The 144,179-nt window shown below is 36.9% G+C and overlaps 2 protein-coding genes across 2 annotated transcripts; both read left to right on the top strand.

Annotated features, from left to right (window-relative positions):
- Nucleotides 1-55,534: 55,534 nt before the first annotated feature.
- LOC149798505 (uncharacterized) lies at nt 55,535-122,006 on the top strand. The gene is made up of 10 exons (XM_089957102.1): nt 55,535-55,746; nt 89,612-89,819; nt 90,254-90,274; nt 94,126-94,229; nt 101,292-101,356; nt 104,486-106,038; nt 119,002-119,307; nt 119,886-120,236; nt 121,334-121,493; nt 121,901-122,006. The coding sequence occupies exons 1-10, from the start codon at nt 55,630-55,632 to the stop codon at nt 122,004-122,006; spliced, it is 2,991 nt and encodes a 996-aa protein (XP_089813228.1). The 5' UTR covers nt 55,535-55,629.
- Nucleotides 122,007-124,399: 2,393 nt separating this feature from the next.
- Nucleotides 124,400-142,647, top strand: LOC149798504 (uncharacterized). Its single transcript, XM_089957315.1, has 11 exons — nt 124,400-124,699; nt 125,086-125,403; nt 126,277-126,600; nt 127,454-127,798; nt 128,330-128,518; nt 128,912-128,941; nt 132,543-132,848; nt 133,479-133,805; nt 134,737-135,048; nt 140,967-141,311; nt 142,047-142,647. Exons 1-11 carry the CDS (start codon nt 124,441-124,443, stop codon nt 142,241-142,243), a joined length of 2,952 nt encoding a protein of 983 aa, XP_089813441.1. The 5' UTR covers nt 124,400-124,440; the 3' UTR covers nt 142,244-142,647.
- Nucleotides 142,648-144,179: the final 1,532 nt, after the last annotated feature.

Below are 144,179 nucleotides of genomic sequence, written 5' to 3'. Positions count from 1 at the left end.
TCGGCCCAAAAGGTCTTTACCCGTTTGCAGCAAGACATTTTTGCCTGCCCTCATGAAGGCTTCTTTTGGGTTTTGTTTGTCGATGATGACATTTTGGAGAAATTATTTGCCTTGTGTCAATGCAGCATCTTTCAAGTCGTGCAATCTGCGTGTCACCATCGGTTTCAACACCGGAGCCACCGAACGAAAGGCCGATTTTAACATATCTCCTAAACCGTGTCCTTGCCGTCGAGCAACCCCTCGGTACACTGGATACATGACTTACGAGTCGTGAGAGAACCGTTTTCGAAAATGGAGTTTCACCGTGACTTTTCCTTTGGTGAATGGAATATTTTGTCCCAGATCTCCTTTTATAGCAATGTTGACCGTGTCCAAATAAGACATACTGACAGGCAAATAGTGAGGATGTACAAATTCGCGGTGGACGTGGTAAGTGTTTCCACCTTCCTCGTCAGCGGTCGTGGCAGAATCCACTTTGAAAGGAATGATACGCAGTAACGGCACAGAAGTGTGTCCCACCACGTTGTACTCCACCACATCGGAGTACACAAGCATCAATTTCAGTCCTTGGTTCAATTCTACCGGGGCACGAAATAACTTGCTAAAAGACTCGTTGTCGTAAATGATTGGTAATTCGTTTTTCTTGAGCATGGCCATTCTCATGTCCATGTCTCCGCCCAACATGTCAAAAAATTCAGGACAAAATAAAATGGACAGGATTTTACTCCCGTCAAATTTCATCAAGAAGCGACGAGCTGCTTTGTGGTATTCCATGGTGACACTTTTTTTGACACTTTCCAAAGCTTTCAGAAACACGACATTAAACCTGGAGGTTATGGTGCTCACCAAATGTTGACCACTGACATAATAGCCTGGGGGAACGAACAAGTGATAGGTGGTGTACTTTTGATTTTTTGTGCCAGGGGTTTTCTTGTCATGTTTGTCATAGGTATCCAAGTACTGTTGCAATTGTTCGTCAAGAACTTCCACATCAAATTTATTTTGATTGGGAAGAACATTGAGGATTTGGGTTGGGTGAATGATTTCTACTAAAGCCACTTCCCAATGGGCTTCGTGATCTAATGGGGTGGTCTGAGGTAATTTGGCCGTGTAACAGCACAACGTGTTCTTGGGAAACACCTCCATGGAACTGTCACTGGGTAAGGTTAAGTAAAATTGGTTTTGGTGACTCATAATTCCAGAGTTCTGTGGCTGTCCGAGGGGTTACTGGACGTCAGATGAGTGTCTCCGCCCAAAATAGGGTTGTTGTTGTTATTGAGTGGTGACTGACACTGACACTGGACACAAGGTTCCCGTTGTTCCCGTTGGAAGAGAATTTCAGAGAAAGGATAGGGAAGCAGGTAACCGATGCAACTGCTCAATAAAATGGTCCACAATTGTTTGTCTCCTTGTTGCAAACTCAAATTGGCAATGGCTGCCCCGATGACACAATACACCACGAAGATTTGGCAGAAAAAGACGATTTGCGTTTTGGGCACACGTTCTCCACACCACACCCACAAGGGTTGTTTCTGTAAATCTTGCAGAGAAGAACTAGGTGAAGGAGGGGTCGACGTAGCTGCGTCTGTGTGAAAGGGCATGATGGTCACTTCTTTTTATAGTCGATGACTTGCGAAGCGTTGATCCAAGAATCAAAACTGGGTGGATATCCTTTCCAACGTACTTTCACTTCTTTTACACGTCGTTTACACACTTTACGGGTTCTGCGTTCGAGAATGCTTTCGATGTCTTACACGTCGTCTTCATTTTTGGTGACACGTTGTAACTCGGGCAAATAAAACGTTCCTTTGAGCACTTCTCCGTTCATGTCCTCCAATTTATAGACGGCAGGATGACGGCCATGCACTCGTCCAGTGACACGAAACAATTCGGTCGTCCAGTTAGGTAAGTAACCTTTGTCGAAAGTGCGTTTGGTTTTGCCAATGCGCACCCAATCTCCTACGGCCAACACTCCACTTTTCTTGGGGACAGCCCTCGTCGGGGACGTACCAAACAGACGCTCAAACACCAACACTTCGTTGTCGGGAGTCACTTCTTGCGGGGCACATCCAATGCTTCGATGGTAAGATTGGTTGTACGCTTGCACCAGGTGCGGTAAGATGTCGATGTACTTCAGAGTGTGGTGATGCGTAAAATATTTCCACATGCGTTCTTTCAAAGTGCCTTGAAAACGTTCCACGATGCTGGCTTTGGTTTCAGGATTCTCGGTGGTAAAAAAATGAATGTCATGTTTCTTTAATTCGTTTTGGAAAGCTTGGTTCAGAAATTCGGTGCCTTTGTCCGTTTGCCATCGAAGAGGGTGACGACCACTTTGTTTCAACACTCGTTGCAGCGCTCGCACCAACTCACTGCTCGATTTGGAAGTCAAGGGTACGACCAAGGCAAATTTGGAAAAGACGTCGATGACACAAAACAAATATTTGTAGCCGCGATTGTAGCTGGCCAAATGAGAGACATCGGCTAAATCGGCTTGCCATTGATGATCAATGCCTTCCACTTGGGTGCGACTTCTGGCAAACTTGCGTCGAATGGCTTTGTGTAAAGTGTAGGTAGCTTGTTCTTGTAACCATCGTTGCACTTGAGGTAAACGGAGACTTTTCAGTCGAGTTTTGGCAGCACGATACAATTTTTGAACTCCTGCGTAACCTGCAGAATGGGAGGAATCGTAGTAAATGCTGGCTAACACTTTTTCCATTTTTTTGTGTTTGTGTGTTAATAAGGCACCCACTCTTGGAACATGGTACTCTTTTTCTTTTGGGGTACTTTCTTGGATTACAATGCTTTGTGTGTGCGACCAGCAATAGGTGTCGCAGAATAGGATGTCGGAACAGGGGATATCGGTTCTTGTTTCACTTCTGTCTTCACTTCTGTCTTCACTTTCTTTTTCTCTTGTGATGAAGAAGGGGTGGTCATCATCTTTTTAATCCATCCAATTCTGGAGGTAGGTGGTGTTGTTAACTTGCATACTTTTTCTGGTGGAGTTTGAAACCCTTCTTCTTCTTCTCCTTTTTCTGTCTTGGTCACTGGTAGTGGTGGTGGTGGTACTGGCGATGGTGCTGAACTTTTCATCAAGGTCTTAAAATCTTTCAGGGTGGGAAGAGCTGTTTCGTCTGAGACTTTCTGGTGAAAGAGTTGCAGTCGTTGCAAGAGTTGACCGTACTTTTGCGATTTTTCTGTTTCGGACAAATCTTGGCGATCCATCAAGGACTGCAATTCGTGTTGTACCTGGGACATTTCGCTCAAATGGGGATTAGGATGTAAATGCGGGGTGCGTTGTTCTTGCCAACGATGGTATTCCATCCATCGTTTGTAAGGCACTAAAGCTAGTTTTCGTCCTTCCATGGGGTTGTCAAGGGTCGATTCTGAGATCTTGGGACTTCCGAGGGCCTTTTTATCTTGCTCCCACCAGTCCTCCCAACATGGTTCCCAAGACTCCTTTCAGCAATGGGCCTAACAAGAGGGGTAAAATACCTCCACGTTGGACCAACATCTTCTTCTTTTGACAAATGGGAATTTTTCTTTGAACCATTTGGCGAAGAACATGACGATGTTTGCCTAAGCATTGTTTCTGGTGTTTGGACAAAGGGATCGTGCCTTTCAACACGTTCAAACAACATTCGCAGACGGTATCGATGACCTCTTTGGAAGTTGATTGAATGAGTTTTTTTCGTAGGGGTGGAGAAGCTTTGGACAGGACAGATAACATGTCCCCATGTTTGACTAAACGTGAAGGTAGTCCTTTCCTTTTCTTTCCTTGGGGTTGTTTAGAAGAGGGATGTTTTCTGGAGGGTGACATCTTCAGGAGCACCAAAACACTGATACCCTTACTCGGTCACACACCTTTTTTATACTGGAACGCGTCGCCACTGATTGCCTTTACGTCGTATTAACTTCAGGACAGGCATGACACGTCGTGCAGAGGTACGTAACGTACTAAATAGAGCCAGTTCTTGCTTGGACAAATCCAGTAAACTTTGTAATATGCCCGATCTTTCTTGGACTTTGATTTTGGGAGAAGGTACTTTGTGATTAGCGGCCACTGCCACTAAATTGGAGGGTCCTGCCACTGGAAAAGTTCTTGGGGTCATAAACGGAGAAGTTCTTGGTGTGGTCAACGTCTCCAAGTACTCTTCAGTTCTTGGTGACATCAACGGAGAAGTGAATGAACCTGAGGCTACCGGAGACGCGGTCACCGCCGTGGCAGGTCGTGGTTTGCGAGTGTAAGGTTGCGTCCTGGCCGAAGTGCCTCTCTTGCGACTAGTTTTCTTCTGTGGACTTTTCTTTTTCCGGGGGCATTTTCTCTGTTTCTTTTTCTGGGGGCTTCTTTTCTTTTTCCGGGGTGGTGTCTGGTAAGAGGAGGGTTCCGCCACTGGAGAAGTTCTTGGAGATACGGGTCTCCTTGGGGACCTGGTCTTTTTCTTTTTCTTGGATCTTCGTTTGACTTTTTTCTTGGGGAGAACTTTGCGGGCATTAGGATCCCATCTTAAGAGAGAGCGAATGATGACCCCTCCTAGAGAAACCGCTCCCTCCAGGTTTCAAAATGATTTGTTTTTTGGTTTGAGTGTCGATGCGAGGATCGGCCAGTTGGGTCAAAGCGACTTTGTTTCGATCAAAAAAGCGTTTGCCTTGGTGAGGAATCTGAATGATTCCTTGTAGGAATTGACGTGCAGTCACCGTGAACCATCGTAAGACTTCTTTGAGACTAGCTTCTAAGACACGACCTCGTATTTGTGGATTTTTTTCTCGACTGATGCGATACAAGGCACGAATCAATTTGACGGGAAGATGCGACTGAAGGGACTTCATGTTCAAACTGTGTGAGACAGACGAAAAGTGTCTGAGGTTTTTATAGATTTTTTTTGTGGAATGAAATTAAGTCGAGGACGGAGACGTGTACAGGACAGGCCCTCCGTCTTGGCTCCAGTGGTGAAACAAGTGGGTACGAAATCGCAAATCGTCGGGGGTCGTAGGTTTCAAATCGACGAGTAAATAGGCGAGTGGAGTTTGAGTGGCATCGTCGTACGCCTGAGTCAGCAAAGGCGTCCCTAACTGTATGGCTAAGACTCGCACTTCCGATTTATCTCGAGGGCTTTTAAACAAGACCACGTAATGTGCATTGAGACTGATGGTACGATGGACTTTACTTTGTTGAAACAGATTTTGGGTGATGTAAACGACACTGGCATTACGATGATGCCCTTTGCGCGTGAACCACAGTTTAATTTCTTCTTCGTCTTCTCCTAACATGTCGTCAAAACTGACCAAATGGGTTAGACGGGAGTCAGAGACGATGCCGTCGTCTTCTTTAGGAATGCCTTCCACAAACACGATGGAATCGCCTTGACTTTCTCGCAAGAGGCTGTACGCCGATTGCCACTCTTTGTAACACCACACGATCCGCTGAGGTAGCCGATCGATCAAATGATGTTTATGTTCGATCAAACGTTTGACAAATTCGATTTTGCCTGAACCGCTAGGTCCAGCAATGAGCATGTTAAAGGGATGGCGAAGATACAAAGCCTCCCAACTGGCACGATGTAAGTGTTCGTCGATGACTTTGACAGTAGAGGAAGAGGGAGCAGAGATAGCAGAAGTAGCCATAGTGTCAGGAATGTCACTTGTGACACGAAAACAAACAAAACAAGAGTTTTTATACTTTTTTCAGGACACGTTTATTGAATGTTTTAAACATGAACACGAAAGACAAAAATACATAAAAGCCAAAGGATTAAGTACAACGATAAAAGGCACATGATAACCATCAACGTGGAATAAACACAAGTGTCTGTACAACATGTTTTGGGTAATGTTCTGACCAGTTCTATAGGGGGTAAGGTCACACAAGTGTCCTCCCGAAAGGGTCTTTCAGGCATGTCCACGACAGTCCTGTCCTGGGTGACGGGTTCTTCTGGCACTGTCACTAACACAGGTTGAAAAGTAACTTTTTTCCTTGAACAACTCTCGTGCATACTGGGCCACTTCTTAGGTCCAAGCCTCAAAACCCTCTTTTTCCAGTCACGTACATCTGTCCAATGGGGGTGTAAGTCACAAGCTACACACACATCGTCATTCACGTCTTCGGTAGCTAAAAGTTGACGAATCTTTTTTTCCTGTTGAGATCGAGAAGTATCCAGATGAAAACGCAAGGCTTTGAGCAATAGGACTCTTTCGTGACTATTTAAGGCCATTGGGGTGGTAAGTACTGTTCGTAAAGAGTCCACAAGGAATCGGCTGGTAAACGAAAACCCAGAAAACAAGTCACTATGACACACACCACTTGTCGACCCAAATTGAATGGATACAGTTCTTGTAATAATTGATGGTAATGATCCACGGTTTGAATATGGTCATTGAGTTCCTTCCACGGAATCTGTTCAATCACTTGTGACATAAGCCGTGGCATGGATTCCTGATTTTATAGTCTCTTTATTTCGGAAGCAATAAAGGTACTTTCTGACTAGACATCTTCGTTCTCCAGTAGGGAATCTAAATCTTGCATACTGTTACCTACACTTCAGAGTTTGTCTAGATGTTTCGTCTTCCGCTAAGCAGATTCCACGTAAAATATGTTGGTAATCCTTTAACTCGTCTTCCTCAATACGTTGCTCTAGGTGAATCTCTAAGTAACCAAAATTACGAACATTTAGTTCATTCACTAACTGAAAGTGATGAACAAGGTCTGACCACTGAAACAATTTCTGACGAATCAGTCCCCTTATACCATTCAGGTACCAGTGGTTAAAGATCTGGTGACGTAACGGATGCAATTGTTCTTTACGTTTGACTTGTATTTTGACCAGCTCTCGGTAAATGCGTTGTCTCAACTCCACAGGCAAAGCACGAATGTTCTCTTGTAAAGTATCCATGAATAGGTCAGTCCGTACAATTCACAATCTTCTCCTAGAGCAAATGTAATCCACATAGTGAGTAATATCTGGCCACTGCCATTCAGGGTAACGTCCAAGAATCTCATTGAACTCTTTTGATGTAAACGATCTAGAGTAATATAATACGATGAATGCACACTTGACCCAGAGAAATCTAACACAATGTTTGACTTTTTTCACTTTCCTCTTGTGAATTTCTCGGCACAAAAATTCTACAGTCACCCATTGAGATTTCACTCTGGCAAACCCCTGCCAAACTCCCTTGTAAATCTTCTCTTGTAGTTCTTTAGTTAATGATTCAATATCGCTTTTGAAATGAAGTTTAAATACTGGTCTCTGTCATGTCCAACAATTGACTCCTAACCAATCTGGTTTCTTCTTCTTCGTCAACGACATGGTAAGTTACTTCAATGTCTCGGTCCCACTAAGGGTAAGTAATGACAATTCGGTGACCATCGAGCATGTTCTACGTATGCCGAATCTTGCGGTTCCCAGTGGTGAAGTGACACACCGCAACTGAAGCACTTCACTTTATCTCCTTCGCCCAAGTAGAAAAATCCGGCTCTGGCTAATTCTTCGGGGGTCGGTCCTCCCAGATACTTAGGCCATTTTCCTTTGAACGATTGAAGACGATTTTCAAAGTCGCAGTATTCCGACAAACGCACAGGGAACGAATATTCGTCTTTCACAGGTTCGTTTCGATGAGGGTTGGGTGACATGGACAGGAGTTTGCTCAGGGCTGGATGACATCCGTAGGGAGGTAAACGTGAAGGTCGACATTCACCTTTAAAACGAAACCCAGTAAAGTGTCCAAGAGGACGAGCGGCATCGCTTTCGCATCCCTCAGGTTTAACACGCACAGAATCACTTTCCATGATAGGGGTAGTGAGAACAAAGTTCCCATGATGCTTTACGGCATCGCTAAGGTCACAGCATACAGCATCGTTCCCATCGCAAGGCTCACAATCGCATTCCACTACAGAAGCCCCAAACTTGAATTGTGCCTGTCTGAACTTGTTTTTTGTTTCTCTGAAAGTATTCATCTTGTTCGCTTGGTCTTGGTAGTCACAGTGAACTATCGATCTTGCCTAGGGTTCCTTTTTATATACAGACCAATACCGACGTCCATACGGTCAAATGATTGGGAAGTCGCACTCGCTTCTGATACTCGATTTGATAGACGTTTTCTAAGGTCGACTGACGATGTGGTGAGTGGGTAAACGTACAATCTTGTTGGGTTGATAGGTGGTCACTTTAAAGTGTTCATCTTCTCTAGACTGCAAAGCTTCTTTCAATACGCCAAAGTTCACCACTCGACTGGTACGATAATTCAGAGTCAATCCTTTCACTTTACACGTCTTGTGCACTTCTCCTTGTTTGTCCCGGTATTCGTAACCGTAATTTTTAGGACCACCACTGACGAAACTTAGAATCTTGTCGTCGGGGTGCTCGTCTGTCCAGGCTCCTAAACGGTCTCCTTCGATGTCAGAGTGCTGTTGACTCGGGTGATCGATGTAAATGCAACTGTCCGTGTCAAAGTACAGGACACGTTCCCCTAACAGTTCTAAAGCTTCGTACAATTTTAAGCGAGCATGAGCTGTCACGTAAGCCACAATGATGACATTTCCAAAGGGGTCGTCTTCTACTCAGTCCAGATCTTCTTCGCAATTCACTAAGATCAAATCCTCGCGAACGACGTCCACGTGTTTCATGAATTTGGTTTTGTCGTGAATCATCTGGAAGTAGAGGGAAGGTTCGGTCAAATATTCCGTCTTGGGTAAAGACGGTCGTTGTGCCATTTTACCTCACAAGCAATTTAACATCACTTTGGCAAACGATCGCCTGCCTTCGTTTTTCTCGATGTGATCTAAAGAGATGCCTTCTTGTGCCCAGTATTTCTCTTTGAATGTCTTTTGGTCTTCGGGAGTGTGACACCAGGAAGGATAGCCACTGGCTTCTTGCTTCAATTTCAAAAAGGCATCCAGGTAGTCTGCGAAAATGCCTTTCTGAGTGGGGTCACCCTTGTGGTATTGTTGTGTCTTGGGAAAGTAACAAATTTCGTACACTTCTAACAGTTGGTATCCCATGTCCAAAGCTTTGAACAATTCTCTGCTGACCCACGTCCCCGACAAGGCCCGTTCTTCCTGGGTGTGATGACAAGGTTGATCTTGGTTGCACGTTTCGGCACAAGTACGGCACAAAGGAAATATCAGTTTGCCTTGGCAATGGTGAGGTAAGACGGGATGGTATAGGTTCGTGGGAGGCAAAACTTTGCACTTGATCAAGCCTTCGTATTGTCGAATGTTTTTCAGGTCGATGTGTTCCGTCAACAATTGTGGGTGTCCTACAGGAAAGCGACAATATTTGCACACGTAGGGATACAGCGAACACACGTCCAAGTATTTGATTTCTTCTCCTTTCTCTTCGTCGGCTTGGTACAGCCAACAGGTGGCATTGGTCCTTCCTCCGTACAAACTATCCCTCGGGTTCAGGGGGTCCATAAACTGGTAACTTTCCACGAGGCGTTTAAACTCGGGATCGGTTTTCAAACGGTGATCGTATTCGTGTTCCCACATTTCCACCGCTTGGTATCCTTCCTGTTCTAACTTTAGGCGTCGATGACAAGTGGCCTGGTACAAGTCTTCCATGGTTCGTTGTAAAAACTGATTTTTAGTGCCGCGGTCAGGGTAACAGACGGGACATCCGTGAAATAAGCAACCGTTAAACTCGTACACGATCTTGGGGTTTTCTAAGTCCCAGCCATCGACCGAATGCGTTCCGATGGTCTTTTCGCCCCCTCCGATGCGGGCATGCTGAATCCACTTGTCTTCCTTGTCGCACAAGTAATGTAACCAGCGCAGGGCTTTGACCGAGTATTGATGTTTGACATAGTTGGTCGTTTGAGGACTGATGACAGCCACGTTGTTTTCAGGCATGAATCGTTGGCGGTACACTAAGGAACACGCTTTGGCAATGGTGCAAGCTTCTTTCAAAGGATCGACCCCTCCGTGTTCCATGAACAGTTCTCGAAATTTTCCACAGCAACGTCGTAAAATGTCCACGTCGGAGCGACAATACTTTAGCATTTCTTCCTGAAAGTCGAAAGGGTCGGAGGCGTGAGCCTGGTACCAAACGTAGGAAGCTTCTCGTTGTTCGGTACGCATGTTGTCGGGGTCGTAATAGTGAGCCTCAGGCAAATGGGGTAGAACGACGTGTTGATTGGCTTCCGTATTGAAAAAGTGTGGAAAGTACCCTTTAGCCATTTCTGTCATTCCAAACGTTTTAGGTATTCGACTCAAAGGCATGGCCAAGTAACTCATCGAATCTTTAAACTGTACTTGTCCCACTTGCATGAAAATGATTTTGGCTCCGTTCAAAGTGACTTTAGGACGTTCGGGGCCATGTTCCGTATAGTATCTCAAAAGAAACTGTCTATCGTATCCGGAGAAATTGTGAGCCATCACCGTGGCATGACGATGACAATCTCGGTAACGTTCGATGTCCTCTTGGCTCCACGTCTTGTCGATGGGGTCTAAGACCCATCGGGCGAAATCGGCTAGCGTGTTCGGTCCCCGAAAGATTTTTTCACGACCTCCAGGATTCTTGCTGCAGTAAGAGCAATGACTCACGATAGGTTCTTGAATGCACTTTTCGCACGCTCGATGAGCCACGCAGAAATTAGGAATGTGAATGCCGGTCTCCTTGCATGCATTCGAAATCGAAAAAGATGAAATTGTCTTTCTTCTTGTGTCCATCCTCTTTCTCTGGTTGGGGTTGGTATTTTTGCACGTAGCATTGATGTTCCAAGTCCACGATGTGGTGACAAATGTGACATTTTTTCTTTCCTGAACATACGTGTGCCTTGGCACTATTGGTACGTATGCCTTGTCCACACGCTGGGCACAATCTCAGCAGTTGACAAGCGCATTTCTTCTGTGAACCTTGCGCCTTCAAATGTTGTTGGTAACAGGCAGGGCTGACAAACGTGCGCGGACAAGTTGAACAGTGCACTGGTTCTTGCCCTTCGCTCAGACAGGGTGGAGAGGCCAAATATCCTGAGGATTTCGATCCACAATGCTTGTGTTGCTCTCGATTGTTATAGCCATAGTCACATTTCTCACAGTAATAACCGTATCCCAGGAATCCGGTAATACTGGTAATGGTATCGAAATGGTCATCGTGATGATAGACATGAATGTATTTTCCGTCCTTAAAGTCTTTCCCTCGAAACAACAGAGGCCCACGCATTTCTTGAGGGTGCACTTTCAAGGTGTAGCGTGGAGCTAAAATATCTTGCAATGTTTGCATCTCAGGAATGCCGCAGGGTGTGTCTGTGGACAGGCCGGCTTGTTGTAACAGGAGCTCTGCTTCACTTCGTTGTTTGGCTCGGTCGGATCGTTGAATAGTTTTCCAGGTTCTTTTCCATTCTACCGTGTCGTTCTTGTTGGCATAGGTTCCTCCCACCACGATGGCACGGGCTAAACACATCTGGTCTTGAGGGTTTTTGAATTCGGACGAGACTTGTTTTGGTGCTGAGAAGCTCGTCCACCAATAACATCTTTTTGCGTCCAGTCCCTTGAGGAGGAGAGACGTGGGTCATGCCCAGTGTGGCTTTTCCATCGGTGATGTCAAACTGGTCATTGGATTGTTGTACGTGTTGAATCTTGTCCATGACTTTGGAAGCAGTCAATTCTGCAGGGGTGCTAAACTCGATCCAAACAGGGGATTTCAAACCGTCGTGTTGTATGGAAAGTCTCAAGCGATCGTCTTCTTTGGGTTGACATTGTTGCTTGAGTGTGGTAAGCAAAGAATCCCACACCCCGGTGATGAACCCTTCTGCTTTCTCTAACGGTACTTCAGCCTTGAAATCTTTAAACTTCACCGTGTATTTGTAAGCCGTGGTTCTAAATTTTCTAGAGGAGCGCTTTTCCGTCTCTCGAATGGAATAGTATTTTTCAGGGTTGACTAAGGGTGGTGAACTTTGTTTAGAGGGTTTGGATTCTGGTTCACTCATGTCCTCTTCAAAATCACTGGCATGAATTTGTGCCAAGACTTCAGCCCTGGTACGAGGCGATAGATCACGTTTCTGCCTCTTACTTTCTTCTTCTTTCTTCTCAAATGAATTGGATCGTTTCATCTTGAATGCAAAACGTCAAATGACTAAAGTTTACACACCATAGACTAATTTATAGTCATGGCAGACCAGCGTATATGAAAGGGTGTGTGTCTTGTCCTTTCACTATTCATTTCACTCTCAAACCGAGCACAACGATGGAAGAGGCTACACAAATCGAACATTTCATCAGAGCTTTGCGAGGGGTCATTAGAAAATTCTCTTCAGACCAGCCGACGGACTACTCTCCTTCCTTGCGAGATAAAAGTCAAGATACTAGCTATATCTGTCAGTAGAAAGAGCATTGGTCTTCAGAGTGTCCAGACCGTCAAAAAAGAAAACAAAAGGGCTAGAAAAGACAAAAGTCAAGATACCTGTTATTATTGTCAAGATAAAGGACACTGGTCTCCGAATTGCCCAAAAACGAAACAAGAGGAGTCAGAAGAAAAGAGGGATTCTTCAGAAGAAGAGAGGGATTCTTCAGAGGAAGAAAGCAGCCAGGTACAGAAAAAGAAACAGGAGAAGAAAAGAAGGGAAGAAAGTGAGGAGGAAGAGGAGGAAAAGAATGTGACGGTGAAGAAATTTAAAAAACAGAGAGACTAAACAATGAGACAGAAGAAGTCTATGAACTTTTTAAAGTGCTATGTTGTGAATTGTAAATTGGATTGTAAATATTTATAAAAGAATAAATTAGGTATAAAAAGGTAAGTGTCTTTGGGTTTTGATTTTAAAATAAGAACGTACACTCACACACTCATAAACACGTACTATAGGGGTAAAATGGGTTTTTGGGGTTTTTTTTGAGTTATTGGCAATTGAAAGTCTATCTCTTTTCGAGAAATGTGGGTGGTCCTGAAAAGGGCCTATTTTGGTGTAGGGGTGAGTTTAAGCAATCAACTTTAACTGCCTTAAGCCTTTGCCACGACCAAGGCCTACTTCTGGACTGCGTACTGTTGATGATGATGATGATTTGGTTGAAATCACTAAGGGTGGCACGGTAGGCTTAGTCACAGGGTTGGAGTGTTTAGCTCGGGAAGGTCGTATTCTCTTCGGTCGTAATAAAGAAGTCTGATACATTTGTTTCAGACTTCTTAACTCCGCTAAAATGTCTAACAATACCGTGACCGTTTGATTTTCACACCGTTGTTTCTTTTCTTCTGCTTCTTCTTGTTGTTTTTTTCTTACCTCTTCTTCTTGCTGTTGTTGATGTAGGAGAAAAGCTTGTTCCGCTTCCTTTTGCTGTTGTATAAATTTCTCCAATTCTTCTTTCTGTCTCTGTCTAAAATTCTCCACGTGCGGTAATGAAGGAGACGAAGGTTCCGAAACAAATTCTTGCGAGGTAAGAAAATCCATAAAATCCCAATTCACCTCTTCTGAAAGTAAGTCCGGGTTCCCTTGGGTGGTCTCCACTGCTGGTGCACCCCAACTGATCGTTTTTCTGAGTTTCCGTCATGTTGAATAACTGTCGCATAGATTGACTGCACACAAGCGCTAGCGAATCTATATAGACCACGTGACGTCACAGACTGCTCTCTTCGGATTGGATGCGGGCTGACTGAATTTTGTAACGCGTGTTTGAATTGGTCAATAAACTCAATCCGTTTCAATCCTACCTCTACCTATAAATAAGCGCAGTTCACTGCATTGATTCGCCTGTTCTCGGCGCCTCAACATGTGGACCGACGTACACTCTTCCACCCTTGTGTCAACGATGATGTTCCGGACGGACATACCCATGTATTTCCGATCCAACTGGACAGTTGTCCATAGGACAGACACCAGTCTGTGGATACGTAGGATCTACGTAGAAAGACAAGGATGCCTCAAAAGAGTCCTGATTTACGGTCCTACAGTGAGACGCAGCCTAAGGACAAGAAGAATACGGTGCCCCTTATGTTAATGGATACATTAACATAAACCCAAAGGCCCTTTTCAGGACCACTCCAATCTCTCGAAAAGATATAGTCTTTCAATTGCCTACCCCATTTTTTTTATTTTTTTTTATTTTTATTTTTTTTATTTTTTTATTTTATTTTTAAAAAATAGAGACCCATCAGGTTGGGACCCTATTAAAATAGGGTCCCGACCCTGTTCCATTTTCCATTGTCGCTCAACAGTCCCAAAGTATATTCCCTATGTTAAATTCCCCTTGTCGCTCAACAGTCCCACGATTTATTCCCCATGTTAAATTCCCATTGTCGCCAGGGTACAAACTTTTTTCTCGAATGTTAAATTTTCCATTGTCCCAGGGTACAACCCCCCTATTTTAACATTAAAGTCCCATTGTCGCTAGGGTATCCCCATTCACTACTTGTATATCATCCAAAATGTACGTGTGGCATACTTTATTTGGGTTCGATCTTCAGTGTAAAAATAGGCGTGATTTTCTACCTATCTGCAAATACACTTGCATGCTTTATCTTCCGCTGTCAAACAAATAATTGGCCGAATCATTTCACCATTAAATATACTTGACGAGGCTGTCTTGAGGTCTGAAATTAATGTCTTTAATACGTATCATTTATTTGAGCGATTCTATAAACACATAAAGGATGACTATGAGTGTAATCCGATTAGGAAATTGCAGTGAGTAAATTCCCTTAAACACAACCTGTAGATAACTATGAGTTCAGGCTCAGAAGTTGCTGCGTTCGCTTTGACATTCTCTTTCTATTTGATTTGGGTTACCATCAGAGAGACAGTTGTATTTTTTTTGTTTGGTTTGTTTTGTAACGAGACAAATTTACCACTACCACACATCCTCCAAATCCAGTATTCCAGCAATTCAATTTAAAATAAAGCTGACAGATTGCTTTACTTTGTTTTATTATAATAACAAAATGATTTCATATATGCCACATCACGTTTTAAGTTTAATGCAGGTAAAAATAAATATTTGAGACACTTTAATGCTAGTTATATGCAGATATTTAGTTCCATTTCTGATTCGATGATTTTAAGAGGAGCGATACTGTTTTCAAAAGTTTGTCTTTGCATGCATCAATGGATGACGGAAACGTTGAAACGGTAATTGGTTTACAGCATTGCTTTAAAATATGTCCGTCCCTGGACATCAGTTTTTAATAGATTAATTACTGTTCTAAAGCAAATGGCATGAAAAGAAAACTACAATACCAAATATTCACTGAAAGAAGTTTATGCATTTTTAATCAAATAAATAAAGTACACAGTTGACATTGACGTACATGGTTCAAAACAGGTCAGACATGGCCGAAAAGGCTGGTGTGAGTAATAATCGGATTGGACGAAAATATACCGTATCAGAGACACATATAAACGTTGCAAGCACTTTGTGAATACTTTATAGCGTTTTATTTTTTTTTTTTTTAGAGTATACCAATGGAATAATATCTTTCATGATGAGTCCATATTTGAGAGTTTCAAATCAAACATGCTATAACAGTCATTGTTCTTTTTTACAGGCAACATATGCGTAGCTTCCAATGCTACATATGTGCCCCACCCTTATGCCTGTGGGAAGTATGTATGGTGCGCAGATCCCATATTCTTACAGGAATGTTCACCAACCCTGTGTCATTTGACTGTCCCGCATAATTCTACGGCGTGTGGTTATTGCAATGGCTGCATCGGTGAGTGGAATAACATGGATATTGACTACGTTTTCCTTTGCATAATGATTGGCGTCACAAGATGTAATAAGAGATAAAATAGGTGGTGCGGCCCTTGGGCCATCGAAAATGCCCTCATGCGGCCTTCGGGTGGATTGAGTTCCATGCAATAAAGCAGGGTTCCAACTGTTCTATAAAAGCCTGAGCCATATGGCTGGGCCAAAAGTTACTTTTATAAAACGTAGTATATATATATATATATATATATATATATATATATATATATATATATATATATATATATATATATATATATATATATATATATATATATATATACTTGCAAAATTGTGTAAGAGGCCTTTGTCATCTGGCTGTCCCAGATATTATTAAAGCTTGTGATCTTGCCTACAATGGCTGCTTCGGTGAGTGAAATAGCTTTTATAGAACTTGGAGCATTATTTGCCTATTTATATATTTGCACCTACCGATAAAATATCTTTGCATTTTAATCAACTGGTTTCAATTTAAACATTTTCTTTACTTTATATATTGCTCAGATTAGTCAATATAAATGCAGTTTAATTGACGAATTTCCACTTAAACCCCGCATGATGCAATATTCATTGGTTTATAAAAACACCAAAGCCAAAAGAGGTAGTGAGTAAATGTAAAGAATTCCAATTTTTCCTTAAAGACTAAGATCTTCCTTGACATGAATTTATTCCTCGGACCCATTATGGCGTTTGGGTAATCCTGTCTGTTCAACGTATCGAAGATAGAATTTGTAGGTGAACTCCTTAGCAAAATGAATCGCTGACATGGAGGGTTATTCAAATGTCAGTGGTTATATAAGTGATTGATATACGAGTTATTTATTTTTATGTCATCACAGATAATTCGCTGTTTATTTTATTTGACATGAATCTTGTCAAATATTTTTCCAACCTATCGAAAACAGCAATTACAATGCCAGTGTATAAAAATGAATGGTTGAGTGATCCGTCAAATATACTAGTAGTAAGGTGGGATACATTAGGGACAATGGGACTTAGCATTAAAAAGACCCCTGGGACACTTTAGGGACAATGGAAATTTAACATGGAGAAAAATCGTGAGTCACTTTAGGGACAATGGGAATTTAACATAGAGTTTGGGTCTGTCTAGGGACAAGGGAAATTAACATTGGAATAGAGTTTGGGCTTGTCTAGGGAAAAGGGGAATTGAATATGGGATTTTTTTTAAATTTAAATTTAAATTTAAATTTAAAAAAGGGTAGGCAATTGAAAGGCTATCTCTTTTCGAGAAATACGGCTGGCCCTGAAAAGGGCCTTTGGGTTTATGTTAATGTATTCATTAACATAAAGGGCACCGCATTGGTCTTCTTCTTGTCCTTAGGCTACGTCTCACTGTTGGTCCGTAAATCAGCACTCTTTTCAGGCATCCTTGTCTTTCAACGTAGATCCTACGTATCCACAGGCTGGTGTTTGTCCTGTGGACAACGGTCCACTTCGATCGGACATACATGAGCATGTCCGTCCTAAACATCATGGAAGACACAAGGGTGGATGACTCAACTGTGGTCCACATCTTGAAGCGACGAGAACAGGTGAATCAATGCAGTGAACTGCGCTTATTTATAGATACAGGTAGGATTGAAACGGATTGAGTTCATTCACCAATCCGAACACGCGTTACAAAATTCAATCAGCTCGCATCCAATCCGAAGAGAACAGTCTGTGACGTCACGTGGTCTATATAGATTCGTTAGCGCTTGTGTGCAGTCAATCTATGCGACAGTGATTCAACATGACGGAAACTCAGAAAACGATCCATTGGGGTGCACCAACAGGGGAGACTGTCCAAGGGAACCCGGACTTACTTTCAGAAGAGGTGAATTGGGATTTTGTGGATTTTCTCTCCTCGCAAGAATTTTTTCCGGAACCTGCGTTACCTTCTTCATTACCGCAAGTGGAGAATTTTAGACAGAGACAGAAAGAAGAATTGGAGAAAGTTATACAACGACAAAAGGAAGCGGAACAAGCTTTTCTCCTACAGCAACAGCAGCAAGAAGAAGAGGTAAGAAAAAAACAACAACAAGAAGAAGCAGCAGCAATGAAATAAGAGGGTGAAAATCAAGCGGTCACGGTACTGTTGGACATTTTAGCGGAGTTAAGAAGTCTGAAACAAATGTATCAGACTTCTTTATTACGACCGAAGAGAATACGACCTTCCCGAGCTAAACACGTCCACCCTGTGACTAAGCCTACCCTACCACCCTTAGTGATTTCAACCCAATCATCATCATCAACATTACGCAGTCCAGAAGTAGGCCTTGGCCGTGGCAAAGGCTTAAGGCAGTTAAAGTTGATTGCTTAAACTCACCCCTACACCATAAAGAAAAAAAGGCCCTTTTCAGGGCCACCCACATTTCTCGATAAGAAATACAATTTCAATTTGCCAAATAACTCAAAAAAAACCCCACCTATTTTACCCTTATAGTACGTTTCTGTGTATGAGTGCGTGAGTGTACGTTCTTATTTTAAAATCAAAACTCAAAGACACTTACCTTATATCATTAATTTATTCTTTTATCCATTTTTTTACAATCCAATTCACAATTCACAACACAACACTTTAATAAAAAGTTCATTGACTTCTTCTTTCTCCTTGTTTAGTCTCTCTGTTTTTTTTATTTCTTCACCGTCTTTTCCTCTTCTTTCTCCTCATGTTCTTCCCTTCTTCTTTTCTTCTCCTGTTTCTTTGCCTCTTGTAAACAGAATTGTCTTCTTTCTTCCTCTTCTTCCTCTGAAGAATACCTCTCTTCCTCTGAAGAATCCCTCTCTTCTTCTGAAGAATTCCTCTTTTTTTCTGATTCCTCTTGTTTCTTTTTTGGGCAATCTGGAGACCAATGTCCTTTTTCTTTACAATAATAACAGGTATCTTAACTTTTGTCTTTTTTAGCCCCTGTTTTTTTTTTCTTTTTTGACGGTCTGGACACTCTGAAGACCAATGCCCTTTCTTCTGACAGATATAGCAAGTATCTTGACTTTTATCTCGAAAGGAAGGAGAGTAGTCCGTCGGCTGGTCTGAAGAGAATTTTCTAATGACCCCTCGCAAAGCTCTGACGAAACGTTCGATTTGGTTAGTCTCTTCCATCGTTGTGCTCGGCTTGAGAGTGAAATGAATAGTGAAAGGACAAGACAAGCACCCTTTTATATACGCTGGTCTGCCATGACTATAAATTAGTTTATGGTGTTTACACTTGAGTCATTTGACGTTTTGCACTCAAGATGAAACGATCCTATTCATTCGAGAAGAAAGAAGAAGAAAGTAAGAGGCAGAAACGTGATCTATCGCCTCGTACCAGAGCTGAAATCTTGGCACAAATTCATGCCAGTGATTTTGAAGAGGACATGAGTGAACCAGAATTTGAAACCTCTAAACCAAGTTCGTCACCCTTAGTCAACCCTGAAAAATACTATTCCATTCGAGAGACAGAAAAGCGCTCCTCTAGAAAATTTAGAACCACGGCTTACACCTACACGGTGAAGTTTAAAGATTTCAAGGCCGACGTACCATTGGAGAAAGCAGAAGGGTTTATCACCGAGATGTGGGATTCTGTGCTCACTGCACTCAAGCGACAATGTCAACCCAAAGAAGACGATCGCTTGACACTATCCATAGATCACGACGGTTTGAAATCCCCTGTTTGGATCGGGTTTAGCAGACCCGCAGAACTAACCCCTTCCAAAATCATGGACAAGATTCAACACGTACAACAATCTAATGACCAGTTTGACATCACCGATGGTAAAGCCACACTGAAAATGGCTCACGTCTCTCTTCCTCAAGGGACTAGACGCAAAAAGGTTTTATTGGTGGACGACCTTCGCAACACCAAAACAAGTCTCGTCCGAATTAACAACCCTCAAGACCAGATGTGCTTAGCCCGTGCCATCGTGGTGGGACGAACCTATGCCAACAAGAACGACACGGTAGAATGGAAAAGAACCTGGGAGAACATTCGAAAATCGAACCGAACCAAACAACGAAACGAAGCAGAACTCCTGTTGCAACAAGCTGGCCTGTCCAAAGACACACCCTGTGGCATTCCTGAGATGCAAAAATTGCAAGATGCCCTAGCTCCACGCTACACCTTGAAAGTGCACCCTCAAGAAATGCGCGGGCCTCTGTTGTTTCGAGGCCAACATTTTAAGGACGGAAAATACATTCATGTTTATTATCACGATGACCATTTCGATACCATTACCAGTATCACCGGATTCCTGGGATATGGTTATTATTGTGAGAAATGTGATTATGGTTATAACAATCGAGAGCAACACAAGCATTGTGGATGAAAATGCCCAGGATGTTTGGCCTCTCCACCCTGTCTGAGCGAAGAACCAGTGCCTTGTTCGACTTGTCTGCGCACGTTTGTCAGCCCTACCTGTTACCAACAACATTTGAAAACACAAGGTTCACAGACGAAATGTGCTTGTCAACTCCTGAGATTGTGCCCTACCTATGGACAAGGCATACTTACCAATAATGCAAAGGCACACGTATGTCGAGGAAAGAAAAAATGTCACATTTGTCACCACATCGTGGACTTGGAACACCAATGCTACGTGCAAAAATACCAACCCCCACCAGAGAAAGAGGACGGTCACAAGAAGAAAGGCAATTTCATCTTTTTCGATTTCGAATGCATGCAAGAGACCGGCATTCACATTCCTAATTTCTGCGTGGCTCATCGAGCGTGCGAGAAGTGCATTCAAGAACCTATCTTCAGTCATTGCCCTCACTGCAGCAAAATTCCCGGAGGGCGTGAAAAAATCTTTCGAGGACCGAACACGTTAGCCGATTTTGCCCAATGGGTCTTAGATCCCATCGACAAGACGTGGAGCCAAGAGGACATCGAACGTTACGGAGATTGTCATCGTCATGCCACGGTGATGGCTCACAATTTCTCCGGATACGATGGACAGTTTCTTTTGAGGTACTATACGGAACAAGGCACCGAACGTCCTAAAGTCACTTTGAACGGAGCCAAAATCATTTTCATGCAAGTGGGACAAGTACAGTTTAAAGATTCGATGAGCTATCTGGCCATGCCTTTGAGTCGAATGCCTAAAACGTTTGGAATGACAGAAATGGCTAAAGGTTATTTTCCACACTTTTTCAATACGGAAGCCAATCAACATACCGTTCTACCCCATTTACCTGAGGCTCACTATTACGACCCCGACAACATGCGTACCGAACAACGAGAAGCTTTCTACGCTTGGTACCAGGCTCACGCCTCGGACCCTTTCGACTTTCAGGAAGAAATGCTAAAGTATTGTCGTTCCGACGTGGACATTTTACGGCGTTGCTGTGGAAAATTTCGAGAACTGTTCATGGAACACGGAGGGGTCGATCCTTTGAAAGAAGCTTGCACCATTGCCAAAGCATGTTCCTTAGTGTACCGCCAACGATTCATGCCTGAAAACACCGTGGCTGTCATCAGTCCTCAAACGACCCACTTTGTCAAGCGTCAATACTCGGTCAAAGCCCTACGTTGGTTACATTACTTGTGCGACAAGGAAGACAAGTGGATTCAGCATGCCCGCAACGGAGGGGGAGAAAAGACCATCGGAACGTATTCGGTCGATGGCTGGGACTTAGAAAACCCCAAGATCGTGTACGAGTTTAACGGTTGCTTATTTCACGGATGTCCCGTCTTTTACCCAGACCGTGACACTGAAAATCAGTTTTTGGAACGGACCATGGAAGACCTGTACCAGGACACTTGTCAGCGACGCTTGAAGTTAGAACAGCAAGGATACCAAGTGGTGGAAATGTGGGAACACGAATACGATCACCGTTTGAAAACCGATCCCGAGTTTAAACGCCTCGTGGAAAGTTACCAGTTCATGGACCCGCTGAACCCGAGGGATAGTTTGTACGGAGGAAGGACCAATGCCACCTGTTTGCTGTACCAAGCCGACGAAGAGAAAGGAGAAGAAATCAAATACTTGGACGTGTGTTCGCTGCATCCCTACGTGTGCAAATATTGTCGCTTTCCTGTAGGGCACCCGCAATTGCTGACGGAACACATCGACCTGAAAAACATTCGACAATACGAAGGCTTGATCAAGTGCAAAGTTTTACCTCCCACGAATCTATACCATCCCGTCTTACCTCACCATTGTCAAGGCAAACTGATGTTTCCCTTGTGCCGTACTTGTGCCGAAACGTGCAACCAAGATCAGCCTTGTCAGCACACCCAGGAAGAACGGGCCTTGACGGGGACGTGGGTCAGCAGAGAATTGTTCAAAGCTATGGACATGGGATACCAACTGTTAGAAGTGTACGAAATTTGCCACTTTCCCAAGACACAACAATACCACAAGGGTAACCCTACTCAGAAAGGCATTTTCTCTGACTACGTGGATGCCCTTTTGAAACTGAAGCAAGAAGCCAGCGGCTATCCTTCCTGGTGTCACACTCCCCAAGACCAAATAAAATTCAAAGAGAAATACTATGAACAAGAAGGCATCTCTTTAGACCACATCGAGAAAAACGAAGGCAGGCGATCGTTTGCCAAAGTGATGTTAAATTGCTTGTGGGGTAAAATGGCACAACGACCGTCTTTACCCAAGACGGAATATTTGACACAAACTTCCCGCTACTTCCAGATGATTCACGACAAAACCAAATACATGAAACACGTGGACGTCGTTCGCGAGGATTTGATCTTGGTCAATTACGAAGAAGATCTGGACTTTGTACAAGACGACCCTTTTGGAAACGTCATCATTGCGGCTTACGTGACAGCTCATGCTCTCTTAAAATTGTACGACGCTTTAGAGCTGTTAGGGGAACGCGTCCTGTACTTTGACACGGACAGTTGCATTTACATCCATCACCCGATTCAACATCACCCTGACATCGAAGGAGACCGTTTAGGAGCCTGGACAGACGAGCATCCCGACGACAAGATTCTAAGTTTCGTCAGTGGCCGTCCCAAACATTACGGCTACGAATACCGTGACAAACAAGGAGAAGTGCACACGACGTGCAAAGTGGAAGGACTGACTCTGAATCATCGTACCAGTCGAGTGGTCAACTTTGGGGTATTGAAAGAAGCCTTGCAATCGGGAGAGGATGGAAACTTTAAAGTGACCACTCACCAACCGAACAAGATTGTACGTTTACCCACTCACCACATCGTCAGTCGGCCCTTGGAAAAAGTCTATCAAATCGTGTACCAGAAGCGTGTGCGACTTCCCAATCACTTTACGTTGCCGTATGGACACGTCGGTATTGGTCTGTATATAAAAAGGAACCCTAGGCAAGATCGATAGTTCATTGTGACTACCAAGACCGAGCGAACAAGATGAATACTTTCAGAGAAACACAGAACAAGTTGTTTAGAAAGGCACAATTCAAGTGTGAGGCTTCGGAAGTGGAATGCGATTGTGAGCCTTGCGATGGGTACGATGCTGTACGTTGTGACCTGAGCGATGCCGTAAAGCATCATGGGAACTTTAGTGTCACTACCCCTATCATGGAAAGTGATGCTGTGCGTGTCAAACCTGAGGGATGCGAAAGCGATGCCGCTCGTCCTCTTGGACATTTTACTGGGTTTAAAGGGGAATGTTCACCTTCACGTCTACCCCCCTACGGATGTCATCCAGCCCTGAGCAAACTGAAACGAACCTGTGAAAAAAGAAAATTCGTTTCCTGTTCGTTTGTCGGAATACTGCGACTTTGAAAATCGTCTTCAATCGTTCAAAAGGAAAATGGCCTAAGTATCTAGGAGGACCGACCCCCGAAGAATTAGCCAGAGCCGGATTTTTCTACTTGGGCGAAGGAGATAAAGTCAAGTGCTTCAGTTGCGGTGTGTCACTTCACCATGGGAACCACAAGATTCGGCCTACGTAGAACATGCTCGATGGTCGCCGAATTGTCATTACTTACCCTTAGTGGGACCGAGACATTAAAGTAACTTACCATGTCGTTGACGAAGAAGAAACCAGATTGGCTAGGAGTCAAATGTTGGACATCACCGAGACCAGTATTTAAACTTCATTTCAAAAACGATATTGAATCATTGCCTAAAGAACTGCAAGAGAAGATTTATAAGGAAGTTTGGCAGGGACTTGCCAGAGTGAAATCTCAATGGGTCACTGTAGAACTTTTGTGTCGAGAAATTCATAAGAGGAAAGTGAAAAAAGTCAACCAGTGTGTTAGATTTCTTTGGGTCAAGGGTGCATTCATCCTATTATACCGCTTTAGACCGTTTACATCAAAAGAGTTCAGTGACATTCTTGGACGTTACCCTGAATGGCAGTGGTCAGAAATTACTCACTATGTGGATTACTTTTGCTCTCTATGAGAAGATTGTGAATTGTACGGACTGACTTATTCATGGATACTTTGCTAGAGAACATTCGTACTTTGCCTGTGGAGTTGAGAGAACGCATTTACCGAGAACTGATCAAAATACAAGTGAAACGCAAACTCAAAGTGATTCATCCGTTTTTAAATTATGCTTTGTTCCAAAGTACAAGAAGACTGATTATGAGTGGATATTACATCAGTCACAAAGTTAAACGAGGCTATTGTCCACCACCCAACGATTCCAAAAACAGTGTATATACTTATGGATACTTTACAAGAGAACATTTTGGGCTTGCCTGAGGAGTTGAGAGAAAGGATTTACCGAGAGCTGGTGAAAATACAAGTGAAACGTAAAGAACAATTGCATCCGTTACGTCACCAGATCTTTAACCACTGGTACCTGAATGGTATAAGAGAACTGATTCGTCAGAAATTGTTTCAATGGTCAGACATTGTTCAAAACTTTGAGGTCGCTAATGATCGACATGTTCATAATTATGGTTACTTCGAGATTCACCTAGTGCAACGCATTGAGGAAGACAAGTTAAAGGATTACCGACATTTGTTACGTGGAATCTGCTTAGCGGAAGAGGAAACTTCTAAACGAACTCTGACGTTTCGGTTACAGTATGCAAGATTTAGATTCCCTACTGGAGAACGAAGATCTCTGGCTAGAAAGTACGTGTATTGCATCCGAAAAAAAGAGAATATAAAAACAGGCTGCCATCCCACGGCTTATGTCACATGTAATCCAACAGATTCCGTGGAAGGAACTCAATGACCATATTCAAACCGTGGATCATTACCATCAATTATTACAAGAACTGTATCCATTCAATTTGGGTCGACAAGTGGTGTGTGTCTTAGTGACTTGTTTTCTGGGATTTCGTTTACCAGCCGATTCTTTGTGGACTCTTTACGATCAGTACTTACCACCTCAATGGCCTTAAATGGTCACGAAAAACTCCTTTTGCTCAAAGCCTTGCGTTTTCATCTGGATACTTCTCGATCTCAACAGGAAAAAAAGATTCGTCAACTTTTAGCTACCCAAGACGTGTATGACGATGTGTGTGTAGCTTGTGACTTACACCCCCATTGAACAGATGTTCGTGATTGGAAAAAGGGGGGTTTTGAGGCTTGGACCCAAGAAGTGGCACAAGAGTTGTTCAAGGAAAAAAGTGACTTTTCAACCTGTGTTAGTGACGGTGCCAGAAGAACCCGTCACCGAGAACAACCACTCGCTTCAGGACAGGACTGTCGTGGACAGGCCTGAAAGGTCATTCCGGGAGGACACTTGTGTGACAGTACCTCATGTAGAGACTGTAAGAACATTACACACTGTCCCTAGGACATCTTGGTTACCCAAAACATGTTGTACAGAGACTTGTTTATATTCCACTTTGATCGTTTTGATGTGTTTTTTATTCCTGTACATCACTATTTGGGTTTTATGTATTTTTGTCTTTCGTGTTCATATTTGAAACATTCAATAAACGTGTTCTGAAAAAAGTATATAAACTCTTGTCTTGTTTCTTTTTCGTGTCACAAGTGACATTCCTCACACAATGGCTACCTCTGCTGTCTCTACTCCCTCTTCCTCTACTGTCAAAGTCATCGACGAACACTTAGATCGTGCCAGTTGGGAGGCTTTGTATCTTCGCCATCCCTTTAACATGCTCATTGCTGGACCTAGCGGTTCAGGCAAAACCGAATTCGTCAAACGTTTGATCGAACATAAACATCATTTGATCGATCCGCCACCTCAGCGGATCGTGTGGTGTTACAAAGAGTGGCAATCGGCGTACAACCTCTTGCGAGAAAGTCAAGGCGATTCCATCGTGTTTGTGGAAGGCATTCATAAAGAAGACGATGGCATCGTCTCTGACTCCCGTCAAACCCATTTGGTCATTTTCGACGACATGTTAGGAGAAGACGAAGAAGAAATTAAATTGTGGTTCACGCGCAAAGGGCATCACCGTAATGCCAGTGTCGTTTACATCACCCAAAATTTGTTTCAACAAAGTAAAGCCCATCGCACCATCAGTCTCAATGCGCATTACGTGGTCTTGTTTAAAAGCCCTCGAGATAAATCGCAAGTGCAAGTCTTAGCCAAACAGTTAGGCACGCCTTGGTTGACTCAGGCGTACGACGATGCCACTCAAACTCCACACGCCTATTTACTCGTCGATTTGAAACCTACGACCCCCGAGGATTTGCGATTTCGTACCCACTTGTTTCACCACTGGTGCCAAGACGGAGGGCCTGTCCTGTACACGTCTCCGTCCTCGACTTCATTTCACTCCCCATAAAAAATCTATAAAAACCTCAGACCCTTTTTCGTCTGTCTCACACAGTGTGAACATGACGTCCCTTCAGTCGCATCTTCCCGTCAAATTGATTCGTGCCTTGTATGGCATCAGTCGAGAAAAAAATCCACAAACACGAGCTCGTGTCTTAGAAGCTAGTCTCAAAGAAGTCTTACGATGGTTCACGGTGACGGCACGTCAATTACTCCAAGGAATCATTCAGATTCCTCATCAAACCAAGCGCTTTTTCGATCGGAACAAAGTCGCTTTGGTCCAACTGGCCGATCCCCGCATCGACACTCAAACCAAAAAACAAATCATTTTGAAACCTGGAGGGAGCGGTACTCTAGGAGGGGTCATCATTCGATCCCTCTTAAGATGGGATCCTAATGCCCCCAAAGTTATCCCCAAGAAAAAAGTCCAACGAAGTCCCAAGAAGAAAAAGACCAGGTCCCCAAGGAGAACTTCTCCAGTGGCAGGACCCTCCTCTGACCAGACACCACCCCGGAAAAAGAAAAGAAGCCCTCAGAAAAAGAAACAGAGAAAAAGTCCCCAGAAAAAGAAAAGCCCACAGAAGAAAACTAGTCGCAAGAGAGGCACTTCGGCCAGGACGCAACCTTACTTTCGCAAACCACGATCTGCCACCGCAGTGACTGCGTCTCCGGCATCCTTACGTTCATCCACTTCTCCGTTGATGACACCCAGAACTGAAGAGTACTTGGAGACGTTGATTACACCAAGAACATCTCCGTTGATGAACCCCAAAAGAACTTCCCCAGTGGCAGGACCCTCCAATTTAGTGACAGTGGCTGCTGCTCACAAAGTACCTTCTCCCAAAATCAAAGTCCAAGAAAGATCGGGCATGTTACAAAGTTTACTGGATTTGTCCAAGCAAGAACTGGCTCGATTTAGTCCGTTACGTACCCCTGCACGACGTGTCATGCCTGTCCTCAAACTAATACGACGTAAAGACAATCAGTGGCGACGCGTTCCAGTATAAAAAAGGCCTGTGACCAAGTAGGGGTATCAGTGAACTTGTAAAAGATGTCACCTCCAAGAAGCCAAAAAAGAAAGAGACAAAGGCAGACGCGCCATCCGACAAAGCGCTTAGCCAAGCATCGACATTACCCTAAGAAAAGACACAGTCGTTCCAAGAAAAAGAGGCGTCAACAAAGGGGAGGATTCCTTGGCGATTTTGGGAAAAACATTGTCACCTTTATGACAAAGCGATAGTCCCAGAAAAGATAAAAGGGTGTGTGTTAAGTCATCGACGTTAGTGTCTGTTTGGTGAATGTCCCGGAATCCACAAGTAAAGATGTCACCCTCCAGAAAACCCCAAGGAAAGAAAAGGAAAGGATTGCCTCCACGTTTAGTCAAACATTGGGACATGTTATCTGTCCTGTCCAAAGCTTCTCCACCCCTACGAAAAAAACTCATTCAATCGGCCTCCAAAGAGGTCATCGATACCGTGTGCGAATGTTGATTGAACGTTTTGAAAGGCACGATCCCTTTGTCCAAACACCAGAAACAATGCTTAGGCAAACATCGTCACGTTCTTCGCCAAATGGTTCAAAAGAAAATTCCCATTCGTCAAAAAAAGAAGATGTTAGTGCAACGTGGAGGTATTTTACCTCTCTTGTTAGGCCCCATACTGAAAGGAGTCTTGGGAACCATGTTGGGAGGACTGGTGGGAGCAAGATAAAAAGGCCCTCGGAAGTCCCAAGATCTCAGAATCGACCCCTGACAACCCCATGGAAGGACGAAAACTAGCTTTAGTGCCTTACAAACGATGGATGGAATACCATCGTTGGCAAGAACAACGCACCCCGCATTTACCTCCCAATCCCCATTTGAGCGAGATGTCCCAGTTACAACACGAATTGCAGTCCTTGATGGATCGCCAAGATTTGTCCGAAACAGAAAAATCGCAAAAGTACGGTCAACTCTTGCAACGACTGCAACTCTTTCACCAGAAAGCTTTAAACGAAACAGCTCTACCCACTCTGAAAGATTTTAAGACCTTGATGAAAAGTCCAGCACCATCACCAGTACCAGTACCACCAGTACCAGTGACCAAGACAGAAAAAGGAAAAGAAGAAGAAGAAGGGTTTCAAACTCCACCAGAAAAAGTACGCAAGTTAACAACACCACCTACCTCCAGAATTGGATGGATTAAAAAGATGATGGCCCCCCCCCCTTCTTCATCACAAGAGAAAAAGAAAGTGAAGACAGAAGTGAAGACAGAAGTGAAACAAGAACCGATATCCCCCGCTCAGACATGCTCCTCCTCTTCAACACCCATTGCCGGTCGCACACGCAAGGCATTGCAATCCAAGAAAATACCCCAAGAGAAAAAGAGTAGCCTCTTCCAAGAGTGGGTGCCTTATTAACACACAAACACAAAAAAAATGGAAAAAGTCTTAGCCAGCATTTACTACGATCCCTCGCATCCTGCAGGTTACGCAGGAGTTCAAAAATTGTATCGTGCTGCCAAAACGCGACTGAAAAGTCTCCGTTTACCTCAAGTGCAACGATGGTTACAAGAACAAGCTACCTACACTTTGCACAAACCCATTCGACGCAAGTTTGCCAGAAGTCGCACCCGAGTGGAAGGCATCGATCATCAATGGCAAGCCGATTTAGCCGATGTCTCTCATTTGGCCAGCTACAATCGTGGCTACAAATATTTGTTTTGTGTCATCGACGTCTTTTCCAAATTTGCCTGGGTCGTGCCCTTGACTTCCAAATCGAGCAGCGAGTTAGTGCGAACCCTGCAACGAGTGTTGAAACAAAGCGGTCGTCACCCTCTTCGATGGCAAACGGACAAAGGCACCGAATTTCTGAAGCAAGCTTTCCAAAAAGAATTAAAGAAACGTGACATTCATTTTTTTACCACCGAGAATCCCGAAACCAAAGCCAGCATCGTGGAACGTTTTCAACGCACTTTGAAAGAACACATGTGGAAATATTTTACGCATCACCACACTCTGAAGTACATCGACATCTTACCGCACCTGGTGCAAGCGTACAACCAATCTTACCATCGAAGCATCGGACGTGCCCCGCAAGACGTGACTCCCGACAACGAAGTGCTGGTGTTTGAGCGTCTGTTTGGTACGTCCCCGATGAGGGCTGTCCCCAAGAAAAGTGGAGAGTTGGCCGTAGGAGATTGGGTGCGCATTGGCAAAACCAAACGCACTTTTGACAAAGGTTACTTACCTAACTGGACGACAGAACTGTTTCGCGTCACTGGACGAGTACATGGCCGTCATCCTACCGTCTATAAATTGGAAGACATGAACGGAGAAGTGCTCAAAGGAACGTTTTATTTGCTCGAGTTACAACGTGTCACCAAAAATGAAGACGACGTGTACGACATCGAAAGCATTCTCGAACGCAGAACCCGTAAAGTGGGCAAACGACGTGTCAAAGAAGTCAAAGTACGTTGGAAAGGATATCCACCCAGTTTTGATTCTTGGATCGACGCTTCGCAAGTCATCGACTATAAAAAGAAGTGACCATCATGCCTTTTCACACAGACGCAGCTACGTCGACCACTCCTCCTTCACCTAGTTCTTCTGTGCAAGATTTCCAAAAACAACCCTTGTGGGTGTGGTGTGGAGAACGTGTGCCTAAAACGCAAATCGTCTTTTTCTTCCAAATCTTCGTGGTGTATTGTGTCATCGGGGCAGCCATTGCCAATTTGAGTTTGCAACAAGGAGACAAACAATTGTGGACCATTTTATTGAGCAGTTGCATCGGTTACCTGCTTCCCAATCCCTCCCTGAAATTCTCCTCGAACGGGAACCACGGGAACCTTGTGTCCAGTGCCAGTGTCAGTCACCACTCCAACAACAACCACAACCCCATTTTGAGCGGAGACACGCCTCTGACGTCCACTAACCCCTCGGACAGCCACAGAACTCTGGAATTATGAGTCACGAAAACCAATTTTACTTAACCTTACACAGTGACAGTTCCATGGAGGTGTTTCCCCACAACAAGTTGTGCTGTTACACAGCCAAATTACCTCAAGCCATCCCGTTAGATCACGAAGCCCATTGGGAAGTGGCTTTGGTAGAAATGATTCACCCTACACAAATCCAAAACATCACTGAAACGCAAAACACTTTTGAGGTGGAAATCATGAGCGAACAATTACAAAACTACATGAATGACATCGGTGGGTTTTCAGGGATCACAAGACCAGCCAACAATCCAGCCTTCAAAATCTACACCTTGAAAATTCCGGCAGGGTTTTATTTTAGTGGCCAACATTTGGTGGACACTATTGCGGACAGGTTCGAGTTAGCCTTTGGCAAAGCCCTGAACAAACTAACTAAACGTGTCACCCTGGAGTACCATAAAGTGGCTCGTCGCTTACTGATGAAATTTCCGGATACCCAAACGATCTCCATCAGTTTCAATCGTGACTTGTTTGATATTTTAGGTGGAGACACAAAAATGGCTCCAAATTTTAATCCGAAGATCAACAGCAATATGGAATTTTACAAGTATTTTCGATTCCCTGTAGAACTGAACCAAGGACTGAATTTGATGTTCGTGTACTCCGATGTGGTGGAGTATAGCGTGGTGGGACACACCTTCGTACCGTTACTGCGTGTCATTCCTTTCAAAGTGGATAGTACCACGACCAGTGACCAGGAAGGTGGAAACACTTACCACGTTCACCGCGAATTTGTCCATCCTCACTATTTGCCTGTCAGCAAATCGTATTTGGACACGGTCAACATTGCTATAAAAGGAGATTTGGGACAAAATATTCCATTCACCAAAGGAAAAGTCACGGTGAAACTCCATTTTCGAAAACGGTTCTCTCACGATTCGTAAGTCATGTATCCAGTGTACCGAGGGGTTGCACGACAGCGAGGACACGGTTTAGGAGATATGTTAAAATCGGCCTTTCGTTCGGTGGCCCCTGTGTTGAAACCGATGGTGACACGCAGATTGCACGCCTTGAAAGATGCGACACTGACACAAGGCAAAGAATTTCTCCAAAATGTCATCATCGACAAACAAAACCCTAAAGAAGCCTTCATGAGGGCAGGCAAAAATGTCTTGCTGCAAACGGGCAAAGACATTTTGGGTCGCCGAGACACACCTATAAATGCCCTGCACGCTACCGAGTCAGGCATTCAGCAAGGACAAGGCAGAAAGAGACGACGAAGAAAACACCCTTTCACCAGACTTCAAGCGAGAAAGGCCAAGAAAAGAAGAACCGTTCGAGACTTAGACGTTTTCGATTATTGAGAAAGAGAAAAAAATGATGCACCGAGAGTCATGTGCTTGTTCCAAGTCGGAACTGGATCTGTTTGCCATGCCCTCCACCATGATGACCATGCAAGAATCCCAGTGGGTGGAATTTCATCCCGTTTCCTCATTGACAGATTCAGCTCCCATCGAGTTTGAAATCAAGGGACAGCCCGAAGATTACATCGATCTGAATAGCAGTTACTTGTACTTGAAAGTCAAAGTAACCGAAGTGGACAATGACCCTCTCATTGATACGTCCAGAGTAGCTCCCGTCAACAATTTCATGCATTCCTTGTTCAGTGGAGTGGACTTGTATTTGAATAACAAACTGGTCAGCAGCAGCATGGATACTTACCCTTACCGAGCGTACCTGGAAAATCTCTTGACGTACGGAAAAGAAGCCAAGAATACTCATCTGGATGCTTGCGTGGTATGGAAGCCTGACGCATTAGGTGCAAAGTTCGACAGCACTACAATTGCTGGGGATGAACAAAATTTATCGGGATTTATAGAACGAAGAAAGAAAATTGCACTAAGTCGTAGTTTAGAACTGATGGATCGTTTACATGTGGACATGTGGTTGCAAGAAAAGTATTTGCTGAACGGAGTGGATGTCCGCCTGAGACTGAATCGCATCAGTGCCGCTTTCCATCTGTTGTCTAATGCTAACGATTACAAAACTGTCATCCAAGAAGCCAGACTCTACGTGCGACGTGTGGAAGTGTTACCTAAAGTAGGTAACGACATCAGTCAGACGTTGAGCAGAACGACCGCCAAGTATCCGATCCGACGAGTGGAAGTGAAAACCTTCACCATTCCCGCTGGACAGCGATCCATGATCGAAGATCATCTGTTCCAAGGACAGCTACCCAAACGTTTGATCCTTGGTATCGTCGAGAATACAGCCTTCAACGGAGCTATCGATAAAAATCCTTTCAACTTTCGACACTTTGGCGTGTCCAAGATCGAAGTCAGTCGCGATGGCAAGACCTTGTGTACCCGACCTTTCGAACCTAACTTTGGTGTCGCGAAGAATTACTTGAGATCGTACTTGTCCCTGTACGAAGCCACCGGACAGTTAGGAACCAACACCAGTCACGGTATTACGTACGAGGATTATGCAGGAGGCTATGCTTTGTGGGCTTTCGATTTCACTCCAGACCAAGGCAGCGACGAGGGACATTTCCACCCTATAAAATCTGGCCAGATTCGTGTGGAAATTCAGTTTGCAAACCGAGACCCTGATGTAACGGTGAACGTCATCCTGTATGCAGAATTCGATAATACCATAGAAATCAACAGTTTGAGAGAAGTCATTCTAGATTACTAGAAGCCATGGAAGACTGTTATCCCTCTTTACCTAGTGGAGAAACTTTGGAGATGAAATGTGAGGAGACCGTGGAAGAAGAAGTGATCATGATGAAGTCGAGATGGCCAGAACAAGAAGCCCATTTAGTCTCCTGTTTTGCCAAACACTTGGTGGAAAAAATGACGGAATTAATCAAGAAAAATTGCTATGGATGTCAAAACGATCATCCCAGTCAAATTCAACACGATAAATGCCTAATGTTAAGTCAAGAAGAAAAATTGGACGAGTATCTGGACGAAGCTTGGAGTCTCATCTCGAACAAAGACGTGTTGCATCAATGGTATAAAGACTTGCGTAAACATTCTTGTCCACCATTAACCACTCAAGAGATCCATCGTATCGAAGCTCTCCTGAATCAGAGTGAGGAAACAGAACGAATAACCGTTTATTCGTCAGACATTTTCAAGCAAAAAGTCAGGATCGAATTGACAACTTATTATTACCTGTGAAGAAGAAAAAAACATGGATACCTGGGAACTGTATTACCTTTTGAACCACAGTTCGTATACGGCTTCTTGGAATCCTGTCGTCTGTGTTAAAGATGAACTCCCTCATCGCAAACCTAAAGACCATCAAGCTTACGTGATCAACACGGACGACAGTCATCTCCCAGGAACCCACAGGGTAGCCGTCTACTTTCCTCAAGAAGGATGTGTGGAATATTTCGATTCGTACAGATTGCCCCCTTTGGAAGACGATATCATCGACTTTATGAGAAGAAATGCTCAGACCACCCGATTCAATAACGTGAAATTACAAGGCACAGATTCCTTGGTGTGTGGACAGTACTGTGTGTATTTTCTGCATCATCGCAGCCTGGGCTATTCCTTAGAACATTTAGTGACTCATTTTGATCCTCGTTCTTCTACTAGAAATGATGTGAAAGTAGATCGATGGTTTTGTGACCATTATGCTTATCTTTTGTCTCAAGCTAGGAAACGTAGTGTCCATCAATGGCCTAATGATTTCCAACAGTGGAAATCACAATTTCATTCACAACGTTGTCAACCCTGTTTAAAGTAGATTGTCAATTGAGAAAAAAATGTTTGTGATTTGAAAAGATTGTTTGATGTTATATTGTTGGATTATTGTTAAAAATGTTAGAGTTGTTGTTGGTTAGTGTTAAGTGATTTTTGAATAAAAAATGTTGTGTTTTGAAAAAATGCCTTTGTCTTTTGTTTAGCTATAAGAATGTTGGATTGATGCTCTTTCATTTCTTACTATCCCTCTCATGAACGTTGCGGCTCGAAAACCGTGTGGGGATGTTTTCCTTCACGTCCGCGCTTTGACTTTAAGCACTGGGGTTGTTTCCAGTCTAACCATCCATTGTCGACTCATCCTCCTAAGAAGATGTGCTCCAAACTACCTAAGCTCAACGAAGCCTACGTGAATTTGCATAGGGTCAGACACAGTCTGATACCGAAGCCAGAAGAAATAGAGAATGTGAGAATGTTAAAAATCACTGAAGACCTGATAGAAGAGCTCTTCAGAGAAGAAATGAACAGGGAAAAAGAAGAATGGACAGAGAAGTACAGACTTCAGAGACAGCAGCAACAGCAGCAACAGCAGCAACAACAACAACAACAACAGCAGCAACCTGAAGCTGACAGAGGCTTTGTCGATTGTCGTATCGACACCAAAGAGTTCTTCTTCTCTTTCCGAAGAAGCAGACCTATCGCCAGAAAGTCTATCCTCAGAGGACATCGCATTCTTAGAAACTAAAAAAGAATGCCATAGCAAACAACAAAAAAAACAGCCCTTTTCAGGGCTACCCAATACTCTAGAAAAGAAATAACGATCAATTTGCCAATGTATGTAGGTAGAGTAGTGTGAATATAAACACTAACTCTTTATTGATAGTGAGAGTGTATGTGTTTGTGTGTTTGTAAGTGCTCACGTACGTTGGCGTGGATAGTAGATTAAAATCATGTTTTTTTGGTGTTTGAGGTGTATATTTGGAGTTAGATTGGATTGCTTTGCGTATGTAAATAGTCTATTGAAGTGATTTATAAAAAATTTTAAAATAGTGATGGGTAGTATAAAAAGTGAGTGAGTGTTTCTTTTAGGTCCGCGCGTTGTTATTTTGGGTCATGATCTAGGTAAGATCAATTTTATGTTTTTAGGGGGATGTTTTCCATCACGTCCGCGCTTTCACTATAAATTGAAACTCTTTCGGCACTCTAGCTACCCTTGTTGATTGATCAACACCAAAAATGAACACGAGACTGGAGAAACTGTTGGAACTTCATGTGCATCTGGAATATGCCAGGCGCATATTAAATGAACTGGCCGCAGAAGCCATTGTGGAAGAGGGAAGGATAAAAGAGGAGGAAAGAAGAAACAAAGAAGAGGAGGAGAGAAGATATAAAGAAGAAGAGGAAAGAAGATACAAAGAGGAGGAGAGAAGATACAAAGAAGAGGAGGAGGAAAAGGAGAGAAGAAGAAAAAATTTCAGAATCCCAGAAACCGAAAATTGGGATTCTGAAGCCACATATCCTGCCTCTGCTCTCTCCCCCAAAAAGGTAAAAAGTAACTGGGGGACAAGATGTGTATGTGGCGCCAGGCCTGGAAGGTGCCACCATTAACCAGGTGTCCATGAAGTTCCAAAAAAAAACAGCCCTTTTCAGGGCTACCCAATACTCTAGAAAAGAAATAACGATCCATTTGCCAATGAGTGTAGGTAGAGTAGTGTGAATATAAACACTGACTCTTTTTTAGTGTGAGGGTATGTGTTTGAGTGTTAGCGTTTGTAAGAGCTCAGGTATGTTAGTGTGAATAGCAGATTATGGGTTTCTTTATTGATTCTTAGCGTATGTGGAGAGTATAGTTTTGGTTTTATTATATGAAATGAGAAAGTAGGGGATGTTTTCCTTCACGTCCGCGCGTTGTTAGGTCATGATCTAGGTAAGATTAATTTTATGTTTTAAGGGGATGTTTTCCTTCACGTCCGCGCTTTCACTATAAGAACCCACAGTATTCGTCGTTCAAATCATTCTACAAAGAAGATGGCTTCTAACCAAATGGACAAAATGCAAACATTGCAAGACGTTTTAGACAATTTAGGAATGATGGAGCAGATGTTAATAAGACTCGTTGAAGACCACTATTCCTATAGTCCCCATCGTGTAAAGATGGAAATTAATAACTTAAGAAAGGTAAAGGACAAGATAAGTGGTGTCATGAAAGAGATAAAGGAGGAGAAGGAGGATGAAGAGGAAAGAATAAGAATACGCAAATGGAACGAAAAAATTGAAAAAGAAGAAGAAAATGAGAAGAGGAAGAAAGAAGAAGAGGAAGAGAAGAAAGAAAAGCAGGAGAAAAAAAAAGAAAGAAAAGAAGAAAAAGAGTGTAGGAGATAAAATAAGAACTTGGTGGAGAAAAAGAAGAAATTAGAAGCAGAAGAAGAAAACCCAAAGGCCCTTTTCAGGGCCCCCATATTTCTCGAAAAGAGATAGCCTTTCAATTGCCTACCTTTTTTAAATTTAAATTTAAATTTAAATTTAAAAAAACTTTTTTAAAAAAAAATCCCATATTCAATTCCCCTTTTCCCTAGACAAGCCCAAACTCTATTCCCATGTTAATTTCCCTTGTCCCTAGACAGACCCAAACTCTATGTTAAATTCCCATTGTCCCTAAAGTGACCCACGATTTTTCTCCATGTTAAATTTCCATTGTCCCTAAAGTGTCCCAGGGGTCTTTTTAATGCTAAGTCCCATTGTCCCTAATGTATCCCACCTTACTACTTATACTTTACCATCGTTTTTATTGGTATATTGATGAAAGATTATTCTTGTTAAGATTTCTACACCCACTTTCACTCAAAATATCTTATATTCTGATATTAATCCGATTTTATTCATAATAAGTAAGCAGTATTTCAGCTCATGAATATGTACAAATTACAGACTATATAACGACTAGCGATTGGCCAATGTCGATTGGGTTTAATCCAACGTCAAAAGTTGTCATTCTTGCAAAAGTTAATACCTTTTTTCAAACCCGAACTTCAGTCTTTTTGTGATTAGCATGAAATAATGATACATGCGATACAAAAGTACTCAAATGTTAATTAGCCGAATAAATGAAGAAACTTTATATTTTACATACATACATACATTGTATCCATACTTAAATTTGTTCACCCTATTCAAGATGACAGTTATGTTGATGTTGCTCAGAAATTAGGAAAATACAGTTAAAGGCATTGATATATCTTACTAGACGTTTGTCTTTTAATACATAATGACTTAACGCAGAAACTCGTTGACCTACTTTATCAGATAGACACGAATCGTTTGTCTTATAGTACATATTAACTTAACGCAGCAACTCGTTGACCTACTTTATCAGATAAATACGAATTGTTTGTCTTGTAGTACATATTAACTTAACGAAGAAACTCGTTGATCTGCCTTATCAGATAGATACCAATTGAATAAACTATGCTAATATAATAAAATTTATTACGATATCTATCCCAGTTATCATGCCAGTCTTTTGGTTGGTAAGACAAAAATAGTTTTAATTTAAAATGCAAATCTTATATTGGAAGATCAAGCTGTTTTCAAAAGCGTGTGAATTTAGGAGCTAGAAATAATTGTAAATTATGAAAACATTATAAGGTAACGTAAAGAAACAAAAAATTATTCTACCAGTTTGCATAGGTCTTGTGTAATTCAATTTTGGCCATGCTCGTTTGTCTTTAACGCCTTATCATATTTTCAACCTGCCACGGTATATCCTCATATTTTTGTATCCATATTTATATGTATCACGTTCTATTCCTCACGTTTACTTAGTTTTTTTATTTACTTTCTTCCTAATTAGGACAATCAATATGTAAAATTGTACATAATTTTGATGACTCTTACTATGATTTCTTGGCATGATAGAAAAGGCTTATTTGCATAACTTTTATCTTGACCTTACGTGTTGTACTAAAAATATCTTTCAACTAAGCGAATTGTGCTACACGTTTTTCGACTACGTTATACTCTTCTTCCAAAACTTCGTGTCAACGAGGAAAATTTCTAAAATTGGCTTCGAAATCCAGCAGATTTGAGTAGTATATGTTCATGAAAATTAGCAGCTTGGAAGATCGGTCACGCGATTAAACGTTTAGCTTTGTAAAATTTTCATAAGTATTGCTTCCTATAAAATAACATTAAAAGTATAATATGAAACAATCCAATTGGTCACCTGGTTTATATAACGTAAAATAATAACAATCTGCAATTTAGTTACATTACGACAGATAGAGTTACCTTTCTTAGAGTGACGTACCTGGTGCAAATCTTCATTCCACACTGATTACCGTGGGAGCCTCATTAATAATAATGTCTCGAAAAAATCAACAGTGGTAGCTCTAGAAGTATCGTGTTGAGTGGAGGTGGGAGAGGGTACGTAGAGGTGAGGTGTCATAAACAAGCAGGTGAAGGGCAGCTAGGACGAAACCCCTAGGGAGGCTATGGAGCGAAGCCCTCGGATGTTTCTCCAGTTTAAACATTCGCAGAGCATAATTTTCACTATCTAACTTTGAAGATAATTTATTAAAGGATATTTTTCAGTTAACTTCAGGGCATCAATTCAAAATAGAAGACTCTAATTTTACAAACTGTAACAAATCTGAGCACTCATTTCGCCCGTCCCTTTTGCTTTTTTACTGTTGTGTGAGGGGGTGGGGGTAAGGAAACTGTTTGGACTGGGGGGGTAAGAACACTATATGGACTCTTTGGTAGGGGGTGGGTAAGAACACTACTGGGCTCTTTGTGGCGGATAAGAACGCTGTTTAGACCTTACTAATCTAACTTGCTTTGTGTCGTCTTATTTTTAACGGTCAGTGGAAATTACTTTTGTGCTTAGCAAGTTTTAGTTTTCTCTTATTTGAAATACTGATGTTCTTTTAATTTGTTTGTTTAGGTTTTGTTTATTTAATTATTTATTTATTTGCATTCTACACCATCCATGCATGTAATCTACGTATAAAATGAGTCATTCAGCATATTTTTACTAACGCAATTGTCATGCGCCTCATCCAAAGATAATATATACGCCAACTGTCATGTAGTCAAATACGTACCTATGTATAGTTATTCCAAATAAAAATATATATCTGCATGATGCATATGTTGTTGCTTTCCTTTAATGTTGTCGTCGGAATGCAGACGGAAAATAAATACTGCAACAAGCTGTAGACACGAACAAATTATAGGTCCAGTCTAATCAAACGGAATATATTGTATCCTTTATAATATTTTCGTCTGACGCATTTCGGGAATGAACTAGAAAAAAAACAGGAAAATTTATCTGTATGTCACTGACATGGTAATAATGTTGACTGCCATTTCTCTTGTCGATTTAATATACTTTGTTGTGCACTATTGAACCGCACCTGGTCTTAAGTAATGTGGTATATTCCGATAGATTAGACCCTGCCAAATCTAATGTTTCTTCCTGTCGGCCACTTTTCGCCATATTAATTTGCAGTCTGCTTTCTGAGCGATTCCAGTCTGACCCCGACTGTTCTGTTGACGAGAACAAATACCCGACGGTAACGTTATACGTCACTGTTGGGGTACTAGTAGTACAAGTAAACCAACTATATTTCTGTATTAAACTCTTTGATAAATACGAATTAGATGTTATTCGAACACACGCGGAAATAAAACAGTTCAATGAATAGATTACACTCGAGCAAAATAGACAGAAACAAACAGACAATACATATATCAACAAGAGCACATCACACATAAACAACATATATACGTTACATTACCGGCCGGACTGGAGGGGTAGGTTTCCAGGGTGTCCGGAACTCACCCACCCATGGCTAGAAAACAATCAACACACACACACACACACACATTCACAACGCACAGTCACTTGTCACTTGAAATTTGACCATCGTTTTATTCCTGCGCGCGTTTGTTAGGTATTATGCAAATTGTGAGTAAATAGGCACATACATTACTGCGTGGCTGCACTTTCGAGAAAAAATAAGGGCCCTTTTGAAATTTTTGAACCCCTCCCCCAACACTTGATCTGAACTGGCCCTGCACTGCGCTACATTATCTAGTACCTGTTAATGAAGATTACAATACAGTCATATCTGCATAGCTATATAATTACTAACATTAGCAACCTTAACACGTGAGTTCGAACCCGCGACCACCCGCATCCGAGTGGATGCTGTAACCATTGAGGCTACCGTAGCGGTCTCACTGAAGTGTGTGTATGTGTGTGTGTGTGTGTGTGTGTGTGTACGCACGCATTGTTACACCCATCGGAACGTGCTGGATTACCCATAACTGGCATCGGATTCATTTCTAATAGTTGGTTTTCTTTGTATGCAAAGCTCTCCCGATATTGCTCTGTACAGATCTTAATTACAACACTGAATACTTCTTGTGTAATGTCTTCCAACTCTTATCCGTACTTATATTTCGCACTTTATTCTGCATAGGCAGTTTTTGTAACACTGATTAAACTTAACTGCAAACCGTTTAGCTGCATCGTTGCTCTAAGTATAGTGGTGTATTCACAACGATTTATTTGTGTAAAATTAGCATAAATTTGAAATTATGTGTAATTATCTAACCCTATAATTAGAAAATGTATTACGAAAGGAAAATAAAAATATGAAAAGCATGAAAATAATTTGCATTTTGCCGATTTATATAATAATGAACACAATTGAAGATATGTGTATTGATGTGTGTTAATGTTTGCTACATGGTATAAACGGTCATACACGGTTTGCATCGTGAAAACGCTGGGCGGAACATGATGGAAGACATTGAGCTCGAGGTATTTCCCAAGTGATCCGTAAAAATTTACAAACTCTAAGGTCTTCATTTTTACATTAGCAATAATTTAGGATATAAGGTATATGCAGAACGCCTACAAAAGAGAGATTTTCAAGAAATAATGAGTTTTTGCTGGAACAGCACACATAAAAAAATTAGCTAAATCCTATTTGATTATTCATGAAGTTTATTTCACTTAATTTGAAACCAATTATAAAGTAACTTGAAACAATAAAACTCAGTCTGATTAAATTCCAATCTCCATTCTCCTATGTAAAAATCTGACAGCGACCGCTTAAGGGGTCATGTTCTGGTGACCTATAGTATTATCATAATCGCTAATTGTATGAGGCAATCAAATGAAGTCTTATATCATGACCTTTGGGAGACTGACTAGTATGGCTGAAGGGCATCAATGTGTGCCGAACGATTTGATTCACATCCAGATTTATGAAAGCTGCCTTTTGATAGGTCACTTGAACATGGCCACTAAGCGGCCGCTGTCAAATCTATACGTAGGACAGTGAAGATCTAATTTTGATCAGATTGCTATTAAACGTATACGGCTTTTAATTGAGCGGTTCTACATATTCAGTGAGTAAACACTTCTAAAAAATAATTTAAGTCCAGATACAGGAACGTGTAGCGAAATGAAATGCCTATGTTCAGTTCGTTCAATGTAATTCCTTCTGTCAGGTTCAATAGATACATACAATGCCCCATCATCATCGTCTGGATAGATTGACCACCGCACAGAATTACTTGAAAATCCAAAAATATGACCAATATCATGAGGGTCAAAATCAAAAGGCAAACTGCTAGTGGTTTCCGCGGTGAAGTTTTCTCCATAACACTGGACGGAAGTAAGACAAGTTATTGCATCGGAATAAGATTAAACAGCACAAATAGCATAAATAGAACAAGTTCTATAATGGACTGCGATAACATGACTTGCACAGACAAAGGAAACTTCGCACCATAGGTTAATTCTCTTCAAATGGATATATCTATGTTTGGATTAAGTATGAGATGATACTTGAAATTTCAAACGAAACATGATAATGACGGGCTTGGTGTCTTATGCCTTTTCCTAGTACAAAGGAAACACTAATCGGGGAGTGAGTTGGTGTTACTAGGCAGAATATCGTTGCAAATCTGGAACAAGTGGAAATATTTGAAGAGTGAAAAATTTCTCGAAACAGTATATAGGAAGTAGGATATATATATATATATATATATATATATATATATATATATATATATATATATATATATATATATATATACGGTGTTTGTATGGCAAAGCTTCTTTGCCTCAGACAGGCTAGATTTTATGACAATTGTTAGGTGTGATACGTAATACACATATTTGTAATCTTTAGTCCACAGGGTATAATGAAAGAGCAGAAGTATAAACCATGGACACAATATCTTTGAGCAAATGGCGACGAAGATAATTTTCCACCCCCACCCAACTTGCTTGTTTTACGAAATCATTTATTATTATTTCTGAATTCGTTCATGCCATTAAATACTAATTTATTGTATATATTATTTATATAAGTTATTTATTCAGTTTATGAGGAAGTAGGATAAACAAGTAACGAACAAGCATAGGGCATCACACTACCATCAAATAGGGATATGATAATAGTTATAATACTCAATAACCCTGCACAATAGTGCTGAACAACATATCTCACCTTCATTTTTAACAATATAATAATGAAGATTCGATCTTTTCTTCCTGGTCCACCTCATTGTAAATGTTATTGTCAAATCATTGATTTATAAAGGTACTATCGACATTACACTTGTATGTATTACTCTGTCACGCCAAAAAGACCAATCCTTTTGGCAACGTGCCATTATTATTTATTATACCTATATAGCGTGAAGGGAATGCAATATACAGGTGTCCCAAAATCCTAAGACTGCATATATATTTTACATTGCCGGGTCACCTTAATTAAAATTTCGTATTTTATTCTTCAGAGTCAGTGTGCATAGCATTGTCTTATTTAAATAAATTGTTTACTGTTCGAAAACAAATTTGCACGACCTAATTGTTGCATACCTAAGGAGATACATGTATCTGTATGTGAATCAATTAACATATATTTTACATTGTATGTAATTATGAAACCTTTCATTTATAAAATTTCCTGCGAATGGAAAAGTTCGGATCAAAATATAAGGGTATTGATTTTAGGGACAACTAAATCGCTAACCATTAGCATTTATGAATAATGTGTATAGTTTACTTCTAACCTATGTTTATATCTATTTTATGTTTTATCTGATAGATAGATAGATAGATAGATAGATAGATAGATAGATAGATAGATAGATAGATAGATAGATAGATAGAAAGGAAAAGCGAATATATGTATCATTCGACAGACAGGAGACAAAAATAGATTGAAACGCGTGAGATTGATAGGCATGAGTCAAACTGGATATTTGATATTTGAACAAATGCGCTGCTTTGGAATACAGTATGGCTGTATGAATGAAAAGATTGGCATATATATGGCAGTAATGATAGATTGACAGATTTATGGATTTTCTATTGATGGAAAGATGAATTAATGGACAAATGAGTGAAAGGACACACACACAAACACACATTAACTGACTGAATGCTTGAATGAATGACTGGACGGATAGATAAGTGAATGCACAATCAAAACATTAGTATGTATGATGCATTATATATATATATATATATATATATATATATATATATATATATATATATATATGAATCATCTCATGCATACTGGATTTAGCAAAGGATCGTGTGTATCGGAAATTGATTACGATTAATGTAAAAAAAAATATAAAGAAAATTTCTTTAAAAGAACTGACAACGCTAAGATTTCTTTTCTGACTTGCATACCATTATGAAGAGTCTTTATTATAGGCAAAGAAAAAACAGAACAACTGGAAAAAAGCACGATTAAGCGGATGTACTTGTACCTAACGTTCTCAGTCGAATATACGCATCGGAAACTGCAAGTATCTATTGTGTCTTTCTGTATATGACCGTTGAAATAAAACATTAAATTGAGCGAATACAAAAACGACTGAACGCAAGGAAAAGTATATATTACAATGAGTTATAGAGATAGCAGATTTTCGAAATCGACTGAGCGAATACAATAATGTTTTATTTTATTATGCCACTTTGTAAATAATCAATGAAAGAAAATATTCGATTGCATAAAGTCAAAACTGAATTAACGCAAAAACAAAACAAAGACACAAAAAAAAGATAAACGAAATGAAAACAAAATTTGTCTTCACTATCAAACTACCCATTAAATCCAGAAATATAATAATTTATAGTAGCGTAGTAGTTGCATTTTTCTTTCTGCCATTATGTAACATATTCATGTCACTGAAAGACATGGAGACGGTTGGTCGGTTAATCTTAATATACTTGACTGGGCAGGGTTTGGCTGGTTGTAGGTTACGCTTTTGTGACAAGCTATCATCAAGAATGGGAACTATGCATGCTGCTTGAGTATGTTTTCGATTTTACTCATGCCCGCTGAAGAGTAGTCCCTTGCGGCATTGATAATTTGGGCCGAAACTGGGTGAATGAGCGATATTGTCCTTAGAGAGGCTGTAGATGACCTTGAAAAATTGAAAGACCCTAAAGTCGTAGAAGCCTTCCAAGGAATGATTTGTGCTAAATGTGCACCTCTTATTACCTTGGGCAACCAAGACACCGACCTATAGTCCCTAATCATCACATTCAATACAGCTGTTAGCGGCACAGCCAGCGCGATTATTGGCAAAGATCGTCAGGCAAAGAAATGATGGATCACAACAAATGTCTTGGAACTATGTGACAAACGAAGGGAACTGATAAAGCCAAAAAGAGATAATGAGGAAGCTAAATAATGCACAAAGAAAACACCATGATCAGCAAAAGCACGAACAAGGCAAAAGGAGTCCTGGATATAAAAACACTGTTGTGAAATCGAAAACAGTCTGAGCAGAAACAACAGCAAGAACCACCATCTAAACTAAATCAAGAAAATGTTTCACAGAAGATCAAGAGATCATCATGCGACGGACAGAAAACTGCTCAAAATTGTACAATCATAAGACGCAAAGAGGTCCAGCAGTACTAAACTGCCCTCGGGCAAAATAAATATTATTGCCTAAATAATGGCGTTGTGTAGTGAAGATTGAAAGGGGAACGAGAGACAACATTTTTAGGAATATCTCAGGAACTAGGCAGCCCATATCGACGCTTTTCCACAAATTAAAGTCACATCGCTTTAGCCGGACCTTACTTACTCTGATGTCTTCTTCCTAATGGATTCATATTCTGACGAAAGCATGGAAGCCGGGAATTCCGAAATCGGTTAACGGGATGATAAATATCTCGATCGAAACGAAGCTATCTTACCACTTTCTTCAATATTTTTATATTTTATTCGCTTCGTTAAAGAGACGTTCTTAAGCATAATGTGATTTCGCCAACTGCAAACAGCGTATCAGTTACGGCTTCAAGCGTAGAATACATTTTCTCAGTGTCCAAGTGTAGCATCGATATTACTTGCACCCGATCGGAATAAATGACCTCCACAAAATTGAAATATATGCTCCTTAATTACCGCAGCACAATGGATTCCTAAAAGCTAAGCAACCTGAACTAGATGCTCTGTGTGATTTTGTAATCACACAATCATTGTAAATGGTTATGGTTCTGGCAAATAGTGTTTGTGGTAGGCTATTCCATGGCCTGCCTCCCACTGAGGGAGCCAGGTCCGACATACGTATTAACAAGTCTTACGTGGGACAAATTACTGCGACGAACATCAAATTCAGTTACATGTACGAGAGTTGTGCATTCGCTGTCACAGGTGATAACTCAAACTGAAGCCAAATCAAGTTCTCAGCAAGTAGGGCAATAGTTGAAGATGTTTGACGAAGTTCGAAATAAGGTCAAGACAGCCTAGATGGTGATTTTTCATTTTCGAATAATAACATCTGTATATCCACTTACTGAGATCTCGAAAAGGGAGCCGAAAGAATAGAAAACTAACTTGTAGTGTTAGTGTGAGTGATGCTGTTCAGAGTTGTGGGGAAGCTTGGGCAGGTGGTTTATGTTGCCTGTCTAACTAGATCTGTTACAGGTGAATTTGCATTTAACTGGAAAAGTAACCATACCATGTATGTACGAGTGTACCACCTAAATCAGCGCTTAAGATGGTCAGTGGTTGAAAGTGCCGTTGGTCGGGATTATATCAAACGATGTACGATAAATATGTTCAAGCTGCCTATCCCAAACATTTTAGGGTAAAATTATGAAATGCATCTACTAATGTCAATGATTGATGGAGTATGATCGCTCTTTGGAGATGCTGGTCTCAGCCACATGTTGCATGAATCGAGCATGTTTGCCACTCCAACAGTGGATCATATGCTATGTGGAAAGGACCATGAGAAGGCAATTTATGGACTTAAATTGGCATATGACCCACTGTGTTAAAAGTTTTTGTTTCAGTTCTAAACATGGTGTGAGGAAGGAAATAGGTCTTTAGCGTGTGCCCTCAAGGATCTGTTATTTGCTCTGAAGAAAGCCATTACTGAAAAGGGAGATGCAAGTAATCTGATTCAACTCTCTCGTGTTCTGAACAGTGAAATACTTTCCTTTCATTGAACAAGTGAGACAGAAGGGGCTAGAGTTATTAGCAACATGGAATCCCTGAAATAACATTGTTTTTTTAATGGGCTACTTCCCCGAAGATGTTCATCAAAGCAACCAGGGGACTCATGTTTGCATGGTTAACAGTCTGCCAAGGCTGGATTGCGCCCAATACATTCGGTCATAAACATAACACATTATACCAGATATCCATCTATCATACTGCCCGTAACGAGGCTCTTGCCAAAACAAGTAGAATGTGAATTAATTGAGGGAAACTGCTTTTGAATTTGTCTTGAGGCCAGGTCATGGGTGTGGATAGAGCATACCCTGAACATACTGAGAACATGGCAAAGACCTTTTTCTGATGAGTGTTTTTATTTCCCAGTGCTTCAAAAGCTTTTTTGACACAATGCCACCTTTAGACATCACAATCATTCCAAAATGAATGGAAAACACCATGGTAAAGGCCAAAATTGTCTACGTTAATGGAGAGGTGACGTTCCGTATCATCAGCCAGTCAATTCCTTTAATAGAACACCTCCATCGTGACCTACCTTGACCTTCGAAAATTGTGACTGTATCAATTAGTCTGGTCCGTGAGGATATAATAATGAAAATCTGCACAAAGTCAGATTTAATCTTTAAACGTGTATATTCAGTGGTTGGAGAAAGAATTAAAAGCATGACCGGTTGAGCAGATTCTTTCAGCTATGATATACAGGCAGTAAATCAGTATTTCTTGCTCATAGTGTTGTGTGCAGCCCAGGTACATGCGTCGTATTGCTGCTACAATGCCATCGCCCTTCCATTAAGACTAAAAGTAATACTTTTCTTCATGGCTGGAAGGCAAGGAAAACATGCGAAGCTCACAATGTTCGTCTCCATATACACAGTCTGTGTCAATCTAACCAGAGGGCAGCAAATTATCGTGCTGCCTGTCATTTACATAACAGGGCGTAACACTGTCAATACCCTAGATGAACATGAAAAGAAAACCGCCTTCAGGATCAGACAGATATCAGGCCATAGTAACATTTGGAGACTGACTGACCTAAGCGATGGTGCAAAAGGCTTCTGTAATACAGTTTGTTAGTATCCTATTTTCCATCTATGTTTTGTGTGGGGTTTTTTGGAACACCTAAACTCGGCACTAATCCATTATCACAAACCACAGATGATATTCCGTTACGCTCCCTTTCATGTGTGGTTGTCTGTGCTATGATCTCGTTTTTCATGAGTAAGCGAAAACCAAACATACGTTGTCAGCAACACGACTTCACAAGTTCCTTTAAATTAACGAAAGACTAAGTTTTACCGATCTATAAGTGACTATGTTGGTAAGAGAAACTTTATGGTGACACTCTTCAAAGAAGACTGTCCATTAATGAAGGCCTTTAAGAAACTACCCAAGATATACAATATACACATAATTAACTGGGCGCTATAACTGTATGTACTTAATGCTGCATTCATTTGTACAATTCGAATGCTTCATTTTCTTATATGGTATGCATGCTTTTCCACGCGTACATTGTAATTATCTGTGTAGATATACGTTATTTGCTCAGCAATTGTTAGCATTGTAACGGCAGCACTTAACCCGACCCTCAAAGTACTTATTGTCCGAAAATCTTACACGTTGATTATCAAACTCTCGTAGATTCAAAAAAGCTTATTTATTCGCAGATTCTCTTCATACTGTATAATTTATGAAAACATTTGTTTTCTCGTCATCGATGCTTTGTTTAGACATCACAGTAATACAGCATGATCTTTTATGCCGTGCAATATTCAAAATCATTCATCCAACCAGGAAGATTTAAGCACCCCACCCCTTAGATGTGTTATATACTTTTTGGTACAATGATAACAATTCACTGACTAGGCGAAATGGGAGTTCCAGTGCATCCATTAGATGGAACAATATGACATTCAAAAAATATCATAAACGATAGTGCTAGACTTCATATATACTGTCCCAAAACGGATTGCGCCTTTCACATTTTTAATTATCTGTAGTATACACTTGTTTAGCATTACAAAGGGGTGTTTTTATGATAAATAAAAGTGACAGTCAATATCGATGAGATAGATCGCAAATTTCAGTGATGCAAGTAAGCTAGTAAAATCATTCATGTGGTACCGTTAAGACATTTATTCCTTATATGTCGTTAATGGAAAGACGGGGCCCGGGGGGGGGGGGGGGGGGCAGTACCGTACAGGTAAGAGTTCAAATCGACAGTGCTGGACATCGCTATGAACTGCCATACTGCAGACAACGTAGCAATATGACTGAAAAATTGTTAAAGCTACGTTAAAACTCCAAATTACACACACACTCGTGCGCACAAAACAATGATCTGATTAGCGGGATTTGTTCAGAATGACGCTTCAAAAGTACATCTCTCTCTCTCTCTCTCTCTCTCTCTCTATATATATATATATATATATATATATATATATATATATATATATATATATAAGAAAACAACTATTGCCTTGCTTTATTGATAAGAAGATATGATAATATACATGTGCTCACGTTTGTACAGTATGAATTTTTTGGGGGGGGGCACCAGACAGATGCCCCCCCCCCCCTTAGCCAAAGCTTATAAAAGGTTTATGTGTGTCTGTTACCCCCAAAGGTGTGTTGTTTGTGTTGTTATATTAGAAATTTTGGAATGTCGCTTCGTTAGAAATTTCGTTTGGGGTATTTCTAAGTTCCCTAGTGTATCTATAGGGTTGTTCATCCGAAAGTGGTTTATATTACACTTTCGGAGTTCCTCCCCTTTTTATGTGTCGACCTTGCTAGGGTCGCCTATGTCCCGTGTTTGCTATGTGTATGTGCTATATGTCTGTAGTTGCTATACTGTGTTTCCGTGTAGGGACAGCAGTTATTCCAAATTAAATAATCCCAGTTGTCCTGACTTTCTCCTTGTTTATATCACATCAGGAGAAAAATATTCAATTTTGAAATTTGGGCGAGAAGTGTTTTTCATAGAAACTATTTGAAACCTTAGTGGTTTGTATGTGTGTGCTGAAACAATTTCGCAGATAGGAAGGGATAGGCCTTGCCCGAGGTGGGGTTTATACTTTATTTATTTGTTGTATATCTCCCATCTAGAGCATGTCCACCGATTTTAAATATGACAAAAGATCGAAAAAAAATTCTCAATAGTCTTCCCTTTCGGGGTATTGGCGCAACATTGCAGCTGCATTATGTTAGTATGTGTAAAGGAAGAAGAAATAAAGGGAGGGGTACAGGTAATCTGATGAAGGTATATCTATAAATTATGTTGTCCATTTGAGGGTTCTTTTTCCAGACTCTTTTATGGGCCTGTTCACTTCTCGTAGCGCCATGTGACATAGCCCCATAACGTCCTTATCTGTACTTTCCTCATGGAGGACTCCTATACTACTTATCTATTATTATCACCTGACCACACGCTTTCATTGTGGTAACTATAAACTCTTTGATCTTGTATAATGTGTTTTTATTAAAATTTCCATCTAAAAATAATATATTCTGAGGTTTATATGTGTCATATTTCCTAATTTCTGCTATTAACCTTTCTCTATGTTCTTTTGTCTGTGTGCATTGTATTAGTGTGTGTCTTTTGCTAAAGGATCCTATTTTACACAGCGGATATTTGGGTGGTACTCTGACCATGCGCCGTCTCGCTGCAGCCTCTCCCGTCAACCATGCATCATGCATGTATTTGAAGGAGAGGTTTTGAATCTTTAGGGAGCCTAGTTTAGACCAGTGCCCCCATGCTCTCTTCCAATTGACATACATGTGCTCTTTTTCAAGTTTGCATGGTAGTTTCCCTGTTATATCATTTCTAATCCAATCGTAGGTAAGTTTCTCTTCTGTTTCCCACAATTCCTTCCTAACCCTAAATTTTAATAATAAGTCTTTGATGTTTTTAAATTTCCTCGGACTTTCTAACAATTTTGTAAGTTTGCTATTTTTGTATATATCTACCCTATTTCTCAAAATAAAGCCGAACTAATATATATATATAGTCCTTCCCATGGTAGTTTGGGGTCCGCATTTAATTTTATAAATCTATTAATAATATTGGTTATTTTCATAAGTATAAGGCGGGGTAGACCAATCCCCTCCCCCATTTCTTTAGCTCTATATAGGGTTTCCTTTTTAATATAATGCAATTTAAAATTCCATATGTATTTAATAATATTCTTATCTATATGTTTTAATATAACGTTACTTATATCAGTGGACTTCATAGTATAATTCACATTACTATACATATATGTTTTGGCCACTTGGGCCCGTTCCATGATGCATAGTGGCGTTAATGCCACATATCAACGTTTCTTTTAATTTCATTTTCCATTTTTTTTACAGTTTTCTTTTTCCTCATTTGCTCCAAAATATATTCCTAATGCTTTAACTGTCTTTTTGAACAGGTGTGCCGGTAAGTCTGAGTGCTTACCACGCCAGTTGCGTATCTCTAGGATTTCTGTTTTATCGTGATTGATTTGCGATCCTGATGCATTGCCGAATTTTTCAAATTCGTTAATTAAGTGTTTAAAGGAATTAGGATCTTCTATAAAGTTTGTGCAATCGTCAGCATGTTGTAACATTTTCACATCATCTTTTATGTTTGGAACTTTTATACCTTTTATATCTTTCTTGAGTTTTATGCTGATACTTAGCATTTCGATTGCTATTACGTATAATAGCATGGATAGTGGGCATCCTTGCCTCACTGATCTTTGGATATCAAATTTCTCTGTCGTGGCTCCATTTACCTGAACTCTAGAGGTTGTATTATTGTACAGTATTTTAGTCCATTTTCGGAAGTTTTCTCCGTAGCCAAATTTTTCTAGGACTTTTTGCATTTAGTTGTGTTCAAGTCTGTCGAATGCTTTTTCTTGGTCAAAAAGTACCATGGCAGCTTTTTTCCATTCTCCTGTAGATAATCTATGATTGTTCTTATGTTTAAAATGTTATTTTGGATTTCTCTCTTTTACGTCCACATGTTTGATGTATGTTTATAATTTGGTCCAAGCCTTTTTTTATTCTATTTGATAAAATTTTGCTTAAAATCTTGTAATCATTATTTAGGAGGGAGATGGGCCTCCAATTTTTTAGGTCATCTCTTTCCCCTTTTCCTTTATATATTAATATTATAATACCCTCCCTCATTGTTTCAGGCATTTTGTTATTTGTAAGTAATATATTATTGTATAACCATTCAAGTATGGGCGACAACTGTCCACAGAATTTCATATAGAAATCCGCGGAGAGTCCATCTCCTCCTGGTGATTTTCCTTTGTTAATGTGTTAGGATACTTTCTCTTATTTCTTCCTGCGAGATGAAATCTTCACATAAGTCTTTATGTTCTGTCGATATCACCTCGCAGGGGATTTTTTTAATAAATATTCATCAATTAAATCTCCTGTGATATTTTGTGATTTATATAAATTAGTGTAAAATTTTTTAATATATTCCATGATTTCTCCCTCATCTGTTGCTATCTTATTATCTGCTACTTTTAATTGGTCTAGTATTTTTTCTCCCCCCTTCCGTCTTTCTTCCCTTTTATATAGTTCTTCTGCCTTTTTATAAATTTGGGTCAATTTTCCCGCTCTGATTTTTTCCTCTAATTTCTTCCCCTATAATTTTGTCTATTCTTTTTCTAAGCTTGGCTTCTAATTCTTTATTGTTTAATTTTTTTAAGTTGAAATGTAATTACCTCTTTTTCCATTTTCAATTTTTTACTTTTAATATTTGAAAATTTTATTGCAATTTCTTTAAATTTCTGTTTTAGAGTTTCCCATTCCATCATAATATCTATATTTCCTTTTTGTTTAAAGTTCTCTATTTCCTGTTTAATTTCATTTATGAAGTTTGTATCATTTAGTAATGAATTATTAAGCATCCACCTCCCTTTTCCCCATCTTTTCCTATTTGTAATTTCCATAGTCATATATATAATTTTATGGTCCGAAATTTTAAAATTTTCTATCCCAGCTTTTTGTATGTTTTTTCATTGTAATTGGTACAGAGAAATTTGTCTAACCTACTTCCTTTAGTTATTTTATCCTCATACTCATATGTGTATTCTTTTTTAATAAGTTTAACCTTCTATATATGTCTATTAAATTGTGTTTCTTGATGAAAAGTTCCATTTCCGGTTTGATTCTTATGTCGTTTGGTGCTAGGTCCCCTTCCCTGTCTATATTATCACCTACCCAATTAAAATCCCCCCACCCCATTATTACATTTTCCATGGAAAACTTTTCCAGGTATTTTGACAATTTTTTTAGAAATATTTTCTTGTGATTTCTATTAGCTGGCATATATATATATATTTATAAAGTGAGTTTTTTCTATAACTATATGTAGGAGCCTTCCTTTGAAAAATTTTCCTTCCTCTACTCTTTCCCAATTCCCATCTCCGCTCCTGTTTCATATTCTGATTCATCTTCTTGGTTATTTCCATGGTCAGTTTCCTCATCCTCTTCAGAAGCATTTGTTTCCCTCTCACTCTCTTGATCTGTTTCCTCATCTGTTTCTTCTTCTCTTATCTTTTTTTGTTTGGTTTGGGTCTTTTGACTGGCTTCTTTTATGGGTGATGTATCCCTCTCTTGGGGGGATATAGAGTCCGCTTTTCTTCTTTTCCTATTTCTCCTGGGTAGAGGTGTGGATGTTAAGGGCGTGGCTGCTATGCTTTCATTATCTTCTTCCTTTTGGGTTGGTTCAATCACAGTAGGAACGTGCACACAAGATCTTATAGTTTCTTTGACCTCAATTTAAGTCAGTATGATCTTCTTATTTACCTTGAACACGTTGACCAGTTTACCCGTCAGCCTAAGGAAGCAATAGTCACACTGTAAAATATGTCATCATATCATATGATCTTATTTACCTTGAACACTTTTACCAGTTTACCCGTCAGCCTAAGGAAACAATAGTCACACTGTAAAATATGTCATCATATCATATGATCTTATTTATCTTGAACACTTTGACCAGTTTACCCGTCAGCCTAAGGAAGCAATAGTCACACTGTAAAATATGTCATCATACCATATGATCTTATTTATCTTGAACACTTTGACCAGTTTACCCGTCAGCCTAAGGAAGCAATAGTCACACTGTAAAATATGTCATCATATCATATGATCTTATTTATCTTGAACACTTTGACCAGTTTACCCGTCAGCCTAAGGAAACAATAGTCACACTGTAAAATATGTCATCATATCATATGATCTTATTTATCTTGAACACTTTGACCAGTTTACCCGTCAGCCTAAGGAAGCAATAGTCACACTGTAAAATATGTCATCATATCATATGATCTTATTTATCTTGAACACTTTGACCAGTTTACCCGTCAGTCTAAGGAAGCAATAGTCGCACTGTAAAATATGTCATCATATCACTCATTACCTTTTTGACAACCCGTAGCATTTCTGACTCTCAAAAAGTCTTAAAAATCGTGTATCAATAAAAAGGGTAGTAAAACCTATATTTTCCAATTGTCACTGTGTGTGTGTGTGTGTGTGTGTGTGTGATGCTGATGCCTCCATCTGAAAGAACACAAATTATTGATCATTCACTGCACGTCTAATGAGTAATGCAACATTTAAAGTACTGCACGGAAAGTGTATATGTGCGTTTGTGCGTGCGTATGTGTGTCTGCCTAAAACTGAGCTTGCAGCAGGAGCAGTTCAAATATCTTATACAATGAACAGATTCTGAACTTGTTGGTGATGCGCCTCGTAAACGTCTGTTTAATAAAACGGGTTTATCTTCAAACTAGTTTTATTTGTATCGTATGGCAACTTATAATTCTTAAATTCATCCATCTATCCTCACATTAATGCATCAGTCATGTATTTCTTCTAATGCACCAAAGTAATGTGCGAACTTGCCAAGGATTCAGTTCCATAGACCAAACAACGCTTGATGTTATTAAATGTAATTGCTTTGACATCAAATCCCTCAAATAATACATTTATTTGCAACGCACAGTTCATCTCTAACATTGTGTAAAAGCTGACAAGAACCATACGAACATATATATAACAGACTTTAATTTATTCTTTTCAAAGGCACACGCAATCCTGACACAAGACAAACAATAAACACAAAAAGCCTTGCAATTATAGAAGTTTACATAAGCTTTTATTCCAGCAAAAATCGTTATTTAGATTTGTGTAATTTCAAAGCTTTACCGTTTATTACGTATCTTGTCTGATTTGTGCTTGGCTTAGAATAAGAAAAAGAAGTTTCAATTAGAGTCGAACGCGCAAAGACTAGTGAGAAACTATTTTTGTCTTGCACTGTTTGTTGTCACTTTAATGCATTGATCTTAATCAATCCCTGACATACGTGCTCCCTTGCTTGATCCAATACATACATACATACATACATACATACATACATACATGCATACATACGTATGTAAATACCTACATACCTTCCTGCCTATACATACATACGTACGTTCTTACCTACCTACCAACATTCGTACGTACGTGACTACCTACCTACCTGCGTACCTCCCTACCTGTGTAGACATACATACATACATACATACATACTAACAGCTGCCTCGCTTGGCGCTCAGCATTAAGAGGTTAGTGTTTGGACTGGTCGGCCTGGTGTCAGATAATGTCACTAGGTGGGATATCATGCTAAATGTTTGCGGCAGGATACCCAATGCTAAGTGTCACTATAAACTGCCACACTGCAGACATCATAGCAGTATGACTGAAAAATTGTTAAAGCTACGTTAAAAATCCTAATTACACACGCACACACAGACACACACACACACACATGTATACATACATACATAAGCATTCACTACTATGTTGGACGAAGCAGGAAGTGTTAAATTACTCATTCCCGTCTTCGCCAATTGATTGTAACGGTTGGCTAACAGTACGAACAAAATCGTCAATAATTTGTTTTATACAAATCTAAGTTACAACATTGAATGCCAATTTTCTATTGTCATTCAGAGCATAACTCACTGATATTTCTTACATTATTCTTGCATATGACGTTTGTATAGCATTGACTAAACCAACTTGTTAACCGTTTAAACGTCTTTACTCTAGTTAGGTTGGCGCATTCAAACGGATGTATATGTATTTGAATTAGCATAAAACCGAAATTCCAAATAATTAGCAAACTTTTCAATTTAGAAAATGTCTTACGAAAGGAACAGAAAAGAAAGGAGGGCAGTACATAGAAACCAGAATGGTTCCTTCATGGATTTGATGCCAAAATGGGTCGACATGTCAAATTTGGATCACTGGGGACAGGTAAGTGTAAAACATCTCTCCAACATATGTATGTATGTATGTATGTATGTATGTAATTCGTATATTTATAGAAGTACATTGGTCAAAGCAAGAGACAGAGCTTAAGATAATTGATTCACATAGATATTATTATTGCGTCTAAGTCAAGACTGTATGACCTGATGGATTGATGAAGAGACCTAATTTAGGCGGAGAGATAGTTTGAGATATTAGCGGAATTATATATTAATTAACACATGAATGAAAGAGTGAGGGAATTAATACATTAATGGATGAATGAATGAGCTAACGAACGAACGAATTAATTATATATATATATATATATATATATATATATATATATATATATATATATATATATATATATAGAGAGAGAGAGAGAGAGAGAGAGAGAGAGAGAGATAATTGGATGACAAAATGTGTTTGATGGATAGATGGATTAATGGATGAACAGGCAGACATGTATATATTATGTATCTACATATACATGTACTTTGTGTGTATGCGTGTTTGTGGATATATCCTTCTACGCCCGTGTCGACCTATCTGTGGTTTTCTTTGACTAAGAAATGTCCCCAAATATTTGAAACTGATTGTTCTATCCTTTAGTATCATTTAGATGATGACGATAAAGATGACAATAAATATGCCGTATCTTAATCTATATATAATTGTAATGATTTCAGTGTTCGTTCTAATATTTACCAAAAAAATTTACATTATTTTAAAAATCATGTAAACAATTAATGCTCACATCATATATAATTTATTAATGGAGTCAAGTACAACATTATATCATTTATTAATGGAGTCAAGTATAACATTATATCATTTGTTAATGGAGTCAAGTATAACATTATATCATTTGTCAATGGAGTCAAGTATAACATTATATCATTTACTGAGTCAAGTATAACATTATATCATTTATTAATGGAGTCAAGTATAACATTATATCATTTATTAATGGAGTCAAGTATAACATTATATCATTTGTAAATGGAGTCAAGTATAACATTATATCATTTATTGAGTCAAGTATAATATGATATCATATTATGATCAGTTCACCTGTTTGTGTTAGAAGCCATTTATTTAATTTATACGTACGGTCGGATTGCTATTAAAAAGCTGGATTTCAAATTTTACCCGGAGATATATATATATACACTCATATAGTAACTTAGCATAGCGTTTAGAATGTAATATTAACTTAACATGGTGTTATGAAATACAGAAATCACAATGATTCAATCACCCAACCCCCGAAAATTACATCTCATCGAAAATTTGCAATCATTGTTCACTTCAGCGATTATGTTGTTGCACTTAGATAATACACACTATTGAAAATTCTGGTAGAAAATGAAAAGATTGTGATACGCATCTTTATTGCATGTAAGAGAACACCAGCACATACGTGTTCTTAAATAAATTGGAATAATTAAGACAATTAATCGTCTAATATTCTTAACTTATGTGCCTCGGTTTCCATTTCTAGAGAGGTTATTTTTTGCACTAATTTTGTCAGGTTTCTAAGAAATTACCATCGGCGTGAGTGAGGTTTTGTCATATTTATAGCTTGTATTGTATTTATACTTAGAGGCGAAATATTATCTAGAACTATCAATCAAGCAAATCAAACGTTCTGTGTATGACATCCGTTAGAAGCACTGGCAATAATATTAATTTGACGTTGTTGTACAAGAATAAAACTCTCTTGTGTCAGATATTGGATACGTGCAACGAGCAGTGAATGGGTTCTCAATCATTTTCCTTTAGAACAAAAAACGCATTAAATAAAGGAGCTACCGGGTGCTTCACCCACTGGGTCCCCACCATGGGTTCCATCACAAGTGCCCCTTGCCTACTTGCTTTACGCCCAGCAAAACAAATCTCTGGATCCGCCCCTGAGATGTGAGAATTTAAACGTGTATATCATTGTACAATATGTATTTAAAGAATGGCTAATTGCTTTCCTTGCCATCTGAAAAATAATGATCAATTTTTTATTTTGCAGTTTGTTTACTTTGATCTTTCCAAACTATTGACTCGTCATGTTATATACTCTTTATGGTCATATTCGAAAACGAGTGATTTTTATTGCGCCTTTTTAAAAATATTTAACACACCAACTCATTGAACTTCATAAAGTCCTACAATGCTTGCATTATAGGACTTTATGAAGTTCAATGATTTGGTGTGTTAAGTAGAAAGAACAAAGTACATTGTCTGTGTCTAGATACCTTATTTCTGTATTGATTTTTCCTCCGTCTGAAAGGCGTCATTACTTACACGACCCAATGTAGACTACTATTATTTCCTTGTCTAATCAAAAATGCACCATTCAAAGCATTTCAAAGAGTATAACTACTATGTGTGTGAGTATAATAGAGTTTGGAGTAAGTAAATATGGCATAGAATATTAACATACATACATACATACATACATACATACATACATAGGAGGAAAATACAAAATGAAATATTCATCCAATTTAGACTAAGGAAAAAGACAATGTGGTTGTTATTGATTACCTTAGGACCTTGATATAGAGCAAAGTGAAGTATAAATTAAAATTTACTGACCCAATTAGCCACGCGGTACATATTAATAGAAGATACGATCTTTTAAGTTGAATTTCATTTGCAATTGTTTGTCTCGTTTCACTTTACCTCATATTAGAATATCTTGATTACTATATCGACAGTATTAAGAACGATGCAAGGATTCTTTATTTAAAAGAAATTATGCTTGTTCAGCTGGAACTTTCCTTAGAATATTACGCTTTTTACAGGACTGTCCGCTCGGTATCACATCTTTATTGATCAAATGTCGAGAACAACTTGAACACTATTTTTTTAGGCTTTTTGCACAACATCGTGTAGAGATGAAAAGTCCATGTCTCTGGTAAATTTACTCCCAAATTCATCATTAAAATTAATAAAGAGTTAGATTGTTCAAAATAGCCGACTGCATTACCTTCTTTGACAGAGTCTTGGTTAGCTGTTATGTATGCCATCATTCTTGAAAAAGCCGATCAGCAACCAATTTAGAAGTGAACTGATTATACCGTCTTTCAAGTAAAACCAACTCGTTGAACGAATACGGTCATGAATTTAGATATTAAAAAGGGAGCAAAAGAAACAGGAAAGGAAAAATTGCTCACCTTTCCTTTTGTAAATTTATAATGAAGACATGCGCATTATATGAGGACCTACCAAATTTAATAATTAAAAGAGGGAAATAGTATGAATCACTCATCCTTCATAACATTTTAAAAGGTCATACAAATTATGAAAAAATATGATATTTTGCAAGTAATAGAAACATTTTAAAATTGAGAAGTTATTGAAAACATTGTAAAATGCATTTATAAATTCAAAATTCAATGATTTTTAAAACAAATTATCAATAATAGCAAGGAAAATGACAAAATGGCAGAAGTACATAAACAGCTACACTTAAAAATTGTCCTCCAGAAAAATGTTATTTTTACCAAATCCTCATTGAAGTTGCAATAACGGTAAAATATGAAAAAGTTTTAAAAACATAAACATTATAGCAGAACTTAAAACATTATAAAATTTGTAAAAGTTATACCAAAATACACAACTTTTCTTTTAAACAAATCAACAATTTGGACAAACATACATTTTTTAACAAAAAAATATCAAATTTTAACAAGGATTGTCCACAGAATGCAAAAATGACACCATTTATGAGCAAACGCTTTTTAAAACCTCTCCCATTTCCTCTCTTGCTCTGTGTAATGGTATGTATGATATTATATAAGTAATGTTTGCTTGTCTTTCTAAATAATAATAACAAGAAGAAGAAAAAGAAGAAAATTAAATCAAGACATAAGTTATTTTACTTACTTTGGTATAATCTCATGAAATAGGGACAACAGCTAAATTTCAATCATTTCACCAGTCATTAGTGTTTTGCATTGCATTTCACACAGGGAGCAGGTTCTCCTTCATTTGATTCAAAAGTCTCTATATTCTTCCTTTTTTATCTTCCATCACATTTTTTTTAAATTGTTTATAACAACTTGCTTTGTGAAACATTTGTTCTGTAAAGTCTTTTCATTAACATGTTTGCTTTAAAAAATATCCCAGATTTGCGGAACTGCTTTGTTTGAATTCAATTTTTCAGTTTTTTTTAAATATTTTTTAATCGAACTTTTCCTTTATTTAAAACAATGATCATTACTTCTTTATTTTTAATTTTTTAAAATCTTTTCATTTGTTGTTTAATCTACTGAATGACTTTTTTTTTTTAGTTTGTGTTTTTATGTTTCTTTTTGTTGTTTATTACATCTTTTTCAGCAATTATCATCATAATATATTGGCTGCATTTTTGTGTGTTTTCAACTTTTGCATTATCATTTTGAGTATTTGAAATTAAATTATATATTTTTTTGTTTAGATTTTTACGAGAACTTAACCTTTCATAACTTTGTCACGAACTGAAATTCTTTTATACAAGCCTTTTAGTAACAAACTTTTAACAATTTGTTAATTTCGATAATTTAGTAATTTTTTTTACAAAATTAAGAAATACCTTGCAATTTTTTACTATTTATATATCACTTGTATTCTTGTATATATGCCTTTACTCAGAGTATTCTAGGACACTATTTTGTTCTCTTTGTAAGAGTTTTCCGCAAATTTATTTCACATATTTGTTAAGAGTTACCCCTTCTAACACTTCTAGGCAAAAGTTATCTCCACTTTATTTTTTAATTTTCGGCAAGAGTTGTATCCTGTTTATTTTGCAGTAAGAATTGTATCTTCATTAATTTGTAAGGGTGACGCGCTTCAGTTTCATATTTCACATAGGGTTAGATGTTTACAGAAGAACAATTTCACCAGTTTTCCTCGCTTGTTGTACTGGCTATTTAAAAACAAAACAAACAAAACCCTTATATATCTTAGGTATTGTTAAAAGCACTTTTGATTTCCAGACTTTTCGGGTAGGAGTGATGTGTGTAATGTGGGTTATTGATTTTCCATCATGGCTTTGCTTCGAATTTTTATTTCCTGTATTAAGACGTAAATTGAAAGAGACAAAGGGCTGATAACGTTTTATATATATTTTGTATATTTGGTAATCCATTCATTGCTATCCATTGCAATCTCAGATGCTGATGCAGTCTCGACTCGCAAAATTTGTTTTCCCTCCTTTAATAACTGTTAAAGGTACTGTACTTTAAGACTAATTCATGTTCATTGTTGAGCCCATTGGAGCAGTCATTTTGGTTACCCGTGTACTTCGGTCATGTAAAATTTCCACAAGTACAATATCAGAAGAAATTTAAGTACACGAAAGTAACCTAGAGGTATGTCAACATTCTCTCCAAGGTGCATGTAGCAAATGTAAAGAACTTCACCTTACACCTGTTACTCTTTAAGAAGTTCAGACTGTCTATAGAGCGCCGCCTAAATAGTTTGTAGCAAGAGGTGTTTCCACTTAAATGTAAGAAGATTTGTCTCCGTCTTTGATTTTTGTATTACTAGTAATATCCTTTATCTTATACTTTTCAATAAGAGTTATGTTTCTTTTTTGCAGCAAGAGTTATCTCCTAATTTTAGTAATAAGTTTCAATCTTTATATTTTGATATTTTTAGTAAGAGCTATCCAACATCTATTTAGATGTCATAATTCCCCTCCAGAATGTTCTACCTCCACTTTATTTTTTATCTATATTTACATCGAAATTATCTAACTTTTTTAAAGTGATCAAAAAATTTGCAATTTTGATCTGAACATGCGATAACCTTTTTAAAAGTCTACTTCCAGAAAATGGTCGCCATTTTTATTTCTTTTTAAAATATCATAATTTTTATGTTATAAATGCACTTGACGCCCTATACACCAGTCTGAGTCAATACTGTTCACCAGGTTAAACCTATGGGCGTTTTAAAAATTAAATTCCTCTTAGATTCCATGCATTCCTATTTGACGCTATACATAAATACATACATGCATACATGCATACATACATACATACATACACACATAGAAAACAATAAAGAATTATTCAATGAAATGATTACTCATTAAATTAGGTATTCATTATCGAATAAGAAAAGTGTGAAGTGTAGAAGACAATTATTGGTTATAAAAGAGCCTCTAGTAGAGGCAATACGAAATATAAATTATTAAGTATTAACAATTACTGGCCCAATTAGACGTGTTGGTATTACTAGAAAATGCAAGGTGTTTCGATGGTAATTTCCTGCAAATGGTTTGCGTCATTTGGTCTTGTCTGACGCTAGTAGATTTTTTTTAAAGTCAGTTTTGACTATTGCATGCCTATAAATACGCTGACCAATGAACCAGGATGTTCGGATTTAATAGGAAGCACCACTGAAAAACTAAACAGAAAACTGCATATTACTGTTTTCAACCTCTCCGCTTTTGTGACGGTCCTAAATAGGCCTGCGGCGCTAAAACTTCTAGTCATTCTATCTAAATGCAGTAGGTGGGCGGGTGTGTAACATCCTCAGCACGTTGTCCTAGGTTCTATATTTGAAGATAACTTTCAGTCTATACATGTCATTTACATTGAATACTTGCCATATATTCGTTAGCACGTACGTAACACAGGTAATATAATTTATAAATAATTGCATTTATTTCTATTTCATTGATGTAGGCTATATGCACAGATCAATCAACATAAGTTTGATACAGTAAATTTTGCATTGTGCAATATAAACGCTTTTAGATAGCGATCACAAGGTCAACATATTAATGTTCAGGTGCTTTGTATTAAATTCATACAGTTCCCGTGACCCTCTTTAAAAATATTGTTCAACTTGATATTAAAGCAGGAGTAAATATGAAATACTGGAGCAAAGTTCTCGCTGTGACCATCTACAAAGGAAATGAGGAAAACATACCGATATCCTTCTTACCACTGCTGAACAAGTTATATGAGAAATACGGTGCAAGTAAACATTTACAACTTCTTGCTGACGGAGGAATCGTACTCATTAACCCAGAACATGAAGTCTTTCTATAAATCTCAGCTTCCTTACTGCAGCTTTTAATCTTCAAGAGAGATTAATTATTACTCTGACTATGGAAGTCCCCCGTACGCTACTTTTATCGGTGCTCAAACAGCCTTTGACACCGTTTGGCAAGCTGCTGTACTCTTGAAACTATATAATATTGGAATTCAGGGCAAAATTTGGAGAACTATAAGGAATACATGTCAACGTGTACAAAGCGCAGTAGCAGTGAACAAACACCAGTCACGATGGTTCGACATCAAGCGAGGAGTTAGACATGGAGGCGTGCTCCCATCCTTTATATGCTGGTTTTGATAGACAAGTTGCTGCAGAACATATTAAAAAGAAAACTAGCTTGTAAAATTGGACGTTAGAATTGCTGCTGCCCCACGCTTGCAGATGACCTAAAATGCATATCATTCACAAGATAACTAAAATGCTGAAGATTATTCTCGAATATTCTAAAAAATGGAACTAGAAACTAAATTCTGAAAGCTCATCTGTTGTATTTAAGAACGAAAAAAATGTTAATTACAAGCTGTACTTAACACTCGGATGGAACTAATTAACCGTTGTTCACATCTTAACGGCGTACGAACCTGCTAATCTAGAATATAATAGATCGAGTATACCCGTCGGCAGGTCGAAAGATGCAATAAATGGAAGTAACAATGTTTGCTCCTGGATGTGTTCCATGTAGGCTGATAAATAAGCCACTCGCCCTTTATGATATTGATTGGTGTTTTAGGGGCTGATATCGCCTAGTCATTAAAACCTGCAAAAGTCTTCAGTCAGTTTTGCTGCACACATCGGTGTACATTTTTTTTTTCACTTACCGGTATCTCTTGCGGCTGTGGAGCTATCGTCGGATGAAGGGTTATTTTCATGACATGTGCATTATATTTCCGGAGCAAATCGTATGTCTGGTGACTTGTAAATCCACGCGGAATAGCACAACCCTATGTCCTGCGTCCATTTTGAATCAGGTGCTAGATGTGGCTGTTACCAATTACCGGTATGTTTCTAAATTGTACGCAGTGTTTTTTTTTTCCGGAAAGATTTGCTTGTAGCAAAATTGCACATTTTAATGAACAGGTGACATCAATCCCATATATCATCTCTCAGTGTCAACCTATTCTTTTTTTTTCTTTGCATTCTTTTTTTTTTGGGGGGGGGGATGATTTATGGGACTATGTTCCATGATGATGCACTTACCGAAAAGGATTGGGGGACTTTTCAGAGATATAATGTGAATTCTAAAATAGTAGATCTTGTCCTCTTCATCATTGGCTTTATATACAACTTTGTTTCTCTCTTTTGTGTATCTAAACTTACTTGGCACTGCAAGGCTAGGATTCTGCCTGTTTTCTGCTAATCCTTACGCATGCATATTTAATCTTGTAGTTTGACCTAGTTAGTCGACGCCTTACATAGAAGGTAATACAGCTTTAAAAGGCCATTCTCGACGCCTCTCTCCGAGATTACATGTGTACAAATTTAACGTCGGTCACTATAATCATACACCACAAAATACAGTCATTTGACGGATTTCGTGCATCCTATACTCCCGTGATATATGTTGCATAGCATGTGCTTTGTCCGTATTTCTGTATGGATCATACGCTGATTGGTTTGTTTGTGTTTTGTTTTGTATCCATATTAGACGAATTACGTTGGATCCTGACCCTGAACAGCAAGTGTTTCAAAACAACCTAGAGATTCGTTATTTTTATATGAAAGCAAATAATTAAATTCTGATAAGCAATTTCAAAATTCATTTGTGAGGTGTCTTTTCTGGGTTGGCGAGCACTCACATTCTGCTGATGTAACACAGATGAGTTTTTCAGTTCAGAGTTAATTGTTTGGGGGATTGTGCATGAAGAAATGATATGCATACAAACGCGTCTAGGTGCATTAAAGGCGTGTGAAATCCAATATTAATGTATATATAAATCTACAATGCACGATGCGCAAAATGACTTTTTGTTGCTGTCAAAATCTGTGTTGTTTGGAAAAATAACCGGAAGCTAAGATTAGCTCATAAATGTGTCTCAGTGAAAATACATATCTTCTGAAAACCAAACACGTTGTTTCTAAATTATTCCGAATTTACAAAAGATAACGATTCGCAAACATTTATCTACATACAGTATTTTATGGCTAAGAATTGATATGCAACTGCTCATTCATTGGCTTATAGCTAACTAGAATACATCATGATATTTATCGACTCTGCTGCATTTAAAATTATTCATCCAAACATGTTGAATTAATTACCCTATCCCTTGTATTAGTTCAGTCGTTTTGGCACTGTTACGGAGGGCTGAGGAAGCACTTCTTCTGCACACAAAGAAGCTGTATATTGAAGATGAATAAAATAGTCTTCGCTATTCCCATGAGAGAATGTAATTTGGGGGAAAGAGTAAGATTTGTTCTGACACTCCACTATGCACTGTCCTTTCTTTTTTTTTTCTTTTTTTTTTTGGGGGGGGGATATTGTAATTCAAGACAATAAGATTTGCAATGATGCCATCGCTACTCAGCTTTCTAAATATCTGCATCCCGTCAGGCCGATATGTAGAAATTTTATTTAGATAATCAGTGGATTATTGACAGATCAAGCATTTTCTGGACTGGTTTAGTATTCACAAATATTTGGGAGAAAATTTCAAAACTTACAAAAAAAGATATTTGTTATAAACCATACTGTAACTGATTAACAGGCGGAACTTTCTAAATATGCGAAATATTTATAAAGAGGTTGTTATATATAATGACAGGCAAATTTTGAAGAAATGATTTAGCTAATGATCCACAACCTCTACCTCATCTCTAGAGAGCATGTCTGCAATAAACATGTGGATCGGACCAGTAAGCAAGTAACAGAGATACACACTGACGTGTGGATTTTGTTTTCCTTGCTTGGTGGGTCGGCTTAGACTGATGCCTGTAATCCGAAATATAACGATTTACCGTGATAGCAGCCATAAGGGCAATGAACATGACAATTTTGGGCTAGGTACTGAATGGAATTATATAAACTATTATACATAAAGCGCCCCCAGCTAGTGTCGAACAGGATGTACCGATGGAACCTTGCAATAAACAAAATGCCTGTGCGTAATCATTGAGAAATTAGATTTCAATGGCTATTCAGAAATGTTCTTGATAAATAGCGTGCTTTAAATTCCTTTAGGTAATAATTTGCTAATGCATATTTTCCTTAATATAGTTTTAGTTTTAGAAGCATTCAAGTACAGAGAGATATTTAAAGAGTTTAAGAAACATGCTGTTAATACACATTGAAATAATCTATTTCTGTTTTACCTTATAAAACTCCTTTGTAAAATTTAGAATCTAATCTCAAAAAGAAACAATACACGTGTATTCTGAAAACAATGTAAAGATGTTATGTCAGATACATTACGTTAAACATAATGTAGTTAGAAGCAATTAAAATAAACAGAAGAAAAATCCGTCGATCCAGTCATTCGCTCATCAACTCATTCATGCAGTGTAGATTACACACACACACACACACACACACACACACACACACACATATATATATATATATATATATATATATATATATATATATATATATATATATATATATATATATATATATAAGCACATGGTCTTTCATTTTGCAAATGGGAACATCTGGCTTTGCTAATATTACATGACAGTGGTACATGCTACCTATCCAGACAAATGTGTCCCTAGATCCCCTAAATATGACATGGCCTTTTGTTAACAACAGCTTGATATATCTCACTGATTGGATTGATTTTGAAAACAAGTCTGGGCAATGACTATTGGTAAATTATTTCGCATCATAAAATCTTGAAATGATATATACTAATACGGACATTGAGTACTGCCTTTGAATTACCAAGCAAATCACGAGGTTACATTGCATTTGATTTTGTGAACATGTTGTTTGTCTTTAAATGAAATCGATCGGTCATCCATTTTGTACCATTTTCTTCACTACATCAAGTACATCATGTTTAAAATATTTGTTCTCTTATTGTACACAAAAGATATATTGTCTTTGAAGAACGTATACTTTTAGGTATAGTTACTTAATTTGTATGAAATTAGCAAATGAATATATACATAACTAGACAATGTTCTTTCCTTTGTTGTTTTTTTTTTTTTTATTTGCCCTGTGTATTGTTTGATCAGTAGCTCGCGTACTAGCTTATAGCTCCTTATTTTATAATAATATTTAATGTAGTTGGAATTAGCATTGGAGGTTGTTATAGTATGCATACAAGTATTGCAACAGTGATGAACTTCATTACTTTAGCTGGTCATTAATTATATCAGGGACGTTTCATTGTGTTTTTCTGAAGCACCAAATTGCTACTGACATGTGAGATGTTTGAAATATCATTTATCTCTCTTTGTTTGGGGTATTTTTCTAATAATACGAAAACCACATATCAAAAAAGGCTTGACACATTCTATTGCTTCTGCACAGTCTTTCAACAGCTATTGCACTCGTGCAAAGTAACATATTCGCAATCTAAAAATATACTGCATCATCCATTTATCTAATTGGGAATTCCTTTTGTGTTTATGCGATTCCGATGAAACTCCGTTCGCGCGTATAAAGAAAAATTATACCCATTTTATTAATTTCTATATCATCTAGTATGTTTAACTTCAAGCCAATATATTTGTTTATTATTAAGAATGTATAGTACAACGTGAAACTGTCTATAATTCAATATTTGTACTTACACAGTTTAGATATTGGGTATTCGACGACTGAATTTGCATAGAAGTGTATCCATTACAGATTGTCTTCAATCTCACATAATTAGTTGCACAAGTCCTATTAACTCTTTCAGATTGTGTTCATCCGCTTCAGCAACCCGCTATTTTTCCATAGCTGGAATTATGGGATCGGAATCTTTACACCAGCAAAATTTCATTGTTTTGAACAGTCGTGATATTACTTAGATATATTTATCAATTAGATTCTACAATAATTTGGAAAATATATGTTAAAAATGTTTAAACATTTACTTGATCAACCGTACCATTCTTTTGTACAACTATCAGAAACGCATACCAGCATTTTAGTCTCAAAATATAAATGATCATTTATGCATTTCATTTTTAATAGTCTTGTAAACATTATGAATTGTTTCAGTTACTATAATGTTTCACTGTTTGCCGGAAACAAAATGAAAATACGTATTTGGATCCTGTACATTGTATTATCTCGTTATTTGCAAGTGAATATATTTGTATAATGTACGACTGGTGCAGCGTAATATTTTGCCATACGTCCTTTCAGACTGACCAGTAGAGAATTTGTTAGTTTATCTTTGTCATGATTAATAAAACACGTTAGGAACTGTTTCGTGCTAAGCAAGATTTATCATCTGCTGAAGTTGAATTACCTGACAGATTTAAAGTCACCTCTTTAGTGGTGAAATCATAAAAGCAACGAATTTCGTTTCTATTTCTATCTTTAATGGACTGAGTTTCAAAATCGCACAAGAAACTAACTGTATCCTCTAAGATGCCTGGGAAACCGCCTCCTTTAATAACCGGCAATATATTGTGGTCGCTAAAATGTCATTTGCCGTTAGAGTCTTATCTTTGCACACACACACACACACACACACACACACACTAAACTGACAACGAACAGTGCAAAACTAACATCTCATTAGCCTGAGCGCTTTCGACTCTTAATGAGTCTTTTTGAAAGGCAAACACAAAGCAAAGACAAAACAAACAAAACATAAAAGCCGTTCTGTTCGCAAAACTTTACATGACTATTTCTACAGGAATGAAAACTTTAAATTTATTATGTTTCAACTTGTTTACTTCTGCTTGATGCAGATGCTGAAAAAATATTTTATTTTGACCTAGAAATCGATGAGCCACAACGACATCTGTTTTTTTTAAGTAAATATATGTAAGCGCAAATTATATCCTGGATATTTCATTGCATAATAGTAACTATAAGCTATTGTGAGACTAATAAACAAATTTAGAGAATTATTTTAAAAAAATGCGTCGGCCGCAAAAAGATAATTTTATTTGTGCATGAGTGTCTCTTTATATGTCTTGTTGGTTTAAACCGCTTGGTTTTAATTTTCTAAGTAAGTAACGATTAAAGAAAATTGAAAGAAAAATATCTTATAACTTTTACAGTTCACACATCCATAGCGTTTGTAATATTGTGTTATTTTTGCTGTTTTTACGTTGATTTATTTTTCACATTATTTTACCTTAATACTGTCATTTCACTGCCTTTTCATATACCGAAGGAATCTACTTATATAAAGAGGTTATCCAAAGCTTTAAAATTAAGAAATATGCGCAACAATTGCAATTCATTTGCTTAATAACAAATGTTGCCCAAACTTACTATAAAGCATTTGTTGAACTAAATATAAGTATTTTAGAGCTCGTCGTTTTTATTTTGTTCCCAAATATGATGGATATCAGCATTCAGAAAAATACAAAAAATATAAAGGGTCGATAAAAGAAACAAACGCCTGTTCAGCTGGGTGATCCTTGGATCCTTGCCCCTGAAGGCAACACTGTGAAATAGCAATAACAGAACGTTAAATGTGTTCTCATGTAGTAAAAACCGGGAATTCCGTTTAGGTCTAAACTTCAGTCTTGACGTTATCTGCTCTTCAGTTATGCTCTGTAGTATATTCATATTCCGTAGAATATGTGGAATATTCATGCTTGCTAACATCCGTGCAATACCATATGACAAATGGTCAAATAGGCATGACGAATTGTGACTCTAAAGTCACTAGTTGGATCCATTTCAGATCTCAAAACGTTTATGTAAAACCTTTCTCTAATTAAGTGTGTTCAGTTTTATTTTATCACCAGGGACAAAGATGGCAGCTGTTCAGCATTCTCTCCATTTTATCATTAGGTAAAAAGCCAGTGGAATGACAACAAAATGATTCCAAGCTCATGTGGTGTCACTTAATATATAATATAGCTATGCAACGTATGGGGGTTTTTTTGTAGTTAGACTGCCGACCAGATTAATTTACATTTATTCCGTAAATGTACGTTGTATACGTGCCCAAAACATTCCATTATTTACCTTTATAATTGCTTGATAACTAATGCAGTTCTGTTGCAATTTCATACATTTTGATTTGATATGAACGTTTAAGACTATTAGAGTTTAGGTTCAGAATAATGTAAGATCTTTTATATATTTCACTTTCTATTCAAAGAAAATATAAAATTTCTTGCACCTTACAAAACTTGTTTTTGTGCTCTTTTTGTTACTTAATGTACGACTGAAGAAAGAGTCGTAATAGTAAACTGGATGTGATTAATTAGTATTAGTGGATATATAAACAGTCATAAAGACAGTTACCTTCCGACATACTTACCTGCCTACCTACCTAACTGCATATATATATATATATATATATATATATATATATATATATATATATATATATATATATATATATATATATATATTGTTACGTGTTTAGGCTCGAATAAACAGTAACACAGAAAGAGTGAAAACAACAAGCTTATTAAAATTTAACAAATAATGTATTTCCCTGGAAAAATTATGTAAATATGAAGAAAAAAAAAGAACTTACGGGTTCAAGAATCAGCTCCAAGAATAATCCAAGAATAATAAAAAAAATAATCCAAAAATAATCCACGAATTAAATTGCAAAAGTCCTAATAAAAAATGTTCTACTGATTTCAAGTTCGAGTCCCGACGAAGAATCAAATATGGAAGGCGGTGACGTAAGCCGTATCCCATACAATGTTGTCGTTTACAGTTCCTTGTAAATAACAATCCTGTGTTGGAAATCAGAATAAAATTTGCAACAATAAAATTTGCAAGAATTGCCTCCCCAATAATTATTAATGAGCACTCTTCAAATATTTCCAGAGAATAAAGAATTAATCCTTTTGAAATCCAAATGACCTGAAGATAATCAACTCGAGATCCGGCAACAACAAAGAAAACAACTTGATACCAAGTGTAAAACCCCAAAACTGAGAAATCTCTCTTCACATCGCTATTAAAACTAACAAATGCGTAGTAATGGAAAAACAAGAACTGCGAAATCAAAGGGGGTCACGTGAGCGTGTTTATATCACGTACACAAAAAATGACCTTGACGAAAACCAATCATTTTTTCAAAAAAATAAAAAATTAAAAAAAGTTGTTTACATCTTAAATCCAAAGCCCCATCAGGACCATGACAACAGCCAATCATTTTAAAATAAAAATAGAACTTTGTTTATTAATTTTGAATCAAGGTTAGCATCCAAGCGAACACCTGGTGTTTATGAAAATAATGATTTAGTTCAACCAATTTTCTGGAAAAATATCATATCCAGTGAATAAATTGGCATTACAATAACAAGTAAGAAAAATAATTAAAAGAATTTAAAACCCGCAAACAAACAATTAAATTAAAATAAATATATATTAAATCACATATACGTAACATCTTCCCCCCATAAAAAGAAAGATTTATATGATAAAGCTTTTTTTGACCACAGACTAATTATACATGAATTTAAAAAGAACTCATATAAATTAAACAGTGTGCATGAAATAATACATTTCTATACACGGGAAAGTCAGAACTAGCTCGCCCTTACCATCTACAGGTTCCACTATCTGTCCTAGGAAAGGTATGCAAAGCACGACAGAACGCACTTTTAGACAAATTAATTGTCAAACATGCATCTGTGAATCTGCCAAATAATTTCCGAATTGTTGGTAAATATTCTTTCCAGGTGTCGTTGTAGATGATGACATCGTCGCTGTAAGCATCACAATTGTCTAGACCAGACGTAATCATATGGGGGCCCCGAGTGGCCGAGTGGTCTAAAGCGTTCATCTCATCGTTCCGGATCACTGCCATCTCACCTCTGTCTGCGTTAGTCCGAGTCCAAGGCTCGGCTACCGTGGGTAGGTGGGAAAGCCTGCCAGTAGCTTCTCGTGGGTCGGTGGTTCTTCCCTGCGTTTTCCAGGTTTCTTCCTCCACCATTTATACTGGCCGCCATGTATAGCCTATATTGTGCTGAAAAATGGCGTTAAACCCTAGAACAACCTAGAACAACGTAATCATATTCCTGAGACCCTTTCATCCCAAACGGCATTACTTTATATTGGTAAAGTCCATCTGGAGTCTGTTCTCTTCATTCTATACACTCAGCCGCTCTTAAGTGTCATAGATCATCATCCAGTGTCTCACCAATTGTACGCTGATGACACCCAAATATACAAATCTAGCCACCCAACTGAAGTTGATGATACCATCCAAGGTGTAGAGAGGTGCATTTCTGATGTGAAATCATGGATGACATGTAACAAGCTGCAGATGAATGATGCTAAAAGATGAGGCCATTCTGATTGCAACACAAAGACTTTCCCATTCACATCCTTTACCTCAAACAATAAATATCAGCAACACCAACATTAAATATTCACACTGTCAGTACGAAACCTACGTGTTACTCTGGACAGTACTCTAGTCCAACATACCTATCCGACCTCACCCATGTGTACACACCAGCAAGATACTTACGCTCCTCTTCTCTCAATCGTATACTCATTGTTCCCACCATGAAGACGAAGTCATGTGGACAATGTTCTTTTGCATACCAGGGCCCAGCAACGTGGAATGAATTGCCTACTGAACTTAGACACAAAGACACAGTGATCCCATTCAAGAGTGCTCTTAAAACTCACTTATTTCGACTGCAGGAACAAAATTAAAGACCTAATAATGTTTCCTACCTTAAATATTTAAGCATGATTTTTTGTTTTCTAATTTCTTGGTGTTTGTTTTGTGCAAGCCTATCATTATATATGTTTTTATGTTATAGATGTTGTCTAATATTGTAAAGCGCTTAGAGCTTCTAAAGATTAGGCGCTATACAAAGTCCTCATTATTATGATGATTATTATTATTATTATTATTATTATTGGAATCTGCCAAAATACTTTCCGAAGGTCAAATTTTGTGACATACTTGGCATTCCCGATCTTAGCAATACAGTCATCGATTCCTGGCAATGAAAATTAATCTGTTTTTGTCACACTTTTCTCCTTCCTATAATCAGTACACAATCGGAACATTTTATCTTGTTTTGGAACAATTATGCATGGTGAACTGCGATCACTTTTACTGGGCTCTATAAAATCATTCTCCAGCAAATATTGAATTTCGTTTTTCAAGTATTCCTGTTTGAGAGCGTTCATCCTGTACAGGTGTTGTTTGACAGGTTTGGAAAATTGTGTTTGTCATTATAGGAACATCTGGAAATAAGTGCTCATATTCTAATAATAAATGTTTAAGTTCATTTTTTTCTTGCACTTGCAAATGTGAACGTTTCTGGTCTAGATCTTTAAAAATGTATGAATTCCGTAGATTTGTCACTCCAATGTTAGTAGAATCCGATGATATTCTTTCACTTAAAACTTCACTGAGTGGGACAGGTACAACTAAATTAATTGCCTTTTTAACCTGGCTATCTCTTTCAATATACTCTATTAGCAAGTTAATGTGACATAGCTGGTTTTGTTTATGCCTCCCAGGAGTAGTTATGGTATAATTTAATTCATTTATTTTCCTGTCAACTGGGTAGGGACCATAATACTTGGCCTGAAGAGGATTTTGTGGTATTGGCAAGACAGCCAGGACTCTATCTCAATGCTGAAAGCTCATTTTCGTCGAGTTTTAATCATATTTTGACTTTATTTTGGATTAAGTAGAGTGCAGATTTGCTCTTGCGATTTCACAAGCCTTTGACAACTTGTATTTAAAATTAGAAACATAATCAAAAAGATTAATTTCAGAATCTTCATTAGAAAGAAATTTCTCTTTTAATAACTTCAATGGTCCACGCACAGTGTATCCAAAAACCAGTTCAAAGGGACTGAAACCTAAAAATTCTAGAACTGATTCCCTAGCAGCCAACAATAGTAAATGAATGCTTTTATCCCAATCTTTACCCATATCAAAACAATATGATCGAATCATATTTTTCAAGGTCTGATGGAATCTTTCTAATGCCCCTTGGCTCTCAGGGTTATAGGCAGAATATTTGAATTGTTGGATGCCTAATTTATACATAACTTGCAGTAAAATTCCAGATATGAAATTTGAGCCTTGATCACCCTGTACGGTCAAATTGAGAAAAACACTTTATCAAAGCTGTTACTATTGTCTTAGATTTTATATTCCTCAATGGAATTGCCTCTGGAAACCTTGTTGACGCACACATAATGGTCAACAGGTATTGGTTGCCTGACTTGGTCTTAGGTAAGGGAACAACAAAATCTACCATAATTCTACTAAATGGTTCGTAAAAGGCAGGAATAGGTTCTAGATGAACCTTACGAATTTCCCTGATTCGGGTTTCCTACCATTTGACAAGTATAACAAGATCTACAGTATTTACCAGCATCACTTTTGATTTTTGGCCAATAGAAGTGAGTTAAGAACTTGTGACAAGTTTCATTGATCCCTAAAATACCAGCCAATGGAGTTTCATGTGCCAGACTAAGTATTTCCTGTCTGTAAAGTTTGGGAACTACAATTTGATAGTTCATTGACCAGTCGTCATCAGCTGGTACCTCGAGAAGTCTCCATTTTCTCATAAGAATTCCATTTTTAATATAACAAAAACAGACAGGAACTTCAATGGCTTCAATTTCACTTATGACCCTTTGAAACAAACAGGAAATCTCAGGATCTTTTTCTTTCTATTCGACGACAAGTGATTGTCGTTTATCACCCTGATTCGAATAAAGAGAATGAGTTGTTGGAAGAGGTTCACTGTGATAAATACCTTCTGATTGATCCAAACAAGGAGTGAAAGTAGCCTCATCAAAATCTGACCAATACATGTCTCATTCTCAGGAGATTTCTTTGTCATAACTCTGGTAACGGCACAAGCTGCAGATATATCAGGGAATTCTTTTTCAATTGAATCGACTTTCTGATTCAAGCAAGGCTTGTCAGTTACAAGTGAATTAACCACAACCTTTTCTACAGCTAGGTCGTTTCCTGGTAATAAATGAATGCCCTCAACGGGTAAAACAGAGACGGTTCGGATTGTCACGGGTCCTGAGACTGATGACAAATTTACATCATGGAGAGGAACATTAACAAGACTTCTCAGAAAAAAGCAAAGTACCTGACAATAAAGAACTCTGCGACGCTTCCGTGTCCCTTAAAATTTGAATAGGGGTGGGATTGGCTGAATCACTGAAGAGTGATATAGAACCCTTCGACATGAACGGTTCATAATTCTTCATAATAAAATCAGATTGCGATTTCTTAGACCTAACAAACGTATTGCTTTCAATATATGACCGTGACCTTGACCTCTTAGAAATAAGAGTATTTGGAATAGGTCTGTCTTGATTCTGATGCCTATTATTCAATTTGTAGTAATCAGAAATAACGTGCCTTTTCTTCTTGAAATAGGTACACGTAGGAAGAGACAGAGATCTTGAATCAAGCTTCTCTGAAGTTTTATTTTAGAAGTTGTGCCAGTTTGAGTTTTAGAAGGGCTTGTATTAGGCTGAATTACTTTTCTGCCAGAAGACTGTTGAGTAGAAGTCTTATTAACAAAAGGAACTTTATGAGTTAAAGCATACTCATCAGATGCACGAGCAGCATTTTCCAAGGTTTCAATCTGATACTTGTCAATTAGACTTAATGTCACTTTAGAAAGGTTTTGAAGTTTTCAAGTTAAACAACTTGTCTGAGACTTTCATAATCTCGATGAACTTTCTTGGCTAAGCACCATTTATCAAATAACTGCTTTTTTTTTCTCTAGCAAATTCGACATGAGTTTGTTCAGCTTCTTTTCCATAGTTTCTGATTCTTTGCTGATAAGATTCAGGGACTAACTCATAATCCCATAGGATGCATTCTTTAATCTCATCATAATCACCACTTTGGTGAATTGACAGTGAATTATAAATATCACTAGCCTTACCAGTGAATACACATTGTAATAAATGAGTCCAATGCTCCCTTGGCCATTTCAAATTTTCAGCAAACTTTTCAAAACGAGTAAAATATTTGTCTACTTCTCTTTCTCTGAAAAGGGGCACTAACTTAATGTTCTTCGCAAGATCAAAACTTAAATTTGAATTCGAAGTATGAATGTGTTTTTCACTTGTCTGTTCCATTTCTTTAATTTTACATTAATATTCCCTCTCTCTCTCTTCTTCTTTATCTAATTGCATTTATTTTTCTTGTAACTGCATTTGTTTTTCTTGTAACTGCATTTGTTTTTCTTTCTCTTTTTCATCTGTTTGCAAATGCATTTGATTTTCTTTCTCTCTTTCCTGTCTCTCTCTCTCTCTCCTCTTTGATCATCTCGTAACTGCATTTGTTTTTCTCGCATTTGTCTTTCTGTTTCGTTTTCTTCTTCTTGTTATTGCTTTTGTTCTTTTTCTATCTCCAATTTCATTTGTTCTTTCTTTTTCTCCAGTTTCATTTTTTTTCTTGTTCCAATTGTAACTGCATTAGCATTTCTTTTCTCTGTCTTCTTTCTGACGCTCCGGTTTCCTCAACTCCAATTCCTTCTTGTGTTTTAATTCTAATTCCTTCATTTTTGTGTCAGTCTGATACAGACTTACTGACTGAAATCAAAGCACTTTTATCCAAAACAATCTTTTCTACCAAACACTGAACCAAAATATTTCTTATTTCCTGTTTCGTTAAGGAAGCCTTTACCTAAGAAAGATCGTATTTTCTGGCAAGTTGAATCAAATCATCTTTTTTGAAAAGATCTAATTGTTCCTAGGTAGGATTTAAAAGAAAGATTTCCACTTTTGATGCCATTTCAGAAAACGATTGTCTATCTCACTAAAAATTTTTTAAAAATTTCAAAACATGGGGAATTCCAATAAAAATAGAACTGAACATAATCAATCATAACCCATTCGACGCCGTTTTGACACTTGCTATATTTTTGTTCAGTGAGATATATGTGTGTGAATCACTGAAGTAGAAAAACTATGTAGTCAGCAAACCTGTGACACAGAAAACGGATTAGGATAGAAAAGTGGTTCATTGTGGAAGTTCATGCCAAAGTGGATTAACTTGTTGAATGTAGCTGACGGTTCTGAAGATTCGAAACGCATGGATCACTGGGGACAGGTAGTGTGCTAATCATATATATATACATACATACATATATATATATATATATATATATATATATATATATATATATATATATATATATATATATATATATATATATATATATATCACTGTTCTAGATAATATTATTGAAACGAATTTGTCAAACAAAGAGTCAGTATGGAGGATAGATGAATTTAGAGCTGTTACGGTTGAATAGATGGAATGGTATTGAAACTAGTGATGGTTGGATTAAAGAATTACTATATAAATGCGTTTTTTCATAGATGGCTGTATATTTAGGCTAATTTAGAGGACGAATGGGTATTTGGATGAATAGATGGATGGATGGATGGATGGATGAATGAATGAATGAATGAATGAATGAGTGAATGAATGAATATGTAGATACGTACAATATCATCCATAAGCGGTATTTGTAATCTAATTGCTATAGCTGCCGTGGATTAATTTATATTGACTCTAAGAATTGTCCTTGAAGTGCTCTCTATTAAAAAATACCAATAGTATCCTTGAAGTACTCTCTCAATTATATAATACAAATATTGTGTTTGAAGTACTCTCTTCATTAAATAATACAAATCTTATCCTTGAAGTACTCTTTCATTCAATAAAACAAATATTGTCCTTGCAGTACTCTCTCCATTAAATAATACAAATATTGTCCTTGCAGTACTCTCACCATTAAATAATACAAATATTGTTGTTGCGGTACTGTCGCCATTAAATAATACAAATATTGTTCTTGCAGTATTCTCACCATTAAATAATACAAATATTGTCCTTGCAGTACCCTCTTCATTAAATAATACAAATATTGTCCTTGCAGTATTCTCACCATTAAATAATACAAATATTGTCCTTGCAGTACCCTCTTCATTAAATAATACAAATATTGTCATTGAAGTACTCTTTCATTCAATAATACAAATATTGTCCTTGCAGTACTCTCGCCATTAAATAATACACATATTGTCCTTGCAGTACTGTCGCCGTTAAATAACACAAATATTGCCCTTGCAGTACTCTCTTCATTAAATAATACAAATATTGCAAAATTGATTCTTCTGATACATTGAATAACTATAATGATAATATATGCTGCTCTCGTCCGTACTCTTCCTTCAAATTAAACGTTGGATTGTCCTTTCTACTATATTCAAACGTACCAATTTTAATTTTGTTTAATATTTATAATTGACAAAATAGTGCTTTTAAAATAAGATTTGTTACATTATTTTAACTAATGAATATATTATATATTTCATAATTTACATAATTGAGTTCATTTAACAGTATTTCAATGTGTTGCCTTATTTCATTAATATTTATATGAAGAAAAAAAATATCTTTACTTGCGAATATGTACTTAATATTTAAATTTTAAACTTCAAAATGCTATACAGTAGGATGATAGACATACAGACAGATATACATCAAGTTGGATAGGTGTGTATTCCTATAATCATTTAGAAACAAACGTTATTAAGCAAACAACGCATAAGTATTAAAAACAATTTTGATTTAAACAGAGCATAATTACAGCATCCAACAAAGAATCAAGAGGTATATTGGGAATAGCTGACACATTTTATTTGTACTTGTTGAGTCTATTGAACCCTCAAGCATATAATGTTAAACATACATCAATAGAGAGAAAATAATAAGTCCTTTGCAAGCATATATATAAATGAGATGAATATTGATCATGTTTCCTTATTAGGTGGTCGTATTGAACGGCGTCTGTACCTGTGTGAAGCAAAATAAAGTTGGTATTTCACTGCACCCAATAGTCGATACTATTCGAATGCAATCGTTGTGAACAATATGTAAACTAAATGTGATAGTGTACATGTCTAAATGTTTAAAGATATAGATGTTTGAATGAATCATTTATTCAAAACTTAAAGGAATTATATATATATATATATATATATATATATATATATATATATATATATATATATATATATATATACACACATCTGTGTGTGTCTATGTGTGTGTGTGTGTGTGTGTGTGTGTGTGTGTGTGTGTGTGTGTGGATCTATGATGAACATTTAAACTGTTCTTATTCATTTCTCAGTCTGATTGTCCAGTTATGAAATGATGAAATGCCGTTGTGCATGACCTTTTGAGAATGTTGTTTATACACTGGAAAATCGCTCGCCAGCTTTCATATCGTTTGCCTCTTCGCTACTCTTTGCAAACGAGATTCATCCAAAAATCATAAAAGAGGTAAAAAGAGCAATGTGAAAGAAATAATGGGGTCCCTCCCCATTTACCAATTGTAAATAACGCATAAATCGATGCATCTTTCTTGTTCATTTAGAGTCTAAAATCCTTAGGTAAACAGGATGGAAATATTTATTCAAACCTCAAATAACTTCAAAATACTGTCTTATTTAAGCCATGAAAAATCTTTTCTTCCTTATATAATTCATCCCATCGTTTACAAGATAACCGACAACATAATGGCCAATCATGTATAAAGATTATGTTTGTCAAATCTCCAGAGTGATCATTAGAAACCACCTTGACTCCAGTCTAAAGTTAAATCCACTTATTGTCACGCACATTTGAGTATTAATAACCTGATTTTTGCCCTCTTACAACATGCACACTCTACCATATCTGAGTTATCGATAATGTTTATGTGTGAGTTTATCAAAATATTTGTGAATTTTCTTCCTTTGTAGCGACCATTAAATGAAATTATCTCAATTAAAAAACATTATGCTTTTGAAAATCAGAAAGGCGCAGTATCTAAACGTCTAATATTAGCTAAACATTTCAACGTGGTATACAACTATCTACAATATTTTACATCAAAGCATTTGCCGAGACTTCCTGGTCCGTTTGAGATGATTTCAGTGTAATATGGCAAGATTATCAATTAAAATTCAGTTATCCACTTTTGAGATTTAAACACTGAGCCCTGTAAATCACTTCATCTTGGCAGGGTGACATAAATAAAGCCACCAATACCAAAAAGGGGTAATCTTCCATTAATCAAGCAGCGTCAATACGCCGACAATAATACTGACGATATATAAGATGACTAAGGATACATTGTGCCTCCGACATGTTTCTTTTTCGGAAACTAGCTGACCTTTCTTTGTACTGACTGTTTTTCATGAGCGTTAAATTTCTTGTTCCTCATTATTCCAGCTTCCCATATCCATTCACACACTCTACAGTCTTTTTCTCTAATCTTCGTTTGCTAAATTTCAATATGATTCTGCAAAAATCATATTGAACACATTCTGTAGCATTGTTGTAGAAAATCATTCCCAATGAATTTTAGGAACAAAAAAGATTTTTTTATGTTAGGAACATGCTTCGCAATTTTCGTTTTTTTCCTTCTGATTAAATCTTCACTCAACCAAATCGACAGATTGAACTTGGATTCCCTCATTGCATTCCCATGTCTCGAACATACACGTATATTGTACCCATGATTGAATCTAATGTGCATACGTTTGTTAGTTTTATGATTACATTTAAGTGTTTCAGACACTCTAGTAATAGTTTCTTTTGTGAATATAAGTTGTATTATTATGGGTATTTTTAATGATATGACCACTTGTAAGATTAGTCGATTTTGAATTAAACGTATTCTCTTTAAGCAATAAAAATAATAATAATAATATTATTATTATTATTAGTAGTAGTAGTAGTAGTAGTAGTAGTAGTAGTATGACAGCTGTTTCAAAGTAACGTCATTTCGTTGAATCTATTCAGTTTAAAGTAAAGCTCAACGATTGTGATCTCCTGGCTTGAGAATTTTACAACAACAGACCATTGTGTGCGTATGGGTCTACTCTGTTCACAACGCAGACAATATACTATGGACAAGTGCCAACAAGGTCCATTTTTACAGCCCCTTACAGAATGTTTTTATTTCAAAACGCAAAAACGTCGAGCGAATCTGGCCCTCACGTAACCGTTTCTCTTAAGGAGTCGAGTTACCTAACTTGGATTGCATCCATGAGGTACAAAACAAGCTTCAAATCCCGACTCATTTCACCTATATCCACTATCTTAAAATGTGTTAAATTCCATATTATTTGAAAACCTACACACTCGTATACATTATATATATATATATATATATATATATATATATATATATATATATATATATATATATATGTGTGTGCACATTTGCTAGTTTAAAATTACTTTTATTAATCAAGGTGGTAAAGAATCAAAGAGATAGATGTATACTCTTTATGTCCAGCTTTAATTCTATTATTTAGCTATCTGGTGATAATCCTTGCTTTCCTTCTGTTCTTCAACTCATTGTTTGCCTTGTAAGGTGACCAAAGATAAAACGGGCAACACTTTATAAAGGGATTTCTGTGTTCGCTTAAAAGAGTTTTAATTGTAAAGCAACTTAATCTATTATTTCAGGGTATTCAAAACTATTCATCCAGTTCAGAGAGTTAAGCTCCTGGCCTTGGTATCAAATCATTTCAATTTGGCACTAAGAAATAATTTACCTACTGCCCGAAACGGTATTAAATTATCCGTTGAGTTCAAAAGTATATAATACATAAATATAAAGAAAGTAAACGCTTCCTTATATCACTAAGGCATCGACTATGACACCATGTGATATATACAATGTTTAATGATGAATTGTGCCTCTCTCATAGTCCCATCTTGGTCATATATCTGGAGTTCGTTTTGTGCAGACTATTTCTCCTGAGTGTTAAAAATCAATTTGTTTTTTCTCAGTACGTTACCTTACAGCTTTAAGCCTTTATCACGATCGTTTATTCATGGTTTTATTGACTTAGTTTTGCATTTCTTCTGGATTCCCCCACTGGGACATATCCATTCCCACTGACTATGTGGTGAACAGTGAATCGGCTAACACTAATGTCTACACAGAGCAATAGTGTGGTCAACATTTACTGATGATTGGAATATAACATGTGGATAGAGTGAACTCAGGTAGTTTGGGGCTTTGGTTCCTATCCATAATGCCAGTTAGAATTGGACATTATTATTACTTTCTTCAGTCCTTGCGTGTCTCTAGCATATAGTGGCCTGTTAAACTTTTAATATCCTACTTTTCAATTTAGGGTTCGGAGCCTAAGGTTTAGTTTTGGAGTGAAAATGTGTCATGTTCCGGAGTCATAAGTAACGTCAAATATATTCCGTTAAGACCATGAATTTTAGTGACGAATGGAAGTAATACAAAATTTACTTGTCGCTAACATCCGACAATGTAACGAATTACCCTATTTAAATATTTGTTTCTCGTTTTGGAGTGTTTACTTTCATATTAATATAAACATGGCATGCATTTCATAAAGGTACATACAATAACAGATCAACGCGACTGTAGCTAATAAACCAAAATCCAGACTGAAAGAAAGAAAAGATGTCAGCGCATAAACCTTGGTCATTAGGCAACTTGTCAAGGTCCTGTTCGTGTACTTTAAACAATTCGAGGCAATAATTAATAAACACCAGAGACCAAAACCAGTACAGACCTATATAATTAGAAGCTTTAACATATTAACAAGCTAACGAAATTAACTTTTAACGGTATGGTGTACACATTCAGACTAAAACAAACTAATGACAGGCAGAAACAAATTTCAGTGTTATGTTTTTGTGTAGGAGTACAAGAATAATACAAGTTGAAACTTAAAAATTACTAGTCCAGCAAGATGCTACTGGATTTTGTTAAACAAAAACGTATATGCCCTATCACAAATAATTTTTTTGCATTTTAAAAATCCAATTAAAAATTACTAGACCAAAACATATGCTGTTTATGAAAATCATTGAAATTACCAGGCCATTCAGACTATGAAAAGTTACAAAAGCAGAAGACTAACTTGAAAGGTTATAAAGATAGAGATATAAAACCTAAAAAGATAATGATTGATGAGTGAAACTGAAAGTAATTTTACAACAAGAAAATTAATAATTTGATGGACACGAAAACACTTAGATACTTTTCAGTTGCCCCAGATCTAACATCATCTGTAATGAAACATTTTGCAAAGCTTTAACGATTGTATACATATTTTACTTAGAATGAAACTGAATATTCAGTTGACGTTTCATTGAGGGGTAGATCAATATTCAATAGGCACCACTCTAGCTTAATCCACATAGGAAGAAATTCGATGAAAACTATGGATTAACTTATTCGGTTAGTTCACAGTATATACACTTGGAACATATAAACTTTTGAAACGTGAATGCTCTGAGAGATAAAGAGAAATCCATATGCTGAACTAGCTTCTTTCTGCCTGACAACGGCGGATTAATAGGTAAACATATAGTTTGATTTAATCTGATAATATGGCATTGTGTAATCTGCACATGTGGTGCAAACAAATATCATCTAGTACACAGTCCTTTTCAACTGAATAAGACACCGTTAAGACGTTACTGTTGCTGATAATTTTAGGAGCAAAAAGTTGTGACATATGAAGCCCCCGTGGCAAGCCCTCAATCGTGCATAACGCATCCAAATTTCAATTAGTCTATGATGCTTAGCACCTTTGTTTTGCACATCCGGCACGATGACATATAATAATTGACACACGTGAAAGACAATATTTATCATGAAAAGTACCAATAATTGTTTGTTTTGACACTGGTGGTTCTAAATGATGGTTTATTTTATTTTCGAAATAGGTTAAGGAACTCTCATTCTGAAATATACTTTATTTACGCCTTCGATCAACAGTGCAATACTATACTCACTTATTCCGAAACAAAATAATATGATGTGACCATGTAGAAAAGAAAAAGTCTGGCAAGCTACATGAGCTACAAAACCAACTTTTCGGGCAATCAATCTACAAGTATTGCTTTTATAAGCTTTAAGCTAGTATGCTTTAAGCGAGAAGGGTTCGATTTGTGAGGCGGTAGTAGGTTTCCTAAGGAATTATGACATGGTAACGTATTTGATGAAGAACTCAAAGTCTACATTTTACTTTTGTGGGAAGCTTTCATAGTTTATAGCAAATAGCGTATTTTGCTTTGTTTCTAAATAAAACAGTTTTAGTACTATTAGTCTCGTAGTATTGAAATATTCAATGCACTTCTTTGGCAAAGTAGAGACTTCATTTCATGAGTTAATGTGGAAGGAGTTATCAAACGGTATTTGAAGTAGTAAAGCAAGGGTAATGGAAAATTCATGTCTACTTTTAAAATCCAACCCGTAAACGTTAATGCAATTGACTATAATCAGGCAAATTGAGTAACAGTTTTTATATCTCTTATCTCTTCAATTTGGACATTAGTGTCCATCTAAAGATTGATCAAATCGCTCCGGTGGCCTAGTAGTTAGAGCGTCCGCCTCGGATAAGGGAGGTCGAGAGTTCGATCCCCGGCCGAGTCATACCAAAGACTTATAAAACTGGTACTAACAGCTGCCTCCTCTGGCGCTCAGATTTAAGAGGTTAGTGTTAGGACTGGTCGGCTTGGTGTCAGGATAATGTGACTAGGTGGGAAATCATGCTACATATCTACAGCATGATGTACCAGTGCTAGACATCACTATAAACTGCCACACTGCAGACATCGTAGCGATATGACTGAAATTTTTTAAAGATGCTTTAAAAATCCAAATCACACACATTTATTCCTCTTGCATACTTATTTTAACTTCATGTGCCCAGTGCACACAGCGGTCCATGGACAAAGAGACTACCTTTAGGAGTATAAATATCTTCCTTTTCGTCATGCGTCAAATACTATTTTAAAAATCCAAAACACTCACACACACAAACACACAAGATTTTTCAACATTCATGTATTGATTCATAGCTTATGCACATAGATTGTTAGAGTTAGGGAAATATGGTACAAAATTATTACCTTGATTCTGACTTTTGTACCTATCATTATTCACTATCCAACAATCTTCCTACATGCAATATTCATGATTTGTTTTTTGGCGTGTACATATGACATTATACATATTCCGCATATAATTTCACTCACAATCATTAGGAAAACATCGTAATTTGTAACAGTTCTGACTATACTCACGTTAGCCTCAAGCTAGGGAATGAACTAGACTTGGAGCACTGTAATATTGAAGAGAATATCAGCTTTATTATAAAAAGCCATACTGATTTAATATTTCGTTCCCATAAAATGTCGACTCTGATTGTAGACGATCAATGGCGACAAGCCTAAAGCTGTATATCTTTGGATCATTACAGATCAAGCTCACTACTATCTCTTTAGAAAACAAACACATTTGCTGAAATACAATCGTGTGCATCTCTTGCAAATTTGAAGCACAGGATTCAAATAGAGGAGAAAGTGTAACTCATAGCAAATCAACTAATTACCGGCTCCGGGTCGCCGTACTTTATTCAACTAACAACTAATAAGGGCAATCTTTACAAGCAAGCCCCTTTCGTCCGAGTCTTGAAAGTCAAAGTTCCGCGTACCATATTACCTCATATTAGTATATGCAATTAATAACTATGTTGTGAGTAAAAAAATTCTGATCCGGAAGAAATATTAATTATCTGAAAACAAATTGGCTTTTTCCTTCTTTTTTGTTTGTTGACAAATTGTACTTGCAGCCATGCACTTGTCGGACAGGAATATAGACTTGCCCTAACCTTTGGGCTAGTCGGTTTCCTAGTCCATGATATTTCAGATTTTATAAAATATGACCGTTGTCGGCTGGCGTTATTCTACCCTCCCTTCTATTTTCAGAAGAGAAATCAGGATTTTCTTCTCAAATTAAAGAAATCTTTATAGGAAAAGACAGGTTTTTGGAATTTACATTTTGCAATTGCTCTGCCTGCTTGAAATTAAAAACTTATATTTTATTCTCCCTAAAGCTGCTTTCAATGCAAAACGTCTTAAATTGAGATAAAGGCGTGTCAGGAGTATGTGCTTGTCCTAATGATGAAAAATGTACACGAACAAAGAAAATGAGGGAATGCAGCGGGTGCCTTACATGTCAAATGTATGATATAACACGTACATCCGACTGATTCATATCCAATATGTTGATCACGCAATTATTACTCACAGTGTTGTCAAAGTCAAGTGTATAGTTCATTCTTTCTGTGTCCAATGTGACCACCATATTATGTATGCCCCACCTGAAAAATGAGTACCATAAAATGTGTCTTCAACCTTATATAAAATCAAATCAATCACCTATACTGTCCTGTTTACAACCAAATGAAAGTTGGGTAAAATTCACAGAAAGGTTAAATGTGCAGATGTTTCTCTTCATACGGATTTTGCATCACTGCTTGCATCGGGACTTCCTCATTCCTGTGTAAAAAAATTGACTGATCTTTTAAAGTCATGCTATATTCAAAATCAGTCATGTAAACCTGAATATTCAAACACCGTACCCATTACCTCAATTTCGTCCTGTTTGGCATTGTTACAATAGATAACCCTTGAGTAGGGAATAAGCTAGATTAGCTTGTACTGTACAAAAAAGATACAAATCAATATCTGCAGTGCACGTTTTTTGCACGTGCACAATGAATATTATAGCAATTCACATCATCTACACAGTCTCAAAATGCATTGTGTCTTCCACATTAATACTTCATTACATTATTTTGCTTGGTGATTAGCCATTTTTATAATTCTTCAAACATGATAGTTAATATGATTAGTTTGGGAACATAATGTTAACCTTTATATTTTAATGAGGTTATAGTGTCTTAGTTTTCTCTTTGTTCTGAGTACACTCGTACTTAGACCATGGACTTCTGAATGACGAACGGTTAACTAAATTATCCGGGGCAGGGGTGGATGAGTTGTCGATTATTGGTGGGGAGCGATATGCATAAACCATGATTTGTATGCATACTCCAAAAAATATAGAATAACATTAATCGGAGAGTTATTGAATTTCTGTAGAATTTGTAATTTGCGGTGATACCTCCAATCTCTCTTTTATTATTCGATGTATCCTACACATTCACAACCCACTAAACCAGAACTTTATATCTTTAGTGAACCGTGTTTACAGGCAGCTCATTCATATTCTTGGCATTTATTTGCTTGGAATCGTCTAGTATTCATGAAATATTTGGTACACGATTCAAACGCATACAACAAAGACAGTCGTTATAAACTGTCCTTTCACTTATTCACAATCGAAAGATTCCAATAAATGCATGCGTAGAGCATAACATCAAGTACCCAAGCTAAACTTTACAAGAAATTATCATGCGTGGCGTGGTTGTTTCTGCAGTAACACGTGAAGTTCTTTTCAGTCAGAATATATAAATTTTACTTTTCCGTGGTATTGTATCATCATCATCATCATCATCATCATCATCATCATTATCATCAATCCCGTAATCCAAAAAGCATTAATTATGTAACAAATAAATACTAACGTTGAATTTGTTGATGTGCCTGTAGTGGCTGGTAGTCTCAAATGTACTAACGTACAAATGGCCTGAATTGTAATGATGTGCCAACAGTCCTGTGTTGAATCACAGTACTATAATTCAAGGTCTCTATGTTTGAATTTTACTGTCATTTCAATTTAATATTTCTTTCCGAGAATAGTATTATAAATGAGCACTTTGTACTTCCAGTGAATAATAATTTGAATAAACAATTCCAGCCCAAACTGAACACGACAATAAGAATTATTTCTGCGTCAGATGATGTCGCAGGAATAAAAATGATTTACAGCAAACAAGATTATATAAAAGCCATAGACACAAAACACTTACACGGATTTAGATCCCAAAGTTCATTTCCAGAAGAAAAAGTCTTTGTTGTTATTAAAAGATCTGCTACTAACAATATAATAAATAACTTGATGAACATAATGCCCTTGAAGCAACTATACTAATAATCCTAATTATTAACCTTCACTTGCAGAAAAATATAACATATGTATTAGTATTAGTTGTTTACAGAAAAAAGTCACTGATTCATGTCAGGTAGAAATTGAACTTGATGTTTGGACAAAGTGAGCTACAAGATACATGTTTAAAAAATCCAAAGCATTTAATGAATTAAAACCAAACAATCAAAGCAAAGTAAAGGCAAATATCATCATATAATAATTAAGTATTGCGTACGTTCCTAAAATATCGCCTTATTTTCAGAAGATAATATTTAAATTGCACACATGATTTTTAAAAAGCTCAAGAAAACCAATGTTGATCAGACTTTTGTGAAGTAATGATGTCGACAATCTGTTTAAACACCTTACAATATAACCGGAAAAAGAGATAATAAATAAATGCATTTTATCAGTTGAACAATGAAATACTATGCACTTATGTCCAATTCATTAATTATGTCTTTATATATATATATATATATATATATATATATATATATATATATATATATATATATATATATATATAACAATTCTTTCCAGTGCACTGGATCCAGCCAGGGAACACGTTTGTCAGGGATTGATTAAGATAAATGCAATAAACTGACAACGAACAGTGCGAAACTAATATTTAGCTAGCCTGAGCGCTTTCGACTCTCCGTTTCAGATACTGCATTACTGTGATGTATGCTACCAAATCAGATAGCATTTCTGTCTTTAGACCTCTTGCTCAGACCTCTTTAGACCTCTGAATCCATTTTTACCTCAGCTTCGTTACATACCATTGTAAATTGACTGATCCACATTTTTGAAAAACAATACGGCGAAAACAAACTGACTTATCATTTTATAAGACGGTAACGTCCTGCAATGACATACTATTATAAAGTAAATTAATGATTACATCCTTCGAAAGCGAGAGGATGTATTGCATTTTTTAAACATATTTTAATTAGGTGTTAATTTGTCTTGCTGTAAAATTGTGTCCTTGTTTCTTTAAACTGAGGTTTTTTGTCAGTTTTTAGCATTCTCTGGCAATACAATCCAAAGTTTAGATGATAAACAGTGTTTTACATGTCGGAAATTCTATAATAATATCGATCCAGTCCTGTCGAGTGCCCATGTTGTTCAAGACCTTCGTCTGATTGTTAATTCCGATAAAACAGCGGCTCATCTTAGCATCTTGCTTTCTTTGCTGAGTGTTAGCCTGAAAATACGTGGTAAATATTTTTTTTCTCTGACCTTTGACGAATCATATATTTAGTTTTAACTTTCTGACATGATTCTAACACGAAAACATGTTGTATTCTTTTATCTTCTTTTAGATAAAAAATTTTTGATGGGAATTATTGAAGGTTTTATCATTTGAGAATATGTGTTACAAATGAAACCTAATCAAATGTCTATAAAAGGAGTTATAACCTTTCCACCATGGGTGCAACTATTGCACAATTCACATTTTATTTTACCGATGATGCATACGAGTTATGTCTTATGTATGTCAATTAAACATGGGCTGACCAATGGACAGGGTGGATAGCCAGCATATATTATAACGGTACTTGATGTGGCAATTATAAGACACATGGATATACAGCGCACAGATCAATTAAGATGCCACAGTGAGTAAGAATAATAGAACTTTAGTTTCCAAAACCAATATGATCAACTGACGGCTGATCATTATTTCTTGATTTGCTTTCTCCATTGCCCTTCAATGTATTGATGCTACATGTCTATTCATTTATTTATTTATTTATTTATTTGTTGATTTATTCCTTTGTTTATTACTTATTTATTTATTGTTTAGCTTGGTTTGAAATATGCTCCACACTACTATCATAGCCGATCAGTGACGGATTCGTCATCTAGCGGGAATACCACTAGCGGGCCGTTCAATGAGCAATTCAGACATGGATTCCAGCGACGTAAAATCGCTGTTATCTTGCTTGTCATCGGTCTGATTGCTATAACAGTGGCCATCATCCCGATTCTCGTCATTACTTTGAGGCCTGCAGGTGAGTGAATAATAATAATAATAATAATAATAATAATAATTAGTAATAGTAGTAGTGTAATTATTATTATTATTATTATTATTATTATTATTAATACCTGTCAGTTTTCGTCACCTAATTGCTGTTACAAACTGAGGACTGTACGAGGAGCTTGTATGTCATTATTATCTACCAGATGTCATTATTATCTACCAGATGTTATTTTTATCTACCTTATTTAACTTAAACAAGGGATATATAATGTCGAAAAAGGAGAATGAATCCAACCGATATTGTTCTTTAAAATAAAGTTTTAATTTTTTAAATAAAAAAAGAATTTATGGCTAACAGATATTTGGAATAAAATGCTTATAAAAATGCATGAATATGTGTTTTTATTTTCATACAATGCGTAACTTAAAAATGTCACATGATGTTGATTGTTTCTCTTTCAGAAAGTCAACCTGACAAAATTAGTGAGTATACTTGCAGCTTTATCGTCCTGAGTGATGCCATTGACTACTAATTTTAGTCATCATCGTGTTTCCTGTTAGACATTCTACTCTTGTCTTATAGTTTCCTTACATTGCTTCTGTAGAGTTTGACGCGTTATTTCCTTGTGTACTGATGAAATTCCAAACAAGCTCACTTATTCATTTCTTATAACACCAAGAGTATGCAATTATGTATTATTTTAAATATTTTTATGTAATTTGTTTAAAGGTAAAAATTTGTAGACAAGATCTTCACTCAAGTTGTTGATTTGGAAGTACGACGCCTTCCCACCCCAACCTCCCATCACAAGGAAAAACAGTTTAAACTGGTACTTCTGATCTCTTAATAAATTGACGAGAATAAAGTGAGGTGAAATAAAAGAAGTTTTGACATCCGTGGGCTATTTCCTGAAGTATAGAATGGCATAGTTATTAACTGTCGTACCAATGGCTTGCACGTTCGTGAATAAAAATGGAAGTTATAAACGCATTTGTATTTTGGTTTCCAAGCTGTCAGAAGATACTTATACTGTTGATAATGGTATCAATAAGAATTCCATACTTTTACTGTTGATAATGGTATTAATAAGAATTTCATACTATTACTGTTGATAATGGTATTAATAAGAATTTCATACTTATACTGTTGATAATGGTATTAATAAGAATCTCATACTTATACTGTTGATAATGGTATTAATAAGAATTTCATACTAATACTGTTGATAATGGTATTAATAAGAATTTCATACTTATACTGTTGATAATGGTATTAATAAGAATTTCATACTTATACTGTTGATAATGGTATTAATAAGAATTTCATACTTATACTGTTGATAATGGTATTAATAAGAATTTCATACTTATACTGTTGATAATGGTATTAATAAGAATTTCATACTATTACTGTTGATAATGGTATTAATAAGAATTTCATACTATTGCTGTTGATAATGGTATTAATAAGAATTTCATACTATTACTGTTGATAATGGTATTAATAAGAATTTCATACTATTACTGTTGATAATGGTATTAATAAGAATTTCATACTTATACTGTTGATAATGGTATTAATAAGAATTTCATACTTATACTGTTGATAATGGTATTAATAAGAATTTCACACTTATACTGTTGATAATGGTATTAATAAGAATTTCATACTTATACTGTTGATAATGGTATTAATAAGAATTTCCTACTTATACTGTTGATAATGGTATTAATAAGAATTTCCTACTATTACTGTTGATAATGGTATTAATAAGAATTTCCTACTTATACTGTTGATAATGGTATTAATAAGAATTTCCTACTTATACTGTTGATAATGGTATTAATAAGAATTTCATACTTATACTGTTGATAATGGTATTAATAAGAATTTCATATCTTAAAGTCAAAAGTAGTTTTACAACCAACCAGGCCAGGAGCACCACTGTATGTATTATCTTAGCTCTGTGTGTTATCTTGTGCATTACTTGTAAGTTCCCATTCATATTGACCACCTTAGTTATCATGGGAGCTAACTCATCCTATAAATAGTTGTTAAGGGAACTAACTTTGACTCTACCTATAGATAGTTATGATGGGAGTTAACTTGGACTCATCCTATACATAGTTATGATGGGAGCTAATTTGGACTCATCCTATACAAACTTCAATATAATTTATGTGCCATGTGCTGGAAAATAGTGCATTTGAAATAAATTGTTGGAATTTGAATGCAAACGACCTTTACCAAATGAGCTGAATCATATCTCTTTACTGTCTCATCCCACACAAAAAACCAACATTTTATTTTCTGTTTAGACTTTATTGCTGTTTTCTGTTGAATGCAGGTGAAAATTTTGCACTGGTTAGATAATTTTCAGGAGAAAGCAAAGGCAAACGTAGTAATGGTTTTCTTATGGAATATAAATAACACCTGACTACTTCAGTTTATGAATCATATCTTTGAGCTCCATCGTACAGCCACAGGGACAATTTCGTCAAATGGATGAAAGTATTATTATGTTTGTATTCCGGGATTTGTATGTGCCTTGTTTTATTTCCTAAATTAACATTACGCATAAAACCTATATTACCTGGTTCATTCAATTTGTCTAAAATTCTTGAACTTGTTTTCCCTGCTCTAGAATTCGTGACAAAGATTTAGTTAAAATGCATAACTTAAATGCATAGTGATGACATCTTTGTGGGTTTGCTTTTATAATTTTATATTAAGATACGATACGTACTATTTTCATATATAACACCAACACAGAATCACCTTTCATTTACTGCGTGGTGAAAACCTTTATTTAAAATGAATGTTCAGAAAAAAAAACGGAGAAACAGATATTATTCTGCTTTTAATTGACAAAATATATATGTTAGTAAACAGCTGAGCGCATTTCAGGATAGTAATTATCGCTGGAATTAATAGAATTGTCTAACACAATATCTATAAAAGTAAAGAAACGGATGTGTTAATAGCTTGACAATGTAAATGACAAGTTATGAATTGATAGTGGAATGTGGAAAGTGATAGATACAATAACGCCTACAACTGTTGTGCACGTGTGTTTTGTCCCGCAGTAACGTAACGATGGGAAATCATAGAAAAAGCTATCAGAACGGATTTGTTATAATTCCGGATCATGATATTAAATAATATGTGAAGTCAACTTCTATGCTCATAAGAAATCAAACTTAAATATAATTAATACATTATATTATTCAATGTAAATGTCTAAGGATCTCTTTTGTAGGATATTTGTTATACATTGTAACTTGCGCAAATAAAATAGCAACTGAGAAAATAGTCACAAATCTTGCCATTTGAACTTATTTTTATGCTGAACACAAGTTTCTACGCTAAAAATTCAAGCCGATACATCGTATGCTGCATAGTGTTTGACAGCCAATGATGTATGACTTTATTGGGAGGGGGTCCGTATTTCACTAATGTACTAAACATTTGGAAACTCATTTCGTATGCTAAAATATTTTGCATTGGTATCTTAAGTTGTGGAGAAATTCTATACAAGAGATTATCAGGTGGATATACGAATCGAACTTTCAAACCCTTGCATCATTTCGCAAACCGATCAACATCAAATGATAAAAGTCTCACAAGTACTTAAATTCAGCACAATTATTAAAAAGAAAACAAACCTTCCTCTGGTTTTGAATCCAGCACAATGAGAAAAGCTTTCTGATCATGTTTCACATTGACGAAGTTATACATATACGTATTTCAAATACAGATTGGATTACGGCTTAACCATGTTATTTCAAAGACAGACAAGTTATTCCTTTTGTGCACAACCAATTTATCTGCAAAGAATTGTATGTATGTATGTATGTATGTATGTATGTATGTATGTATGTGACAGCTAATATCATATAATTTGTACCACATATTAATGTCTATAATATATCCTTGCTTAATTGGGTTAGACTGATTGCTTATGAACCTTTCATTGTATCAAACCAAGAATCTTTAACTTATGTCATGTTTATTGAAATGCGACCGTTTCTAAAATTGAATAAAACTTGGGTTTACGAAGAGACTAATAGTTCAAGTAAAAAACTTAAAGTCTTTGATGTATCTCGAGGAAAGAAAAACAATACACGTTGGTAACGATCAGTTCAGTCATAAGGTAGCAGGTATGTATAGTGTGTATGTGTGTCTGTGTGTGTGTGTGTGTGTACATATGTGTGTGTGTGTGTGTGTGTGTGTGTGTGTTTCTATAAATTTACCGGTTTGTTTTCGATTTTAAGTATCTCAATGTTTTCATTATATCTGAATAAATATACAGATACTGACACAATTATTTTAGGGGTTGTCACTATGAAACTGAGTGTGGATGCCATCTTTAGACCTGAATATTATGACAAAAGTTCTTCAGAGTACCAGTCATTTGAAGCAAACTTCTCAGCTGCGGTAAGTATCAGTAAACAGATAAGCATATGCATTATTCCTTTGCATATATTTTGTAAATGTGTTTTCAGAACATTTGAAACTGTTCTTTTCTCATTCTCGATTTTCATACGCTTCTTGATCTCTCCCTCTCTCTCTCTCTTGATTGTGTCATTAAATAAGCCCTAAGGATTAATGGATATGTTTCTTTAGAGTGATGGTTCGTTTCTCATATTGTTTCAATCTTTATATATAATTTAATGTTTCATGCTTTATCATGACATTACTTAGAGCGGTACTTCTCACCGCAACACATTATTGAATCTCTCTGATGAGACAAGCATAGCAAATATTCTATCTTTACAACTGATTTTGTTTTGAGTACCTTTTGTTAAAATATTTTTGTATGCCATCTTTGTTCATTTTCTTGTATTTTATATCACATATTTACCTTTCGTCCAAAGAATTTACAGAAGACATTACTTAACCACTTTATTTACCTAACTTATTTTTGGTTCTAAATAGAATGATTGCGCAGCTTATGTACTTTTAGTCCTGTAATGCATGCATACAAACCTACAAACCTACCTACCTACCTAAGTACGTTCATACATACATACATACATACATACGCACCTTTTGTCCTGTAATGCATGCATACAAACCTACAAACCTACCTACCTACCTAAGTACGTTCATACATACATACATACATACATACATACATACATACGCACCTTTAGTCCTGTAATGCATGCATACAAACCTACAAACCTACCTACCTACCTAAGTACGTTCATACATAAATACATACATACGCACGCACACACGCACGCACTCACGCACAGACAGACATACATACATGCCACGAAGATTTAAAACTGACTTATTTTGTATATATATATTCAATTGAAATACTATGACAATACATATCCTAATACATACATGTATTCAGTTAATTCCCATAGGATATAAACTCGATATTGAAAGTTTACAATAACTCGTCATGTTTTTTCTTCTCAATTACACGTAAAAATGCAATTATCTCTCCCTTAAGTGGTAGGAAAAAAAAACATATGCTTAAATCCTTGATAAACAAATGTATGAGGACAGAGACATGGATTAAAAACAAATATAACACCGTTAGATTTATTTTGTCGGTGTTTTGATATATGGATTCAAAGAAATTATAGTACTAGCGTTATGCTTTGTGTAAGGGAGACAATTGTCGCTATTTGTACAAAAGTATGCCCCTAAAGCATATGAAGACGTTTAAGTCTTTGAATATAGATTACATAATAGTAATGTAATGTTGATAGTGATGCAGTTAGTATAAGTGGGATAGCAATGTTCAACTGCTGCAATGTGGCCAAAGTAAAAACATTGCAAATATCCATCTTAATGCCTTTCGATATTTTTCCAATATTTTTTTTTTCAGTGTGAGGATATGGAGTCAATTATCGTTATGTTTATTGGCTTCATAGTGCTATTACAAATTTTCCATGATATGTCTAAGGCCAAGTCAGATCGCTATAGTACTACAAAGAAATTATATATTCTGAAATATTTGACGTTTGAACGAAATGTCGGAATAATGTCACATCAAAAGTTCACTGATTCTAAAGCCTAAGCGCTTGTTGATCGATTCCTTCTAAAGATGCATATGTACGTTTGATGAGATCATTGAAAACCAACAAAGCAAATGAATTTTTAAAAAAACTTCAATACACAAATCTGCTATTTTCTCAAACCGTCAAAAGTTTTAGATTTCCTCTCCCTTGTTACATCAGTCCAAGCAGGCTGCCGTAGCCAACGACACGAAAGATTTCCATTCTCTTTTCTTTCCTACAAGCAAACCGCATGAATGTTGGGCCCCATGGATGCAGATTGTACCAATAATTTGGCAGTTTTTGATCACGCCTCTGAGGGTAGGGATAAATGATTGAGTGCGACTTTACATACATTTCAAATAACTCCTGAGTTGTATGATACATGTGTCTGCTTGTTAGTTTCTGTGATAAATGACCTAGGATTTAACATATATTAAATTGGGAGCTCTGGTTGAGGCCCATCCCTGCACGCAACAATGTTGCCTCTTTGTCATATCATCGGCACTGTTCAGGTTTCCACCCCGTGACCAAGAAATACTTTGACGTATACTTAATTTACATTGTTTGTTAGCCTTTTCTCCATCATTAGGTGTTATTTTTAATTGTATTTTGGACATTCAAAATTAAGTTTAATGTGTTCCTGACAGGAATCACTAATGTTGTTTTTATTATGGTAAACAAAAAAAACATAGTCAATATTTTCATAGGAGTGTTGGTTAAAGATTAGGATCATTATATTGGTCTGGGTCAAGGTCATTATGTTTAACATGTTCATTATTATAATTTTAGTTGTTGTTCTTGTAGGGTTTAACGCCATTTTTCAGCACACGATAGGCTATACATGGTGGCCAGTATTAATTGTGGAGGAAGAATCCGGGAAAACCCCTGAAAGAACCGTCGACCAACTATAATTTTAGTAACAGATGTTATCTTTTTAAAAAAACTCAGAATGTTCAAGCTTAAATATTCCATTATGTCATAGTATTTCAAGAAAATGCTAATTGTGACATAGGTCAGGTAGAGGGTTTCATAAATAATATTAATTCATGACGTAAGGTATTGAAGTAGAATCATTTGTATTGTTGTGTCCAGTATTTGATTTGGGTGAAAGTATGTGTTCAAATTATTTATTCACTGGAAAAACAAAGAGCTCATAAATAATATGCTTGAAGAAACACTAACAGGGAATTATAGTGGATTCAGTGAAGAACAATTTGGTTTATATTCTTGTTATTCATCAAAAGACATTTGCCACATCACCACGTTACAGGCCACTACAGGCACGTCAAAACCTTCAGCGAGCGTTTGATATTAGTTCGTGCAGCACTGAAATTCAATTAGAACTTTAATTTTTAGGACTTTTCATAGAACATTGTGGAATATTTTGGGATTCAATTTGCATTACTGTAAGTTCTTTTTTAAATATTCACTTTGTATTCTAGGGAAATAAATTTTTGTTGAATTTTACAAAACATGTTTTTTGTGCTATTATCTATCACTTAGTTTAATAGCGTAGAGTCGTAATAATACGTACCAGGCTCGAACTGATAAATATATACATGCAATTGACATTGAACTTTAAATCCATCCCCACTCTCAAGGGCATTGCCTCTGGTTCTCAACTTGGAAGATATTGTAATTCCCACATTAAAAAAATATATATATACTTACAGGGTCCGGAATTATATATGTATATGTGCATGTAAAGGGGTCTTGTCGTTGACTACCTTAGGTTGGGGTGGGGTGCTCCCAGTATTATCTTTAATTATTACAGAAGACTCCCCCTGGCTCGTTTTTGTTAGAAATTGAAGTAGTGATAGAGATGCAAAGCTCCGAGCCCCCAGTCAGCGATGCCGACAGTTAAATTACTGAATACACAAAAGGTGAAATTCAAATAAACAACAATTTTAATGCCATTCAATTACAGATAATACTTCCTCAAATGAAATTCAATATTCAAAACCCTATCACTCGTCTTTCACTCGACCAAGTGACGGCCTATTTCATCATCTGACTGAGCGTGATAGAATTTCCTCCTGTCCTGTGTTTCTACTTATTTCATGATCTGTAGTATTTCTTGACTGGTATCCAGTACATCTTCAGTCCAACAACCACGTCCTTCACCCTTCACTTCCTCCACTTCCGTTCCCTCCTTTTATTGAATCCCAGAGACTCGGGACCAACTGTACCAGGGTATTTCCCTTCTCTGCCTCCTATAGGTCCTCCGGCCCCTAAAAGCTTCCTGTCCGAACACACACAAATGCATTAGTATTTTCCTCTATCTATCTAGCCTCACACTAAGCAACAATCTATCATCAGATAAGCCACTACCTTCTTTGGTCACGCATTCGTGCACATCTAAATACCCATACCTTCTGCTATGGTATACACGGTATCAACTGCTTATCATGCATATATCAATAGATTTCATCACATCGGTATATATAGATTGTCAATCTTATTATACAGAACAATATCACATAATCAGACGCATTTCTGTACATTACACTGCTACAAAGTGTACACAGATATCCACATATCCATTCGCTAATATATCCTTACACATTATACTCCTACAAAGTATACACCAATAGTCAAATACTCATATTAACCAATGTTGCCCAATGCAACTATTATACAAAGTTATAATTCAACTCAACATTTGCAAATCTAGAATATCACATGAATAAATGCACGAGGTTACTACGAATTAACCAAATAGCGAATTACAATATTAATTCTTTACATAAACATTGCTCATATCTCAAAATATGTATGTAGATCAAACACTACAAATGAATCAATCCCTACAAATGGTGATTCTACGTACTAACGATTCTAGTAATGAAGTATACATAATGCACATAATTAAAGAACAATTACCTTGCAGTAATAGAGTGCGACAATTGAGCAAACAAGTCACTGACCTTTCCGAAGCTCCTTTGTAATTCCCAGAATAACAATGTTTCCCGCCAATTTCGAATGACGTCGGAGTAGCTTATAACTTCCTTTTCTAATTTCCGCAAGATGATTTAGCGACTACTGACGTTTAGTTTCAAGACACTAGATTTAACTTGCGATTCCAATGGTGGCCACGCTTTGCCCAGTTTCGGGTGGATGTCGATTCACCCGTGGTCTACATAATTAGCAGACATTGCCCCCTCCCCGGCAGTCTGTCAAGGGTGGATTTACGACCCCCACTTGATTTCCATTGTGCCAACACCAACAATTTATGCCACTTACATGTGAATTCCACGCCGCCGAATAAGGCGCCTGTAACAAGTTCCTATGGCCATGTTATATACAAGTGGCTTCCCCTCCCGTCTTTTTGATGTCGGCGCACACTCGCAACATTTATGAAGCGAATAATTAGCCTCAGGGTCTAGCATATACATATTGCAATCTGGCTATTGTTCCGTACTTATAACGTGACAGCGCACCTAAAATTAACCCATGGGTCCCTTTTGATTTAAAGGGATTAGCTCTGGGTCATAGCCTGTATACTTTCAAGACCTCCACCCTATTACCATTTACATATTTGCTTGAAATGAAAAGACAAATGCATGTTCCCAACTGGGATTTTACATGTGGCAATCTTTAACAAAATGAAAAATATCGTTGAGGCTCAAAGTTCGTTTTTAGGTCACAAAATGTGGAAGTACGTAGATACGTATTTTCCAAACGAACCAAATTATATTTTAATTTAGGGTGCCTTTCTGTGTCTAGTTCTACATGAATGATGCGGCAGATGATGAAGAGTAATTGTTTGGAATGATTTAATATACAATATGTGGAATACCACTACTTCAATGTCGTTTACAGCGATTCACACTGAAAGAGAAAATAAGAAATATTTCTCATATAAAAAGGTCTACATGCGTTTATTTTGTATTGTACTGTGTCACTATATTATCCGTATTACCTTCGTTAGCTAATTTCACAAGGGCCTTACATCTAAAATGAACCCCACTTTGTAAAGTCTCGTATACTGATCTAAATGTGTGCAGGTCTGGAAAAAAATCGGGAAATTTAAGCGGGTACACAATGAAACTGATTGACAGTTCCGAGTTCAGCCATTTAAAGGGCATGTTTGGGAGGTATATGAACGGTATAGCTATTTGTTCAGTATTCTGTTATAATTAATTCATATTTTTACTACACTTTAATCGTTGTGGGGGAAAATGCTTATTAAAAAAGTCTCATAAACTATGTTCGCTTGTCGTGTGTTTATAAGATGCAATATCATTTTGGCGTACAATTAAGCTCAACGATATTAAAATAGCCTCCTGGAAACTACGTCTTTCGTACAAGGTTATCATTCTAGTCGCTTACTTGACGTCAAAGAAAACGTGAGTAATTCCTATTTAAAATTATCAACAAGTGACAAATATTCAACTTAGAGGTTCGCTTATTTGATGAGGCACTTTAGTTCGATTCAGTTTTGTTCATGTCGCCATGCTTTCAAGGCGAAACAACAACCACAATAATATAATCCTTTGAGAAAGCGAAGCACATTTAATTTTTAGGGTTTACTGGAAGAGGGAAACTGCACCAGTAGAAAACCATTGATGTTTTATGTAGAACAACATGATATCTCATATAATGCTTATTTTAATAACTGTGTATAGTTTAAGAAGAAATAATGACGCAATACAATAGTCTTCGTTTTAATGATTGATGTTTTGCACCAGTTCGTACGTATATAATTATATCATTCAGACACATATAACCATGTACCTCTCCTGTGATGAAAGAATCCAGTTATGCGCATACAGTCATGTGATGAAATAATCCAGTTATGCGTATACAGTCATGTGATGAAATAATCCAGTTATGCGTATATAGTCATGTGATGAAATAATCAAAAAAAACTTCTCATGACAATGTCCGAAGAACAAAATCCCGAAACGCAGAGACCGCTTTATCTTCAGCAAAATAGATTTTTTCCCATGTACCTTTTGCAAGAAATTTATTATATAGACTGGCATGTTTTCTCCATACTAGCTTTTCTGGAGTAGGATATGTGATGACATCGATGTGCCATGGATTGAGATTGATGAGATCAGTACAACAACGTCCGCAAACTAAATTTTCATCTCCTCATTCTTAAACGTTATTGTGTCAAACCCGATGTTGTTCATCGTATGTAATACTAACAATACTATTGAAGCTCCTATAATTTTGCTAGGATCAAAAATGGAACTGATGTGTGTGGTTTTACTAATGATTAATGATAACAATTATTATTAAAACTTTTTAAGATTTATACCCATTTTCCTCTCCTCCCTCCCCCCCCCCCCCCCCCCCCCGTCTCTCTGGCTGACAGGGCTTGAAAATAGTGTAAGTTTTTGATCGTTTAGCAGAGAGCATAAAATCCAGTTAGCTCCCGTTTACTCGACACAACATAGGCAATAGTGTATTGAAACTTCAAACGCAGCCAGTGAATCTAATACCAAGATAATGCCATATATTTCAGATAGGGCCGCTGTACAATACAGGTAGTATTAAGGGTTACAACGGACTTCAAATCGAAGAGCTAAGGTGAGTTTTTAAATATCATTAAGGTTTCATCATTCCACAAAATACGTTTATAGCATGTGAGATTCGAGTTTGCAGCTATACATTATATCCATACATACATACATACATACATACATACATACATACATATATATATATATATATATATATATATATATATATATATATATATATATATATATATATATATATATATATATATATATATATATATATATATATATATATATATATATATATATATATATATATATATATATATATATATATATATATATATATATATATATGCAGATAGATAGATAGATATGTGTGTGTGTATACTTCGAATCTATGGTCTTAAAATAAGTAATAAAAAAGAGTGAGAAACAGCAAGCTTTGTAAAATTCAACAAACAATATATATTTTTACAATACAAAGTCAAAATTATAAAAAGAACTTACGGTATTGCAAATTAAATCCCAAATAAACCTAGAATTACTGACAAAAGTCATAAAGATTAAACTTCTGATTAAACTTTAAGAGAAATTCAAAATAAATCCAATACTTGAATTGTTGGTGTGTCTGTGGTGGCCAGTGTCGAGCTGATGTATCAACTGTCTTTTGTTGAACACGATTCTATATCCAATAATATTATTTTTAGACTACTTCTTTGTATGTCCAGAGAAAAAATTATTTGAATAAATTCCAGTCCAAATGAATTACGGTACACAACAATAACACGACTCAGATCCGCTAGCACGAATAAATAATTACTACAAAAACAAGAGAATATTCTCATCTACTTGTCCTCAGGTCACAATCAACAATTTCTAAAAAGAACTATTATTTAATGAAAAATTTCATTGTAGATAGTTTCAGATATTTACAAAATAAAACCTTTGGTATAATTATAAAGCATATTGCTAAAATTCTAATAAAGAATATAGTAAACGCAATGTCCTTGACGCAGGAAACTATAATAATCATAATTGTAAACACATACTCATGGGGCAAATAATTGCTTTTATATATATATATATATATATATATATATATATATATATATATATATATATATATATATATATATATATATATATATATATATATGCTAAGCAGCGAGTTACTTGATTTTCTAATTAAAATAATATTGATATTTCACTGTAGTGAAAAAAAAAAATATTTTTTCACTACAGGAACAACTTTTTTCGGTCAGAACATACTTACCTCCCTTTGATTTTCTGTCGTTGAACTACTTTTCCCTTATGTACATGTCATTGTCTTATCAATTATCCCTGTCTATTATCCTGGAAACTTGTAGCTTGTCAATCTGATGTAGAACTCATTTTGTGCACATGGCACAGCAGAACATATACGGTAAACAGCTGACATTACCGTAAGAAATCTGCTAATTCACTGTTTCACAAACTTTAGGTAGCCAACGTATGTGAGCATAAAATAAAACGAATATTTGCTTGAAACGAGTGAATAACGGATATATTTCATCTCGTGGGTGAAAAACTAAATGAAATATATCCGTTATTCACTCGTTTCAAGCAAATATCCTCTCTCTCTCTCTCTCTCTCTCTCTCTATATATATATATATATATATATATGTGTGTGTGTGTGTGTGTGTGTGTGTGTGTGCATGAGTGAATTTATGTATGTAAGGAATAATATGCACATTCATGTATATCATTGCAAACGAATCTGTATATATGATTTGTATGAATATTTGCTTCTTTCTTAATATTGTCAGCAAGTTAGTGAAATACAACACAAATAATAAAATAATTATTCAAGTAATAGGTCACTAATAATCAGCCATTAATTATTATTGTTCATTTTGCACTCTTCCATGAATCGTCATCTATACTTTTATACCAAATGTCTTGTTTCAGCCAAGTGTTTTCACCTATGATTTTAATCAGATTGTGTACGGATTAACATTCCCCCTATATATGTTGTTTCTAATCGAAATGTCGAAGACCTCTGCCAAATAAAGTTCCTTCTTTTCTTCGGACAAGTAAGACTGTCAAGAACGATTTCTAATGATCAAATTGTCTTTAGATGTCAATAACCAGCCTTGTCTATGATATTGGAATGGTTCTAAGAAAAGCATGGTTGCCGTTTAAGAAAGCTCCATTGGTAAGGTAAAATTATACACTGGAAATAATAATATGCAAGTTAAATTCCAAGTTACAGAGCGTGAATGAACTCAACGATAGTTTTTCGTGAGGGAAACGATGATGTTTTTGAATACATTTTTAAACAGCGGGCGGTAATGAGTCAGCCATTGCTGCGGAATGATCTAAACAAAGGGTTATTTACAACTTCCGTGACAATATACGTTGAAGTGTCTCATGACAACAAGATTCCCTTAAAAAGTTGCTTGAAATATTGAACCTTATCTATGTACCAATGTATATCTTTAAATATGTATATCTGTAAATGTGTACGAATATATATATATATATATATATATATATATATATATATATATATATATATATATATATATATATATATATATATATTATTGGCACTAAAACGTAACAACATTCAACATATTTCAATATTTATTTTGTAATTAATTGTACCTATATTAAGCAAACACAATGTAGACTTCGTACAGTACTCGCGCTTTGTTATTTGTTATGTTTATTATGTTTTCTTTTCTGAAATTGTACTTTTGTGATATTGTGGCCTCTAAAAAGGAATCAGTTGATTTCAAAAGTGCTTGCGCTGGTTTCATACTAGTTTTGCACTGTTGCTGGTCGGTCATGTTTCAATCGTATCGATAATTTCCCTGACCACCACGATCTTTATTCTCCAAAACCTTTGCAAAACTTACTCGTCGTGTCATGTGTAACTTAAGCACACACAAACGCAACATATTTTGTGTGAATATATTTGTGTGTATGTGTAACTTGGTTTTCTATCTATCTATCTATCTATCTCTCTCTCTTCATATATACATAGAGAGAGTAAGAGGGAATACAGATAATGATATGTGTGGTCGCTCGATCGCTTTCATATCCTTGTGTCGACAAGAATCTGTTTACTGTTTATGTCTAAAATAAAGCTTTAATTTTTCGACTGCATATGGTGTTACGGTGTTCTAATATGTAAGTTTTTTTTTGTAGAAATGGGAGTGTCATCGTTATTTTCATTATTGTCATCGAGATCAAACAGAATCAGGATCCTCCTAGCGAGAACGAACTAAAAGCCATTATAACTGAACAGCCAGTGGATGCAGGTGACCAAAACTTCGTGTTCATTTCAAACTTCAGGATCCAAAAAACAAGTGTGAAGGTTGAGTCAGCAGACGAATCACTAAACAACCCTTTGTCAATGAAACAGACCAGTACGACAACATCGACCTCAACATCTACCACAACACCAACCACAACTAGCACTACATCAACAACCGCAAAACCAAGTACAACTAGTACAACATCGATCTCGACATCTACTACAACACCAACCACAACTAGCACTACATCAACAACCGCGAATCCAAGTACAACTAGTACAGCATCGACCTCAACATCTTCCACAACACCAACCACAACTAGCACTACATCAACAACCACGAATCCAAGTACAACTAGTACAACATCGACCTCAACATCTTCCACAACACCAACCACAACTAGCACTACATCAACAACCGCGAATCCAAGTACAACTAATACAACATCGACATCAACATCTTCCACAACACCAACCACAACTAGCACTACATCAACAACCGCGAATCCAAGTACAACTAATACAACATCGACCTCAACATCTTCCACAATACCAACCACAACTAGCACTACATCAACAACCGCGAATCCAAGTACAACTAGTACAACATCGACCTCAACATCTTTCACAACACCAGCCATAACTAGCACTACATCAACAACCACGAATCCAAGTACACCTAGTACAACATCTACCTCGACATCTACTACAACACCAACCACAACTAGCACTACATCAACAACCGCGAAACCAAGTACAACTAGTACAACATCGACATCGACATCTACTACAACTCCAACCACAACTAGCACTACATCAACAACCGCGAAACCAAGTACAACTAGTACAACATCGACCTCGACATCTACCACAATACCAACCACAACTAGCACGACATCTCCAACAATCTTGAATCCAAGTACAACTAGAACAACATCGACCTCAACATCTACTACAACACAAACCACAAATAGCACTATATCAACAACCGCGAAACCAAGTACAACTAGTACAACATCGACCTCGACATCTACCACAGCGTCAACCATACCCAGCACGACATCTCCAACAACAGTGAATCTAAGTACAACTAGTACAACATCGTCCTCAACATCTGCCACAATACCAGCCACAACTAGCATTACATCAACAACCGCGAAACCAAGTACAACTAGTACAACATCGACCTCGACATCTTCCACAGCATCAACCACAACCAGCACTTCAACAACCGCGAAACCAAGTACAACTAGTACAGGATCGACCTCAACAACTACCACACTAACAGCAACATATAGTACTACACATCCACCAACCACGAATGCAAATGCAACTAGTAGCGAAACAACTGCAACAGCAACAACTGTGGATAAAACAATGTCTACCAACGAGACCATGATGACAATTATTCAACAACCAACAACAACCCCTGCCCTAAACACAAGTAAGTTCAGATCGAAATGATACTCAAATAAAGTTAAACTTTATTCGTACGTAAGTTAATATGGAGAAATAAATGTCAACAGTTGGGTAAGTGAATATATGAATCTTAAAATAAATATCGAACCATGCATTCATACATCGTCTATAGTAATAATAGGTACTACACGACGCAGGCCTTAAACACTGATTTAAGATAGAGGTACTGCTATGACAAACATGAAATGTTGATATGATTGTAACGAAAATTAAAAGTCCTACATTTTTATGGGGGGGGGGGGCTTACATATACTCATCTAAATTATACTTTTATGTACTATAATTTTAGTCTCTAATTCAACAAATATTAAATAATGAAAATGAAAACGCTCTTTTTCAATATTTTCATGCTATGTCACTGTTTTGATAAATACTAAGCAGTACGCGTTTATTAAATATACGATATTTTCCCAAATTATATCAACTTACAACTGTAATAATTGCAACCAATTTATTTCACTGTATTTCTTTTGCTGATTAAAAACAATTGTAAAAGAAAATATTTGAAGAGTAGGAAAATTGTTGCTCCTATTAAACTACAAGCAAATCTGTGTACAGAACATGGTGAATTGTGTTGTGCTGCAACCTGTTTGAATATCATATCAAATGGTCAGAGGCAGCGTTAGAAGTACGCGGGGCCTAGGGCCAACCATGACCGCGAGGGGCCAGAGTATCGGTATCTCGATTGGTATGCTACTGCAAACACTGATTATGTCTAGACTAGATCAACTTTCGCGATTTGGCGCACGAATTTAGTTTGCTCATTATTCATAAAAAATTCCTGTTTGTGGACAACGGGTTTTTTAATACAAATAATAGCATAACGACAATGCCTTTGGCCTAATAAACTGATTATTGTTGTTATTTTTCAAACAAAATGAAGACACGAATTGAGAACAATAATTTGCTTAATTGCAAGTGTACTCTGAACGTCGACGTCTTGGTCATAACTTGTTTCCAATTTTCCAGAGAATATAGCTTGAAAAACTCATAAGGACGACCTTAGGCCAGAAGCATGGGGTCCCCTCAAGAGCGGGACCTGGGGCGATCGCCCCATTTGCCACATCTAAACGCCGTTCATGTAAATGGTGAGCAAACAGCCAAAAACAGCCATTGAATAAGATGGTAACATTTTTAAAGACAGTTCAGTTTCGATCAGTCAAACATCAATCACACGAACATTCAGCAAAACTCGAACGGCTTCGTAATTCCTTGGGTACGGCATTTTCGTAAACACAACTTCGAAAATTGAATCGACTAAAAATTGCAGCGAACAGTTTGATACATTGACCTGAAAATTTGTGTACTTTTACGGTGCTTCATAACATAATGTCAGCCGTTCTCGATTTACTTAACTAAGAAGATTGGAACTCGCAACTTAAAGGAAGGAACACAACCTACACACCGAACTTTCAATTGAAACAACACTAGCAGACTTCAAAAATATGTGTGACATTTCTCAAACACTCTGATATGAGATTTCTAAAACGCATGTAACTATTTATTCCGGGTCGGTAGTAACGTGCTATTGAAGGGTTTGCTGCTTTGGTGACTGGAAAAAGGTAATCCAAGGGAGATAAAAGAATATGAGTTCCGTCCCTTCCAACTGCGCACGCCTCTTTAACTATAGTTTGCATGAATTAAAGAGTTAAGGACAAATGTAAAAAAATTCAAGTGGTAAAAGGTTAACTAGTACAAACACACACACACACAAATTGTAGTTGGAAAGTTAACACTAAATTCTAGAATAACTGAATTTACTGATATCATCGTTGTTTTTGTTGGAGTCGTATTCGTTACGATTTGTTCTAGATGTCATTGTTATTTAAATCCTGATTTTCTAAATCAATCACTGTTATTGCTTCATTGTAAATTTTATCATCTCCGTGAACTCAAAATCTGATATTTTTCCATCACTAAGGCTCGTTGATACTAAAGAGGATAATTTGGAGTATACTAGAGTTGCTAAATGTAATTTTATTATATAATCGTGCAATTTTGCATTTCTACAAGTACATATTTTTTTTTGCAATGATTTTGAGAGTACCGGCAATCGTTGTTGTAGTTGAAACACAAATTGTCACCACTACTGGTGCGTTTATTGTTATTGTTGATAATAACACGCCGGTTCCATCAATAACAGCAGACGCTATTAAACAATTATATCAACAATAAATACACTTTTGAGATATTTATAATTTTTACTACATTCTCGTCAACAATATTTTTCAATACTGTTTGCCATTCACGTGCTTGATTGTACCGAACTTTATGAACGTTGATCGGAAGGCTCATTAGATTTTACTTAGTAACCAATTGAGGTGTTTCAGCCACTAATTCCAGACACCACCAGTAAGACTTTGCTGTCACTTTTTCATAAGCTGCTTCCAAAATAAATATTTCTTCGTATCCTTTATTAAATATGATAGACACAACTCCAGAAATATTATCGGTTGAATGACGCCATGGATACGTAGTAAATATCTTAAATTTTGCAGCGGTGAATACGGACGGCCTATATACGCCAGTGACCCCTGTAGTATGTTTGATAGTGTTATTTTGGTGTGACCATGTTGAGAATCCTGATGATACTGTGTATACTATGTTGGTAATCTGCCCGTGGGGGATTTTAATTTGATTAATTTTTTAACGATCTCAGGAATTCCACTTATGACATCTTCTAGATTTTTCTAATCGTTTCAATATCTGATATAGCCATTTTAATATCAGAGAGTTTACGTCAACATTCAAATGAGTGCGAAAGAAATTATCTGCGATTTCATCAAATTTTTTAAAGTTTCTACGAAGTCTTGTAAACGCGCTTACGTGAGAATCATACTCAGCTCGTAGCGTGGATAACTTAGTATCTACCATTTTATAGCTATTGTCTACATATTGTTTTGTTGCAGCATCTTCATCAGATGTTGGATCTCTTAAAACAACTATCTTATTTCCCTTCATGCTGAGTTCGCCTGTCATTGTATCAAAGGTGTTCCGCAAACGATTAGCAACGCTTCTTGCAATTTCATTTCTAATAGTTGCTTATGATATATTTGAGTCTCTGATTCTACCGTCGTCAGTCAATTCTGGAATGTTATTCGTAGTAGCACCAAGAACTCTACGCACTATATCATTCCATTTGATATTGCTCGTCTTTAAAACACCGTATTTGTCCTGAAAAATAACGACCTCATCTCGATAAACTCCAGAGAGGTTCATAATATCAGCAAGTTCATCTTTAGTCGCGTAATTTGACAAATCAATGTCATTTTTTTTCTCTTGCCCTTGATAGAAGAAGATCTTCCGTAAATATCAACCATTATATACTTTAAGATCTGTTTAAAACGACGTGATTACTTGCATAATCATGCACGACTTTATGAGGTGGTAATAATGATTTTGATATAGCACTGAACACATTAATTACTTCACAACCACATATCGGTGGATCGGTTAATGTTTGTATTGGTAATGTTGAGTACCAGACTGGAGATTTTATTGTGTTTATATATTTTAAAAACTCAGTTGGTGGAGCCAACTCTTACGAATCGAAATAAACTATTCCACGTGGATCAGTAGCGTATGCCACCCAATGAGTACCAGGTCCTAAATTATCAGAACATCAATAAAACCTGTTTCAAAATCGTTTGGCTGCATTGGAAATTGGTCACTCATGAAAACACCTCTGAAAATTTTTTATATTTAATTTTTATCAGCATCAAGTAAATCAAACTTTGACATTTGACGAATTAACGAATTGTTCCTGGAAGTTTCAGAGCTTCCCAGCACCGTTAAGGGGTTCCTGGTAATCTTAAACCCCTTCCTTTTTATATCGTTGTCCTGATGCTTTCTTTAATGCCATTCCAGCGGCGGTTCCAACAGCACCTAACGCGGCTGCTTTTGCAACGGCAGGTGCGGCTGCGGCTATTAACGCTGGTATAGCTGCAAGAAGTGGAAATATTCCACCTACTTCAACTATATCTTTAATAGAGCTCGGAGAAAGATGTAGCAGAACTCCCGTTTTTGATTCTAAGACCTTATTAAAATTTGTAAGTTGAGACTTGGTTAATGATAATTTGTTTGGACCACCACTAGAAATTTGATCTTTTTTCAGTGATATTTTTGTTCCGCATTTACTCGCGAGTTTTCATTGTATTTTTTTCACCTGACCGGAAGTCAGAGTGACTCTAACGTGACTATACGACATTTGTATAATAGGATAGGTGATTTAATTACATGTTTTCTACTGGAACGTCAATAAACCGCATTCTTCCACCAGCACCTTCAAGTAACATTGCTTTATCTGCTAGAATAACTGAAATTGCTCTGTAGTTACCACCAGCGGGTAATACGTTTACTCGAGCTCGAAGGTGAATATCAACAACAGATTGTCGAGATAAATCAAGATGTTCCAACGAAAAGTAATAGATTGGATAAAATGTTGTAAAATTTAGCTGTGAAATTTGTAAACCAGTATCTATATTTTGATCACGTCCCATAAATGTCATTAACTGATGATATGTCCGCGCTACATGATTATTTTCAAAATTCAATAATATATCTTCAGATGGTTCTTGATGTCCGTTTATCCTTAAGGAAACTTCAGAGACGCCAAGTTTATCAAATATCATATGACTGCGTACCTGCGATTTTACTCGTCCAGTATTTTGGAAAGCAATGCATATATGTCGTGGTGCAGAAGCACCTTGCTGTGATGCAATGTACCATATAAATAAAACATTAAAAACGATTTGAACACCATCTGTGGTTACTGTCAACCATGATAACAATGATTTACCACCTGAATCCATAAAAAAGTAATTGTTGTTCTTCAGCAGTGTTACTTTTCCATGAAGCGCTGCGGTTCCAGCAGGATCAGCTCCCTCAGCACGCCAGATAGCATCATCATCAGTAGCCTTTCTTACAAGTACAAATATATGCTTCGCTCCGAAAATAATCTTTCTAACATTTCTGCAAAATCCAAAAATATGTGACAGTAGAATTGAGCATGAAAATCTTCTACGATCACCTTTCAACATTGATCGTCTTGTTGTAAACCCTAAGTTGAATTCTGGATTAACACCATGAACCACCGGCCACACATCAGCGTCAATGTTGCCGGCACAGTTTATTGGTCGTCTCATATTATACTGTCTGTAATCAGGGTGGTCAGAAGTCTCTTTGGAGATCACCACTGTCGGGCCATCTGATCTTGTATAATCGTCTGAATATCTTGCTAGACTTATTATCGTCGTGGCAACGTAAGCGTTTTTTGAATTGATTCAATATTTCTTCCGTCGATGATATACATGGCACTGTCAAACAACGCCATGATACCGTTGTTGACAAAACCAACTCTAACATTAGCTACATATTCAGTGTCATCTGTTTTTATAATTTCACATTCTACCTCAATAAATGCTTCAGCAGGTAAGAACTATCTGCTTGTATCTTGAACTTGTAATTTGATTTTTCCACGTTAATTTGGCTGTCTTGAGTCGTGGGAATAAAATTAATAATCGCGTATAGATTCATCTTTCAGAACTGGTTTGTTTATATCGAACTCCGGATCGGATACTCGTTTGAACATTTTATTATAATCGTTATCGTCTAACACGAAGACAACTTCCTGCTATTAAATTTGCCGTTATATTTATTTCTGCTTCACCAGCCAACTCTGATAGTTTTTGATTTGCGGTTTGATTTATTATTTTACTGACATTTGCAGGCATAACTTCAGTGCTAGGTAATTTTACTTGATGTGTGTTTCTTTGTACTAATCGATCTACTCTATCCTTAACTGTCGAGAACGCTTTACCGGCAAGATTACCAATAGAATTAATACCTTTATCACGAATAACCTCAATAGCCTTCGTCCATAAATGTTTTGCAATCGGTATTGGTTTTGGAGCCATCGTTTTGAATAGACCCATAACAGTATCACCGAGTCCATCTCCGTAAATTGGTTTGAAAGTTGGCAATCGTGAGTTTACTACCCTGACCATTACATGTTGACGTTGTGCATTATGTATAATCATTTTTAAATTACATGCTGATTAATTAATTGCTTTGTCGCTGTGATAATCATCCCCAATTTCATCTATGAGAGAACGATAAATGTTGCGATCATAATACCGTCAGTAAATAATCTTCGACAAATATAAGATACTTCATTAATAATTTCCGGCGAATTATTTCCAGCACGTTTCCTCTAATCAGAACTTCTGATCTATCCACGTCAGAAAGAACACTGTCAGACAAGTAATAAAATCGCTTCCTCCTGGCGTAGTTGAGCAAAAACCACTTCCAGTAGCGCCTGACTCAAGTCCGTGAATTTCATCAGGGTCACTACGTTGCTGTTTAGCTTCTTCAACGTTTATATTATTTTCTTTAGCTATTTTTATATGCATTGTATCTCTGTATATCATTGTTTCTGGTTTGAAGTTAATAAAATCCTGACTAGTAGTATCTAAAGAATCTCGCTTTTTATGGGCGGCATATACTGTAGCAATCCAATTTTCAGGTTTTACCCGTTCAACAGAATCTTTATACACCAATTTATCTCTATTTACAAGAAAAGAAGCAATACCTGTTGACTCTACTCGATCATCGAGTAAATTTTAATATCTTTCAGTAAGTATATTTCTATAAGCCCTAGGTTTTCGCTGAGGATGTTGTGGCTTTTGTTGTGACCTAGGAATTCGTGATCCAGGAGACTGTGGTTGTTTTTGTTGTCGTTTTATTTCTTGCTGCAGTGGAGGAAGTTGATGGGAAGTTTCTTGTTGGGGATATTGAGATCAAGGTTCAAATGATGCTTTCCTTTTTTGTGCAGTAATTGGAGGAGATATTTGTAACATTATACATGTGTAACTGACCAATCAGAACCCTCTGTGCATGAGTCATAGCTCCACTGGTACTATTTACAGGCGTCTGCCTCTTTGATAGCACTCTGTATTAAGACCTCACAGTAGTCACTTGTATATATAAAAGTATTGATAGTTAGAACACGACGTCTCATCTTATATTTTAACACAATAACACAACATGGTGTCAGAAGTGGGATACTAATTATAACTGGAATAGCACATGGATCGTAAATGGATATTTTGAAACAATAACTTTACAATCCACGGAAGATTTTGCACGAATTTAAAACCTTAAAAACGTTGAAATTTCTGCATACGAACTTAATACCTTCGAGATGGATCTTTCCGGCGTGCCAACCCCTACCATGGACTGGGACAATTCCAACCTTACCAACTCACGGGCTAAATTCCAACAACACTGTGAATTAATATTTAATGGACCGATGAGCAGAAGAAGTGATGCGGTCAAAGCCAACTACATTCTACTTTGGGTAGGCGACAAAGGTAGAGATATTTTCAACACATGGACTCTGACGGATGAAGATAAAAAGGACCCATCAACGCTCTTTACAAAATTCAAACATCACGTGCAACCAAAATTAAATCCGGTCTTTGCCAGATTCAAGTTTAACAATGAAATTCAAGGCTCCAGGACAATAGAGCAATATGTGACTTCACTGAAACTTTTGGCCAAGGACTGTCTCTTCAAAGACGAAGACGACATGATTCGTGATAGAATTGTCTTCGGGGTATCGTCACCAAGGATACGAGAAAAACTTATCAACGAAGGTGAAAAGTGGACCTTGGAAAAGGCTATTAACATCAGTCAAAGCCATGAATATGCCCAGGAGCAGCTCCAGACCATGTCTGCATCAGCCAGACCGGAAGTACATGCGACAATTCAACGACAGGCCAAGACAAAAGAACTACAGCCAAAGAAGAAATGGACCACATCTTCCAGACGGAGCGTCAACGCGACCTGTGGACACTGCGGATACAAGTCACATTCAAGCCAGGACAAGTGCCCTGCAAAAGGAAAGACTTGCAATAAGTGTCATAAACTCAATCACTTTGAGAAAGTGTGCAGATCAAAAACGGTCAGTGTGATTAACAATGAACATAAAAACGAGGATTCATATATTGACAGTGTAAAAAGGGATATAATTGCCAATGGCCAGGCGTATGCGGCGATAGAGGTAGGACCTAATTTAGTTTCTACTGATTTTAAATTGGATACTGGCTCTCAAGTTAACATCATACCATCGCATATATTCAAAAAGCTAGGCATTAAACATCCACTTCAACCTACATTAAGCACATTATCCGCATATGACGGCAAATTATTGAGTACAATGGGTACAGTCAATCTCACGTGTAAGCGCACTGAACGTACACATGAACTCGAGTTCTACATTGTTAAAACGAAAGCACCACCTATTCTTGGTTTACAATCTTGTATGGAGTTAGGCTTAGTTAAATTTACATACTCCGTTCAGACACAGATGTCAAATTTACAATGTAACAAGAGTACGCGCCTCACTAATGCAGTTGTTCTCAAGGAATATGCCGAAGTCTTCAACGGCATAGGTCTTTTCCCTGGGGAATGTACCATACACATCGACCCCAAGGCTACACCTGTAGTGCACCCTCCGCGGCGAGTACCTGTCGCACTTCAAGACAGACTCAAAACTGAACTTGATCGCATGGAAAACGAAAATATCATTGCCCCGGTTACATCACCTACAGCATGGGTAAATTCTATGGTTGTCGTAGAAAAGCAATCGGGTAAACTAAGGGTATGTCTCGACCCACAAGATCTTAATAAAGCAATTTTGCGTCCCCATTACCCTATGCGCACACTAGACGATATCCTACCCCAATTATCAGGTGCAAAATACTTCACCAAATTGGATGCACGGTCAGGATATTGGGCAATAAAACTGTCACGTGACTCATCATACCTCACAACTTTCAACACCCCTTACGGCCGTTACCGTTTCTTGCGTCTCCCATTTGGTTTGAAATCATCTCAGGATGAATTCCAAAGGCAGATCGATGAGAGCTTTGAAGGTTCAAGTGGTATTGTTTCGATTTGCGACGATATACTAGTTTTCGGACGCACACGCGACGAACATGATACAAATTTGAGAAATGTTCTCAAACGTTCCCTCGAAAAAGGAATCCGGCTTAATGAGGAAAAACTAGAAGTAGGTGTTACAGAAGTACAGTACTTCGGGCACATTCTGTCAGCAGAAGGTCTCAAACCCGACCCTGCCAAAGTATCAGCGGTCAGAGAAATGGAACCCCCTCGTAACCGCGCAGAGTTAGAAACCATTCTTGGCATGGTTAACTACTTGTCCAAATTTGCCCCAAATTTGACTGGGGTCACCAGTCCGTTAAGACAACTGTTAGCGAAAGACGTAGAGTTTTCATGGGACTCTCCGCAAATAGACGCATTTCAAAAGGTCAAAGACATAATTACTATAAGCCCGGGACCTGTTCTGTCCTACTTTGACCCTAAGAAACCACTGACTTTGCAAGTTGATGCATCAAAATATGGGCTCGGTGCCGCCCTAATGCAAGATGATAAGCCCGTGGCTTTTGCATCAAAATCCTTGACTACAACTGAAATTAATTATGCTCAGATAGAGAAAGAAATGTTCGCTATACTGTTTGGATGCAAACGGTTCCATCAATATGTATACGCGAGAAAGGTACACGTTCAAACTGATCACCTTCCACTTGTCGCTATAATGAAAAAGCCCCTCTACGCAGCCCCACCGAGACTACAACGCATGCTTTTGCAGCTGCAGCGTTATGACCTAGAGGTAAAACATTACCAAGGTAAGAACATACCCGTAGCAGACACACTCTGCCGTAAGTTTTTATCTGATACACTCCCCACCTTATCTGAAGGTATAGATATGCATGTGCATATGGTGTTATCAGCATTACCTATATCTGATCGTAAGAAGGAAGAAATTCAATCTCTCACTGAACAAGACCCCCAGCTGGTCATACTGAAACAGGTCATAATTGAAGGGTGGCCTGAAAAGAGGTCAAGCTGTCAATCAGAGATAATTGACTATTGGAATTATAGAGATACACTTTCGGTTGTAGATGGGTTAATTTTGAAAGGTCAAAAAATAGTTATACCACAAGTCCTCAGGCAGAAAATGCTAGAAACTGTACATTCGGGACATTTAGGTATTGAGAAGTGTCTGAAAAGAGCCAGAGATGTGTTGTTCTGGCCAAGAATCTCAGTTGACATTTCCTATGTAGTGTCAAAATGCTCTATCTGCTTGGACCGCAGAAGTTCTAACCAAAAGGAACCTCTCATCCCCCATGACGTCCCTGAATATCCATGGCAAAAAGTCGCCACAGACCTATTTACATGGGATAATAAAGATTACATTGTTGTAGTAGATTATTTCAGTCGCTACTTTGAAGTTAAGGCACTCGCAAGCTCAAAAAGTTGCACTGTTATTAATCACATGAAAAGCATATTCGCGCGCTTCGGAATACCGGAAGTCGTTGTCAGCGACAATCAAACATGCTATTCTTCCCGAGAGTTCGCAAGCTTCGCGAAAGAATGGGACTTTAAACATGTTACATCGAGTCCCACATACCCTCAGTCGAACGGCCTAGCGGAGAAAACAGTTCAAACTGTAAAGAGAATTCTCTCAAAAGCAAAACCCGATGGCAGAGAACCGCTTATAGGCATATTAGAATATCGAGCCACTGCTCTTGATATCGGGTTCTCACCAGCACAATTGTTGATGGGGAGACAACTCAGATCAATTCTCCCAACAACCCGCGAAAAGCTAATTCCCAAAACACCCATCACCGCTGAGGTCAAAAAGAAAATTACACTTCGCAAGAAGAAAACAAAGAATTATTATGATAAAAGTGCAAAACCACTAAAACCACTTAAGGAAGGGGAATCAGTCAGAGTTCAATTCAAAGGTCAAAACTGGGAACCTGCCGTTATATTAAGAAAACTCGACGAAAGGTCATACTCAGTTCGCACCAAAGATGGTACCATTTATCGTCGCAATAGACGTCAGCTCATGAAAACTAATGAAACACACCCCCTACAATGTAATATAAATGCGCCCTTCTCTCAGATTGAAAACACACTGTGTACAGCAGTAACACTTCCCGCAAATGCCAGTAAACCAATTTCACAATCAGTGGAATCTCAATGTTTCAGCCGAAGTACGCCTGAGCCTGCCGCAAGAAACCCACAATATTGTCAGCAAAGCGGATACTACACACGTTCTGGTAGGCTAGTAAAACCAAAGATAATAGAGTCAGTGTAATATCAGTTCCTAAAACCTGTACATATCCTGGATAAGAAACAGTTAGGAAATCCTGTACTCACAGATAAGAGAGACTCAGCTAACAGAACAGTCATTAGTGTAGCACAGTGTAAGGTTTTGTTGATAAACACAGACGGTGATTCAAGATAAGGACCAGCTGTGTACATTAAATAGCAATCAAACAAGCAGCAGGATATTTTAAAAAAAAATATACAATGCATTCTCAGCCTGTCACAGACTTTTATTCGTTAATCATTGTAAGCATTGCTATCAAAGACGAACTTGATTTTGATATATTAGTTATAATGGTTCATGATTCATTTAGACAGTTTATTAAAAGTTAATCAAACCTTTTCTTTGTAAGAAGAGAGATGTAACATTATACATGTGTAACTGACCAATCAGAACCCTCTGTGCATGAGTCATAGCTCCACTGGTACTATTTACAGGCGTCTGCCTCTTTGATAGCACTCTGTATTAAGACCTCACAGTAGTCACTTGTATATATAAAAGTATTGATAGTTAGAACACGACGTCTCATCTTATATTTTAACACAATAACACAACAATATTGGAAGTCGAGGAAGTTGTCGACGAGGGGATTGTGATTGTTTTTGTTGTCGTTCTATTTGTTGCTGCGGTGGAGGAAGCTGATATGAAGGTTCTTGCTGAGGAAATTGTAGTTGCTGCTGTTGAAGATGTAACTCACAAAGTCTATTTATTTCTTTAATATATTCATCATATGTTTCATCTTTACTTCTGATCACGGGTTTGTCATGATAAAAACGATATATCCATTTAAAATAACTATCCTTATTTACGCCGACATGAACAGGTTTTAAAATTTCAGACTTTCGAAAATAACTATCAAATGCAACACGAGACAAATTTTCCTCTTCAATTTTTTAAGATCTTCAGCAACATCTTCTATAAATTTTTTAATCAATTCAATATTTCCTTTTATTATTTCAGGTTTAGGTGCAAGATCTTTTTTTATTTCACTAATACCTTTAAGTATTTCTTCCCTTTCAGGAGGAGGCTGATCAGCAGCTATTTCAATTGGGAGATTTTTCAAAAGTTCTTTTGTTTTCCTAGTATATTTAGCAGTCTGTTCTTGTGTTGGACGAACACCTTCAGTTATCTCTGCAACTCTTTCTGTAACCTTTGTAATGGGTTTAAATAATTTGACGTTCTTGAAGTTTTTGTCTAAGAGAAGGACAAACAGGCAAAAACTTTTTGATTCCTTCCAATCTTTCTCTAGCTAATATAGGTGTATAAGATTAAGCATCAGGTGCCATTAATGATATAAATAATGATCTAATTATAGCAGCAGAGGAGGATCGACCTCAAACAAGTGTCCAGATGGGCAAACAAATCACAGTTTGACCTTATTGACCTTGTTCTTTTCGTTTTCGTAGGAAGCTTTAGTGTTCAAAAATAAACCTTCCAGCAGTGATATCTTCATCCCCGTTATTTTTCGTTTTCGTAGGAAGCCTTAATTTTTAAAAATGGACCTTTCGGCAAGTGGTTTTTTCGCCTCCTCTGCTGCTGCTGTCTGTGTGTGTGTGTGTGTGTGTTTGTGCCGACCGATTACCGTATGAGATTTTATTATTTTAACTTTATGTAAATTATAACGCTGTAATACAAACGCACATTCACTCACCCAGTCATTCATTCACTCAATTATAAATATCGTATAAATCTAAATCGGATTTGATTGTTAATATTATATCATTTCAGTTATCGCTTTTAGCAAAGGTAATTATACGTCCATACTTGGTACACCTTTGCAACTCACGTGCATGGTCACCAGTTGGAATGGCAACCTGAACATCAGCCGCGTATCGAAATTCAGTCAGTTGGAAGATAATGTCATCAGTTTGGTAAATAATGAAACTGGGAGCATTCATACGGGCTTTGCTGTCAATAAAACCTTTGTGGAAAGCAACGTTTATGTATTCATATTCATTCTGAACATGACCTGTGATGACGAAGGGACGTACTACTGTAAACGTGGCTCGGTTTCTGATTCTGCAACTGTGAAACGTAAGTATTTATTAAATCATGAACACACCGCTTTCTTGATGTGTCCCCCCTTCCAATCTAATTTGAAAAATTCTTAACTCCAAATGCAGCAAATTATAATTTGCATAAAAAATAGGTGTGCTCAATGCTGTTCGAAATAACAGATCGACCATAAATATTTTTGAAAATAGAAATCATGTTAAATAACATATTTAGTTGATTTAGACACAAGATGATCTTACAAATCTTTTGATATATAATTATGAGAAGAATATGTATTAACATACCAAAGATTTGTATAAATGAAGACTGAATAAACAGACAAGGGTAAACATCCATGTAATTCCTGATGTCACGAGTCAGCTAGAAAATAAATAACGTTTATGCACTGCTGAAAGACAAAGGTAGCAACTTAACATGTACATCGTCATAGCTATTTGCTCAGATCATGGCGTTTATATTTAGTACACATACAAGGATAAAAATATATTAGGAATATAAACTTCATTTTTACCATTTTATTTGAAAATGTTTGCAGATTTAAAATATCATATCTTAATTTTAAAAAAATGATAACTAATATTTTTTCTTCATGCCAGGAGAACAGGATAAACCAACATTACAGGTTCCAGACATTATGATTAGAGATCAATACCACAGCGTCATGTTTCCTTTTGTATGCGAAGCGGAAGTAGAAACTCCAGGAGAAGTTCTAATAGCAGAAGTGAATAGAAATGGGACCTATTCTCATTATGAAGGCTATGACGAGAGTCGACAGAATATTACCGTAGATTGTGTCCAGAAGCAAATATTTAAATTTTACATAAACGGAAAATTTACTCAAGATTGGGACAACGCAAAAATACGTTGTGTGGTTATGAACAATTTGATGAATGTAGAAAATGACATTCTCCTGGCTTCAGACGAGAAAACTATACAGCTACTTCCAGGTAATCTGTAGTGTACAGTCAGATATCCGATGTACTGTTTGGAACATTTGAAAAATCATACATTTACAATAAATGTAATGCTTACAGTCATCAAACTATTATAGTTCTCTATAATTCTGATAGAAGGGAATAGAGAAAGTAAATTTGGTTTTTTGCACTGTGATGAAACGGATAAATCTGGCTAGATATAGTAATGATGATTACGTACTTTAAAATAATAGAATTTGCATTAGGTTCTCTCGTGGCGTTTTTCATACAGACAAAACTGAATGGAATGATTCATCGACCATTGTACAAAAGAATGAATCTGTGGTGTACACATACCATTTCATAATTTGGAATATATTTCTAACAGTACCTAAATGGACTCATACTTTAAAAGAAATATTCAAATAAGATTTGTCCTCTGGTATAGTCACGTTTATAAGTAAGCGCAATGTCAATCTTTTTAACAGTTTCCTTTTTATGATCAGCATTTTGAAGGCAATAGATATTTAAGTCTTTTAGGCTGTGTGCAGTTACGTGATTATGACATTCTTTAAGACTTTGAAATCAACCGTACATAAATAAACCCTGATGAAGTCAGACATGTGATACAGGTCTCATATATCCTGAAGAGATATTAGAGATTATTATGTATACTTCAGCATTAAAGGATTATGCACACATCCTGAATAAATTAGTTCGTTACATAACCTTTAATTGTAGGTGAGGTATTTCAGACGTTAATCAAATAGAATAAATATAAATAAACGTTGTATGCAACTGGTACATTCTAAGCACACTAAGTCGGTCAAATCTAAAACAAAATTACAAAACAAAATTGTCGTGAAGCTACCAACCAACCCGTAGCCTAGTGGCAACGATGCATTGTCTAAACAGACGAGGATCTTGTGTGATACAACAGTCTTTTCCCTCAGAATCTCAATAATAATTTATTAGAAATAACTTCATAAACTATATCTTTAACATGGTAAAATATAAATATGTTGATTAAACTTGCGTATGTATTTATCTTATAGTCTATATTGTAGATATTCCTGACCTCAAAGAAGTGTGTAAGAAAAATCACTGAATTTCTTCCCTCACTATTGCAGCTGATATATGCTCTGGTGTCGCAGATGGTTCAAATATTACACATCCTTACAGTGCTTGTGAATTGTTTCTCACGTGCAAGTCCGGTGTACCTGTGCTAGGAAAATGTCAGCAAGGACAATGTTTTTATGACAATATTGGAATGTGCCGAGCAGGTGAGTGGTTTAAATTTTCCCTATTTTGTATTACCTGTTTGTCCACACAATAGCGCGTGAGGAAATAGTATATTAACAAATATAAGATCGCAAGAAAACAATGTATGTCGATACTTTTAAAAATATGTACACATTTTAATGATAACTATTCATTTGTTGTTCATATACTTGTACAATTTAATATACATTTTAGAAGGAAATTTGAAAGTGTAACTCTGAATTTTATTTGAGATACATATCTGATTTTATCATAAGTCATCAACGCAATATACAATAAAATTCAAAGTGTCAAAAGAAAGTAATGAATTCATTTTAGTACGTAATTTTGTAATGTCCTTGCAACACCGCGGTCAAATGAGAAGGCAAGCTAGTTAATAATTTATTTTAAGCAATCTTGGTTACTATATCCTCTAGCTGCCACCAAGACAAGGTTTTACTCTCAAGGGCATCTAATAAATATTTCAGAGATCAGATGTTTGCACAACAGCCATTTGACAAAGTATTAATGGTTTCAAAATAGAATTTGCATAAAATGTATGCGTGTCTATTTAAATGTTTCAAATAGCAATTAACTAGCATATATATATATATATATATATATATATATATATATATATATATATATATATATATAATTACAGTTCATCCTTAAAGAGACTTGAAACTGCGTTCTAGATTTGGGGCATTCGTATTCCTGCTTACACGTACCAACCCCAAACACCTCACGAATAAGGGCACATAGTCATGACTACAGGCATTCGTGAATAGAATATTCCCTAGCATGGCACCCCAGTCATTAACTTTCCTCTAAATACACATTCTGGATTCCTCTGGTAGAAAACAAGGCATAGATAAATTATTCTTGTAGGCTACATCATGCACAAACGCAAGCGATAAATCCAGTCGATCGATACTGATTGATTATGCGTAAAACATTAAAGTGAAATAAGTACAATTACAATTGGGTATACTATTATTATACTGGTTTGATAACTAATTAGATAGATAGATAGATAGATAGATACTCACACAGAGGTAATAACCATAAAAAGTAAATCAAGGAAAGTCCTCAAGCGCTTTAGAGCTCTACCGATACCTTTTTCAGGACTGACAACAGTTGAATATCATAGCAAGTACCGAAACGTGCACTAAACATGTATTTCCTTATTGCTTTGTTATTAAATTCAAAATCAAAGAAACTGATACGAATAAATCCTACAAAAGCAAGAAAATCAACCAAATTTGACCAATAGAATTCTTGCTGGAAATCATTATAAGAACGAAAATGGCTATATTTTGTATATATTGATATATTTAAACGTACCAAAAACCCTAATAAACCGATTTAATTTCGTCTCACGTATTATCATGCTTTTTACTTCTTGAAATTGTGTTTTGTGCCTCTTTATGTTAGTATGGAGAGGGTGAAGCATCAGCGTATACATTCGGCTAAAGAACTTTTCATATGATGAAGGTTAGAAATATGTTAGGAAACAGATGGTATATATAAGTAGATCCTTGTTACTAGTATTATATACTACCATCCTCAATGAATTTAACTACTTAAATCTGTAACATGTGCTGCAACTTACCCCTGTCACAAATTCAATAAAAATGATATTTTTATTTGTTCTTAATGACAGACATTTATTTTTTATTTAGTTAGTTATTTGTATGAAATATAAGAGTACCATTTTGGTAATTTCTTTTTGATGTCTACAACTGTTGCCCACATTGTCAAAGGGGTCTTTCCGTACGAGCATGCACTTTGGTTTCGGCTTCCAATGCAATCAACAATCATAATGGAAAAGAAGACGGATTGTGAAACGAAGGTTAGGGTCTGCTCTGCAATGCCGGCAACTGTGTTTTCCCATGTAAATATACATACCTCTCTGTTTGAAAAATCAGCTAATGTAAAAGCGGGCAAATGAGTTTTCAAATTACATGAGATGTGTACCTGTCAATGCTAGTGATCTTAGTGATTATTTTTGGATACAAGCAGGTTTATATTCTGTGCGTACATGCATTACGTCGAAATATGACCGCCACCTCGAAGGTTCGTTACCTGTGGAAGTCCTGTATCCAATATCACGTGTGCATTGATAAGTTGAACTACTAGAGCAAACCATAGAGCTGCTTGGTAATTAGTGGAATCTTCCAACGTTTAAAAAGAAAAGCTTACCTAGTTTTTCTGCCCTTGCCACTATTTTTTATTGAATGTTTCATGATTAAAAAAATTAATTAGATATAGTAAAACCTTAACGCAGTGATTTAAAAGTCGTGTTTATTATTATTATTATTATTATTATTATTATTATTATTTCTGTTTCAGCTAAGTGTCCATGTAAGTATATAATGTCATTATTTTTATGTTTAATTTTTTTTTTCTTGCATAATACGAAGAACAACCAATATGGCTGTTTATATTCTTCTCCAACATTTTTATTTCAAAGAAAAAGAAAGAAAACCTCAATTCATGATCGCATGCAAACATTTCCTATCAGGAAGCTTATTAGTCCTATGTGGATTAGGGCCTTGTATCATAAACGGTATATCTTAGCATTTTAGATTGTGTTTTGAAAAATTATACGTTTCTTTCTTCAGTTGATTTTGTTCAGTTAATTTTTTTCTTTCTGTTATTTGGCAATGATCAATCGAGGTTAATGGAACCGAATCATTATATCCTTGTATATATATATATATATATATATATATATATATATATATATATATATATATATATATATATATATATATATATGTATATATATATATATAAGTGTGTGTGTGTGTGTGTGTGTGTGTGTGAACATGAGGAGCTTGCTTTACCTGGTTTGGTTGATTTAGAGCAGATATTTGCTTTCTTCTATAAATGATTCAAGAAGAAACGCACTTTTTCAATTTTAGTCCTGTACTGCAGAGATACGGAAGTCAACATAGGAGACAGCGCGTCGATGAGCTGTGAAATAATTTTCTGCAACAACTCATTCTCTCTCTCAATAAAACATACTGAAGAGATTTTATTCAGCAATGTCAATATTTCGGGTAATATTTCTCTGAAGTCAGACAACAAAGACATACAAATTTCGGTTTCACATGGTGCAGCCTTGGTGACCCTTACATTGAACAAGACAAATTGCAACCACACCGGGGAGTACATAATTGACCTGGATAGAGGAAGCTTCATAGATCGCTCAACTTTAAGACTGAAGGGTAATATAAGTTTGACTTATACTTCTTTATTATATATAGCATGTTGCTACATATATATGGCAGAATAATTAATACTTTTACAGAACAATTTATAACAAATGTACGGCATACACATGCCGTGGTAAATCTTAGAACTTGCATAACGCAATTGTCATACGTAATGATACTTTAACCAAAGTTTACTTTAATCTGAAATATGTTCACCACTAATAACATTTCTGGCAGGAAAATCATCTCATTTCCTCTTAAACAATAAAAATATTTTTTCCTCTTTATGAAAACCCCATTTTCAATAAAGGATATATTTCCTTTACGTTAATCATTGTTAGCATAAATAAGCCTGCGACTGATCTTTTGTCGGAAGAAAAATATTCAATATATTTCAGTTCCTCCCAAGATACCTACACTCCAGTTGCCACAGTCGATCGTGGCTTACACAGAAACTACCATATCCTGTACTGGAGAACAGGGAGTGCCACAGCAGAATATGTACATCGAAGTAATGTTCAATGGCAGAAACTTTTCAAAGTATGATAAAACAACGTTAACAAGAAATAGCCAGAACTGCAGTAATATGGGCACTCTGGTGATGAATTTTCTTGTCGAGGACATGTGGGATGGTGCTCAAATTCGGTGCGTTATTGGCTACAACAGCTCATCAAGACTGGAATCAGATGTACATGAAATCAACATAACATATACTGGTATCGTCTTTTTTAACTTTCAACCTATTTAAATCCTAAGACGTTTTGTTCGTATAGTGTCAGACTGTAGTACGAAATGTACATGTTACTCTGCTTCAGAAAATATGTTTATCACAATAAAAACACAATATATATTTCTCTTCAATGTCCATACATTGGTTCTGTATTAGGTTCATCCTAAAATCTGAACGACTTTAACCGATGTAAGTCGTCACATTGCCAAGGTGTTGAGAGCGAAATAATGTAGCGTACGCATCCAGTAACAAAACAATCAGTCTTCTTTATACATCCGCCTCCATTCGTATCATCCAATGATCAGAATTGCCTTCACTCTGGCATGCTTTATTTGCAATCCATCTTCTAGAAGAAAGAAAATAAAAACAAATTCAATTAAATGATCTGCATTGATGCAGACTTCTCTATTTGCTCTGAATCAAGTCATTCAGAGACTGCTTGTTTCAGTATATATTTGAATAGGGATAATACCTTTTCTGGTAGCAACCTTCGCTGAAGGTTATGTGTTTGATGCTGGTGGGGTTGAAGCCGAATACAAATATTGATGTTTTCCACACTCAAAAATAGATTCTGAGACCCTTTAAAAGTATGCATGATCGTCATTCTTAGATAAAAGCAAATTACAAAGATTAATATATTTAGGTGCAATTTGAATTCATTTGGACGAGGTTTAAATCACGTACTTTGGCTTTATTTATGAACCACTTTAAGCAAAGTTGATTTAATAATTCTTCATACAAAACTATAATATATGCTTACGCGTACAACTTAATGTTGTTATCACTGAAGATGTATGTTACCAGGTCCACACATTTTCAATATTTTGAGTATAATTTATATTGAAGTCACTTTCAATAGGTGTTAGGTTTTCGTCCACTAAATTCACTGGGCTCATCAATGGTACGGTGCAGATGACTTGCATAGTCAATGGAGTTTTCAACGGCGACAACGTCATCATTTCGAGATCAAACTCAGCAATCTTGGGAGAGAAGACCTTGTCCAACATAACAGTTGGCAACTCAACCAGAAGTAATATTACAGGCATACAGATAAGTACAACTAATGTATCGGTAAACGATATGTTAGTTCACGTCAGTATCGACTCGCTCCAGTGTCATGATGGTGGAACGTACTACTGTAAAACCGGAAACAGGACAGCAACCACGACATTAGAAATATGGAGTAAGTAGACATTTCATAAGACATAGGGAGTGTGTAGATTATTAAGAACGATTATTATTGTATTCACTAATATCGATATTCTTGCATTGCATCGATATTCTTGCATTGAGAGAATAACGACTTTGATGTTGATGTTATCTGGTCGAACGCCATTTTTCAACACACTATAGGCTATACATGGCGACCAGTATAACCGGTGGAGGAAGAACTCGGGAAAACCATGGATAGAACCACCGACCAACGAGAAGTTACTGGCACATTGAGAAAATAAGCAATAATTATATAGATCATAACGGGCCAGCCTTTTGAAGTGCAGATAAAACTAAATTTGTTAAATGAAGAAATCTCTAAAACATATGGTACGATTTTTTTCTTCAACAATCTATACCATTAAATATTTGAGTAATATCCGAAATTTCATAATTTGGTATCTTTGTCAGATTAGAAGTATTAGAAGCATATCTGTCAGCTGCATGCTCTGTCACATTTTTGCGAGTTCCTGACTGAATAATGCATGTCAGAATACAGAGAAAGAGAAGGTTTAAATATTAGTGCGAAATTGCAAACAAATATCATTCATATTACCTTCAGTTTTCACGATGTTCAGAATTTCGAAATTTCTAACACAATTGATTATGTAACCATAATCAATTATATATAATGCTTGCATTATCGTATATATTTAATGGCAAAGACAGACATAAGTAATGCTACTATTTCTTATACTACTACTACTATTAATGCTACTACAAGTCTGAAGTTGGTATCATTTTTACGAGAAGAGTATATTTCAAGATTGCAGTCTTTGAATTTTCACATAGGAGTCTAAAAGGGTATTTATTACTTGATACAGGAAAGCCCGATAAACCTAAGTTAAAACTGCCAGTGGACGTAGTAAGTGATGGATATAATCAAGGCAACGACCCCTTCGTCTGTGAGGGAAACATGGGTTATCCCGGAGGAAATCTTAATGTTCTATTCAACAAGGACGGAAACTTTAAGGAGGCCCAACCTTTTTCTTCCAAGATGATCACGGGCAATGTAACTGAGTGTGGGAGAATGGATAGATTTGAGTTTTACCTCAATATATTTACATCCGACCTACATAATTCGACTGTGCGATGTGTTGCAACAAATAATAATACGTTGTCTAATGAATCGGCACCATTTGATGATAAAGTCCTTCTCCTCGTACCAGGTATATTCATTATAATCGCATTCGCACTGTTTTTGTATTAGATTTAGCATGCATTTAGACGTTTATGTCTTTGTACCAGTTTTTGTGTACAACTGAATATTGAGAAATCTCCTTCTGCCCTGAACGTACATTCTTCTTTCCTTAAGCTGTAGCATGCTATCATTATGTCTCTTAGTATGTTTCCCTGCTGCCTTTTGGTGCGGAGTCCTCTAACTTTATTTCCGGGCTATCAAAAACTTTCTTAAACGTATCATGGGGATGCATGGCATAAACTTATCAAAATAGTATTATATGTGCACAATTTATTCAACGCCAATAAAAACCGGTTACTTGCTTATTTATTCTTGCAGATGACCTTGTATAAAAATGATCGTTCTTTATGAAAGTTATGAAACGTGTTCATTTATGCTACTGTAAATGGATGCATTGTGATAAACTATGCTATTGTATGAAAATCACGAACTTCTTGTCTGGTATAATTTGTACTATTGTTTGTTATTGAAAATTGCATCCTATTTTTATGTTGTGCAGGCAATACGTGTTATGGTGCGAAGGAGGGTTTGATTCTACCGTACCCATATCCATTCTATGATTGCGGGAAGTACATATATTGCTCTTGGAATCGAACATTTGTGAAAGACGGTGGATGTACAAATGGAGAATGCTATTACACTGATATGAAACGATGTGAGCCGGAGCGAACAACTACTACAATTGTTCGTAAGTAGAAGCTGTAATTTCCAAAGACACTCATCGATAACATAATTATCACAAAATCAAAAGTATTTGACAATATCAGATCTGGTAAATCCATGGTTAATCATCAGCTGAGCGTATGAAAGCAACTGCATAGAAACGTTAAAATGTGATTCTAAAGTATATTTGGCTTACTTCCCACAAAAAAAAGATTGGCTGATAGCAGAAACTTTCGGGCATGTGATATTTTCCTTGCTTACAATAAAGGCATGTTGCATTGGTTATTTTTATGATTCCCTAAATTTTGATGCTCTTTTCCTATACGTACAAAAATAAATTACAAAATCTCTTATTGCAAATTTATTATTATCAAACTCTTATGTGCAATTCTGAATTATTATTATTCTTTTTCCTCAGCAACAACGACGACTCAGGCAACATGCCCATGTAAGTATAGCAGACGCTGAGATTAAACTTCCGCTGATACATCATTATGTCTACTAAGTCGTAGGTTGATATAACCCTAACTGCATGAAAAAGACTATAATATATTAAGATCAAATAATAGGTTTTGCTATTGATCAAACACACATAATATAAGAACAAATATATTGATAGTGTATGAAATAGCTAAATATGTAAAGAAAACCCAAAGTTGAACTGTTTCTCTGGCCTGATACATTGTCCTGACATTTGACGCACTTGTCAGTTATATGATACCAGATCTCGTATTTTGTTAACAGACGACCGGCACTACGTAATTTACATTTTCGACCTAAATTTTATATTGAATTGGTTAAGTTCTACTTGAAAAACAAACAATGCTCATTCCGGTGAAATTATAGAAAATCGTACCATTAATCTAAATATATGTCATTGTGGTCGCAGCTGGATATAATATTGTATTCACTTTGGTTTCTTTCAGTGTTTCATAATGCCCAAGTCATGTCCTTTTGGTGATGAAAGTTTAAACTTTGGTCGATTAATATACATTAAACATAAAGCTTCCAAATATAGGTCAAGCCCGTCTACGTCTAAATCTTCAATAAAATGGCAAACATTGTTTATCAGGTCTTATTTTGCTGGAAATGGTGAAGAAAAATAATCTCGCAATGATTCCCATTGCCGCATTGTAAAACAGATAATCAGTTAATCCATTCGTTAACTAACGCTATCGAGATTATTAACTAACCTTGCAACAAATCGCGAAGTTGAATTGTTTAAATATTGACAACTTTGGAGAAGAGAAAAATCAGTATAATTGGCTGTTTGTATTAAGAGTCCACTTTCTGTTTTCAAATCCTTATGACTCGATTCAACTATGACGGCCGAAATAATGGTATATGGAGAAATTCCGCCGAGTTTGGAACAATCTTCATTTTGGTCCAGCGAACACCGATAAATGTCTTTTCTTCCATTAGTACCACACATATCAACCATTTCTCTAATTCTCAGTTCAAGCATAACTCCATAACTGGTCATCTTGGCGTCAACAACTGAAAGTTTATTGCAATCTGCCCTTCATCAAGAACTACGTCAGACTGAGTGAATTTCATGTTTGCCTTAACATGGATGTCTCCACAACTAAGCCATTTTAACATTTTAAGTGGCTTCTTCCAGCGTTAGGTATGAAAAATAAATGTACAATTACAGTTGTAAATGATTGAATATTCTGTTGCAATACTGGACATCATGTCATATCACTATGTAAAGTGTTATGAATTTAATCAAGATTAAAATACATGGACTTTCTTCGGCTAACTTAAATTACAGAGATCCTATTCGGCGGGAACTTCCACATTTTTTGTGTTATAAAAACGTAACTAACATATTTTCAGTGGGTTCTCATTACAAAGAGATCTGCAAACAATGCTTAGACAATTGTCGTCCAGCTCTGTGTGCTATTTAAATGCTATGTTTTTCATTTTTGTGCGAAAAAGAAGCAAACTATTATTAAAAACTAAAATATAAAATTTTCATAGGCATCATCAAATGGCGTTTTTGATAAAACGTTTTCTTCCGTTATATGTAATAGTGGATGATGGTGATAATAATGGTCATTTAGTAGTAGTAGTATTAGTAGTAGTATTATAGTAGCAGCTGTAATAACCGCTCCGGTGGCCTAGTGGTTAGAGCGTCCGCCTCGGAAGCGGGAGGTCGTGGGTTCGATCCCCGGCCGAGTCATATCAAAGACTTACAAAAACGGTACTAACAGCTGCCTCACTTGGCGCTCAGCATTGGTCGGCCTGGTGTCAGGATAATGTGATTAGGCGGGACATCATACTACATGTCTGCGGCATGATGCCCCAGTGCTAGGCATCACCATAAACTGGCACACTGCAAAAATCGTAGCAATATGACTGAAAAATTGTTAAAGCTAGGTTAAAAATCCAAATCACACACACACACACACACACGCAGTTGTAATAGTAATCGTATTGTTATCGTTACTTTGTTGTTATTAATGTTCGGGTCCGTCTCTACATCCTGGTTGTTATAAATAATAATCTGTTGATATTTACGGAAAAGTGTTTTCCCACGTCTTGGCAGTTGGCAACAAATTTCTTTAAGATCAAAAAGCTTAAATTATTCTTCAACAGAGACGGATCACGACTGAAAAGAGGTATATTTGGTCACGGTTTCCGTTTTGGAGCAAATATTTTTATTATTTCTGGGAGAACTATCTGAGAATGTATGCAGAATCAGCAATCTAAATATTGGATTATATTGTCTCTAGAAGTTAACGTTGTTCTGTAGTTCTGAAGTTCCACAATCTGAATAGTAGAAAGACTCACAAAGGAGAACGTGTATTGTTGAATATGTTGAATATAATCTCAGCTAGAATTGCAAAACTAGCATGTCACCCTTTGCGTAATGAGAAAAATATAATTGCTAACAAATGTTGAGTTTCCTTCAATGATATTTACTTACATTATGAGACATAGGAACGAATCTTGTATCCCTTTCTCTCTTAACTTTAAACAACGCCACGACAAGTTGAGTAATTTCAATGAATGTTTCTTCATTATATTGCATGCAATGAGTCGCCTGCAGTGTTTCGCATTTGTCATCATTTGGCATGTCCGAATATCAAATAAGCTCTCCCATGTAAATACTGACTTATCTTTATAATACCATGCACAGTAAGGCGTTGCAAGACATTTGTGATAACGACAAATGTCTTTGGAAAATATTATTGATATTTGATTTCTCATTAAATACATCAATGGATTTCACATTTAGAGTTGAAATATATCAATAATTGTGGGTAACTGAGTGTCATGTATATTTAATTTATATTGTTGAAATTTGCCTGTAAATGTGTGAAGGAGTTAGTGCCCACCTGACTGATGTCATTTTTAAAATTATGTTTACCTGGATCTGAGTTCCGGACGTCGGACGTTCCATTGGAAAGTAAATAGCCTACGTGTTGTTTGTTAGATTGTTCGCTAAAAGCAAGTAAGCAGACCTGAACTTGTGTATGAATCTGATGGGAACATGACCTATAACCTAGTAGTCTTATTATGTGTTAGATTTTAATATAAGGTTCTGAAGAAAAGAACATTATCCATTCCCATAATAATATCAGTCTTTGTAGAATCCCTTTTAATTATGTTCTTATTTAATTTTGAGAGGACTTATTTATTTAACTTATTCATATAAGATACAGAGAGCTAATTCAGTTGTTGGACTAAAATACTATTTTGGTGATCCAAAGATATTTTAGATTATACCATTGTGATACATCTTGACAGTCAGGACATCAGCATTTTCGTGGCTGTCGGTACATCAGCACATTCAAGATTTGAATTCTTAATGGAACAGTCTATGCTTTTGGACCTGTGATAAAACATTCAGGAGCATCTGTATTTATTTCACAAGCATGTAAGCTCCACATAATCTTTTTTGTAACTATGAGAATGAAATTATTTGTTGTATTTTAATACACTTGCTGTTTGTGCTATTTCTCTTTCATAGTTTAAGACCGTATAGTCGTAACATTGAGGGAAAATAATGTGAAGCTTTGCTTGATTGTTTTTCATTACAGTTATACGTTGTTTGGGAGCAGAGGCCCTTATCAACAGTGCAGTCGCAATTAATTGCCAAATGATACTTTGCGGATCTGATTTTGACTTGAATATCGACTTAGACTCTACGGTACTGTTCAGAGAAATCATTCATGGTAATCGTAGTTCAACATTTCTCGCCAATGCTCGTCTTAACCTTGCTGTGGAAGGCAACGCTGGAAACTTGACAATTACATTTGAGAATGTATTATGTAACCAAACTGGAGGATACAACATCAGCATTTATCAAGGAAATGCATCAAGTGTGGCAACATTAAAGGTTAGAGGTAAGTTTATTAGAGGTTAATTATAAATGTACGGATGATAACCTTACTTTGCTCATTCTATAGCTTCGCAAAGTAAATCAACTGACTGTATAATATTAACATATTTGGTACATGTTGATTCCTATTTTAAAGAAAATGAAAAGAATACCTAAAGCGAGAAGCAAGTAATCTTTCCTATAACATTTTTTATTTTAGCATATAACATATTTATATCTGAGTAGAAATATTAAATCATAACTATGATTTTCTACATATTTCATTTTGCTCATTTTACTACTTGCAATCCGGCTGGTAGATAGGTAAATAAACTTCAACTCACTCCACTTACGTCACTTCTCACTGCAATATTGAGTTAGGTGTAAAAGTAATATAGATTGAAACGCATAGGTACCTACAACTACTTTCATTCAATTGATTAGGATCTAACAATGTTAAAAGTTCAACATAATAAAATATGAATATATTGCTTTATACATAATTCGTGACAAGAGATCTGCTTATCATGATGATGCAATGCAATCTCCAGAGAGACAAATTGATAAATTCAGAGATACATAAATAATTCAGTGATACGTTCGGTTTATGTAAGTAATCCTTCTGTGTGGCTCATTTCATGCCGTCATCTTTCAGTGAATCCCGAGAAACCAAACATCACAGCACCACTCAATATTTACAAAGGTCAGGAGGCAGTTTTTACCTGTATCGGTCAACTGGGAATTCCTAATGCTTCGATGTCTTGGCAATTAATGTTAACGGGTGGCGAATTTGAAAAATACAGTGTACAAGGTTCTCCCATTATATTAATAAGCGACTGCAGTGTCATCGGGAATTGGACAGTTCAACTATACCCTGAAGATAATTGGAATGGTGGTAGTATTCGATGTCTCATAACAACGCAAGGAATCAGTTCAACTGAAATATATTCGGATACAATAGCAATTGCTTTAAAAGAACCAGGTTAGTAAAAGATAAACTAAGGTTGTCGGAGCGGTACGACCAAAATGTACATTTAATTCGTTTTTGTTCATACATTTGAAACTTTTTTACATTGTACAATTAATACTGAAAATTATTGTAGACACATGCACAAAAATGCTTCGGTACATAGTAGTGAACAAAGTAACGATAAGGAAAGATTAAAATACCAAGACCTCGAATGTAGGTTATTTCTTTAAGATTAATTTTATAACAGTTAAAATTAAATCTCTCATATATTCGTTAAATGAAGGGATCAATAGGATTTTATTCATCTTCCTTGAACAAAGTTTTCTACAAAACCAATTTACCCTTCTTTAGGGTAATAACAAATATGGACAAACCAAAAAATCAAAATATGTGTCCAATTTATGCTCTCCTATCAAGCGAAAACTATAACAACATACACACACAATTTCAAATGTGGTTTCTTGATTTGTCTCAATATGTATGACATAACATGCAATGATTGTATACAGTTTGCAGACTGAAAACGCTTGCTGGAGAAAATATTTTTCGTGTTTGCCCTTTTATTTGTTTTTATTTATTTTTTAATCATTTGGTCAATACATGGATAATATACCGAGAAACTCTAAATGGAGTTTCATGAAACTCGATAACGCCTGAATTCAATTAGATATTGAGCCATGAAATTGCATTTGACGAGCAAGCTAAATTTGACCTGATAATAGAAGGTTTTTGCTATGAATTATTGTTTGAAAAATCTAAAATGTTTCTTACCAAAGTTAAACATTTTTAGAATTTAATATCCATGTGTCTAACGTGTTCAATGAGAAAAATATGTTCAGCTTTTCAACACCGAATATACATTCAGATACTTACGATATTCACCATAAGATAAAAATACACTATTATGTTTGTTACATTTCTTCCATTATGTTACCCTCAACAGATATGTACTTTGCCCCACCGATATCGTCTGGTTACATTGGATCACCGCACAGATTAACGTGCCTGGCCAGAAATATGACAAATATTAGGAGTGTCAAAATTGAACGTCACACTGCCTTTGCTATTCGAGAAGAAGTTGCTTCCATAGCGCTCAATGGATCCACGACAAGCAATTTCAACGGCATACGAATAAACAGCACTAGTAGTATCAGTGCAACATCTGCTACCATTTATGTGGATTTTGATAATCTTACCTGTAAGGATGAAGGCGATTACTACTGCAACACATCACGTGGTCATATCAGTGTTGTGCGTAAGTATTGATGTGAATGATTATATGCGCTTACAGAGATATGGGGTTTCAGGTGGAATGGACAGCCAATAAAGTAATACCTTTTCGTTTGAGAGAAATAAGAGAATGCAAAAATATCTTACAGATCAGTGGTCCATAATGAGTATATTTTGCCGCCATTTGCCTTCTTATATATTGCCATTATCAACCATCTTCACAGACACATGCAATTGGTTGCTATAGCTGGGTCAGTTGAGTTTTATTTCCTCATCCAGTATTTACTAAGAAAACATTTTGTATGAAATGTCCTTCGGACTTGATAATCCATAAAGAAAGTTCCTTATATTCAGAAGAAAGCAACATACAAGCCTTAAAATTTATACAAGATTTTTTGAATTCAGACTCTCAACATTTCTATGATATGATACAATAAATAGTTATGATAGTTCGAAAATATCGCTAGTATGAAATTACCTGTCATTTATCTTATATGAATATATTATAGAATATGCTCGATAACATATGATGATATATTTTTTTATATATTTTCTGTCAAATTGGATGTCTAACCATCACCTTTGAGAATATTTATTGACAGTGGAGTCGTGTATGGGTTCACTCATACCATTCAATCTTCCGAAAGCGAGCCTCAAAGGTGTTACTGAATTATTTTAATTGCCAGCGCAAGCCAATATTGCTCAAAGAAATTCTCCACCTGATCAAACTGCAGAAAACGTGGTTACGCTTGAATGAGTCTGATACCTCGACACCGTTTCGAACTTCAGAGTTTCCTCATCTCGTCGTTTGTTAACGCATACTTTCAATTACTAAAACTAAAGTGAGACAAACTGTATTTATCCGCGGACGATAGGCGATGCTACGACGTTTGCTGCGGACTGTCACACAAGATTTTTCCTACAATCATAAAACAAATATGAACAACCAAGTAGTCTGCGGTGATATTTATGCTGCACAAGAAAGCAACCATTCACGCATTTGATTATGCAAAATGCAGAAATCCCTGATGTCATTCACCTCATGCAGTCCAGATTCTGAAGGTTATGATCAACAACGCAAATATGACGATCTTCTCCAGCGCCAAGGACACACACGGGTTAAGAAACATCTATGCGGCATAGTCATCTAGCGACATGGATCACAACCGATTATGATCTTCTTCACACACGCAGGATCGACTCGCACGGATTATTCACGATATCCCTCTCTGATCCATGAACGCGATGAGGATCGTCTCAACCAGATATTTCACTGATTGTGCGATTTCACAGGTAAATAGCTAGTCACCATGGTGCGTCAGTCCTACATACCGATTAGCCCACGAGAAACTTGGATACACACAACTATTCACGCACACAAAAGTCTAGCATCAACTACATTCACACTAATCCACACGCGATGATCGTACCACGGGATTTGAACCTACATTTGAGTAATCAGAATAACCAAACAGGAGCTACCAGCACAAATCCACGTGGCCCCAGTAGCCGCAAAAAAATGCTGAACGAGAGGTTCAGGACGCCGGTTATGCCATTAAGTCTGCGCAAGTTTAAAGTGAGGAGCTCAAAGAATAACTCGCAGACGCAGCAGAAAATGAATTTGAATTGATGATAAATACGGCAGTGAGAAATTATAACAAAACAGATTGCAGTAAAAGCACACCAATGACTTGTTGCCTAAGAAACCACAGATCATATGTATCGCCGTGTGGGTCCTAGAAATGCTGCTGATTATGCTATTGCCACTTTCACCAACGCCAACACGGATTTCACGTTGATCATAATTTTACCCCTAAGGTCAAGGTTCAAGCGTGATTCAACGGAAAAGGTACAGCAGTGTGTGAGAAGTTATTTTGGGACATAAACTCGCTACTGCATTGACACGTCTTGGCAACGACGCTTAATCAATTTGGTACGCTGGTGCACAATTTCAGACCGACCACGGGAATGCATGGACGAGTTGAACTGACTAATCTGTTGTTGTGGATACCCACGTTCACATTGTCACTCGCGTGAGAACAACGATTAATGTCATTGATGGGGAGAATATATCCGCGTTCACTTCGCGGTCGCCGTCAGTATTCACCAAAGTCTTCGTTCGAGGCCTTGTAACAAAGGATCCAACTTGCAACCCGAATTCAGCAATGAATTTCGGTTACGTGCCACAGCCAAGATTAGCCATTGACCTGCCAATGTCATTTGACTTTCAAGCCATTGGACCGGCCCTACGAGGTTTACAACTTAACGTCGAGGATTTCTCAATAGCCAAACGAACCATCATCAGTACTATAGCCCAACGTCATAACGTTGATATAATCTGTCTGCAGAAGACTCAGATAGCAGACCAGGTAGCAGAAGGATACACCATTGGAGACTTATCATCATCTAATCAACGCTACACTTCAAATTCAGTCGTGCAATATATGCACGTGATGACATTACTTATGCCTCTACAGTTTCCTCCACCTGACTTTGCGACGAGATCAAGGATGGAACATACAGGATCGCTCATTTCTACAAACCACCCAGCTCCCACTGAACAACAATATGCTTCTAAATCTCGAACACCCAGTCGTCTATATCGGCCACTCATATAGTCATCGCCCTGAATGGGACTACTCGCAACCCGATGAAGATCGAAAATACTTGGTAAAGTGGGCAATTAACAATAACCTCCTCGTGGCCGTCGTCCAGTCTATACACCCTGTTTGGATGAAGAGTGTAAGGCTCTTCACAAGGAATATGAAGCATCTGGAGACCCAGACATAGCAGATCACCTTCCTGAATCCATGGACACTGTCAGACACACTCGATGGTAGCAAATTACTGGGTGATTCAAATTCACGCACTCCAGCAAGAAATTCTTGTGCTTGATTCTCCGACTTGGCACCGCACAGCAACCACCAGTTCAAAACCACCCTGGTGTCAATTCGGATGATGTTGCTAGCCATTTTATGCAAATGGCAAAAGCATCCTGGACAAACATACCGTCGTCAAGTACTAGCTGAATGGTGACAATAAGGTCATCGTAAGTCGGATGAACTAGATCAACAAAAGACAGAGGCATTTATTTGAAAAGGTGCTCTGCAACATCAAATCAGGCAAAGAAGAAGGATATCACAATATCCTGCCTGAGTTCTCAAAGCATCTTGGCCAACAGGCAGATGTATGGCTCCGTTCTTTAAACACCCGGAGGTGTTAGGGAAAAGTGCATGCCGACATTGTGGAGTCAGGCAAAGATTATTACAATCCCGAAGCCTGGCAAAAAATTCCCCATAAGGCGGCGAGCTATCGGAAAATATCGCTCCAGTCTGTTTTAAGGTACTGGAGCGCCTGATTCTCTAAAAATAGGTCTGTCCGGACATTGATAATATCAAAACTGTTGAGCAGGCGGCCTTCAGACATTGTCTCAGCAGTTACGATCGAATTTGTTGAAAACGATATTCAGAGGAACATTAAAACTGGAGTTTTTTCTTTATGTAACAGCGCCATATGACACGGTCTGGCATGCATGGTTGTTGTTGACAATTTCAGAGTATTGCCTCGCTGGATAGTTAAGACGTCGGATTAATGGACTACCACAGGGTTTGTTCTTTTGTCAAGTCTGTTCAATGATTATATCAATGCCTAAAGCCGAGCACAACAAAGACAGTCTCCAGCTTCTTTCACCTTAACAATGCAAATACGAACCGTGAGTATTGCATTCTCCACCTCCGTGGACAGCCTATTAAACACATCCAACACCAACAACCTTGGTGTGACTTTTAACAGATCAATCGAAATAACATACTCAAAAAAGGTTGGCTCAACCTGGTGCGCTAAAGCTCAGACACTCAAGACATCATCACTGGCCTTCTATTATTCGATAGCAGAGGATCGCGCTCCTGTTGTGGCTCGAACGTTCCTTACCAAAATGAATTGACGTCCAGCTCAATGCACATAATCTCTCGAACACTACGACCTATACCTTTACCATGGCTGCCGGTTATTGAGCAACATTCCTCCTCCACATCTCACATGTTGTAAAACACTTCCTCGTAGCTAAGGCATATGTCTGCCTTCCTGTCTTCAAATCATCGACAACATCTGTACATCATGCTGAAGCCTTTACGTACAGGACAGCGGCATTGTTCAGTCAACCTTGTACGATGAAGCCAGGCCACTGACTCGTCTTGTAGCTGTGGAGCCCTACGGACAAGTTAACAGATTGTGAACAGCTGCCCACTTTGCTAATGATGGTGTGGTTAATTGGCTGGGAATGCACTGCACAAGATAAATAAATAAAAGTGTAACTGGTGTTAGAGAGTTGACAGTCTACCCAGTCGTGGCTGTCAACGATAACCGACCAGTTCTGGGCACTCCGGCTGATCTCTTAACTAGGTAGATCAGTGCCCAACAAAGAGATGTAACACCTCGACATGTATGCATAGCATTTCACGACACACGACGGATGTATAGTCAGATACAAAGACCGACTGCTTTGGGGCACATTAACGTATCCGAGGTGTCATTGCGACTGAACAGGCTTCAAAAATCTTCCAAAGAAGTCGTCGATGATTTCGATCGGAAGCATCCTTACGAGCATACCATAGACTAATGTCGTTCATGGTGGATAAGTCAAAATATCTTCACATGACTGTGGATTTCTGAAAGAAATTTTAGGAAAAATTACCAGATTTATTACTTTTTCCTCGAGCGTATGGGTTTAATTAGGCAGTCCATCGAAATTTCATAGGCACACTGCCGATTGCTGTTGTCGATGTCATCGTGATATTATCAGGCAATATTGCTCGATGGGTCAGTGAAGCATTGGCACGTTCGATATTAACATTCAAGTGGCGCGCTAAGGCACACACTACCTGTCTGTTAAAATCGCTTTGGCATGTAGATAAAAAGACATTTCATACAAAACATGTCGGTCACGGTCTCGCAAAAGCAACTTGCAAAATCGAGATCCACTACGGATGCGTACAAATGCATGCCGTTCAAACTGTCACACACGCACAAACTGCCACTAACAGTCACGCAGGTGAACAAGATCATTGCGGCAGACAAGCAGTCGTGAGTCAGCACTGAATTTATCTGCGGCTGAATTGGCCGAGATGGACAAGCACATTGGTACCCGACATAATCCACGGTGTCGCGAACACGTTATATCACCTCATGAATGAGGTCCCGTAAGTAGTTCAAATTAACGCGTCGAGGTTCAGAATACATTTTCGATATAATCATTTACATCACATCTTTTGTTTTATATATAACTCACCCGTGATTCTGTTCACTATTTCGATCATGAGTTGTTTTTTGTGCTCTTTTTGATATTTTCTCTAAAGATTTTAACTTAATCGTATATAAGTACGCGATATTAGTTCATGTTTTATTGTTCTTATTCTTTGAATTACTTAAATATAACCGCACCAGCACGCACGAGACTTAAACGATGACAATGATAGATTTTGTCTATAACTGTTCTGTGCGTGCGAGCCTAAATATTCCCGTAAACCGCAGTTGGGACTGCGAAAATGATTATGTTTGAAAGTGTTAGCCAGGGGAGAAAAGGACTACAGAAAACCACGAGCGGCAACAATCCTGCTCACGCGTTCAAAATAGTCCCACTAACAAGCCCTGTTGGCCTACTTTTGCCTGATAAGACGCTGCAGAGATTAGAAATGGGTCAGAATGAATCATAGTTTCTGGATAGCTTGATAAAGGTACAACAAAACTTCATTAATGCTTGTGTTCATTTTTGAAATGCTGAAAAATGTCTCCTTGAACTGTTTAATAGGTCTTTGGTCTCCGAACTTAAACTCTTGAAAATGTATACAGTGTCTTTTCATTTCGAAATATTCCTAGTGCAAATCTTAGTCTTTATCAAAGCACTACGTTACAAAGTGTTCATCATTATTTTCTTCCTGTCTTCAGGTAGTCCAGATGTCCCAAGTATTACACTTCCATCCGAGTTTATTGCTGGTCAACAACATCTGTATATAACTTGCTTCGGAGAAGTTGGTTATCCAGCTGGCTATATTGTTGCAGAGACAAATTTAACAGGAACGTTTGCAGAGTATAACTTTACTGATGTAATAACTGACCTAAAAGTGAACTCTGATAATTGCAGTGCAGTCTACACTCTTAAATTTAGAAACAACATCATAACAAATGAATGGAATAACACACGGGTGAGATGCTTAGCTAAGAGTAATGACTCTGCTCCAGTGTCGTCATCTTCACTGACGTCAGAAGAGAAAGTGATATTATTGATTAGAGGTAATAAATATCTCCATTTGACTAAGATTTGTAGCTCCATTCTTATAATTTGTTTTCCGAATATAAATGAATCTAAAACTGTTCATCCAGTAACATGCACTGAAATGCTCTAGCTGCATCAAAATTTGCTTCAGTTATGTTGTATATCAAGTCCTACCACACAGATTTATTTTATCATTTCGGAATTTAATTCAACAAAAATGCAGATTGAAATCCTACCTTCCTGATACAAGTGTTTTGTTCTTGCATGCACATATTAAAATATTTATGAGTTTGAGTAGACTTTTATTACTTAGATATCCTAATAACTTTAACCTAGTCTTTTACGAACTTTTGACAATCAAGGTATTATCGGAAATAGACCACGGAGACTGCCTTTGGGGTTTATAAATTCCTGATTGGCAGACAAATCCCATGAACAAATGTAAGCTTCTTTATCACTTAAATATCAACGATCCCGAATGCTTTTAATGAACTAGCCCTCGAATTAATCTAATAACCGTTATGCACATTCCTGTTTCGTGCAATTCTATTCAGATTTAACATTAATGACTAACTGAGAAATAGTTTATGCGTTATGATTCTAATTAATGGATCGAACTTGAACATTAAGCTATCTGGTCACTCCATCCTGTAATGTAAATTATATTCTAAAAATTTGATCAGTCTACTAATTCCCGTTTATAAAACACTTTCATGCTGAAACTGATGATATACATTTGCTCTCTTTTCAAGCTGATTTCTGCACTGGAAAAGTTCCAGACGGAAAATACAGTCATCCTTATGTCTGCAGTTACTTTGTTACATGCGCTGGTGCGGGAACAGTCCTGAGGCCACAAGTCGTTAACTGCGGATCACTGTGTTTTAACTCAGTTTCTGAGAATTGTGATTGGTGTTACAATGTGAATTGCACACAAATCGTGAAATTCTAATACCTTTCTCTGATATTGGGTTGATAGCATATGTGTTTTTATTGACGCAAAATTTATTTGTTTTTTTAAGAAATATATGTATATCAGTTTAAAGAGGAGCTAGTTTTCTCATTAACCAGGAAAATATTAAATATTGTTATATAGTGTGCAACGATCTGGTTCTTTTTATTTTGAGGTTAAAGGTTTATGCATTGTGAAGCAGTCTGATTGTGTCTGCTTTCAGCTAAAAGCCTGTGTATCGTTCAGCAAGTCAGTGCTTGCTTGGGTCTAGAGCGCAATGCAACGTGCAACATTATCATTGTACTTATTTCCCTTCTTTGCACTGGATAAAAGTTATTGCATTGTGTTATATAATTCAGTTTGTTACTTTTTTCTTATGACTGTATATAAATATATAGAATTGTCCTGATTGCCAGTATGTTTATTCTTCCCTTTGATACACAAGTGAATATTACACTTGGGAAAATATACAATACACTTTTTAATAGAAATATGATTTTACCTTGTATTAACATGTTGCCAGTTTATTTGAACATATGTATTTTAATATTGATTTGATACTAAAATTATTAACTGAATGAAATATATGGTGAAATAATAACCACCGATTTTAAAAACACAATAAATGATTTTAGACTCAGCTGTCGACATTACGTGATATTATCAAAGAAAAGATCAAACACATGCACACATACAAATTCAGACAAACTAATATTTACCATACAAGCTGTATCCTCCTTGGCTTATGGGCGAAGTCTAACACTCACTGCCTTACAGTTGCAGGCAATACACGTAATATGTACGTACATTTAGAATTGCAAGAGCGGTAAGTGTATTTTTACCAAATCGTCAGTTCCGCATGGAATTGTTAAACTATGTGCTAATTCACGAGAGAGACTCCTCAAAAATAATATACTATATATGTTGACATTTTGAATTAAATATGCTACTTTCTTTTTTTATTTGTCTATCATGAAGCTTAAAAATAAATTTACATTGTACACATTTGTCGCATCACTACTCCCAGGAATTAGTAGAACACTTTCAGCAAGATCTATTTCAAAATGATCTGTAGAGTGGGAATTTCATTTTTCTTTTTCTTCTTCGTTCTTTTTCAATGATCATGTGTCAGGGTTTACATAACAGACCATTTTATTTTTTTCAGTTTTCCTTCATTTTGGTGCTTTTACGGCACTTCAACAATGGCATGTTTATAATCCATGTGCGATTGACGTGAATTGTCTTGCACAGGGACAAGTCAATGTGGCTTTTATATGCTGTTCTGGAAAGGATTTTTATCCCTGACATTTGGTTGCAAATCTCACATGCAAACAGCAATAGTAACAACTAAACTTTAATAATATATTGTGAAATACATAATGTGACTTCAAAAAGAAAATTTTGAAACAGCTGAAACGAGAATCACACTTATGCTTAGTAAATATTTCGTATCAATGATATAATATTTAAGCAAAATAAATATTTGAATATTCAAACACAAGGTGCTCAGTCAAAAAGGATCAACGTCACTTAAAATTGTGATTGCCAAAGTAAGAATATTTTACTACATCAACGTTGGAATTATTTACATTGTCTCTATGAATATATAACATTTTTCGAATATTTCCAATACCACCCAAATTCTCATGAACAAATTTCAGATGCATATGACACTACTGTTAATAACCTGTGATCAAACAGGAAGAGCAATAATTTGACATGTACAGATATGTTGATGTAAAACGCTTGGACAGCTCCTTGGTTTTTTTCTTTTAATGTCTAAAATAAGGTACGCTTTGGACCAAATGAATGTGGTGGGTACGTTAGTCAGTAGATATTAATGAAAGCAAATATTAAGTAATATCCTTACCCAAATGTTTATCTATGTTTCTGTTCAATACTAATTTGCTTTATTTACATATGTATAGCTTGTATT

Source organism: Sinohyriopsis cumingii, chromosome 5 (genome assembly GCF_028554795.1).
Source record: "Sinohyriopsis cumingii isolate HCF-2022 chromosome 5, ASM2855479v2, whole genome shotgun sequence".
Taxonomy (NCBI): Eukaryota; Metazoa; Mollusca; class Bivalvia; order Unionida; family Unionidae; genus Sinohyriopsis; species Sinohyriopsis cumingii.
Note: the sequence above shows the minus strand (reverse complement) of the source record. Positions and strands in the feature narration are given on the sequence as shown.

Coding starts and splice junctions, on each gene's coding strand:
- LOC149798505 (XM_089957102.1), top strand. CDS start 55,630: ATGTCTTACGAAAGGAACAGAAAAGAAAGGAGGGCAGTACATAGAAAC. Junction 90,275..94,125: donor AAGTCAACCTGACAAAATTA/GTGAGTATACTT, acceptor CAATTATTTTAG/GGGTTGTCACTATGAAACTG. Junction 120,237..121,333: donor AACTATACAGCTACTTCCAG/GTAATCTGTAGT, acceptor TCACTATTGCAG/CTGATATATGCTCTGGTGTC.
- LOC149798504 (XM_089957315.1), top strand. CDS start 124,441: ATGAGCTGTGAAATAATTTTCTGCAACAACTCATTCTCTCTCTCAATA. Junction 124,700..125,085: donor CTCAACTTTAAGACTGAAGG/GTAATATAAGTT, acceptor AATATATTTCAG/TTCCTCCCAAGATACCTACA. Junction 133,806..134,736: donor AATTGCTTTAAAAGAACCAG/GTTAGTAAAAGA, acceptor TACCCTCAACAG/ATATGTACTTTGCCCCACCG.